The sequence below is a fragment of the Antechinus flavipes genome, chromosome 1, assembly GCF_016432865.1.
Source record: "Antechinus flavipes isolate AdamAnt ecotype Samford, QLD, Australia chromosome 1, AdamAnt_v2, whole genome shotgun sequence".
Classification (NCBI taxonomy): domain Eukaryota; kingdom Metazoa; phylum Chordata; class Mammalia; order Dasyuromorphia; family Dasyuridae; genus Antechinus; species Antechinus flavipes.
This window is the reverse complement of record NC_067398.1, coordinates 709,164,190-709,291,233: the sequence shown is the minus strand read 5'-3', so window position 1 is coordinate 709,291,233 and position 127,044 is coordinate 709,164,190. Positions and strand designations below refer to the sequence as shown.

The window sequence follows — 127,044 nt, the reverse complement described above, 5'->3', positions numbered from 1 at the left end:
TTTGTTTTGATACGAAAGACAATTCCCAAGAAATACCCAAATTAACTCTCATACAAATAACATTACTTTGCTGCCAGCTGCCTTGAGGACTAGATTTAGGAAAATTTAAGCCTTTCAACTCTCGAACTCTCATCCTAAAGCCTCTGATGTTGTGGTTGGTGAGGGTCCCATGAGATATATATATATGCAGTGATCTCATGGGACCCTCACCGATCTATATATTGGCTTCTTCTGGTCTCTTTCATTTTTCTCTCTAATCATTTTCAAACCAAGCTTCTGTCCCCCATCCCCTCAACTTCCCCTTCAGAAACCATAATCAAATCAATCTTGTTACAGGAAAGCGTGTGTCAATCTATTCCTCCACGAATTGTTCCTATAACTTTCCAAACCCAAACGTTCCTCATTGGCTACCATCATCCTGTTGCCTCCCTATTGGAGTGTAAGCTCTTGGAGACAGGGATTGTCTCCCATTTTGTATCTGAGGCAGTTGGGGAGCATAGTGGGAAGAGTATTAGAGAGAAGACCTCAGATGCTAAACATCTGTGGGACCTTTGATCTCTGTCAATATAATATATTGTTGTATTATATGTAATGTATAATATCATATAGTATATAATATACAATATAATATATTGTTATAATAGCATATAACTTCCAAAGTGGTTGTGAGAATCAAATGAGATATTTGTAAAGCACTTAGCATGATGCCTGACACATATTAGGTGCTTAATAAATGTTTATTTCCTTCATTCCTATTTGTATCCCCAGTAGTTAGCACAGAGCTAGGCAAATAGTAAGTACTTAATAAATTCCTTTTTTCATTCTTTTCCTTTAAAACAATTGGTTTATCAATTGCTAGTTGAAAGAAGTTAATCTCCTTTAACTTTTCAAATCAACAAACATTTATTAAGCACCTGCTATGTAGCCTCCAGCATCCTAAGGACTGGGATTACAAAAAGAGGCAAAAGACAGACCATGTTCTCAAGGAGTTTACAATCTAATGGTGGGAAAAAATGCAAACAAATACATTAAAAAAACATGCACACTGAGCAGGACTGAGCCAGAATGTACATCCCTATCATCACTCAAATGCTGCCTATGGAAACTGTGGGCAATGCAGGCCACAAAATTAGTCTCCATAGACATTTATTCTCTCCATCACTCTATGAGTAGTGATGACCCTTATTCTCAAGTTGTTCTTCACTCAAACCATTCCCTTCCCTTTTGCCTTATACTTTCTCTATATAGATCTTAGTTCCCTCCTCTTAAAAAGGCATATAGTAAGTGCTTAATAAATGCTTGTTAATTGATTTTAAAATCAGGGGGTTAGACTCTTGTTCTTTCTGTATCTAAATCTATGATCCAACAGATGTAATTATATCTCTGAGTCTTTCCTTGATGTCAATTATTTCAACAAGTAGGGTCAGTGAGTATGAACAATTTGATTTACCTTTCTTGCTTATTTTCACATTGTATTCCAGAATAGGTAGCTCCAATCATAACTTTACCAACAGTGAGTTAGAATGTCTATCTTTTCCCTTCTAAAAATGCATTTTCCCATCTTTTAGTGTTTTTGATCTCTTATTCCACAGTCCTGAATAGAGAAGGTTGCAGGACCATGGCTAGCTCCAGACAGGCCCAATGGAAGGTCACCTTCTGCTTTGTTGGGGGGCAGCGGGGGGGGGTGTTAAGCTTTTTTTAATTTTCAAAATATATGCATAAATAGTTTTCAACAATCATCCTTGCAAAACCTTGTGTTCCAAAATGTTTTCCCCCTCCTTTCCCCCATCCTCTCCCTTGGATGGCAAGTAATCTAAGATATATTAAACACGTGCAATTCTTCTATGCATAATTCCACATTTATCATGTTGCACAAGAAAAATCAGATCAAAAAGGGAAAAAATGAAAAAATAAAAGTCAAGCAAACAACAGCAAAAAAGTGAAAATGCTATGTTGTGCTCCACACTCAGTCCCCACAGGTCTCTCTCTGGATGCAGATGGCTCTCTTTGTCACAAGACCATTGGAACTGTCCTGAATTACCTCATTGTGGAAAAGAAACATGTCCACCAGAATTGATTATCATATAATCTTGCTATTGCTGTGTACAATGTTCTTCTGGTTCTACTCACTTCACTCAGCATCACTTCATGTCTCTCTAGGAGGCCACTCTTCTGACATGATTTTAGGATATTACTGAGAATGGGCTTAAACTACCCAGATCTCTTTAAGTCATTTTGCTAACTGGCATCAGGTCTCCTTGAAATAAAAGGATTTGAGTCTTTTGTCAGGTTATAGATGAAAATTCTCTAGGTATTAGCACCCAAGCTCTGACTGCTACCAATGTAATATCAGGTTTGATCATGTCGCCCCCTACTCATAAAGCTTCAATAGCTTTCTATTGCCTCTGGGAGCAACCAAAATTTCTGTTTCATATTTAAAGACCTTCATCACCTGATTCCAATCTCCCTCTTCAGCATTATTTACTTTCTTCCCATTGCTCACCCTTCAACCCAATCAGACTGTCCTTTAACTTTTCGATTCAGTGAATTTATTAAGCACCTGCTATGTACCAGGTAATGTTCTAAGCATTTTTGGAATCCAAAAAGATATAAAAGATAGTATCTTCCCTCAAGAAACTTACACTCTACTGGGGAAGACAACATGGAAATGAATATATACAAAGCAAGTCCTATATAGGGCAAAAAGGAAATATTTAACAGAGAAGATCAAGAATCTCAATCAATATCAATCAAGAAATGAACATTTGTTAAGTGCCTACTGTGTGCCAGGCAGTGTCTTAAGCACTAGGAATATAAAAAGAGATCCTCAAAGAGTTTACAATCTTATGGGAAGACAACATAAGATTTCATCTCCCATCTCTCTGACTTTTCTCAGGCTGTACCCTATTCCTGGGATACCCTCCCTCCTTACCTCTACCTCTAGAATCCTAGAATTTAGAAAATCTAGAATTCCTATTTTTCTAGAATAGACTTTCTTTTTTTCCTTTAGCACTCAGTTTAAACTCTCTCACCAAAGGCATTTCAAAATGCTATTAAGTCTCCTTCTAATAATCTTTATTTATTTTGCCTATATTTTGTCCATTATGTGCCAAGCAATTTACAAATAGTATCTCATTTGTGATATTATAAGCAAATTAGAAGAACAAAGGATAGCTTATCTCTCAGATCTGTGGAGAAAGAAGGAATTTGTGGCCAAAGAAAAACTTGAGTACATTATTGAATGCAAAATGGACAATTTTGACTGTATTAAGTTTAAAAATTTTTGTACAAACAAAACCAAGGCAGACAAGATTAGAAGGGAAGCAATAAACTGGGAAATATTTTTACATTCAAGAGTTCTGATAAAAATCTCATTTCTAAAATACAGAGAGAATTGACTCAAATTTATAAGAATTCAAGTCATTCTCCAATTGCTAAATGGTCAAAGGATATGAACAGACAATTTTCAGATGAAGAAATTAAAACCATTTTTAGTCATATGAAAAGGTGCTCTAAATCACTATTGCTCAGAGAAATGCAAATGAAGACAATTCTGAGGTATTACTACACACCTGTCAGAATGACTAAGATAACAGGAAAAGATAATGTACATAGGGGGGGAAACTGGGACATTAATACATTGTTGGTGGAGTCGTGAACTGATCCAGCCTTTCTGGAGAGCAATTTGGAACTATACCCAAAGGGCTATCAAATTGTGCATACCCTTTGATCCAACAGAGTCTCTACTGGACTTGTATCCTAAAGAGATCATAAAGGAGGGAAAGGGACCAACATATCAATGTTGTGGCAGACCTTTTTGTAGTGGCAAGAAACTAGAAACTGAATGGATATCCATTAATTGGAGAATGGCTGAATAAATTGTGGTATGTGAATGTGATGGAATATTATTGTTCTATAAGAAATGATCAGCAGGATGACTTCAGAGAGGCCTGGAGAGACTTACAGGAACTGATGCTAAGAGAAATGAGCAGAACCAGGAGATCATTGTATACCGCAACAACAAGACTATACAATGATCAATTCAATTGGATGTGGCCCTCTTCAACAATGAGATGATTCAGGCAAATTCCAATGCTTGGATGTGAGGAAGAGAGCTATCTGCACCCAGAGAGGACAGTGGGAACGGAATGTGTACCACAACATAATATTTTCACTCTTTTCGTTGTTGTTTGCATACATTTTGTTTTCTTTCTCATTTTTTTCCTTTTTGATCTGATTTTTCTTGTGTAGCAAGTTAATTGCGGAAATATGTATAGAAGAACTGCATGTTTAACATATATCGGATCACTTGCCATCTAGAGGAAGGGGTGGGGGGAAGAGAAGGAAAAAAATTAGAACACAGGTTTTGTAAGGGTAAATGTTGAAAATTATCCACATATATATTTTGAAAATAAAAAGCTTTAATTTAAAAAAAGCAAATAGTATCTCATTTCATGTCCCACAATTCCCATTTTACAATTTAAAAAACTGATGAAGGTAGCGGTTATGTGACTTGCTCAGAGTCACAAGGCTACAAAATACCTGAGATTGGATTTGAATTGCAGACTTAGTACCCTGTCCACCATACCACCTGACTGCCTAAGTACATATTTTGTATATTTTTGTTGAATTGTTTCAGTCACGCCCAATTATTTGAGACCTTTTGAGGTTTTCTTGGCAAAGATATTGGAATGGTTTGTCATTTCCTTCTCCAGCTCATTTTACAGAAGAGGAAACTGAGGCAAGGTTGGGACTTACCCAGGATCATATACCTAGTGAATTTCTGAAGTTGGTCTTGAATTCAGGGCTTTCTGACTCCAGGCATGGCACTCTATCACTACATTGCCTAGTTACCCTATAGATATGCTTATAAATGAAAAATACATATATACTATACACAGATATACATATATCTGTATATACATAGAGAGATAGACAGATAGACAGACATGCACATATACACAGACATCTCCTAGACAGGATTAAAGTTCTTTAAAGGTAGAGACTGTTTCATTTATGTCTTATTTACTTCATATTTGGCATAGTGCCTGGCACATAGTAGGGGCTTGATAAATGATTTTTAATTGACTAAGAAAGTAATGGGAAATAAATACATTGAATTTAACAGTCTCCATTTATCTATTGGCAGAAATCTTTTGCTGGGTAAAGCTTAGCAAACTCATCAATCTACAGTTGGAAGTCTTTGCCTGACAATAAACGATAGCATTACACAGGTGTTCACAGCATGGAGACAGAGACAGCTCAAAATGGCTAACGCTGTGTCACCATGGAAACCCTCATCAGATCCTTCGCTAGCTAAGTTTTCCTATTCTGACCTTTGCAGTAGCGCCGCTTACTTACAGATGAGAAAGGAAAATGGCAAACCCAGCTCGGAAGCTGAACGTAGACCTGTGGCCCCCACAGCTTCTCTGGAGGAAGCAACAAAAAGATTATAAAGACATAATCACTCCAGTCCCAGTAAAACAATGGCATTAGTCACCTGTGTTTCTCACTCCTCTGTAGCTATTCATCCAGTTAAGGGATCACCAAAAAAAAAAGCATTTATTAAATGTTTACTGAATACCAGGTACTGTTAGGCATTTGGAATGCAAAGACAAATTAAAAAACAAACAAACAAACAAAACAACCAGATAGTCCCTGCCCAAAAAAACCCCAAAAAGCATTAGACCGGAGGAGACATGTACACACATAAGCAGATTTGAAACGTATATCAAATCAAAATTAAATCATCGGAAGCAAGGAGCTAACAACACTGGAGATGAGGAAGGACTTTATGTAAAAGGTGGCTCCTGAGTTGAGTTTTGAAAAAAAGTAAATATTTTAAAAGATGGAAACAAGGAAGAAGTGCATTCATGACACAGGAGAATGACTTCTGCACCTAATGAAATACATACCCATTCTCCCTTCTTTAAAAAAAGGGGGTAAGGAGACATTCTTGATATACTTTCTTATAATTTCTCCCTCCAGTAGAATTCTCCTATATAACAAACCAGAACATTTAAGCCAAATAAATCAACATATTGGCCATGTCTGCAAATGGGCACCCCATTCTTCACTTCACCACTTCTCTGTCAAGGGAGCGGAGCATCCTTCATCATCAGTCTACGAGCTCACAGATTAAAAGGCTCTCAGGAGCAGGGAACCTCAGAAACAATCTGGTATAATGTGTGCCTCTACAAGAAAGCTTTCTACAATATCCCAGACAAAGGCTTATCCCATCTTTGCCTGAACACTTTCAGTGAAGAGGAACCCAGCAACTTTCAAAGCTGCCTGGTTCATTTTCCCAATATCTGTTATCTTACTGGAGCTAAAATCTAACTTTAGAATTTTTATCCACTACTCCAAGTTCTGTCCTTTGGGACCATCAAAGGGCCTGGCATTCAGAGACAGAGTCCTTCCTCAAAAAAACCCTACTACTTTCTGTGAGGCAGCTGGGAGCCATGGGTTAAGAGTTCTCCATCAGAATGCTAGAGCTCAAATGCTCCCAGAATGCATGTTACCCTGGACATAAAGTCTAAGCTGAAGCTCATGGTTAGACATTGGTCTATTGAAAAACAGCCCCAAATTTGAAGACACTAAGTTCCAAATCCTAGCTTGGCAATTTATTCTTTCTTGATGGTTGTCCCTTTTTTCTCCTTCTTTCTTCTTTCTTTCTTTCCTTCTTTTCTTCCTGGCAGTCATGGTTAAGTGACTTGCCCAGGGTCTCACAATTAGTAAATATAGGAGGTAGAATTTGAACTTGGACCCCCCCTGACACCAGGACTGATGCTCAATCTGGGTGCCACCTAGTGGCCCTACTTAATATCTTTCAACAAGTAACTTGTTTTAGTTTTCTTATCTCTAAAAATAAAGGTTTGTATTAGTTGACCTTTAAAGTTCTTTCTAATTATAAATCCTAAGATCCTAGGAATAGCCTTCCTATTTTAAAAGAGGAAAGAATCATCAATCTAGGGCCAGGAATTTCCTGGACTCCTTTTTTTTGTAAATGAGAAAACTATGATACAGAGAAAAATGACTTGTCTGAAGAAACACAATTACTAAGTATTTGAGGCAAGATTTGAACTCAGGCTCAACTGACTCAAAATCAATTTCATATCCTAAAATAACAGCAACTCTTTCTCAGGGTTGTTGTGAGGATCAGATTACACACACACACACACACACACACACACACACACACATCATTTTACAAACCATAAAATATTAGAAAAATACTAGTAACCAGAACAACTAGGTGACAGTGGATAGAATACTGAACAGAATCAGCAAGGCACATCTTCGTTAATTCAAATCTGGCTTCAGACACTTACTAGCTGTGTGACCCTGGATAAGTCATTTAACTTTGTTTGCCTCAGTTTCCTCATCTGTAAAATTAATTGAACGAGGAAGTGACAAAATGTCTTTTCCAAGAAAACATCTAATGGGATCAGAAAGAATTGGACATAATTGAACAACAACTAAACAAAAGTAGTAGTAATGGCTAAATGGCACAGTAGATAGAGTACCAGCTCTGGAGTCAGGAGGACCTGAGTTTAAATATTACCTCAGACACTTAACATTTACTAGTTATGTGACCCTGGGCAAGTCACTTAACCCCAATTGCCTCACAAAAGAAAAAATTCAAATGTATTAATAATTATTGTTATTGTTGTTAATATCCTGCTGCCTTCCGAGGTTGTTGTCTTTGGGTGTCATCCTATTGCAAGAAAGGACACTGAAATTCAGGGAATTGAAATGACAGCTCCTGCTGTTTCAGCCTTCCCCTCAAACACAAGAACCATTTGAAGATCCTAAAATTTCCCAGGACTCTGTACCTCTAAGATTCATGCATCCACAGTTAGAGGCCATGCATCCAAATGTTATGTTATCATTTTACAGAGAATGGAACTGAGGCCCAAGGAGCATCTTCAATCCCCAGTTAAGCAGAAATAAATAAGTTCCATGGGGATGGGATCTTACCATTCTGCCTTTATTGCTCAGCAAGAACAGAAAAGAAAGCATTAGGATAATGTCTCCATTAATGTACTTCAATCTCTCCCCTCTCCTCCCCTCCTCTTCTCCCTCCCCCACTTCCCCCCTGCCTTCCTCCTCTCTTCCAGGGACTCATCTCTCATTACTCAAATGAAGAGGTTGGAGAAGAGTCCACTCTATGAATCCCTCTCCCTCTTAGAGTCTCTGCAGAAACCAAGAGAAAAACCCTTTCCCCGATCTTTAACTTCTTTGGACTGGCTCCCACAGTTCTTGTGAGTCTCTTGGATGGTGGCTTTAAATTCAAGCCAGCATGGCAGAGGCAGACTCCCCACCTGGTGTGGACAGGCTTCCCCAGAGAGGTGCCCTGACGGACAGCAGCAGCTTTTGTCCCAGATTGGAATCCCCCACAGACTCTAGAGACAAATGGAACAAGAAAATGGATTTTCTCCTGTCAGTCATTGGATTTGCTGTTGACTTGGGCAATGTCTGGAGATTTCCTTATGTCTGTTACCAGAATGGGGGCGGTAAGGAGAAAAGCTTTCTTTTTTCTTCTTTAAAGGAAAATTTAAAGGAAATTGAGCGCTTGTATTAATTTTGTAAATGTTAAAGCTGTTTTTCTCCATCACCACCCCTACTTTTGCATTTTTACAGTTTAAAAACCATATTTTTTTTCTCCTAAGACAGGCAGAGGGAAATATTTATTACCTCCTGGGGTTTTCTTTGGCTTCTGGTTTAAAAACTCACCAATTTCTCTTCAGTTTATACAGACAAAAAATGATGGATGTTTTTGTGGCAAGTATAGCAGAGTTGAGAAATCTGAATTCGGATCTTGGCTCTTCTACTTATTAGCGATGTGACCTTGGGAAAATCCCTTTGGGGTAGCTGTGTGATTTTGGATTAGTCACTTAATCCTTTTGGACTATTATTTCCTCTTCTGTAAAATGAGAGGATTGGGTTAGAAGATTCCCAAATTTCTTCCCAGTTCTAAAAACTACAAAATTATCTGGGAATTTCTCAAGGTACAAAAGAGTAAAAACCAAAATAAGAGTGAAGAGAGGCATTTATGAAGAACTTACTATGTAAGCCAGGCACTATGCTGAAAGCTTTACAAATATTCTTTCACATTGTGATATTGTTGATGATGTATTATCTTGGGGCAGCTAGATGGTGGAGTGGATAGGACGCCAGTCCTGAAATCAGGAGGACCGGCTTCAAATCCAACCTCATATACTTACTTTCTTAGCTATGTGACCCTGGACAATTCAACCCAAATTGCCTCAGGGAAAAAAAATATATCATCTCGTTTGATCTGATCTCAAAACAAGTTAAAGATTTTTTTTGTTTTTTACAAAAAAGTGAAAGTCAAAGTACAAATCAATCCCCCTCATGAATGTCAACTTCTTTCCTAAATTAAATATTTGCTGAATCCTTGTCAGAGAGTGATTTTAGTAAAGTATAAATTTTCCCTGGAAAAACATCCTGTTTAGCCCTACAAAGGTAAGAAAGAATAGAGCCTCTTCTTTGAGAGCTGTCCATGGTACCAAAATTCCCCATGCCTCTGATAGAACACTACAAACAAGCTTAGAAATAAGTTAGATAGTAATAAAATAGTTCAAAGAAGGAGAGCAAAAGGAGGAAGAGAGAGTGAAAGAGAAAGGTTTCCAACAATGTATCGACTGAATATTGATAACTGAGAAATGCTGAGTTTGTTTTCCTTTTAATCACAATCTAGTAGAATCATAGCTTCAAAGCTCAAAGGGACTTAAAAGTAACAGAACTGTATGATACTACTTCAGTATCTCATAAGATATTTGGATATGAGGTTAAAAGTAGAAAAGATTCTGGAAGCCAAGAAGTTCTCAAATCTAGAAACTGATCTCTAATGTTCCTCTGGCCCCAAATGAAAATTTCAAAACCTGAAAATTAGGTTCTTATGAGTTGTTTTCCCTTTTTTGACAAAGTAGGACACTGGGGAGCAGAAAATAAAGACTTTTTTCAAAGTCACAGAATGAGAATCCTAAGATTTAGAGCTTGAAAGAAGCATTAGGAATTATCTAGTCCAATCTCCCGTTTGGAAGAGAAGGAAACAGGTCCAGAGATGGAGAAGTGATTTACCCACTGTTGCACAAATAAGTTCAATAGATTTTAGAGCTGAAAGGATCCTGAAAGGTCATCATAATAGTTGTTCAATAAATGTTTATTGACTTAATGACTGATTCCCTTATTTTAAAGAGAAAATCAGTCATTTTACAGAGGTCTGATGACTTCCCCAAAGTTACAAAGATATACCTGGAATTCAAACTCTCACTCTAGGACTTTCTTCACGGCCCCACACTTCCTACTGATTCTTCCTTACTAAACTACAGGTAACAAAATTGCTCTTCCTGGTTGGAATTGCATATCTTGGCTCCATTTTTAGCAAAAACAATAATCTGCCTTACCATTTGCTATAACTGCAGGGAGGCTGCAGCCAGTTCTCATGCTTCTTCCTTTTTGGTGGTGTCATTTGGGCCAGTGCCTGCTTCCCCGAGGGGTTCTGTCCTGTACCTAGAGTGCCATGACTTGTAGATCAAATTTTAAAGCCCTCAGGCTATTTGTTACTTAATGGAAAGGAGAAGGATAGGCACATCATGATCATATATAGCTTTTGCTCTGTTAACATAAAATAACAAAGAACACTATTTCTGGAGCTCTGTTTTGTCTCAGATAACAGTCACTTGCACCAGAAAGCCAGTCTCTTTCTGGTCACATATTTGTTTTTGAGAATTCATTTTTTCCCTGGCTCCTGGCCATAACAAAACCATTATAAAACAATTCACTGCACACATTGAATCATTGTTATAGTCTCTCTTCCATGCAGTTTCAACTCTCACTCCTATGAAAGGCTTCTTCAAGCAAGGTGACAGAGCAGAAAGGACACTGACCTTGTAAGAGAGAGATCCAATGTTCAAATCCTAGCTCAAATCAGTTGCCACTCCCTCACCCCCATCCTGTGACTTTGGATGAATCACATAATTTATCTTAGCTCTTTATTTATATAAATGAAGAAGCCTAAAATGCATGCTCCCTAATATCCTTTACTTAGTTAGGCCTAGGAAAATTTCATTTTAAAAATTGAGTAGACATATCAAATGCCTTGCTCAATGAAAAGAAAACCCCAGTCTTGCATATCATCCTTTACTGTAGTTTTGCTGCTATTTTTATTTGTTAAGAAAATATGGAATTGTCAGCAGCCCTTCTCCTTAAACCCCATGGAGTTGGACGATTTGTCATCCTTCAATAACAAATGCAGCTTAAAGGCAAGAGCATCTTTCTTTTGAAGAAACTTACAGACAATAATCATCGACAGAAACAAATAATGACATCCATACAAAATTAGAGGCAAAACCTTATATATGAGCCTTAGCATGTATAGAAGTCCAGAGCAAAAAATGATGTTTTTGTTCTTTTCCTTTTCTAGGTACTTCTGAAGTTCTATTGCCTTTCACCTGACTACCTGCCTTTCTTCCTTTCTTTCCGTCTTTCTCCATTACTTTCTGTATTTCTTCCTCCCTCTTTTTTCTTGCTTGCTTGCTTGCCTATTTCCTTCCTTCTTCTCCTCCATTCTTCTCTCTCTCCTTCCTTTTCTCTCCTTTCTCCTTTCCTTTCCTGTTTCCTTCTTTCTTTCCTTCCTCTCTCCTCTTTCTTCCTTTCTCTCTTTTTCTCTTTCTTCTTCTCTTTATTTCTCCCTCTTTTTTGCTTCCTTCTACTTTTCCTTCTTTCCTTTTTCCTTCTTTCCTTCCACTCTCCTTACTCTTTCTTTCCTATCTTCCCCTTATATTTCTTTATTTCTCTCTCTCTTTCCCTCCCTCTTTTTTGCTTCTTTCCTTTCTTCCTTTCTTTTTCTTTCTCTGTCCTTTCCTCCCTTCTTTTCTTTCTTTTTGCAGACATAGTCAATGCACCTTTAGCCCTGATTATGTTCATCATCTCACCACATTCATGGATTTCCTTGTTTTTTCCTAGGGAACATGTCTTCAAAGTTAACTGAGTTAATATCATATCCCCATTTTTTTCTCCCTATTTATTTGTAATAGCAAATTGAGTCTAAGAAGCGCAGATGAATGAATCTGGTTTCTGGTTGCCATGTGAGAGAGTCACAGAGTCTACTGTTCCTTCTTTTTGACAATGAATTTTTGTGATTAGGAGAGGGAGAGTTATGGGAAAGAGAACAAAGAGAAACCTTGTTTGGCTGTAAGAAGTAATGCCTGACTCAGTGTGGGGATAAGAGTGTGACCTTAAGCTTTCCTTTATCTCCTTCTATTGACATTGACTTTGATCTCTGATGATGCTAAATCTTCTGATCTTCCCACCAAGGGGTTATAATTCAGTATGATATAATGGAAAGACTGTTAGATATGAGCTCAGTGGAATGAGTTACTTAGATGGGCAGTGATCTAGACAGATTAATATGCTCCACCTAGAGAAAGGCAGACCCTTTTCTAAAACTTATTCTCTATGTGACTATAGACAAGTCTCTTTAAGCTCAGTTTTCTCATCTGTAAAATGGGAGTGGTAATGCCTATAAATTCTCATCTCCCAGGGCTGTTGTTGAATGCTAGACATTATTGTTAGCAATTTCATCTTCCTTTCTTTTCCTCATCCACCAGAATCTAACCTTTAGTTTAAAAAAAAGGTATCCATCACTTATCTATATTTGTGTAGCTGAATCTCCAGTGAAAACACTGGAGCCTAATTTGCTGTGTGACCTTAAGCAACAAAGTTCTCCCTCTTAATTTTAGCTTTCTCACCTGAAAACAGTTCCTTCTGGTTTTAAATTCATTATTACAAAAGGTAACAAAGAGTAGAGGAATGAGCATTGAATTTGGAACCAGAAGATCTGAATTTGAATCTATTAACTCTCCCAATGTTTTCCTGGTAAGATCTTGGGCAAATCACTTCTTTCTAATACATAATTTTCCTTCTATTTGGAATGAGGACATTGGAGTAGATTACCTCTAATGTGCCTTCCACTATAAACTCTATGATCCCTGTGTTCCTTCTTCAAGTGGTTTTATTATACCTAAAGTCTTGTCTTCAATAGGGAATGCAATAAGGGAAAGCCCTTAAAGGAATCCTAAGCTCTGATAAGCAAAAAGATACAAGTTACTTTGTAAGGAAGACTGGGGAGGGGATTCTGGTTTGGGTATAGGTTGGTTTACAAATACAAATCTGACTGTGTCATTGTCTTTCTCTAAAAACTGCCTCTAATGGAAAATAGAAACTGGTATTTATAGTCCTTCTTAGTTCTAGTCCATCTTTTCAAGCTTATTGTTCATGACTCCCTTTCACAAGCCTGATATTTTGATCAAACTGGCTTAATTGTTGTTCCCTAACTTGGTATTCCAACTCTCATGACAACAATTTTTGCCTGGACCTTACTTCGTGGCTAATACATACACGTTCTGCCTCTTAGAATCACTAACTTTCTTCAAAGTTTAATGCACCCACCACTTCTTACAGGATACCTTTACTGATTTTCCCTAATTTTTACTGCTCACTCCCTGTTCAAACTGTCATGTATATACTTATCTACATATATATTTGACTTAATTCCCTACATTTTTCAAGTAGATCATAAGGTTTTTGAAGACAAGAGTTGTTTTGTTTTGTATTTTATCTCCAGCTCCTAGTCAAATATCTTGCATGCATGAGGAGCTTAATAAGTGTGGATTGGGTTCTATTGGGTAGGTTATCAGTCAATAATCTATGAATGACTTACTCTACACCAGTCTCTTTGCTAAATGCTTAAGATACCAAGGAACGGAGGAAAGTGCCTACTAAGTGCCAGGTAACATACTAAGTGCTAAGAATACAAAAGGAGTCAAAACCCAGCCCTTGCCTTCAAAAAGCTCACATTCTAAGGTAGGATTACCTTGGGAGTAATTCCCTTCCCAGAATGTCTTTTTAACAAAACTTGATTGATAACCTGTTGGTGATTGAGGGACAGCATATCCCACCTAGCTAGATCTTGAATCCCTTCCAGATCTTCACTCCTGTTATCTATGAATTCTCACAACCTTTAAACTATATCCTGGAATTAGTTACCTGCTCCAAGCCTAGACTTCCTGATACTATCCCCACAATATTGCTGAGAAAACAATCACAATAACAAGGAAAGCAACAGATTATACAGTGAACACCCTGGTACAAATATCAGTTAAGGGTGAATAGTATACTGGATTGGTAGTCAGAATTCAAATCTTACATCAGACACTCTCTATGTGACCCTTGGTAACCTAACCTCTAAGTCTCAGTTTCCCCATCTGTAAAATTAGGGTATTGGTAGCATCCATCTCACAGATCACAGATTTGAAGATCAAATTAGATTTAGAGTGGGAATGAACTGTATAGTTATCTAGTATAATCCTCTGCATTCTACAGAGAAGGAAGCTGAGTCCATCTGGTCCAACATCCTCATTGTACAAGGAAGGACACTGAGAAATAAGAGTAAAAGATCAGATGAGATAACATGGATGATTTTATTGCCAGATTGTTATGCATAATGTAGGTCAAGTGATGAAAGAGGGAAAGAGGAAAGAAAGAAAGAAAGAAAGAAAGAAAGAAAGAAAGAAAGAAAGAAAGAAAGAAAGAAAGAAAGAAAGAAAGAAAGAAAGAAAGAAAGAAAGAAAGAAAGAAAGGAAGGAAGAAAAAAAGAAAAAAAGAAAGAAAGAAAGAGCCAGGGTTCTGGTTGTGACCCTGGGCAAATCACAACAACCCCAATTATCTCAGCAAAAAAAAAAAAGACATTTACTATCTTCCTCGGGCCTCAGCTTTCTTATCTCTAAGATCTCTATCTTTCTTATCTCTAAGGGCACTAGAGGTCTTTTTCAGCTCTTTGGGTCTTTGATCGTAGGAACTTTTGGCTGTCTCTCCCAATGCCTACTCAATTACCGAGATACTTTTGAGATCTGAGATATTCATGGCACAATAACTATTTAATCAATAACAGGAGGGCTACAATTGATGCTGCTTTATCATCAAAGAGCTGGTTAATAATGAATGTCAAGAAGATTTGGTCAAGGAAGCCATACCGGACTAGCATAAAAGAAAAGAGAATGGGTGAATAGAGTGGGGTGGAGGGAATTTACAAAGTTACAACTCCAAATACCCACCTCTTGTTCTTACCCCATCTCAACCAGGTGCCTTCCTCATCCCCTATGCACTGATGGCTGTGTTTGGGGGGATTCCCCTCTTCTACATGGAGTTGGCTCTGGGACAATACCACCACATGGGAGTCATCCCCATATGGAAGCACATCTGTCCTATTTTCAAAGGTGAGGATGTAAGAGTTGAGTGTTGGGTCCAGGATAGAGTCTCTTGGGTATGCTTTAGAGTGAGTGTGTCCCCAATCTGTCATGTAGGCTGAAAGGCATGACATTTCAAAGGTAGCCTTTCTGACTTGGGAGATCTTTAAAAATGCATTAAACTGGGGCAGCTAGGTGGTACAGTGGATAGAGCACCAGTCCTGAAGTCAGAAGGACCTGAGTTCAAATTTGGTCTCAGACACTTAACACTTCCTAGCTGTGACCCTGGACAAGTCACAACCCCAATTATCTCAGGATAGAAAGAAAGAAAGAAAGAAAGAAAGAAAGAAAGAAAGAAAGAAAGAAGGAAGGAAGGAAGGAAGGAAGGAAGGAAGGAAGGAAGGAAGGAAGGAAGGAAGGAAGGAAAGAAAGAAAGAAAGAAAGAAAGAAGAAAGAAAGAAAGAAAGAAAGAAAGAAAGAAAGAAAGAAAGAAAGAAAGAAAGAAAGAAAAAGAATGCATTAAACCCATCAGGTAATACTTTGGAAGGAAGTAAAAATGAACTGACAACTGTAGTAATGCTCTATGAGAGACCCAGAATGAAGCAAAAAGAGAGGTTGGAAAGAGGAAGAAAAAGGAACTAAAAAGGAAAGACTTATGGACATCCAAAGAAAACCTGATCCCCAATTTTACTGAGGAGTTGATTTAGGATGGTTTAGTGTATGTAAGGCATTGTTATTGGAATCAAAAAATCTGGCTTTTATTCTTGGATTTACCCTCTCTGAGCCTCAGTTTCCTTATCTGTAATGAGGTCCTCTGTAATTTTGCTTTGTATCTCCATCCCCTAGGACAGTACCTTGGTCCCAAAAGTCAGACCCTTAATTGGTGCATGCTTCCTTCTACTAACCCCTCTGAGGTATCTCTTTCCTGGTGCAGGGATCGGGTATGCTGTCTGCATCATTGATCTCTATGTCGCCTTTTATTACAACACCATCATTGCTTGGGCCCTCTACTACTTCTACTCCTCGATGGGCATCTCACTGCCCTGGACCCACTGCCACAATCCTTGGAACACCCCAAACTGTACCAACTACTTTGACCACAGAAATGTCACCTGGAGCAACTTCTCTCACTCGCCTGCTGAGGAGTTTTACATGTGAGTAGGGCCGGGAGTGGAGGCAAGTAGGGATCCAGAGCAGGCAGTGGGGTGTGGAGAAGCTGAGAGAAACAAGGATAGAACAGAAGAATCCAAGAGGCTTGAAAGCTCTTCCTCTCTAAACTCCCCAGTAAGGTTGGGGAACATTACTGAGTAGATCACAAATGGGCTCCCCTCTCTGGAGATCTTTAATGCTTGTTATAGCATGCATTCTTTTTTGTGTATGGATTGGATTAGATGGCATCTGAACTAGTCGCAGAGAGCTATATTGAGGTTAGATGTCAAGAACTTCCAGGCAATCAAAACTATTCCAAAGTGGAATAAATTGACTTTGAAGATACTAAGTATCTCCTCACTTGAGAGTTTCTACTATCTAATGAATTGTCAAGTAAAAAAAAATAATTACATGTTTTCTGCTTGGTTCTAAAAGGGAGAACTAGGAGCCATGGGGAGAAGTGGTAGAGAATTAGATTTAATCCTGATATCAGAAAAATTCTCACAGAGGTGGTGGGTCCCCTTCACTTGAAGTCTTCAAGAGATAGGATAACCTCTTTTTTTTTCAATGTTGCAGTTATTTTTTTTTCTCAGTACATTTTTTCAATACAACAGATATTCAACCAACAAACCCCCAAAGAAATTCCTTTACAGAGTACTCCAATATTCCAATGGGTCTATGAAGGCATTCCTCTTATGATACAAATCATAATGCTTCCATACCTGCTTATCCCAAATGATCCACATGATGCTTTTCCATAAGTTGGCTGCTCCATTCTCAAAAAAAGCTGTTATTTTTTCATTATTAACAGAAAAGAAGGAAAAATCCTTTGGCCAACTGGAACTAAATGCTGAGAACCAAAACAGACCATACTTTGTTACATCTCAATGTTCGTTATTTGGCATCATTTTATACATCTTGCCATGCTTCCTTGATTCACATCCTTTTACCTTCACAGATCAAAATTGATCAGCCGTTCCTAAATTGTTGGGTACACGTTTTGTTCCTAGATTTTTATTATCATAAATAACATGTCTATTAGCATTTTTTTATCTATGCACTTTTTTGTGCTATCAGTAACTTGGAAGTATATGAAATCAAAGATTCTAAACTGGAAAGGACCTTAGAGTTCATCTATTCCATCATTCTCACTTTACAAATCAGGAAATGGAAACCCAAAGAGATTCAGTTACCCATACAATGTCACACAAGGAATAAAGTGGAAGAGCTAGGATTCAAATCTAAATCCCTTGACTCCAAATCCAGTGATCTTTTCATCGCACCACATCATTCCATATTATGGAAGCTCTAGGACAATGAGAATGAAGAATATAATTATTCTTGCATTAATCTATATTCTAAAAGTAAAATGAGTTGCCTCGGGAATCAAAAGGTTGCTCCTCCCTTATTCTTAAAGCAATGGCTGGATAACCACTTATTGGGGTGGTGTATAGGGGACCTGTATGCAGGGATAGGTTGGACTAGATAGCTTTTGAAGTCCTGTGATTCTCTGACATTCTATGACTCTATGGTTTGATTTCTCATCCTGACTTTCACTAGCTCAGTGACCATGGATAATCTCCATGGATCTCTTTTCTCATCTGGAAAATGAGGGAATTGGATGATATAACATAGTGAAAAGAGTTTTAGAATCAGGAAGAACTCTGAAAATTACTGTGTGAACTCTGACAAATCATTTCACCACCCTGAGTTGTTTCTTCATTTGTAAAAATGAAAAGTTTGGACTAAAGAGCCCAAAGGTCCCTTCCATATCTAGTTAGATCTATAATAGGAGAATCCTGTAGTCTCTTGATGTCTGTTTTTTTTTTTCATCTGACAAAAAGAAAGAACTCCTGCTTGGGCTACCTCAATAGACTGCAATTAAAGATCAGAGGAGACTGAGTTAAATGAAGAAGTATAAAGCACTTTTTGAAAAATCCCAAACCCTTCAAAGTACTAATTACTTAGTGAATGTCATGGTCAGGGGCTCTAATGCCCCAGGATGCTGTCAAACCTCCTAGAAATCTTGTTCTATGCAGGGGATTCAAGGTGTAACCAACAAAATACAGCCAAGACTGAGGTCAGAATATCAAGGATCTGTCCTTGGTTCTGATATCGACAGATATTTTTAGTCAGAGATTTTCCTTGTTCATCTCTATCATTCCTTAACCTCGGTGCTTAACATTCTTTCACTGTCTTAGAGAGGGGTGGTACTCCAAGTGCTGGGGCTTAAAGAGTGATTGAGCATCTCAGGTGATTCTCCAACAGGCGAAAGGTCTTGGAGATTCAGAAGTCAGGTGGCCTGCAAGATCCAGGAGGCATCCGATGGCAGCTTCTGCTGTGTCTCTTCCTCATCTTCACAACTGTCTACTTCAGCCTATGGAAAGGAGTGAAGACTTCTGGGAAGGTAGCTGAACCCACTCACACCCTGATCAGGCTCTCCCAGAACTAATGTCAATCCTCCCACGCCAAATAAGGAAGGTAAAAATAAGAATGGGACAAGAGTAAGAGATATTTATAAAACATTTTTAAAAACCCTTATTCCATTGGGTTCCATAAGGTTAGTTAAGGGGCATTATTGGAATAACTATAGAATAAGAAGTGTGTCTGAGGCCAGATTTGAACTCACTTCTTTCTGTTTCCTGGCCTGGCATCATTCTACTGCACCACTTAGCTGTCCAATCTTGGACACTTACTAGCTATCACACTAAAATCACTGCCTGACTCAATTTACCCAACTGTAAAATGAAGGGGTTGAATCAGAAAACAACTGATTCTGAGATTCTTTTGGTGGTAATAGAGACTTTCTCTTGTAATATTTACATTTCACTCCTTACAGTGGACTAAACGGATTTATCCCACAGAAGAAACTTTAGGTATTGTCTCATCTTCTGGGGCAGTCTCTGACAATACCTTTTGTCTCTTTGCATCAAGTTGGCTCTGGACTCTTTAGGAGAGCAAAGCTCCCTTCATATGATACTTCCTGCTATGTTCCTCACTTCTTCCACCACTGTGTATATTGGTCCATTCCTGGCTTCCTGATTTTATCCTTCCCTTCCTAGGTAGTGTGGCTCACTGCCATCTTCCCCTACCTGGTGCTTTTCATCCTCCTGATCCGAGGAGCTACCTTACCTGGAGCCTGGAGAGGAATCGTCTTCTACCTCCAGCCCAACTGGGAGAAACTTCTGAGCATATCAGTAAGCCAATAAGTCTTTTTTCTGGATACTCTAGACTTTTTCAGGGTTCACAGCCCTAAACTGTGATAATGATACCAAGTCCTGCTCAGAGGACTTGGGTTCAAATCCTGCTTGAATACTTATTCCGTGGGTGATGTTGGGCAAATCACTTAACATCTCTAGAATTTCATTTCTTCATCTGTAAAATATGGGAAGCAGTTGGTCAGACTTGGTCATTCTGACTCCAAATGATGGTTCCCATACGAGATGCCTCATTATGACATTGAGGTGACTCTGGGATCTCAAAAGCTATTCCAGCAGAGCCTTGAGCAAATCGCCCATCATTTCATTGCTCCGGCCAACTCTAAATTCATGTCTTATGAGGATCAGTTGAAACAACTGGGATGTTTAGCCTGCAAACAGAAAACTCAGTTGGATAGCTGCTGTTCAGTATCTGAAGGGCTATCATGTGGAGAAATCCAACTGTCCTGTTTTATAGATAAAGAAACTGAGACCTAGGGAGGCTGTGTAAATGATTTCCCCAAATAGAGTTTAAGTGTCAGGAGCAGAATTTGAACTCAGGTCTTTGAGACTCCAAGTTCTGCATTCTATTATGCTATGATATACCTCCTGAAAAAAATAAGCCCTTTCAATATTGAGTTGTAGAGGGGCGCAGATAGTGTGGGAACTCTGGGGTAAGGTATACTTGAAGCAAGGATACTTACAGCAAGGTGTTTACTCAGTGTGATTGATGAGATAATGGTTCTCTAGTTCACATATACTTAGTGTGATGTAATGATGTAATCAGACTAAGGTATTTAAGAGCTGAGAGGACTGGAGACGAGAGATGGAGCTCCGTCTCAGGCACAGACTCAAACTCTGACACAGACACAGAGAAGACACAGATGAGGACTCAAACACAGAAAATTGAGATAGAAACAGAGATCCTCCTTGTGGCTCTCCTGCCTTCATCACTCCTCCACCTAAGACCAAGGCTCGTCCAGAGATCCTTCAGAGAGCTAGAAAGGATATTACATTGAGTAACTTTCTATCTCACAGATAGTAAATAAATATCTGGGATGGGATGCAAAGCTAGATCTTCCAAGGAAAGCCAGTGTTCTATCCATGCTTCCTCTCAGAAGAGATCCCAGAGCCATATGATTATAATACCAATGCAAAGGGAGCATGATATTCAAAATGGTGTCAAGCTCAAGTAAATACAAGATCTCTACAGGCCTCATATTGACTTAGAAAACTACAAATTAATATTTCTATGTTGTATTTTGTTAAATATTTCCCAGTTACATTTTAATCTGACCTACGCTGTACTCTAGAGTTTTGCAGGCCACATGTGGCCAAGAGTATGATATCTCTGGAGAGAAGACATGACACTGACCTCAGAGTCAGGAAACCTTGGATTCAGATCTGATCTCCAACTCTTCTAGTCAAGGGATATTAGGTCACTTCTACCCACACTAGCTAACTTCCTACTATTTTTTCCACTAATGACATAGGTTTTCCTCTGCTCTGGTAGAGAGCAGTACCACACTGGGAGTTCCCTAGATTGACCAAATCATAGACCCTCCAGGTAGTTGAGTATTATGCCCATGACCAGAATTACAACAGGTTGGGCTGTAGAGGTAAGAGTAGAAAGATACAAATATTGGTGCATGAGTACAATCCCTTGCCCCAAGGGGTTTACAATGGGACAACTGCTCCTTCCTCAACATAAACCATTTCAATACGTGTTTCAGAAAAGTTCACATGGGAATGACTTGGGTAACTTCAGGTATCTGGGACAGCCTACGGCTCAACTGCTTGAAGTCTAGAGTTGGGGGATGTGTCATAATAATTGGGCAGCAAGCTCAAGCTGAACAGTGGAACACCAGTATACATACTATATATATATTTTGCTGAGACAATTTGCTGTGACTTGGGAAGAATGAACCACCCTCTCTTTCCCTCCATCTATAATTACTGGTGTGTGTGTGTGTGTGTGTGTGTGTGTGTACCCATCTAAGCCATTGGACTGGACTGTTCCATTGCTCTAACTTCCCTCAAAAGGCTAATAAATAATTGCAGTGATCAGCATTAAAATGTCCCTCTTTTCTGGTGAAATCTGAAGCAGGGAGGCCAGTTTTAGCTGGCTCAGATGGCTTCAGGAAGTTCTCTCGGGACATGAATTCAAGGTCCCCCTACCCTTTGACTCAGCAATACCACTATTAGGTAAGTAAGAAAGCCAAAAGCCAGCCTTTGAGCTCCCATAGAGACCAAAATATTTATAGCAGCACTTTAAGTATTACCAAATACCTGGAAGGAAAGTGGATAAAAAGGCTTTTTCTGATTCCTCCCCAGTGTCTCCTACCCAAAAGTGACTTTATATTTCACAGAATCACTGAATTGTAGAATACAAAGGGCCTTTACTAATCAACTCCTAAATGAACCCTTCCCCCAATATACCCATAAAACGGTTTTCTGGCTTATAATTGCAGTCTTCCAAGGAAAGATGAGACCTCCCCCTCCCCCATGCAGTCCACTCCATTTCAGACAGCTCTCATTGTCCAGATTTCCTGGATATCTACCCAACGTCCATCTCCATGTTCTGCTCTATGGAGCCCAATAGAACAAGACTGATCAGACCTCAAGTTTCAGAAGAAAGTTAACTGTTTTCCATCTGTTCTGGGTCTATCTGTCGTTGAACCAGTTGTATCCTCTGATAGAGTATAAGCTGCCTGGGGTCTTTGGTCTTTGTATCCCTCTCCTCAAGCTCACGTTCTATGGGGGGGGGGGAGGTAGCACTTGACAAAATTCAGCAAGTGCTTACTTTTATTAATTACTAGGTTGTTGTTGTTGTTTGTCCTTCATTGTCGAAGAGGACTGTGACATCGGGAGTCAGATTTAAAGGAAGCAGGGCTGTGCAAAGTAACGAGCCTCACTTTCTCATCCAAAGCCTGGGTCCAGTGACAAGATCTAGATTAGGAAAACCAGAGATGGCCCTGTGTGCAGTGGGAGACGTTAACTAGATACTGAGGAGACCGAGACCCCACGTAAAATGTCCCTCCCCTCAAGCAGCTTCCATTTATCTTATTTGAGGGTAGGGAATGATGAGTATACAAAGCAAATACAAGATGACCCCAAAACTCCATGAAGGAGGGAGCATTCAAGATGAGCCATGAAGGAAGGTAAAGTTTTATAGAGTTCTGTCCAGACATGGGGGGGGGGGGTGAGGAGAGAAGAAGTCAGTTTACACAGGGAGAGACAGAAGCTAGGAGACTATAGGAAAAGGCAAGAGGCAGGAGATGAAAGCAAAGGACTCTCTGACCTCCAGAGATCATGTCCAGCTGAGTGATCCCTGGTGACAGTCTCTGAAGGCTCCCTGGGGATCTCTTTCCCTCCTCTAACATTTGCTCTCCTAAGTCTGCCTCTCTGCCAGCTGTCGCTTGCTCTAATAGGTACCTCTAGCTTACGGGGGTTTCTCCTGAGAAGATCAGAGAGACCTAAGTACTAAGCTCATTATTCCTTCAGAAAAAAAAGAACAGACTTACAATTCTGGCCTTTAGAAATGCAAATGGAAAACTGAACTGCACATCTCATTTACCAGGCTAGGCTTTATGTCTGCCAGGGGTCCTGCCCCTTTTCTCTGAAGCCCATTGACAATGGCCTTCCTCTCTGTAATTACATTGGACTGCATTAGAGAATTTTCATTAAAATGAATCAGCCAGATATAAGTTCTAATTAAAACTTTCAATAGCCAACATCACAGAGAATTCATTCGACCATATGTGTCCCTCCTCAAGTCTTTCAACAAGCTGAGGGTCTCTTTGTATGCAGGCCCCAAGAGAAAGCGACCCAAGCCCTGGATGGCTCGGCTCTGATCTGCCTGGATAATTCATACAAGTGCCTGGATGGAATATGTAAGCTGTTAGAGGATCGAGAGAAGTGGGAACCAAAAGGAAGAAGGTGCTGAGGAAGCAAAGGAGGTGAAATTTAGGAAGTTGAAGAAAAGCATTAGCACTGCTGAGAAAATCTAGAATGGATGCTATCCACAAAATATGGAAAATATCAAAGGGAGGCTTCCAGGGCATTCATTGAGTAGGCGGGATCTATGGAGATTTGTAGAAGGACTTAGATGAGAATCTTCAGAAGAAAAGACGTGGATGGACAGTGGATAGGTTATCCACACCATTGACATCATGGACCATGTTGAAGAAGGCTAAATATGGCATCCCAACTGAGATGCAGAGAACTAGAATAAATCTTAGAGCTGGAAGAGGTTGGGGTGCAATAAGATCATGGCAGTGGGAATAGGGAGATCAAGGTTCAAAACTCAATCGTATCATTAACTATTGACCACTTCCTCCCTCTGGATCTTGGCTTCCTTCCTTCCTTTAAAATGAGATGTTTCCAAAAAATTAGATATTTCTATTTAGGGGGATGGGGCTTTTTTTGCTGAAGTAACTGGGGTTAAGTGACTTGCCCGGGGTCACACAGCTAGGAAGTGTTAAGTTTCTGAGATCAGATTTGAACTCAAGTCCTCCTGACTTCAGAGGTGGTGCTCTATCCACTGCACCATCCAGCTGCACCCAAATGAGATGTTTCCAAAGAACATGACCAGGACAGTGAGTGGCCTGAAGACAATACCCTGGAAGATTTGGGGAAAGGAACTGGGAATGCTTAACCTGGAGAAGGACATTTACTAAGCATCTATCATTGTATCTCTAACATGCCTGGCACTGAAGATAGAAAAGCAAAAAAATAAAACAATTCCAGTGAGTAACAATTTCTGGTCTAATAAGAGTTCCTGGCTCAGGCATATAATACAAATCAATTGAGTGGTAAGCACTTATTAAGTGTTTCAAAGGCCAAAGCCAAATAGTTCCTCCTCTCCAGGAACTTCTGCTCTCCTGGTGACCCCTGAGGCCCCTTCCCATTCTGAAATCTCTTGTGAAGCTCTTCATAGAGCAGAGCAGGGGCTAGCCTCCCCAAAATGCCAGCCACAAAAAGATGAGACCTCCCTCTTCGTGTCTTTCCACTTAGGTGACAGCAATTGGGTATAGTTACATAGATGAAGGATAGTTACAACATTTAGATAGATAGGGTAGATAGATGGATAGATAGATGATGGATGGATAGATGGATACATAGGTGGATGGATAGATACATGGAGGAATGGATAGATAGATGGATTGATAGATGATGGGTAGATAGATAAATAGGTAGTTAGATAGATGGATGGATGGATAGATAGATAAATTGGAAGAAAGAGAGAGAGAGAGAGAGATAATAGATTATAGCAGACAGAAATTTCCTACAACCGTTAGCCTTGCTCCTTCAGGGGCTAATCAGAACAAATCTACTCTCTCTTTCACATGATAGCTTTCTAGCTACTTGACATCTTCCCTGTCCCTTTCTAAGAAACACAAGGATAATAATAGAGAGACCTGAATCCTGGTATTGGTTCAGTCCCTAACTGGCCAGGTGGTCTAGGCAAAATAACAGATTTACTAGAATGAAAAGGCTCCAGTATCAGGAGTCATATGACAAATGACACTGAATCCTGGCTTTGCCATTTACTACCTGTTTATCTTTGGACAGAGACCTTTCAGGACCTGAACAGACAGGATATATTTCCCTTACGACCTGATGATAACAGCTCATTTTGAGAGTTACTTTTAGCTGCTTTCACAGTTTGAAAGGCAGTCCTGTAGAAGGATTATGCTTGTTATGCTTGGCCCCAGAGGAGAGAACCAGACCTAGAGAGGCAGATTTAAGCTGCAGAGAATCTGATTTTAAGCTTGATGTCAGCAGAAACTTGCCAACAGAAAAGTCCAAGATAAAAGGGGCTGTTTCTAGAGGCAACAACTTCCTTCTCATGGAACGAGAGGCTGGATGCTCACTTGTCAAGCATGTTGGAGAGAGGATTCTTGTTCGGGTTCTGGTTGGACAATGCAACCTCTGTGGTCCTTCCTAACTCTGAGATTTTGTGGTTCAATTGAATTCTCTCCAATTCAATAATCAGTGAGCATCTATTATGTACTAAAGACTGTCCTAGGAACTGGGTCTATAAAAATTAATGTGAAATCATTCCTCCTCTCAAAAAATAGGAAAGACACAACATACACTTAAATCAATTCCATAAGGAATTATTAAATTCTTGCTATAGGATAGACCCCATGCTAGATGGTGGCGCTACAAAGACATTTTTAAGGGCCCCTCGCCTCAATGACCTTATTTTCTATTGGGTGAAATGATAAAATTATGCAAATGAACTTGTTCTTCACTGAGAACAAACACAAGAATTCAAGAACTAATTGGCTGCAAAAAGCTCAGTAACATTGATCAGTGGGGGATGAGTTGGCAGTTCTGAGACTTCTCTGGAGGGAGGGAACTCTCCAAATGCTGATTGCCCTTCCCATCACCCCATCCAGCACCTCAAACCCATACTCACATACATTACATATAAATCCCATTATTTGTCTCAACAGGTCTGGGTCGATGCTGCAGCTCAGATTTTTTTTTCTCTGGGTCCTGGATTTGGAGTCCTGCTCGCCTTGTCCAGTTACAACCAGATTAACAACAATTGTTTCAGGTGAGGATGCAAAACAAGGTGAATTTGTACTGAATTTTAGGGAAAGCCAGAGATTTAAGTGGGTGGTGAGATTAAAAAAAAAAAGTTCTTTAAGTGCTGGATTTGGAGTTCAAATTCTATCCCAGATTCAGACCATCTTTGTGACTGTGGGTAAGTCACTTCCATCTCTCCTTCATTCATTCATTTCAAGAAGTATTTCGGGTTTTATATTTTCAATTCCTAGAACAGTGCTTGACAAAAATGAAAATGTTCTTGCCCTCAAAGAGATTACCTATGGTGAGGAAACAATATATACAAATACAAAATATATTACATATATATTTTTTACATGTGTGTATACATATACTGTGCTAGAGGGGGAAAAAAGATACTTTACGAACTTTAAAGTACTAAGTCAACAATCATCAAAACAAATATAAGTAGGGGCAGCTGGTGCAGTGGATAAAGCACCAGCCCAGAAGTCAGGAGGACCTGAGTTCAAATCTGGCCTCAGACACTTAACACTTCCTAGCTGTGTGACCCTGGGGAAGTCACTTAATTCCAATTGCCTCAGCCAAAAAACAAAACAAAACAAAACAAAACAAAAAAAACAAATATAAGTATATGAAAGGCAGTCGGTCAACAATCATTCATTAAGTACTTGCCAGACATCGTACTAAATGCTAATAATACAAAGAAAGAAAAACATGGTGTCTAGCCTCAAAAAAACTCCAGTGTAATGGAGAAATGCAAATAATCACGTCCCCAATTATTCATTATTTGCTATTTACTACCTGTTTAAAGAAAAAATATAGTGTATTTAGAAGGTAACATCAAAGGGCAGGTACTTGACGGGCAGGGCCAGAAGGGGAATAATCAGGAAAAAAGTCCTGCAGCAGGTGGAGTTTGAGCTCAGTCTTGAAGGAACCCAGGAAAGTCAGGAAGCAGAAGTGAAGGGGGAGGGCATTTTAGGTATTGACCATAGCTATACTCATTCACTCTATCTCAGAAGACTAGAAGAAGAATCAGGTGACATTGTGGGTATGAAAATATTCTGGAGGAACAGCTAAAAGGCACAGTAGATAGAACACCAGCCCTGTTCAAGAACAACTAACTAGCTTCAGAAAACTCAGTGACATTGATCAGTGGGGATGAATTGGCAGTTCTGAGTCTCCTGAAGTCAGGAGTTCAAATCCACTGTGTGACTCTGGGCAAGTCACATGACCAAGAAAGAGAAGAGAGAGACTGTCATATGTGAGGATTACCATGTGTAAAGTTAACCAGCAGAGTTAGATTATAGAGGTAAAAGAAGAATGGAAAGGTAGGAATTATTACATGATTACAGTGTCCAACAGGAAATTTTATACTCAATCTTGCAGGTAATAGGGAGTCACTAGAGTTTATTGAGCAGCAAATGATCTGCACGTTAGCAATTTTCCTTTGGTAGCTTGGTGAAGGGTGGATTCGAGTAGGCAGGAAGACCAACCAGCAAGCTAGAGTCAAGATGTAAGCTGATCATCAGAGTGTTAGCTGTGTGAGTGGAGGGAATGGGAGAATCCAACAGGCAAACCAATTAGGTTATTGCAATAATCCGGGTAGAGAAGATGATAAGAACTTGGACTAAAATTGTTGTGGCCGTGAAGGCTATCCATAGGCCAGAGATGTTACGGAGGCCGAATGGGTAAGACTCAGCAAGTGATTAAATGGAAAGGATTAAGGCCTTAGTGATGTTCAAAAGGCAGAATGGACAAGACTCAGGAATTAATTAAGCAGAGAGGTTTAAGGGCAAGGAGGGATTCTAAGGCTGAGAATTCTGGGGACTAGGAAGAGGATGATACACTTGACAGAAAGAGGCAAATTTAAATGAAGGGAAGTTTAGAGGAGAAGATAATTTCTATTTTGGATTCAATGAGTAGAAGATGCCAACCTGGAATCCCAATGGAGATGCCCCATTGACCGTTGCAGAGAGATCTGCAGAGAGATGATCATTGAACTCTTGGGTGCTGATGAGGTGATCAAGAGAGAACACATCATTCCTGTCTTCCTTTCTCTGTCATCAGCTGTGACCTTCAACCTACAGCTTCCGAAGGCTGCCATTCTGTCCTCCTTCCTAACCCCCAAGCCACACTCAGGCTTTCTGACTTGCAGGGATGCCCTCGTCACCAGCACAGTGAACTGTTTGACCAGTTTTCTTTCTGGGTTTGTCATCTTCACCGTCCTGGGCTACATGGCTGAGATGAGGAACATCGAGGTAGAAGAAGTGGCAAAGGACAGAGGTCTGTATCTCTTTTATCTGAATTCACCTTCCCTCAGTCTGGGGTCCAAGAATTTCACTGGCTGAATAAAGAAAGCAACAAACCGTTTCCATTTTTCTGCTTTTATTACAAAAAAAGATTTTTGACTTGAAGTTATAAGACAGGTCCAAATCCTGGCCTTGCCACGTACAAGCTACATGACCTTGGACACAATGATTAACCTCTGGGGCCCTAAGTTTCCTCATTGGTAAATGAAAATAATACTCGTGACCATTTCCGTAACAAAGTCATTTCAAGAAACGTGCTCTGTAAACCTTAAATAGTTATGAATTAAGATTATTTTTTTCACCGCTGAGGTGAACTTGGCAAAGCAATTTACCTACATGGTATGGTTGGAAAAGCATTGAAAGCTCCCCTACTTCTGAAGTATGGCTCCCCTATCCCTACCACAGAGCCTGAAATTTTTACTTGGAGTCTCCCCATCAGATAAAGCCCTCAGATAGTGTGGAAATATATTATTTGTCTAAAGAAACCTGTTGACCCATTGAAACTTTATTACAGATTACTTCACTGTGTGTTTGATTTTGGAGAGTTTGGTCTAGGAGTGTCTTCAATTTTTTGTGACCATGATTCCTACAGAAATTCCTCCCTCAAAGTGGATAGGGAATGTATAATCGTGGAGAGTTGCCTGGGACACTGACTATGCAAAGTCACACAGCTAATACAGAGTCGATGTAAACTCAGGTGTTAGACCTCTAGCCAATACATCAAGGCTGGTATAGGGGTAAAGATAGTGGATAAGAAGTCAGGGGGACCTGAGCTTGAATCCCATCCCAAACACTTACCAGCTATGTGATATAGACTGATATCTAGCCTTTCCGTGACTTATTTCCTTAAATGTAGAATGAGAGGATCAGATCAGATGGCTTCTGAGCTCCCAGCCAGCTCTGGCTCTTTGATCCTAAGATCCTCTCAGAGTCTCAATTTTTTTTCTCCAAAAAAGAGCAATACATGTTCACTCTAATTCAGAAGATTAGAAGGATAGGGTGACATTGTGTGTATGAAAATGTTCTGCTAGATGGCACAGTAGATAGAGCACCAGTCTTGAAGTCAGGAGTTCAAATCTGCTGTGTGATTGTGGCAAGTCACGAAAGAAAGAAAGAAAGAAAGAAAGAAAGAAAGAAAGAAAGAAAGAAAGAAAGAAAGAAAGAAAGAAAGAAAGAAAGAAAGAAAGAAAGAAAGAAAGAAAGAAAGAAAGAAAGAAAGAAAGGAAGAAAGAAAGAAAGAAATAAAGAAAGAAAGAAAGAAAGGGAGGGAGGGAGGGAGGGAGGGAGGGAGGGAGGAAGGAAGGAAGGAAGAGAGGAAGGAAGGAAGGAAGAAAAAAGACAGAAAGAAAGAAAGAAGACAGAAAGAAAGAAGGGAAGGGAAGGAGGGAAAGAGGAAAGAAAGAAAAAAGAGAAAGAAAGAAAAAAGAAAGAAAGAAAGAGAAAGAGGGAAGAAAGAAAGAAGAGAAAGAGGGAATACAGAAAGAAAGGAGGGAAGGAGGGAAAGAGGAAAGAAAGAGAACAAAAGAAAGAGAGAGAGAGAGAAAAGAGAGGAAGAAAGAGAGAGAGAAAGGAAGGAAGGAAGGAAATACTCTGAGAAAACCTACATAATACTTAAAAAGTAATATGGGAATCCAGTTTCTTGGAGGGCAGTAGGAAAACAAAGAGAGACTCATATCCAGGTCTGGTTTCCCCCCAGATGTGTGCACCAGAGCTCTCTCTTTAGTCTCACTCTAAAGCTTTCTCATCACCCACTGAAGAACAGTTTTGTTCCCTAGAAATGGTTCCAGAAGCCACTGAATTCTATTTGGAAAAATAAGAAAGAAAAAGAAATTGTCCTTTGCTTACTGTTCACAGGTCCCAGCCTTCTCTTCATCACTTACCCCGAAGCCATCGCCAACATGGTGGGATCCACGTTCTTCTCCATTGTATTTTTCCTTATGATGATCACCTTGGGACTAGACAGCACTGTGAGTGGTTTTGCCTGGGTTTGATATGGGAGAGTAAAACCTTGAAAGGGCATCTCATGCACTCCTCTGCCTTCAAGGAAAAATAAACTAGATAATGTCATGAATAGAGTCCCAGGGTTGGAGTCAGGAAAACCTGAGTTCAAATCAGCACTAGCTGAGTGATCCAGAGCAAGTCACTTCACCCTGTTTGTCCCAATTTCCTCATCGGCAAAATGAGCTGGAGAAGGAAATGGCAAAGAACCCCTGTATTTCTGCCAAGAAAAATGAAAATGGGGTCATGAAGAGTCATTCAGGACTAAAGTGACTGAACAACAATTATTAATATACTTATCTTGACCTCACATTAGCATTGTGGGTTCCAGTTGAGCCCTTGTGCTGTTTATCTATCATATTTTGCTCTCCTCACATAATTGACTGAACTTTTCCAATCACATTTTCTGGATGATAGAGTTTAAATCACATCTTGTCCAAGAGTCATCACTGGCATTAGTCCTATTTCCTCCATATGATGGGAGACCCTCTGAGTTACCAGCTCTCTCTGTCTCTGTCTGTCTGTCTGTCTCTCTCTCTCTCTCTCTCTCTCTCTCTCTGTCTCTGTCTCTCTCTCTCTGTCTCTTTGTCTCTCTCTCTCTCTCTGTCTCTGTCTCTCTCTCTCTTTGTGTGTTTGTGTGTGTGTGTATCTCTCTGTCTCTGTCTCTGTCTCTCTGTCTCTTTGTGTGTGTGTCTCTTTCTCTGTCTCTCTGTCTCTGTATCTCTCTGCCTCTCTCTCTGTCTCTCTATCTATCTCTGTCTCTCTGTCTCTCTCTGTGGCTGTCTGTCTGTCTGTCTCTCTATCTCTCTCTCTCTCTCTCTCTGTCTCTCTCTCTCTGTCTCTCTCTCTCTCTCTGTCTGTCTCTGCCTCTCTGTCTCTCTCTCTCTGTTTATACACACACACACACACACACACACACACACACACACACACACACACACCCCTACTTAATTGAATCTACGATAGAAATCAATCAGTTGTTAAGGGCTAAGTACTTGTGTGGCTCTAGTCGATATTAAGGCCAGAAGAGAAATAGACTTTTCCCATTTGGGGGAGTTCTTCTGAAAGGAACTCCCAATGTGGAAACTATCTCTACTGGTGTAGATCGGTAACTCATCAATCAAAAAGCATCTAAAATTAATTCAGTAAATTTATTGGGGCTAAATATGCTAAGTTCTGGGGATACAGAAAACAGTCAAAGACAGCCCCTGCCCTCATGAAGATCCCAGTCTAATGGAGGAGACAACATGCAAACAGCTCTGTACAAATGAGCTACAAATCAAACCTCATTACCAGAGCCTTGAAGGATGTGTGGGATTTTAGCTGGGACCAGAGAAAGCTAGGAGGCAGAGATGGGGGGGGGGGGGCATTTCGGGCAGGGATGTGGGGCATGGGGAAAAGCCCAGAGCTGGAGATAGAACATTTTGTGTGAGGAACAACAAGGGAGTCTGATGGGGCGGCACCATTCTCAGTCCTCGAAATACAAAGACATAAAGAAAGCTCTGTTCTCAAGGAGCTTACATTCTGTAGAACCTGTCACTTACAGAAGAGTAGAGTATTAAGTAAGTAAAATGACTTGCCGATGTCATGCAGCCAGCCTGGACTTCTTCAGCCTCCACATCTTCTGGCCCCCAAGCTCTAGCTACTATCCCACACTGCCTCCACAATCATATATGCTGATATTGCAGAGTGTGGGATGTTGGTTTTGCAGTTAGAACGAGGATAAGGATCCATTTCTGATCATTTTCCTTGGGAGCCCAAGTTATGGACTCCAGACCAGTGAAAGTTCACATTTCCCAGAATCATGAACTTATAGATTTAGACACAGAACAGACTTTGGAGATCATAGAGTCTTCATTTACAGAGAGGGAAACTGAGGCCCCTAGAAGTTAAGTTGAGGTTTGACGGGGGAAACACGTCCAATGTGGGTCAAAGGCAGGACATGCCCCCTGGGTCTTTCTGACTATTCTGTCACCTTCTGCCATGCTGTGATGGCTCTCACATCCCCCATTATAATCCCTGCATTTGACAGATCACAGACTCGTGGGTTCAGAAGAGATCTCAGATGTCAAAGAGTACAATTTTCTCATTTTACATGGGGAGAAACTGAGCCCCGGAGAAGTGAAGGCATCTTGCCCAAAGCTCACCCACACTGGTAAAAGCGAGACTTGAACCCTGATCCACTGGCCCTCTGACCCCACATCCGCTGTTGTGTCCACTGCTCTTTACAATAATGTCTGGGCTAAAGTACGTGTCCTGGGGCGTATCTACACAAACCAAGGTGGAAACATGATAAGAGCTTTCCTGTTTGGACATTTTAGAATGTTGAGAACCAGACCTTCCCCAATGTTGTTTTTAATCTATTGAAGAAAAGAAAGAAGGGAGCAAATTAGGGCATCTGGAATTGCCCTCCAGGAGAGGGACAAAAGTATCACTCAGACGTAGAGAGGGGTGGGAATTCAAGCTTTGGTTGATATTTTGTCCCTCATCAACTTGGTTCTCTCTGCAGTTTGGGGGCCTGGAGGCCATCATCACAGCTCTGATAGATGAATATCCTCGGACCCTCACCCAAAGGAGGGAGCTCTTGGTCCTGGGTCTGGTGGCCGTCTGCTTTTTGGGTTCACTCGCCACGCTGACCCAAGTGAGTATGGCACGAGTGGGGCGAGTGATACACCTGGGCGCTGTGGCAAGAAAAAAAGTTTCACACAAACTTCAGGATGCTCAGGTTATACTAGGGCTTCTGTTTCTCACCCTAGTGTCCCCCACCTTTGGGGAGGGAGGTAGCCTAATGGATAGAGGGCTGAATGCTAGATTTGGAGTCAGTAAGCCCCTCACACTTAGGAGCTGGATGGTTCTGGACAAGTCACTTCTCTGGGCCTCAGTTTCTCCATCTATAATCTATAATGGTTAAAAATATTTGGCTATAGGACTTAGGTCCGAAGTCTTTTTAAAGACACAAATGAGATAATGGACAAACTGTTTTACAATTACCAAAGGATTCTATAAATGCTAGTTCTAATCCAAAAAACAATGAGATGTGACCCTTGAGAAATCCTATTAAATGGAATATTCTCCTTTCTTATATTGCCAGTCTAGTCCAGGGCTTTGAGGTACAGAGAGACTCACGTGCAACTGATCTAATTGGGATTTATTCTCTGCATATGAACTCATCCAGAAGGCAAAGGAAATTGAGGGCTATGTGTCTGGACTCCTCACTGCCCCCCAGGTCTCAATTTGGGTTCTGATTTCAAAAAGTTTTTTAAAAAAACATACAACTGATCCAGATGAGCCCTACTCTAAAGTTTGTCGATTTGTTCTATGGTTTGGGGCAGTTAGGGATTGAGTGGTTTTATACTTGGGTTGAAAATGGAGCAAAAGAGTTTTTTACAAATACATGAGTCTAGGATAAGTAGATGTCAGTCAACTCTGAATATGATGGTGAGAATGAGAATGAGGAAGAGGAAGATGAAGAAGAGGAGGAGGAGAAAGAAGAAAAAGATAAAGGAAGAAGAAATAAAAGGAGGAAGAAATGATGATGATGATAAGGATGAATAAGGAGAACAAGAAGACCAGCTAGTATTTATGTCACACTTTAAAGTTTGCATAATACTTTCCAAATATTATTTCATTTGATCCTTACAAGAACCATGGAAAGTGCTATTTTTTGTTCCCATTTTTCAGATGAGAAAACTGAAGCAGACAGATTTAGGGATTTTTTCTTTTTTTTTTATTTTCATTCATTTATTTATTTATTTTATAATAACTTTTTATTGACAGAACCCATGCCAGAGTAATTTTTTACAGCATTATTCCTTGCACTCACTTCTGTTCCGATTTTTCCCCTCCCTCCCTCCACACCCTCCCCCAGATGGCAAGCAGTCCTTTACATGTTAAATAGGTTACAGTATATCCTAGATACAATATATGTGAGCAGAACCGAACAGTTTTCTTGTTTCACAGGGAGAATTGGATTCAGAAGGTATAAATAACCCGGGAAGAAAAACAAAAATGCAAATAGTTTACATTCATTTCCCAGTGTTCTTTCTTTGGGTGTAGCTGCTTCTGTCCATCCTTGATCAATTGAAACTGAATTAGATCCTCTCTTTATCGAAGAGATCCACTTCCATCAGAATACATCCTCATACAGTATCGTTGTTGAGGTATGTAATGATTTCCTGGTTCTGTTCATTTTACTTAGCATCAGTTCATGTAAGTCTCTCTAAGCCTCTCTGTATTCATCCTGCTGGTCATTCCTTACAGAACAATAATATTCCATAACGTTCATATACCACAATTTACTCAACCATTCTCCAATGGATGGGCATCCATTCAATTTCCAGTTTCTAGCCACTACAAACAGGGCCGCCACATTTTGGCACATACAGGTCCCTTTCCCTTCTTTAGTATCTCTTTGGGGTATAAGCCCAGTAGTAGCACTGCCAGGTCAAAGGGTATGCACAGTGTGATAACTTTTGGGGCATAATTCCAGATTGCTCTCCAGAATGGTTGGATTCGTTCACAACTCCACCAACAATGCATCAGTGTCGAAGGGATTTTTTTCTAAGTTATATAGTTAGTAATGTCTGATATTATGTTTAAATTCAGGTTTTCTTGACTCCAGACCTAACACTCTAGCCATTGCGCCACATATACTACTCATGAGTAGGCCAGATAAGAATAAATGGGCTTGTAGAATTTCTTTGTCATTAGAAGCTATACTCAGAGATGTAATTTGGGCTTCGTTTAGGATACTGAAATTTAGTAAGGATGGATCTTCTATCCTACAGCTACACAGCTACACTGAAACAATTAAATTCCACACCTAGTTAGTAAAAATAGTGGAAAATAAAAAAGAAAGTTACAGTTACCTCCCCCTAGTGGCCACATCCCAGAGGAATTCCTTCCCATGTACCCCTTTTTTTATTTTGTCCCAGAAACCTCCTCAGCAATGATTTTGTGCATTGTCTACTCCATCCCCCACATCCCCGCAAATGGACCAAGGAAGTGTTTCTTCTGCTTGCCCTAGTATCAGAATTGCTGGTTATTGCTCTGGCTGCACTTTGCAGAATCATCATTATTCAAGTTGTTATTCCCTAGAGAAGGAGCCCAGTCTAACCACTGCCCACCCATGCCATCCCTGCAGAAGTACTCATGAAAACCGAGCTGGGTAAATTCAGCAGAAGTTGATGGCAAAGGTGAGGATAATCATTGTATCTCCAATAATCTTTCTTCCAAGTCATTCTGCACCCTTCAGAAAGATTCTGTTCCTCTTCATCAACTACTACTAAGAGATCTGGGACCAAAGGAAAATAAATCAGAACTGAAAGGGGCCTCCAAGGTCATAGAGTCCAACCCTCTTATTTAATAGGAAAAGAAACTGAGACCCAGAGAGGCACGCTGTCTTGTCAAGTCACTCAACTTGGCCAGGCTGAGAATCAGACTCATATCCTGGGCCCAGCTAAATGACTAGTAGATAGAGGACTGGCCCTGAGTCAGGAGGACCTGAGTTCAAATTCAGCCTTAGACTCTTAATTCTTTCTAGCTGTGGGAGGCAAGTCACTTAACCCCAATTGCCTGTAATATATATATACATATATATATATATATATGCGCATATCCTTTAACTCAAAATCCAGCATTCTTTCCACTATATCAGAGGATCTCCTCATTTTAAATATAGGGAAACTGGGGCTCAGAGAATAAAAAACTTTTTTTATTAAAGCTTTTTATTTTCAAAACATTCATGGATAATTTTTCAACATTGACCCTTGCAAAACCTTGAGTTCCAATTTCCCCCCCTTCTTCTCACCCCCTTCCCTAGATGGGAAGTAATCTAATATATATTAAACATGGTAAAAATTATATGTCAAATCTAATATGGGCATACATATTTATATAATTAGTATGCTGCACAAGAAAATCAAATCAAAAAGGAAAAAATGAGAAAGAAAATAAAATGCAAGCAAACAACAAAAAAAGTGAAATGCTATGTTGTGGTCCACGCTCAATTTCCACAGTCCTCTCTCTGGGTGTAGATGGCTTTCTTCATCACTGAACAATTCAAATTGGTTTGAATCATCTCCTTGTTGAAAAGAGCCACGTCCATTAGAATTGATCATCGCATAATCTTGTTATTGCTGTGTAGAATGATCTGGTTCTGCTCATTTCACTTAGCATCAGTTCATGTAAGTCTTGAATGAAAAACTATGAAAGAAAGAGGCATCCAAAGCAATCTCAATAAAACTTTGGATAGAAAATGTCATCTGGACAGGAAAAAATAATGATGAATGTTGGAGGGGATGCGGGAAAACGGGGACACTGATGCATTGTTGGTGGAGTTGTGAACGAATCCAGCCATTCTGGAGAGCAATCTGGAATTATGCCCAAAAAGTTATCAAATTGTGCATACCCTTTGATCCAGCAGTGTTTCTATTGGGCTTATATCCCAAAGAAATACTAAAGAAGGGAAAGGGACCTGTATGTGCCAAAATGTTTGTAGCAGCCCTATTTGTAGTGGCTAGAAACTGGAAAATGAATGGATGTCCATCAATTGGAGAATGGCTGGGTAAATTGTGGTATATGAATGTTATGGAATATTATTGCTCTGTAAGGAATGACCAGCAGGATGAAGACAGAGAGGACTGGCGAGACTTACATGGACTGAAGCTAAGTGAGATGAGCAGAACCAGGAGATCATTATACACTTCGACAACGATATTGTATGAGGATGTATTCTGATGGAAGTGGATTTCTATGACAAAGAGACTTAACTGAGTTTCGATGGATAAATAATGGACAGAAACAGCTACACCCAAAGAAGGAACACTGGGAAATGAATGTGAACTATTTGCATTTTTGATTTTCTTCCCGAGTTATTTTTACCTTCTGAATCCAATTCTCCCTGTGCAGCAGGAGAACTGTTCGGTTCTGCAAATATGTATTGTATCTAGGATATACTGCAACATATTTAACATATATAGGACTGCTTGCCATCTTGGGGGGGGGGTGTGGAGGGAGGGAGGGCAAAAAACGAAACATAAGCGAGTGCAAGGGATAATGTTGTAAAAAAATTATCCCGGCATGGATTCTGTCAATACAAAGTTATTATTAAATAAAATAAAATTTAAATTAAAAAAAAAAGAAAATGTCATCTGCATTCAGAAAAAGAATTATGGAGATTGAATGTAAATCAATACATGCTGTATTCACTTCTTTTTTTCTGTTTTTTTCTCTCTCGTGGTTTTTTCCTTTTGTTCTGATTTTTCTCTCCTAACATGATTCATAAAGAAATGTGTATTTTAAAAGTTAATATACATGTATAACCAGGAAAAATAAAATAATGACATAAAAAATAAAAATGGCTCATAGTTCCCTAGGAAGCTATTGAAGTTTTCTTTTGCTAGCCCAGTTCAAGACTCTTTCTTGGAACTCCACTACATCCTTTCCCTTTTGTTGGCAATTATTCACAGAAGGATGTTGCAGACAACCCTGAAGCTGGATTTCTTTTGTTGTTCTAGGGAGGTGCATATGTGATCAAGCTCCTAGAAGAATTCGGTGCTAACTGCTCCATTCTGGCTGTGGTATTCTTGGAAGCAATTGCAGTTTCTTGGTTTTATGGTAAAAAGCACCTTTAAAAAAAAGACTCCTTTGGGGAGTGGAGAAGGGGAAAGAGACTCCCCATGTCTCTTATACCTTTGTATAACAAACTAACTCTATTAGCAATCAGAACCATGGTGCAAATATCTATTAACCCATCAGTACCACGTTCCTCACATCAAATTATTTATGTTTTAGCAAAAAGAAAAAAAAAGAAAAGATAAGATAAGAGGGGCAGCTAAGTGGCTCAATGGATAGAGTACCAGTCCTGAAGTCAGGAAGACCTGAGTCTCAGACACTTAACATTTCCTAGCTGTGTGACTCTGGGGTTTCACTTAACCCCAATTGCCAAAGAAAGAAAGAAAGAAAGAAGGAAGGAAGGAAGAAAGGAAGGAAGAAAGAAAAGAAAGAAAATTTACTTCCAGATCTAGTATTATTTGGGTCACTCACTGCCAGGTCTTGGTGAAACAAAAATTTGATTAAAGTCCATGGAAGCAAGGTAATAATAATAATAGCCATTAGATATGTATATTATGGAACACTGAACTTTGCAAACATTCCCTACATCCAATCCCATGGCAAACCTGACTTCTAGGTTGGAATCTATCTCCATCCTTTCCTTCAGTCTCCTGAGCTATGAGAGCACAAGACAACCAGGAGAATGAATGTAAATCAATACATGCTTTGTTCACTTCTTTTTTCTGTTTTTTTTTTCTCTCTCGTGGTTTTTCCTTTTGTCCTCATTTTTCTCTTCTAACATGATTCATAAAGAAATGTGTATTTAAAAAGTTAATATACATGTATAAACAGGAAAAAATAAAACAATTTCATAAAAAAATTAAAAAGGCTCATGGTCCCCTAGGAAGCTATTGGAGTTTTCTTTTGCTAGCCCAGTTCAAGACTCTCTCTTGGAACTCCGCTACATCCTTTCCCTTTTGTTGGGAATTATTCACAGAAGGATACTGCAGACAGCAGCTTTTCATTTGCTTTATAAAACTGTCATCTCCATACAACATAAAAGCAAAGGTATAAAACAGTTATACTAGTTAACTTGCAATAGCCCTAACATCTTGAAGTTTCCTTCTGCTCTCACTAGTATATATTGGCCACCCTCAATTCCTTCTCCACCAATTTATGCTTCATGCTATCAGTCTGTTTAGTTTATCTGCTTCCATGGCCCATGTGTATGAAGTCAGAAAGCTTCCAAGCCTGACTTTGCAGGCTAAGGAACAGGGACTTTTCCCATTGCTGCCATGTCTCTGAATCTCTAATCCCGTCCATTTAACCCAAGAATGAATAAATGCATAAATAGATGGATAAATGAACAAAAATATTTATTAAGTGCTTACCAATCACTTTGCTAAGTTCTGTGAATACAAATTTTAAAAATAAGAAAGTTCTTATTCTCAAAGAGTTCACTCTATGAAAAAACAGAGAGAGCGATCCAAATAATACCAAATCTGGAAAGAATGGAAGTAATTGTCTTTAGAGGCACCACAAGTGATAAGTTAAGATTTTTTAAAGAAGAATAATCTGATGTGAGGAGTGTCGCACGGAGAGGTTAACAGGTACCTGCACTTCGGTTCTGATTGCTGATAGAGTTAAAGGTACAAGAGACGGGGAGAGAGTCTCTCTGATAGAGGATCCACATTGGGAAGCATGAACGAGGATTTGGGTGGTAGGATTGCAGGGACAGAGATGGGGGTTCCAACTGCTTACTCAAGGTAAAGCTCCATTTTCAGGGTCAAATACCTTGCTGAGATTGAGGTCAGTGAAGAAGGGAGCTGATAATACTGTTTTCCCTGCTCAGGAATCCAGCAATTCTGCCACGATGTGAAGGTCATGCTTGGCTACAGCCCAGGCCTGTTCTGGAAGATATGCTGGGTCGCCATCAGTCCTGCCTTCCTTGCAGTGAGTATATCTACCCTTCCTTCAACTCCCGGAGCTGTTTTAGTGCCATCTCTTCCAAGAGCACAAAACACAATATTTATCATCACATTTCTTTTTATTACATTCCGAGGAAAGGAAAGCATTAAAACTTATCACTATTTTACAGAAATGAAGTTCTAGTAAGACTATGACATTTCCCTCCGGGACCTAGCATTCTTGACTCATCAAAGGCAAGGTTGGAAAGGGCATTAAAATTCACTTTATCCAACTTCTCAGACTTGAAAAACAACCTAAGTCACAAAGTGAGTTAATGATGATGCCAGATTTGGAACTCAGATCCAACATCAGATGGTTTGTTATCTTGGAGAAGCAGGAGCTAAAAGAGGGAAGGAAGAAAATTTGGAATACAAAATCTTACAAAAATGAATGGTGAAAACTTTCTTTACATGTAATTGGAAAAATAATCGAAAAGAACCATCTTATGAACTTAACTGGGCAGTGAGGTGGTACAGTGGTTAGAGTGCCAGCCCTGGCCAAAATCAGGACTCTTGATTTGAACTCTTCATGAGTTCACCTGATCTCAGACACTTACTAGCTATCTGATTCCTGGAAAGTCACTTGATTTTGTCTGCCTCGGTTTTCTTCATCTGGATAATGGGTATCATAATGTACTTGTTTGTCCTTCATTTTTTTTAAAAGAACTAATGACATGATAATGATGTGGTCAGAGTGCAGTGTGTTCAGTTGTGGCTGATGAGACCAAAACAAAATCAGAAGGTTCTATCCCGGGACAGGCACAAATAGTCCATGTGAACATTTGTAGTGGTGACATCTCTAAATTCCCACATCTTGCATTTCTTTTGAGCTCCTGCAATTCCGCCTTTCTCATAGAGCACAGCCCCTGCTCTGATGTGAAAAGGCTTATAGCCTTTTCAAGTTAAATAGTTTATCTCAATGTGGTAGTTAACTTTGATGCCATTTTCTTCTTCAATGAAAGCATCTGACATCCCAGAAAACATCCTGTTAAAAAGCATGAGAGCAAACAAGCTAGCCTGCTTTATTCCACTGGTGTCTGAGAAAATGTGAGAGCTTTATGTTTTCTCAGAACTTATGCAAATATGCCATCGTGCAACTGGTGCATAATATCCCAAAAATCCTGTGGGCAATCAAATTCCACCATGACCTTCCATAACTGACAGCATCAAAGGCCTTGGTCAGAGTGATGAACATTGTGTCCAGAGCTCTGTTCTGCTCCTGGCATTTCTCCTGGAGTTTTCAGGCAGCAAACACCGTGTTGATCATTCCTCAGCCCTTCTTTGAGCATAAATGGTTCATTGCTGACATGGAAGGAAAGCTGAGTCGGCACAAGTAGGAGAGCAGAAAAGGAGTGGGCAGCTTGCAGAGATTTGTGTTTGCTCATCTGGACTGGAATACTCGCAACATCAAGATCGGTTTGACAAAAATGATGGAGAAATTCAGAAGCCGCTCTGTGAGAAATGAGAATTTCACAGGATTTAACAAGAAGATGGATCATCTGTTTCCAACAAAGCAGTGTTTAAGTCAAACAAAAAGAAAGCTCAAGCAAAGTTTAGAGAGATGAGGATTCTTGGTTCAGTAAGAAGGTAGATGAAATTCAATATTACAGCAACAGCAATAATGATTCAAAGTGCTTCTACGATGCCTGAAGGCTCTTCATGCACCAGAGAACTCTCATGCATCTCAGTGAATCAGCACTGAAGGAGCCACACAGTAGATCCTAGAGATAGGGGATGAATACTTCCATAATGTTTTCAACAGACCTTTGGTTTGGCAACCAATGCCAAAGCATTGACCATGTGTTCAGAGGGCTGGAACTCTGAAAAGGGGGACTTGGATCTAAGACAGCAGAGCACTTAAGGCTAAGTACCTACTCAATGTGAGATAATGGTTCTGTAAACATACACTTAGATGATTGGTGATGTGATAGCTCTCCTCACTATTGGCACTTGCTGAATGTGTGGTGGTGAGGTGATGGTAGGCAAGGATTGGAGGGCTGAGGGAGAGGGTCAGAGTCTCTCTGCCACAGTACACTCAGCAGGGAAAACTCCAGAGTCCAGATTCCAGCTTAGATGAGCCTCGTGGCAGCTTGCCTGCCTCCTTCACTCCTCCTAAAGACCAAGGACTTTGACTGATCCTGACTCTGACTGATCCTGAGGCCCTCCAGAGAGCTAGTCCAGACATTATACATATATATACATATATGTGTGTCTCGATTCCTCTCTAGTCAAACTTCCAACTGAAGAAGAGATATATTGAATGCCATTGGGCTCCTATTATGTGACAAAGTGCCCGAATTAGCTCTAGCTAATTCTATTTCAGCAAAAATCTATAAGTCAGGAGGGGGCACTGCTCATATGGAAGCTGACTGGAATCTTCCGGTTGGTATAACAAGAAGAGATTATCCTCCAGAAGATCAAGGATGCTTCTGTTGTCCATTTCCATAAAGGAAAAGGAAACCTGTGGGAAAAAGGTATCTCTCTCTTAGCCACTGCCAACACGATTTTTGCCTGAGTCCTTCCTGATAGGCTGATCCTTCACCTGGAAGAGTTAGTGTGGCTTCAGAAAGGATACTTGGAAAGCACCTATCTCCCAGACTTGTAAGAATAAAATCAGATAATACTTGTAAAGCACTTTGCAAACCTTATAAATGCTAGCGATGGTGATCATGATCATGATCATTATTCCACACAGAGGAGATAGCCTATGCAAAAGCACGGAGGAGGGAGATAAGGTATCATACATAGGAAAAAGCTAGTGAGTCAGTTTGGTTGAAATGGAGAATGCATGGAGACCAGTAATAGGATATAACTTTGAAGAAGGAGCTGGGATTCAGATTGCAGAGGGTTTATTTATTTTTGTTTCTTCCAAATCACTACTTCCTAATACAGTGATCTACACATCATGATTACAATAAATGTATGTCAAATAAAATAAAAAAATGAGTGAATGGTTCTAACTTCCTTTTCTCTACACTTTCATCCCTCCTACTAGTTTATAATCATCAGCTCCCTCCTGGACCAGTCTCCTCTTGTACTGTTTGACTACCGCTATCCAGACTGGAGCATCTCCATTGGACATCTGATCAGCGCTTCTTCATGTAGCTGCATCCCCATCTATATGGTCTACAAACTTCTCTGGACACCTGGGTCTCTCAAGCAGGTCAGGAAGGCAGGATATGCCCCCATTTCCTCTCCTGGCCTGGGAAAAACTAAGGGTGGTTTCCATTTCTTTGGCCCTCCAGTAATCACCACCACCTAGTTTGGTGAAAAAATAACAGACAATGAGTTCAAGGTATCAGTCGTTCATAAAGATGCATTTATCTTAACTGGGTCACTGCCGAGATCAACAGGACTAATGCTATAAGCTCGCTGGACAGTTTAGTTCCATCGCCTCGAGTAACCAGGACTGAGGCTATAATCTCACCGTCTTCCACCCTAGTCAATCCTCTGGAAGGTTGAGTTCAGTTTGGAACATCACAAAGTAGGAAGGACACTGATAAGCTAGAGCATGTCCCGAAGAGGATGAAGTTCTGGAGCCCATGTTCTGTGAAGAAGGGTTGAAGGAACCAGACATGTTTAGCCTAGAGAAGCCGTTTTTGGAGATGAGATCTCTCTTTGAGTCTTAGGGAAATGGGATTGTCCCTAAAGGGTAAGACCAGGCAGAAGTGGTAAGAAGGCAGATATAGGCAGCTCATAAGTACAAATTTCCCAATAACAACACTATTCCAAAGTGGAATGGGCCAGCACGTGAAAGAATGGATTCCCATGACTGCACATGATCAAGTGAACAGGAGGGTAATCACTGCCAGAAAATAATAGAGAGGACTCACTTTCTGATTGTGTTGAACTAGATGGCTTCAGAAATCCCTATTTAAAAAAAGTTGTAACAGAAGGTTTTACAAGGGCCAATGCTGAAAAATTACCCATGCATATGTTTTGTAAATAAAAAGCTTTAATAATAAAAAAAAATCCCTAATAAGTCTAAAAGTTGGTCATTCCACTGATTTTAGTCTTGTTAAGAGTATTAGAGGCAAAAAAACCCAAACAAATTAAATTAAATTAAGAGAGAGAGAGAGAGTATTAGAGGCAGAATTAACCCAAGTCCCTGCTGTCTGAGAGTCCAACACCCTTCCTATATTAAGAATGCTGCTGTTGGAGGGAGTGTGAATGAGTAGTATTTTTATTTGTTTGTTTGTTTTTAAAGTAAGCTCCTAATTTTACTCTAAACTTAGTAACCATGAACAAAAACAAATACTCCAACACACAAACAAGAATTTTAAATGATTTACACAAACCCAGACATTTCTAATATTTACAGTTGCTTTTTTTAAAATGTGTGCATTCACTTTCACAAGATAATGATTAAGAAAATCACAGGTCTGAGCCCAAAGCAAACAAACATCGTGGGTTTGTTGGAAAACAAGTTCATCGATTTAGGGCTGGGAGGGGACCTCAGAAGCCATCTAATCCAATATGATCACTTTACAAAAGAGGAAACAAAGGCACAGAGAGGAAAAGAATCTTCACATGATAAGTGGAAGAGGGGGGCAGAAATCTTTCCCTCATGCCAAACTCTATTCTGTGTATTTTTTCTGTATTTCATGCCTTTTGTTCTGCTTTTACTATTATTTTCTTATAAAGTGTCAGATTTTGAGTTTAGAAGACTTGGGGTTAGAATCCTGCCTCTAAAACTTTCAAGCTATAAAATCTTGGGCAAGTCACTTAAGTTAGAGTTTCAATCTCCTCATCTTTAAATATAATAATAACTTTTATATAACACCTGAAGGATTGCAAAGCACTTTAAAAATCAACCCATCTGATGCTCATCCTGTGATGTAGAAGCTGTTATTATTCTCATTTTAGAGTTGAGGAAACTGAGACTCAAAAAAAAAAGTTCAGTGCCTTACCCAAGATCACACAGCCAATAAGTATCAGAGGCAGAGAGAGACTCCAAGAGCAGTTTTCTATCTGCTGGGCCACTCCACAACATGGGTTCAAATCTCCACTGAGAGACTTGTATGTAGAGAGCTTTACAAACTGTAAAGTACGCTATGAATCTGCCAATTATATTTTCCATAGTTGCCATCAGTGTGTGTTTCTCTCCTCTGATCTAGGGGCTGCTATGGGTTTGTACCATTATTTGCAGGGCTATTGTAAAAGGACCAGTGATGGCACTGGGGAATTGGGATCCTATGGGGTTAAGGGAAAGACTAGAGAATATGGCCAATTGCCAATTTCTTACAGAACTGAACTTTGATAAGCTCCTGAGAGACCATTTTGCCTATCCCAACAATGTCTCATCTCTTGTGTTTTCTCCCAGCGCCTGGAGGTTTGTCTGAGACCAGAAAAGAAGTCAAGTCAAGGTCAGCAGCCCGATTCCATCTGCCTGCATCCTGTGCCTCAGCTCCCCCAGATCCACCCAGGTACCTGAAGCCTTCCCGCTCTCCCAGATCAGGACATCCCCTGATGCAAGACCCCCTGACATACATGGGCACACTCTTCTAATTGTCCCTCATTGTCCTCCTCAACTCCCATCATGCCCTCTGCCCACCTTACAGCAAGCATTAGATGTGCTGTTCCATCTTTAATTGTGCCCAACTCTATGTGACCCCCCTGGATTTTGTCCATCGGGTCTTCTTGGCAGAGATACTGGAGTGGGTGCCATTTCCTTCTCTAGTGTCTCCATTTTACACATGAAGAATTGAGGCAGATGAGGGTTAAATGACTTGCCCAGATTCCCACAAGTGTCTGGAACCAGATTTGAAATCTTCCTATCTCCAAGCCTGTTGCTCTAACCACTGCACCACCCCAATGTATCCCCCAATAAGTCTCTAGAATTAGAGTCAGACCTAGGTGAGCTGACAGGGTACAGGTGGGTGATGAGCTTGTGTCAGCCAACAAATAGTTATCAAATACATAATTACCATGTGCTACGTCATAGCACATAAACACAAAGATGGGGACCAATGTTTGAATTCCTGCGGTAGCCCTGGCCAACTTTCCTTCGATGTGGCAAAGTCTTTAAGGTATTTTCTGTGCATACCAAAGTTCCATTCTGACCTTAAGGAGTTGGAGAGGACTTGAAGTCATCAGGGATAATCCCTTTCATTTTGCAGAGAGAGAAGTGACATGGCAAAAGTCATGCCAGCAGTAAGTGGCAGAGAGACAGATCTGAACCTAGCCTATAACTCTCAATTCAGTATTCTTTCTCTTACATCACAAGAGTCTCTTCCACCTTGGTTGTGAAAATAGCCTTGATTTAAGACCAATAGTATTACGGAGACAGGCTTAGAAGCACATTCGTAGAATAATAATAATAATAAAAATAGCTCACATTCACCTAATGCCTGAAGGTTTTCAAAGCTCTCTACATGCATGATCTTCTTTGAGACTCACAACAACCTTGGAGTTAAGTGCTATTAGTCCACCCATTTTACAAAGGAGAAAGACAAAGGTGATATGATTTACTTTGGTCATAGTGGATGTTTCTAAATCTAAATCTACTCCTTGACGCTACTTGCTTAGAGATTACAAATCTAGAATGACAAAGGACTTCAGGGCTTCATCTTACAGAAAAAGAAACCAAAGCTCAGGAAACAACTTGCCCAACCAAGATCACAGTGAACCAGCCCCTCTGACTCCATCTGCCTGCATCCTGTGCCTTAGCTCCCCCAGACCCATCCAGGCACCTGAAGCCTGTTTGCCTCTGTATCCCTTCACATGCTCAGTCCCATCTCAGACACCCTGGGAAATCCATGTAAGGTCATTTCTGCTTACGTCAGACTAGCCCGCCACTCTAGAGTCCACATTTTTATGAGAAGTCCGATACTTCTGGGATTAGAAATAGTATGGAGGACTGCCTTCCTTTTATGAAGGGCAAAGGGCAAAATTAGCCCGTGTAGGATTGACGCCAATTGCTCAGCAGTTTGGGCACAACAGTAGGTGACGTGGCCTTTCATACACAAGGAAGGGTTTGTGACTACTATGGCAGAATTCATACAGAAAACCAAGGATGGCCCACTGGCCGAGGAACTCCTTGCCCATTGGGACATGATGGTGGAGGGGAAAGAGAGCAGGACTTCAATCAGGAACCCTCCCTTTGGGTCCTGGTTCTAATATTCTAGGGCACGACTTTGGACAAACCATCTCAGCCTCAGTTTCCTTTGTTTGTGGAATGTGGATGGCAATTTTGGTATTCCCTTCCTCCTAAACTTCTAGTGAGGAAAACACTTTCCAAGCCTATACAGACGCGATTGTTTCCTTAAACACTGTTAGAAAACACTGTTTTCTACCTTTATCTTTGAATATTCTTATGAGAAATTAGTATCAATCCTTCCTATTTCTCTCATGTGCTCAGGTATTGACATAGAGTGTTTCAGAAATCCTATTTCTGTTTTAAACTAATAAAACTTCAAACTTTTAAAAAGCTGTCAAAGCTTAAAGTCTCTCTAAGAGTTTGGAGACACCTCTGGAAGCCTCTCATGATCCCTCACAACTCTCAATTGTCTTTCACTGGATTCAATGAGCATTTATTAAGTCTTGACAATGTGCCAGGCATGGGGTTAAGGACAAAAAGTTGAGTTAAGGACAAAAATGGCAGATGTCTCTCACCTCAAGTCCTTCTCTTCTTATAAGTGAGATTTAAAATGAATGTGGATAAGGAAGTATAAAGTATATAGAGTAAACCCAGTGTGAGTTTTGTGGAGGACTCTAACAAGTATATTTTCGTGTTAAAAAATTAGCCAACAAGGGTATAAAGCTTTCAGATTGTTTATAACCAGAGCAGGGAAAGATCAGCCTTCTACAGGGACCAGGAAAGAGTTCCAATAGGAGAGGAAAAGATGGAAATTCTTCTCTCTGCCCTTCATGGCTCAGCTTATTCCCCATCTCCCATAGGAAACCTTTCCTGATCACCTTGGCCTCTAACACTTTCTCCCTCATCCTCTATAATTAGGTAGAAATTTATTTGTGACCATGTTGTATCTTTTAAATATATTGTAAGCTCAAAGGGAGGAAGAATTGTTTCATTTTTTTTCTTTGTCTTTCCATTATCCAGCACAGTGTCTTCTGTTATAAAGATGGATTGGCAGGTTGAGGGTAGGCTATAAAGGACTTTAAAAGTTCAACAAAAATTCTTGCAGTTGATCCTAGAGACAGTGGGACCCCCCTGGAGTTCATTGAGCAAGGGGACCCAGACTTTTGGAAAATCATTTTATTGTCTGTACATACAATAGATTGGAGAAGGGATGGACTTGAGGCAAAGGGACTATTAGCAAGATATTTCAATGGTACAGGTAAGAGGTAATGAGGTTCTGAGCTAGGATGGGGGATGAATAGGAAAATGCCAATTGGATTGTCATATCCCATACATATCACCATGCTGATGACTCCCAAATGGGTATCATCATCCCCGATCATCCCCAGTCATCCCCGAGCTTCAGTCCCACATCACCAATGGCTTATTGGACATTTCAAATAAGATGTCCTGTAGACATCTGAAGCCAAAATATCTGAAATCTTTACCCCAAACTTCACCTCTTCTGAATTTTCCCTACTTTTGTTGAGAACACTACCATCAGGTTCTCAGATTTTTAATCTAATTATTTTCACCATTCCATAAACAATCAATCGCTAAAGCTGGTTATTTTCATCTTCATCTTTTTTGCTTCCATCGCTTTTCCTATTCATCCCCCATCCTTGTTCAGAACCTCATTACCTCTTACTTGTACCCCTGAAATATCTTACTAATTGGTCCCTTTGCCTCAAGTCCATCCCTTCTACAATCTATTGTATGTACAGCCAATAAAATGATTTTCCAAAAGTTTGGATCAGAATAGGTCACACCCCTTACTCAATGAAGTCCAAGGTGATCCCACCCTCTCTAGGATCAACTGCAAGAATTTTTGTTGAGCTTTTAAAGTCCTTTATAGCCTAGCTTCAATCTGCCTATCCATCTTTATAACATACTACTCTCTCTTCTAAATTCTATGGCCCAGACAAACTGGTGTCCTTGTAGTTCCTCAGACATGACACTCCATCTCCTCTCTTCACTCTTTTGTACTAGTTGTACTAGTACAGCTAACCCTTCGCCCCTACCTCATTTTTTTCAGACTCTGCCCAAGCATCCACTTCCATTTACTAATGTCCTCCCCAAATACAACAACTCTCTTGTGTCTTGTGTGTGTGTCTAAATCACAAAATGAAGATTTGAACCCAGGTTATCTGTCTATATCTACATCTAATATTCCTTCCCTTACATTCCTCTGCCCCAGAAAAGTTAGTTCACTCATTTTGGCTGATTTAACAAATGAAGAATTGGCCATGAGAATTTTATTTGACAAATTGCAATTTAAGTAGTTAGTACACTGCAAAACACTGTGATAGACATTGGGAGAGACATAAAATTTAAGTACTTCTTTTATGGGATATTATTCTTCTTAAAAAGCATAAGACAAAATAATTCCTGAGTCCATAGTATGTGTACCCAGTAAGTCCATAAAAAGCTAGTGTGGTATAGTCAGATGCTATTACATTCATTTAGCCTAATCAGTTCAGCCATTCTCAAATAGATGGGTACACACTTCACGTCCAGATCTTTGCTACAACAGCATAGGCTGGTGTAAATATGTTCTGTATTAATAGGTTGTTTCCCTTTGTTGTTGTTGAAGGTTGTTTTGATATTCAAGGTATATTTTCTATTGTATTAAGGAGAAGGCTAAAAAGGAAGACTAGTAAACCCTACCCTAAAGCCACCATTCTATGGTAACAAACCAAACCTCCATCTCTTACCCTATGTGGAAGTATGGGAAAGAAGAAGGATTTTGTGCCATCTGAGGGAATGTGCTATAAGATCAGAGAACTTAAGAACAAAGGAAACTAGAGAAGAGAGCCAGCCAGCTCCACCAGTTCTGAAGGAAAAAGAACTGCTATCCAACTGGTGTCCATTCTGTCTTCCCTAGTGAAAAGTGAATTCCCCAACCCAGGAAAAGGCTGAGACAGCTTGAAGCTTCTACACCCTGAGAAGATCCACCATTCAACTAGAAAAATAATAAGGAAATATAAGGGAAAAAATTGAAATTACCAACTCTGATAAGGCAGAGAAGTCCATGGATTACCAAGAAGACATTGAGCCATAAGAGGATGTTTATATAACATATAAATTATATAGAATATAGAAGCAAATATAATAAAAGCAGGATGTATAATCCATTCAGCAAAAATAATCAGCAAAAAAGAAAAATTTGAATCCACGGTGGTATATCTCCAAACAACTGGTTGGGAGTACCAATATACAGAAATGAAGAACAAGCTAAAAGAAGAGAAACAAAAAGCAAGATTTTAAAAGACATGATCTCTGTACAAACAAAACATAGTGATCTCATAGACAGAAACTGTAGAGATAGCTTAAGAATCCTCCCAGAAGAGCATAAGTCAAAAAACCTGAATGACATAATCCAAGAAATAATGTAAGAAAACTGTCCAGATAACAAAGTTTCAAATGAAAAAACCCACAGATAGCCAAATACCTATGGTGATTTTTTTTAGGACTAAATTTAACGATTCCAGTGGCAAACAACAAATTCTGCAATTGACCAGGATGAAGACCTTCAAATTTAAAGGAAAGGAAATTTGACTAACAGAAGACTGTTCTGCTGGGAACAGAAAATAGGAAAAGGAATAGTAGGTATGTCACTCTGCAAACCTGAGCCTAATCACAGGATCATACATTCCATAAAAGAGAAGCATTTGAAGGATTTAAAAAAGAGAGAGATGTAAGCAAATTATTTGCTTTGCAAACATCCCAGAAAACAGAAAAACAAGAAATAAAGCAAATAATGAAAACACAAGAAATCAATTATCACAGAAAAAAGGGGAAAAACAAACTAGAAAGAAAAACTTCAGGTTAAAAAAATAGTAAAATCACCAAAAAAAAAGACTATTGAGAAATTTCTCTCTAACTACCCAAAGAAAAAGGAAGAAATGATGGAGGGAGATCAGGTCTGAACCAACTTTTCACAATGACCTACCTCCAAGTGAACCAATGTTTTGAATGGGCATGAACTGCAGAAGGAGAAGGCCTACAAAAAGGTTGGAGGAAGGAAGAAAATAGGAGGAAAATAATTTACTCTAATCAAATCACTAGTAGAAAATGAAAAAAAAACCATATACTCTATTAGGAAAAAGAGAATTTACAAGAGAATGAGTGAGGTGACAAAGGAAAGGTTTGAAAATGAGGAAAAATAAAGTGAAATCTCAGTTTAGTGACAGAAGGTGTCCCACTGAAGAACATTCCTATGTAAGGAGAAATTCTGTAATGGGAAATAGGGGACCATAAAATAAATATGAAATAGTAATATGAAGTAGAAATATGAAATGGGTTTGGGAGAGCATAATGATTCATGACATGAAGCAATCATGTCAATGACATTTATCACAGATTACAAAGATTTGCCATTTATTACATAAAATAGCTCATGGGCTTAACCAATTATGAATAAGCAAGGCAGAAGCATAATGATTAAGCAATTTGTTTCCACACTGGGGAACTTTTATAGTTTCAGGGAAGAGGAAGAAGAAAGATAGGTTTGGAGAGTAAGAGGAGATGTGTGGGAGGAGTAAGGGATGAAGGAAGAGCCAGGCAGAATCTAGTGACTAACCAGGCTCCAAAAGTTATCTAAAGATATATTAATCAATACAGTCTCAAAGATTGGACAGGATGGATGGAATAGATTTACTAACAATGGAGGCTAGGTGAGTTGATTAAGTGTTTGGCTTCACATCATTAAAAGACAGTCTGGAAAACTGACCTTTAGCATTTCCTGACAAAGGGATCAAAATAGGTTGGTTTAGAGTTCACATCATAACTGTCTTAACTATGCTAATAAGATAGCCTGTGTATGATTATGATTGATAATAAGAACAGGATGGGCTCATTTTAGCATTTCCTGAGTAGGGGGCAGAATAAGGTGGTTTAGAGTCCCATCAGTATATTCTCCAGATATTTGGGGCTCAGTGAGACCATTATCTCAGAGAGAATCTGGACAGCAGCCTATCTCAGGAGAAAAAGAATAATAAATTTTGAAGGCAACTGGCCTCCAGAAGAGGGCATGATTGTGGAAAGATTTTTATGGCATATTAGAAAGTCGATGATCATGGAAGGTGTGATTAAGAGATAGAAATAAACTACACCCATCAGAGACATATCATGGGGCAACATTTTTATCCTGTATTTCCTGCGAGAAAGAATGAATACTTCTTATAGTCAGGCTCAATAAGGGGGGGGGGGGGGGGGGGGAAGAGTCAACAAGGGAAGATCTACAAAGCTACAACATAGAAATTATTTAGAACAAAGAACTCAAAATAGGAACTCTAGAAGCAATAAATCAATTAGGAAGACTGAAACAAAATAAAGATGATTGGTTATTCAATAAAGAATTGATTACTCAATCAAGTATAAGGAGAATGAATCAAAGAATAAACAGTTAAAATAGAAAGATATTCACAAAAAAAAAAAAAAAAAAAAGTCCAGGAAATTTTTTTAAAAACTAAAAACAAAGAGAGGAAGGGTAAATTTATAGATTACCTAACTAAAAGAAGGCAAAAAAGAAGAATTAGATAACTATGATATGGCTGATGTAGCAAATGATGTGGCACCTGGTGATAATCTTTAGAAAAAGGACCAAATGTCGGAATTTGATCTTGTGAAGAATTTACAATTACCATTCTCTTTGGCAATAAATAAATACATGAAAGCTATGAAAAAACTAATTAAGGTTATGAAAGTTTTCTGGTTTTCTCAATTTCTCTTTAATTTTTTAATGAATTTAGTATTTCTCCCCTCTTCCTCTTTAAAGACAGTACATATCTTATCAGTTATTTTTGCTTAATCTTCTTTAAGGCAAATTTATTCTCAAAAATTCCTTCCCCCTAATTCTCAAGTCCTCTCCTCTTATTTTTTTAATCCCTTTCCAGAGTTTTGGAATTTGACTTATTAGTTCCTTTTTATTTATTTATTTTATCTAGTTGATGAGGTCCTGAATGGTGAGTGAAGAAGAGATTACAGATAAAATGAAAAGATACAATAAATACCAGGAACGGGAAATATAAAACAGAATTGGAAGAACATAGAAAAGGATTTTAATAATTAATTATGAAAAGGACTAGTCTTGGGGAACAGACCATGCATAGCCCTGGAGCTGGGAGGCATGATGTCATGTGGTTAGATAGCAAGAAGGCAAATCTGGATAAAATGTAGATTGTAGAGAGGACAATAACGTAAAATAAGGCTGGGAAAATGAGTTCAAAACACCACCAAGGTTATGATTCCAAGTGACTAAACTTTAAAAAGGGGGGGGGGGGCGGGGAGAAGATGCATATTATTTTATACATTATAACATTGGGATGCTTATCAGAAAACCAATTCAAAATATTCAGTAGACAATTGGAAAGGCGTACATGAAGATCAGGAGAGAGATTTGAAGTGGAAATGTAAATTTGGGAATCATCTGCATGGGGATGAAAGTTAGCTTTAGCAATAAGAGAAGAAAAAGAAATTAAAGGAATTAGAGTGGGTAATGAAACCAAATTATCACTCTTCGCAGATATGATGGAATACTTAGAGAATCCTAGAGAATGAACTAAAAAACTAATAGAAACAATTCACAACGTTAGCAAAATTGCAGGATACAAAATAAATCCATCAGTAGTTTTATATGTTACCAACAAAGTCCAGCCGCAAGTGATACAAAGAAAAATTCCATTTAAAATAACTGTAGATAATATAAAATATTTGGGAGTCTATATGCCAAGGCAAAGTCAGGAACTATATTCAATAGCAAGGTGATTCAGGCCAGTTCCAATGGTCTTGTGATGGAGAGAGCCATCTGCACCAAGAAAGAGTGCTATGGGGAGTGTGGATCACAATCATAGTATTTTCACTTTTTTTATTGCTGTTTGCTTGCATTTGGTTTTCTTTCTCATTTGTTTTCTTTTGGATCTGACTTTTTCCTCTGCAGCATAATTGTGGAAATATGTATAGAAGAATTGCATATATGTAACATATATTGGATTACCTGCCATCCTTATAAAGAAGGGAGGAGGAGGAAGGGAGGGGGGAAAAATTTGGGACACAAGGTTTTACAAGGGTGAATGCTGAAAATTATCTATACAAATGTTTTAAAAAATAAAAAGTTTTAATTAAAAAAAAAAGGTAACTACAAGCACTGAATGAGCATGCCTAATGTGTTGATATTAACTTCTCCTTCCAAAGAAGGAGTTTTCTGCCATTTTTGAACATGGGTTGTATGAGGAGAGAGAGGGAATGTTTTTAGAAGGAATATGCAATGGGAGGACCAGGAAATCTGTTATGAAGTTTGTCATCCCTCGCTAAGGGAGGGACCTTGTGCTTCAAAGGTAGGAAATAAAAAGGCTCATTCCCATGTCTATAAACTAGTTTACTTCATACACTCCTGAAGTCTTTTTATCTTTGTAACATATTTCTAACATCACCATTCTCTTCTTTTTGAAATCACTTTGACATTCTTTAGATTCACTTATCCATATGAATTAGATTACTAATCCATCTTCCTATCCCCAATAGTGTTTTATGCTTACTGTATGGAACTAAACATGAGATATTTTGAATTTTACCTGTTGTAAAGAGTATTAAAAATGACATAAAGTACATGAACTTTGGTCCTTAAGAGAATTATTTAACATTTTAATTTTCTCTCTACGAAATCTAGTCTGGTCCAGGAAAAGGGTTGCCAAACAATATGATTGGTAGAAAGAAACTGAAGAATTGATAAAAAATATATATATATATGTGTATATATATATATATATATATATATATATATATATTCCCTGGAGCAGACAGGAAGAAAGCTCTAATAATTGTGATAAATTTAATTTCATGGTCCCAGCCTCTGGAAGTAATCCAGTCAGAAATTCAAATTATGTCAAATCCCTAAGGCTAAATTTTCCTATAAAACAGCTCATAGGTCATTAGAAATGAAAACTTCAGACCCAAATTCTTGGAGTAGAGGAAGTCTCTTGCAAGGAGGAAGAGGGGACACAAACCCAATTTATAGACACCAGAAACAGCAGTTACAATGCATAAGCTCGCCTTCCTCAGAATTTAAATTGGAGATCCTTCCAAAATCTATTTCATGACACTCCCAGTACATGCAATCCTTGACATTTCCATGTTTTCCCCTTTTGCCACACCATCATACATTCAAAAATGGTGGCAATCACCTCAAGGGAGAAATTAATATACATGAAGCTTACTAAACATGCTCAATCAAAAATTTTACTTGCCAGGACATAAACCCAGATCATTTGCACTCAACCAGCACCTGTGGTTACATCTGTTGATTTAAGACATTCTCTTAGAATGTAAAGACCCTAAAACTTATATCCCATTCTTTTCTACCATGGCAACTGAGAGGAAGGTTGAGACACTCTGAAACTTCTCAATTGTGGAAACAAACCTTAAAAGTTTAATTCTCACATGGGCCGTGCTTTCACTACTGCCCTCCTTTGGCTCAGTCCACTGAGGCACCGTCTCCTAGCGTCTTTTCCCTTAGCCCATGCCAAATGCTCTCTCTCCAGACCAACTTAAAACCTTTTGGAGCGCCATCCCTTTTGAGATTTAGCCTGCCAGCTTAGAGCATGCCCCAACCTCATGAGCTGTTTCTTTCTCCTGATACTTACTCTTCCCATCATTAAAACTCCTTTCTATGCTCTCCCATTCTCATATTTACCATTCCTGGTGTCTATCATATTCCATCATTTTCTATGACCTCTTCCCTAAATAAACCTTTTTTGCCAAATTAATGACCACTGTGAATTTACATGACCAGACCCCAACATTTGCTGCCTAAATCTGGCATCTACATCAGACACATAAGAACTAGGCTAAAAATTTTGTCTGCTTAAAGAAAATAATTCAAAGCTAATTTACATAGTTAGCATAATATACACATAATTCTGTTGGCTAAAACAAGATCATCTCTCCCCAAAAACATTATAATGTGCAAATGAGCTATGAATTTTAGGTACTCACAGGATTTAGGCATTTCTGGGTCCAATCTTGGCTTCTAAGCAACAGGAGTTGGTTTTTATAGGTGAATCGCAAATATACAGGGCCCTTTGTTCTTAGATAAAAGTACAAGACTACTAGAGCCAAGTCTCAGGCCTATGGACCTTGGAGCCAGAAGACTGTTGTATCAGATCTATAAAATCACCCCTCTGCATTATTTCTGAATTATTTATACCCCTTTTTTGTCCAAAAATTATGTATTTTTGCATTGTATGAATGTTAATTTTACTGTTGTGGTGAAATGACTATATATCCTGCACAGTCAGTGCTGCACTTATACAAAAAATACAAAAACTTCTGCTCAATTAAAAAAAAAGTCATTTTCTTCCTAAACATTTGCTTCTGTGCCCCTATTTTTCCAGACTGAGATTTGCCTTAGTTGTAGTTGGTTCAGTTATAACACACCGATCTTTTTCTTTGCAGTTGATATTTAAGATGCATTAGTATTCCATTAAAACATTCTATTATTTGATGAAGTCAGGGTAGCAATTCCTAGTTGGAAATACACACCTGACAAATTCACAATGGCCATTCCTTGCCAAAAAGCACATTCTGAAGAGGTTACAGACAAAAGAGTAAAACAAGACACCAGGAGTGGTAAATATGAAAGATTGGAACTAGGAGAGGAGTTTGGAAGAATCCATTAAAGGAATATGTCATGAGGCCCGAGTATGCCATTGACTGGCAAATTGAATCCAGAGTTAAGCAGACTATAATTAGCTTTAGTAAGACTGCCATTAAAGGGAAAACTTACTAGGGAGAGATTACCTCATGGCAGGTTTTTAGCTGAAAGGACTTAACCAAGATCTTAAACACTTTTTATAAGGAAAATATACACGCTTGGGGTTTCTCAGGGGAGAAGGGAAAAATAAAGAGAAAATAAGGATGTATACTGAGATGTAGAGACTGCCTAGATGACACTAGCTTAAACATGCTAGTTAAGGCAATCTGAGCACATCCAGATTGCCTTAACTATGATGAATTGAGCAAAGTTCTATTCCATGTTAGCATTTCCTGAAAAGAGACTAAAATTTCAGGATTCACATCACATTCATATACCACAATCTACTCAGTTATTCATACTGCCATTCTTAAAGAGCATTGGTATTATCAAAAGCCAGACAATGTGCGCCAGGTCTCTGTCCTCAAAAAGCTTACTTTCCATTATCACACACTCACCTCATTGATCTTCACTCCTGTAAAGGACAATTCAAAGAAATGAGCAAAACTGACAATTTGGAAACTTTTTTAAAAATTTATTCAATAAACAGATATTGTCATTCTGTTTTTCAGCCATGTCGATTCTTCATGATCCCATTTGGGGTTTTCTTTGCACAGATACTGGAGTGGTTTGTCATTTCCTTCTCCAGCCCATTTTACAGATGAGGAAACAGGTTGAAGTGACTTGTCCTGGATCATACGGCTAGTGACCTGAGGTCACACAGGGAACTCAGAAAGATGAGTCTTCCTAACTGCAGCCAAATGTGTACTTGAGTTTAATGGAGAACTCATGTTGCCCCAAAATGTTCACAGGGACTGGGTGTTAACCCTGTGGCAGAGCACTCAGAGCTCATGTTGGTCTTATCAGCCACAACTGGACACACTAACTCGACTCTTAACAATGATGTCATCTTGGTCCTCTTCAAGAATGAAGGACACCAACCAAACAATAACCCATTCTCTGTGCACTACGGCCCCCGCTAGCTGCAGAATGAAAGTGGTTGATATTTATAATAGCCCATGAAGGACATATTAAGAAAAACAAACCTTGGGGAGAAGTAGTCATATGTAAGAATAAAGGGAGTCACTTTGGAGCTTCTACTCATCATTCTCTGCCTCCCCTCCAACTAACCCCTTCTCTTCACTCCTAGTTCTATTCATCTTAAAGTTAGTTCATAATTGAAATTTAAGACTTTCCAGCAACATTGTATTTTGATCGGGGACTGCAGGACTAAAATCTTTCAAACCCCATAAGCATCAAGATATGGCAGAATGATGGGCGGCCTGTTGGGGCTGGGCTCTGGCCATCATTGTAACATAAGCCAATACCAATGTTTTAAAGTCTTATCGATGTGTCGTTTTTTAAACCTCATTTATTTCCCAATATGTCCCAACCTAACAAAAAACCCCAACTAGATAAAATCAACTGACCCAATTGGTAGCAAGTTCCCATTGTACCCCAAAAGGGGGAGTAGGGAGCTGACTATTCTGAAGGCTGTGCGACTCTTTGAAAGGGTCAGGTGACCATGCTCCTCTCCTTTTAATTCCTCAAGCAGATTCCCTCCTGTGGTGTTTTAGCGAAGGACAAAAGGAAAGTCCCAGAGATGTGACTGCGTGGGCAAACCAAATGTTGACTGACAAATGCCCTGGACCAGACCACAAGCCACCAGGATTCATGAGTGCAGCACTTGCATGGCCACATTCTGGTTCCCTCAAAACCACTCTGGGTTCACCGCCATCTAGTCCACCACTGCTCATGAGCCCCCATTTTCCTCTGAACCTCTCTTGACCAGTCAGAAGTAACTTATTTTTAACATTATAGTAGTGTAGGAGGAGTATTTACCTAAGAAAGCACTTAAAAAAAATAATATAGGAAGGAAAATGAATCATGCAATAAACACTAACACCCCCCCTACAACCTCCAGGGAAGATAGGTTGTTGTCAGTCTTCCCAACTTTGCTTCCTGGGCTGGCTAATCAGCCTCTAAAGTGATTCGAGGAATAAAAAGAAGTTCTGGAAGAGATTTGGGCGAGCTCTCTCTTCTCTACTCCAAAAATAACTTGAAAGTCTGTGACTAAAAAAGGAGTTTTATTATAGTCTTAGCAATTTGCCCAGAGATCCATCTCTGGGGCTTAGAACCTGTAATCTCAGTTCTAGATCTCTGAAGAACTCAAGTCAGGAATGCACAGTCTGTCTAGGCTGAGGAGCCCCTGGGCTGGTAGCGTTTCAATCCTACGCACAACTGCAGGGCATCTGGTTTCCTTGTAGCCCATCTATCTCACAAGAGTTCAGGATCAACTTCCCACCAGATGCTAAAAAAACTCTCTTCCAATAAGAATCCGGACTGAGGTAGCATCATCATACACTGAGCTCCAGAAAAATTTTGGAAGAAGATAGTGCCCAAGAGGGTTCTTTCACCTAATTCCAAGTTTTGTCATTCGGTTTGGGGAGGACTTGCAAAAGCTGAGGAAGAAACCAAAATCACCGATTTAGAGCTGGAACAGAGCCCACCGCCATTTGTGAAGATAAATGAGACCCCGATGAAGTTACCTGTCCGATGTCACACAGGTATGAGCAGAGCCAAGGTCCAAATCCAGCTTCTGCCTCACACACCCCCAACTCCCGCATTCCTTGCCTCCTTCACACATCCTCCACTGGCACAAGCACAGGGAAGAGACTGCAGCAGCCCCTGCTGGGACCAGCTAGTCCCAAAAGCAATACTCACCATAACGCGCCCTAACACTCCTTTGGGCTGGACGACCTGGGCTGCCCTATTCTGCTTCCGGGCCAGCTCCAAAATCCCCCCCCCCCCTCCCGCCTTGCTTTGGCTTCTACCCTTTGAGGCCAAACAGACGAGTCTGCCCTTTCGGGGCCAAGGTTGGCGATCGATCCCATCCCAAATCACCCCGTAGCTAGTGGGCGCTATAACCCTCCCAGGGGCTTCATTCCAGCCCCAGCGTGTGACCTGGTCCATCCAGGTGGCCCTTCCTCAGGACGCTCTGCAGTCTAGCAATAGCCTTAAACTGAACGGGTTCCTCTAATTACAAAAAGCTACCAAGTCTTGTTTTTTCCCCTAAATAATCTAGATCAAATTAATTTTGCCTTCTCAGGATAAAGAGACTACTCAAACTCCCCCGGCCCCCCATGTTTTTCTAATCATTGCCTCACCAAGTTGCCCCTCTCCCCTCCTCGCCTTCCTCCCATTGCTCCCTCCTGCTTTCCCTGTGGGCGTGCCCACACGAGTCCCCTCCAATCCACTCCCGCCCCGCCCCCGCCCCTCTACAACCCACCAGTCTCACGCGCTGGGGCTCGGCCCGCGGGGACTGAGGGATGCAGCAAGAGGAGCCAAGGTCAAAGGCTGCCTCAGCTACTAGTAGGGTGTGATTCTGGGAGTCCCCCACCCCCAAAGACAAACAGACTAAGGCTTACTTAACGCCATCCGTCCGGGAGGTCCTGCGCACAGTAGGGACGTTTGCCAAATGCCCTTTTCCTGCACCCACTGAGAGGCGTCATCGAGAAGCTTTAAGGGAAAGCATCACAGCCCCCGAGGGGGACGCCCACCTCCAGGCAGCGGGATAACCCCCACCCCCGGGGACCTGGACAAAGGATCACCCTCTGTCACGTGAGGCAGTTGGGCCCAGCAACATTCAATGTTCTTTCTCCATCTTAAAAAAATGTTTTTTAAATAAACTTTTTAAAAAGCTCTGTAGAGAGGCTATCAAAAAGTAAAAAGGGGGGCTCGTGAGGTTACAGGTGAGGCTGGAATAGAAACGTGGGGCTGCAATATAGGGCTGCTGCGTAGGGGTGGGCTCAACTCCCTCCTCAGACACGTAAGCCCCCCGTGCCTCAGTTTCCTCATCTATAAAATGAGAATAATAACACTTGGAGGCCGCCACGTCCCGGCGGCTCCCATCGAGGGCTCGGCCTCAACCACACTCGTGGAGGCCCCACCAAAGCTTTTGATGAATTGCCTCCAAATCCAGTCTTCTTCCCCCTGTACCAGGAGCCCCGCAGAAGCCCAAACCAAGCCAGCCACCGGGGGCGCCTCGCAGCCGACTGAGCGGTTAAGGAAACAACAGCGCCTGAGGAGTGCGGCCTGCGCGCGTGACGTCACGGCGCAGCTGGCGACGGTTAGAGAGAGCGCGCGACAGAGGAATCACGAGGACGTTACAGAGTCTGTTAGTGGGGGAGCGCGGCGAGAAGGCGCCAATCAGAGAAACCAGTGGGGCGGATGGGCGGGACCTGCTTCTCCTTCATCGGCCCAACGGACGACGCCGGACCTCGTGATACCTCAAGGCGGGGCAGAAGGGAGAAGAGCAAACTATAGCAAACAGATTATAGGAAGGATCTTTTAGGGCGGATCTCAAAGGAAAAGCCAATCACAAGAGCTTACTCCGAGGTAGGCGTGACCAACGCCCCAGGAGCTACTTAACGGACTTCGCGCGAGCAGTCAGAAAGTCGGGCGGAGGAGGGAGCCCGACAAGGAAAAGCCAATGGGGTAGCCCTCCCTGCGAGCTGGGGGTGTGGCCTCGGCGCTGGGCGGAAGTCCTGCCTCCAGGCTCCCGCAGCGGCGCGCGCTGGAAACCGAGGAGATGCGACTGAGGCAGGCGGAGGGTCTCTGGCCGCGAGGGCGGCGGTGGCTGCTGCTCCTCGTCTTCGGGATGGGCGGACTCCTACCGGGGCTGACGGAGGCCCCGAGCCCCGCCGGGACGCCTCCGGAGCGAGCCCGGCCTTACGCCGTTTTGCGCGGGCAGAACCTAGGTGAGAGGCGGAACCGAACGGCGGGCGGGGCCGCGGCTAAATCCCCGGGCTAAACTGGCGCTTGTCTCTACAAAGCTTGACACAGATTAGGCTTTTATTATCCCGGTTTGACAGGTGGAGAAACTGAGGCAGGCGCGACCAGCCCGGGGTCACCCATATGGGAGAAATCTGGGGTCTTTTCCCACAGCGTCTTGTTCAAATCCCACTTTTAGTCAGGTGATCCCGAGCTTGGTGGTGAGCGTTTGGATTCAGGAGCCTCGCCTGCCTGATACAGGTCCGGCTTTTGTCATTCCAGCTCTTGGGAGAAGGCGGCCCACGGGGCACCGTGGGTTGGACCCAGAGAGCGTGATCCGAGCCCCGCTGCCCTGAGCCTTTGGCTTAATTCTGGGACAGGAAGGGTCCTGGAGCTGTCAGAACGGGAGCGCTCTGAAAACCCCAGAAAAGATAGGGAGCCAAATAATCTCGGGCTGAGAGGGACCCCGGCTGAAGGGAGGTGGGCTGGGCTGCCCATTGGCGGGCGGCCTAATCCCTCGGGTTTTGGGTCGGATCCGGACTGCCCTACTCGGGGAGAAGGCGCCTCTTCTGGGAGTTCTGGCCCGGTGAAGGGCCATCCTCAGCCCCATGTCTTTACCAAAGCAACGGTTCGTTAAGTGTCGGGAGTTGCGAATGTGCCATGACTATAGTTCTATTTTTTAAAAAATTCAAATGAATTGGAACAAACATTAACTTTATAACCCTCCTTTCCCAAGAGACCTGGCCACATGTCTCAGAAAAAGGATTAAGAGTCAGTACTGTGGCGTTAAGGTTGTTGGCAGGCTTCTGAGTTAGGAGGTTTGAAAGCACTCTGAGGGTTGTTGAAGTTACTAGTGTCTTTAAAAAAAAGAAAGAAAAAACACTAGTGCCAGAAGCTCAGATGTCGGGTAACAGATTTGCTTTCTCATCTAAGCATTTAAGAGATTTTGATTGTGAAATGAGCTCTAAGAGTAAGTGCTGCTGTGACAGGACAATTTTTGTTAGTCTTTGCAGTTAGTCTTGACTGCCCTAGTCAAGTTGATTGCGTTCAATAAATCATAAAGCACTAAATATGGCTGTTATAAGAAAAGTCTGATCCATAGAGTAAAGTGCTATTCAGATGAGCTATTAGTGCCAATTTTTTATTTTTTTTTTGCCAAATTCACATCTTTTAAGAGAAACCTATTAGGGGTTTTTAAACATTTCTGCTTTTACAGATTATTGCTCAATTTCCCCTCCCCACCTTTGGTACTGGTTGGTGAAATATATAAACTTCTCAGAACCATGTTTTTAAATGATTGAAGAAAATGTTAAATTTCCGTTAGAGGTTAGTGGGTTGTTTTTTTTCCATCTAAGTTCACAGATCCCTGGAAATCTATCCATGAACCACTTAAGAACCCTCTGGTTTATGTTAAAAAACTCCTAGGATGTCTAAAGAATTTGTGTCTGTCATTGATGTTTTGATTTTTGCAGTGCTTATGGGAAGCATCTTCAGTATCCTGTTGGTCACTATGATACTTATGGCCATTTGCGTCTACAAGCCCCTTCGACGTCGCTAACTGGAGAGCAAGTGAATTCTGCAGACTCTTTTTGGGAACATGAGAAGCTGGTCCATGGGGTGCTACTGGAGCAGCTGGGATCATAACCCGAGTACTTGAAACCCACACATCCTCTGAGGACCAGACAAAAGGACTGTACAGCAAGAGCTTCCACCTATAATCAAATGATTTAGAGAAACCAACTGCTAACAAGTATTTTTTCCTCACACTGTATATAAATAATCAGACACTTAGAGATTTTTGCTTTTGGTGTGATTAACAGAAGACAGACCTGAATCATCAAGGTGTCCTTTTTTTTTTAAAAGCAAGTTTACTTTGGGTAATATCTGTAAAAGCCCTCTTGGAAGAGATTATTATTAATGTTCGTAGATATTCATAAGAATTTAAACTTTCTTAGGATTCATGTTCTGTTCAATGAAAATGAAAAATGAGAACAGATTCCTTTTTAAGCAAAGCTCATGGTTGACCTAGTAAAACTATGAGTGCAGAGCTTTTTTCAGGGAGCTGGTAAAACTGCGTACTTCTCTATGCATCAGCTTCTTGGTCCCCGACTTTGCACTTAAAAGCAGTTTCATAATATGTCTAGAAAGCACTTGTGTTTAACTGGAAAGGTTAAGTGTGTTTTTGTAGGTGCTTGTCTTTGTCTTAAAGCATTGAGACACACTTAATAGCTATCTGAAAAGGTCAAGATTTAAAAGTCCCACTAGAAAATAAGTTGTTGAGATAGGCACTGTGATGATGCTCTGAAATGAAGTAAAGCATTTCACATCTGGAAAGTTTTATCTTAAAATGGCCATCAAGCTTTAAGCTAAATGTAAAATCTAAAGCTAGAGACTCATTACGAACTGTGCCCAAATCCCACAGAGTTCTTTTAAAGAAAGCTGGCGTTCCAGCGGGGGTCAGTCCTGGGGTGGAAGGGTGAATAAAGGCTTCTCAAGGGCAGCTTTTCGGGTCCACTGTGTATAGTGGATGTGAGTGTTTACACAAACTAAATCTTAACTCATTGTAAATGCTGCTAATTATTTTGCACTGTTAAGAATGAACTGGAAGGTTTTTTGTTTCCTGTTTTTCAAGTAGGACAATTCTTATAAATACAAAAGTATCATTAGTATTTATTTTAGAAGTACTAGATTTAGTTGTTTTGATTTGTCAAAATGTTTACTTTCTGTTCTATTCAAATTATAACACTGGCTTTTTGTAACCAGGGTCTGCTGTAATGATCTCTCAATGTGTATTCCCACACATACATTTGTACATTAAGATTTAGTAATGTATCACCTGATGTTTTTTGCTTTGTTATCCATAATAGAGATCCATTTAGTTGGCCAATTTTATGTTTTCAAGCAAAATAGGAATTAAACTGAAATCCTACTTATACTTAAGACTTTTAAGTTGTGTTGTTTTTTTTTTTACCTAACCTGTAAAAAAAAAAAAAAAATCTGTTAAATCAATTCCCCACAAACCTACTTTCTGAATATGAATGGGAATAAATGGGAAAAAGCTATGTATTGATGTTGGGGAGGAGACTCATCTTTCTAAATTAATTGATTTGATAGGCCTAGTTCTGCTGTACTTGTAAGTTCAATGTTAGTGTGAGAAGTCAATAAGTCCCTAAGTAGTTCAAGTGAACCACAGATGATTAGCTAAAATTTGCCTTTGAGACACAGATTAATCCATCTAATTCTCCTTATTCTACTTTTTTCTCCACTTCATTGCCAGCTGGGTCCCAGAGCTTTAGTTGGAAGGCTAGAACAAGTCAAAAACATTTAACTTTAAAAACAAACCTAAAAGATAGCCAATGGTGAATGTGCAGTGCCCATTTAAAAAGAGGTTCCCAGTGAGAAAATAATCACAACACTAAAACCTTAATAAACCCAGAACCTGCAGGTAAATGTTTTTCTACATTTAATTTTGGAGGAGGAAAATTTTTTCTGGCCATGGGGATAGGGTGGCCCTGCTGCCTGTGCTGCTTCAGAGCTTCATGTTCAGAGTCTAAAGGAAAAAATAACATTGTACTGATGCTGTAAAGGAATACCATAGAGCAAAGATGAAAACATTGGCAAAGGGAAAGCTTTTTTTCATAGCCATGGAAGTTTTGTGACAGACTGGGACAAAAGAGTGGCCAGAGGGCTGGAACATCAGTAGAGTAGAAGGAAGAGGGGCTTGCAGGATAGAAAATATTGGTTGTCCTACTTGACCTTAAGTCACTGAACTCCCATGCCTCATTAATAAAATTAAGCCAGATGGTCCTCCTGTCTCCAAATCCCAGTGGCCCAAGATAGGTGAACTGAAATCATTTTCTTGAAGTGTAAAATTGTGTATGTTTTGTCAGTTTTGAGGAAGACACTAAAGTCAAAGGGTGCCATGCTGTTACCCTCTGACCCCACCTTGTGCTGGGGAGACAAAGATTCTTTTATCCCATCTTTGCCAGTGGTAACCAACAAGCATCCCAGATAGAATGGGGACAGCAAAGCTCTCAAAAATTCACTCTTCAGTGCCACACTTTCTTCACAATAATGACCCTTGGAAATTAAGATTGGCAGTAACAGTAATTGTTTTTTTCAAAATTAGAGATTCTTAGAATCGGTCTCAGATGACTCCCCCACCCCCCCCCCTACACAAACTTCTTTCTTACTTATGGAACTGAAATTAAGTGGGAGAAAAAAAGAGTTTTGAAATAGGCACATCCACCATAAAAGCTGAAAGTGATGTCAGAAAATGATTAGATCATAGGACTTAGAGATGGAAGAGTCCTCAATAACCCATACGTTTCACATAGGAAATCTAACAAATCTTATTGAATTGAATGGAACCCTCCACTTTACAAAGGGGTAGACTTAAGGATGATTCCCAGACTGGACATCAGCCTGACTTTCTTCTTGAAAATCATCAATCAAAATTTCCCAGTAGAAAGAAAGAACTTACTTGTCTGGCACATGGTAGGCACTTGAATACTTGCTGAATGATTCCAGCAATGGTTCGTGCATTAAAATTAGGAAATGGTTAGCCAAACTGAAAGAAATCAGAATTATCTGAATACAATGGAATATGGCTGAACCAGAAGATAGGTGGATGAAGCACTGGGTCCCCAAGTCGGGAAGACCCAAGTTCAAATCTGGCCTCAGACTTCAATAACTGTGTGATCCTGGGCAAGTCACTTTGTCCTGTTTGCCTCGGTTTCCTCATCTGTAAAATGAGCTAAAGAAGGAAATGGCAAATTACTCCAGTATCTCTGCCAAGAAAACCCCAAGTGGGGTCATGGAGAGCCAGGTACAGGTGATAATAGCTGAACAATTACAATGGGAAGCCTTGCACATAAGCAAGCAGAACCAGGTGAATAATATACATGATGACTACAATGTAAAGGAAAAAACCAAACTGATTTACATAAAACTGTACATGTTCCCAGCAACAAGATATGAAAATATACTTTTTCCTGGAAGCAAGGGACCAAAAGTATGGAACTTTGAAAATAATGCCAAACTTAGGGGACATGTTACCTTGTTTAGATTCATGGAACTTTTTTCTTTTTTTATTCTTCATTACAAGGAATGACTTTCCAGGTAGAGGGAGGAAGAACTTCTTCAAAAATGTAAATGGCATAAAAACAAAAAGCATCAATGATTTCTTAAAAAGAAAGCCAGTGGGCCAATCCTGATACTTTTACTAAATGCCCTTCTGCTGTACATGACAAATTATGTGTGCAGCCTACTACTAGAACTGAATAGATTTAAAACTAATTTATGAGAATAAATTGAAACCTACTTGTGGATTTGCATATTTAACATTTTACACTAAGATGTCAGTCATCTTTCTATGGAAACTTAGGCAACCACTTTGGGAATTAAGAGGATGCTACTATTTTTGTTTTTCTTCCCGGATTATTTATACCTTCTGAATCCATTTCTCCCTGTGCAACAAGAGAACTGTTTGGATCTGCACATATATATTGTATCTAGGATATACTGTAACCTATTTAACATGTATAGGACTGCTTGCCGTCTGGGGGAGAGGGGGGAGGAAGGGAGGGGAAAAATTGGAACAAAGTGAGTGCAAGGGATAATGTTGTAAAAAAAAAAAAAATTACCCTGGCATGGGTTCTGTCAATAAAAATTTATTTAAAAAAAAAAAAAAGAGGATGCTACTGTAAAACCCTTTGGAAAATGCAAGATGCTCAAGTGCCAAAAAAAAAAAAAAAAAAAAAAAAAAAAAACTTAAGGATACACTAGTTTTCCTATCTTTCTATGAAGACAACTAGCAAATTCCAACACAAATTTCGTGGCTTCCAGGATCGACTTCACTGGGTTTTTAAAAAAGTGAACACTATTATTAATTTTGACAGGCTATTATATTATTAATTTAAAATATTCTACCAACGTCTCACTCTAATCATCCCTCAAAATGATGTGGCACTTTCCCCGCACTCTCCATGTTTGAACATAAACCCAACACCAGGCCATCGTCCACAGTTCAGACCCAGCAACGAAGGACTGGTGACCCGGGGACAAAGGTTTTCAGTCACAGTAATTCATTACGACATGAAATTACGGGCGAGATGATGAAAACTCCGCATCTTGGGTTCACCAATCCTGCTCGCTGTCTCTGGAAGCATAGCATACTTTTACAGGGAAAGCAAGAACAGGGTGCCATCAATACCAGAGGAGCGGAGCTCCTGGACCACTGCTGGAGTATCATAACGAAGAAAGCACTTTCCTCATAAAAATCCTATTTGCTCATGAGAAAATTAACTATTGGAGAAGCAAAGCAGCTAATAATATCAGGAGTTAAAGGAGTTAAAGCTTGGGTCTCTGATTTCATCCAACCCCTTTAGGAAATTACAAGTCCAAAGAGACATCATCTTTAAACCCATCTTTAAACCTGCAAATAAGTAACTTATTCTCCCCACCTTTAAACCTCATAACATCATAAAAAGCCGGCTAGCCAAAACTGACCAGCTCCTCTGAGTCCAAATTCACCACGCACTAAGCCACTGCACTGGCTTGTTACACTGGTAAATGGTAAGAGAACAAATCCAGGGACTTCTCTGCCACACCAAAGGAAATATTTAAAGTGGCACCGTGTTTAGTGCTTTATTTGAGCCTCCTAACCATTATTGTCCTTATTTTTCAGTTGAGGAAAATGAGGCAGAGGTTAAGTGACTTGTCCTAGATCATATAAGTAATTGTCTGAGTCAGGACTTTATAACTCCAGGTCCAGCATACTTTCCACTGAACCGTGAGCTGTCTCAGTACAACTTCTGAACTTTTAAAACCTATTCTTTTTTTTTAATATTTTATTTTATAATAACTTTATAGTGACAGAATCCATACCAGGGTAATTTTTTTTACATTATCCCTTGCACTCGCTTCTGTTCCGATTTTCCCCCTCCCTCTCTCCACCCCCTCCCCTAGATGGCAAGCAGTCCTATATATGTTAGATATGTTAAAACATATTCTCAAAGAAAATGCGATACTATTATCCTCTGATAAGAACCCCCACAAAGATCAACTTTGCCAAAGGTTAAAAGCTGCTTCTAGTGGGGATTTCCATTATTCATTTTAAAAAATTGGCTATGAAAATGCCAGCTTTCAAACAACAATAGTCTTATTCATGCTGTTTTAGTTATATTGTACACACTAAGATTAATTTCTCTTATTGATTCATTTTCTACAGCACTCATGGGAATTTGAAGGCATGAAATATTTTTAAAGTGATAAAATGAGACACTGAGTTTGTAAATGAAAATTTTCTTCTTAGGCAAACTTCTTCAGATCCAGGAAACAAAAGATACAGATTTTTGTTTTTCTAGCAAAATAAATGTTTATATATTTAAATAATAAATAAATGTAGCAGAATGAAGCTATTATGAAACTCATTGTTCGAAAGTATTTATTTAATGCCAAAGTTGGAGAATAAGTTATTTATTTGCAGGTTTAGAACAGTTTCAACAAAGGTACTGACTAGTTGACAATACTGATGCATTATTTGAGATTTTCTAGAATAGTTTAAGATTAATGAGTTCTTTCCCTTTTGAATCTGATTAAACTCTTACCCAAATGCTCTTGGAAATCAAGACTGAGTTTCCACTCCATCCACCCCCTAGAGAGGAAGCTCTCTAGGCTCTCTAGGCACCTGAGGCTCTGAGAGGAAGTGTGATTGAATAGGTCAGGATGGTAACCATAGAAAGCCAACGGACTGGTTTTGGAGTCAAAAGCCTTGGGCATAAATCTTTACTCTTAATGTTGACTACCCACGTGACCATGGGCAAATCACATTTTCCCTAACCTCCACTTCCTCTAGCCTAAAAGTTCCTTTCAGTTCTGGTTCTATGATCCTGCACTCATCACTCCATTTGTGTGTGTGTGTGTGTGTGTGTGTGTCCTGCTTCCTCACATGCAAAATGGAAGACAATGGATTAGACAGTTTCTAAAGGCTCTTTCCGGGCAATTGAATCCAACCACTCCTAATCCAGCTTCCGAATTCTACATCTTCACCCTTACAGCTCATTTTCTACCTCAGGAGACAGAATGAACATCCACTCCATAGTATTTTCATAGGTCTGAGGAAATCCTTTTCAAAGCAAGCTTTCCCTTCCCAAGTACAATGAATTTTTTCATCTTCTCACGGTTTGATGTTGTTAATGTGTGGAATAACCTGCTCATTTTGTAATAAATACTCAGATGTTCAAATTTTAAAAGGCATTGTCCACTGACTTATTACTATAGTATAGATTTTCTGGGAATCATTTGATACTATATCACTTTTGTTCCCCCCTCTAAAAGCAGAATAAGATATCTACAGGATCATTTATTTCTAGAAAAAAAAGATAGCCTGGTCACCTATCAAGGGGAAAGGTTTTCGATGAAGTGTTTCTAGATGTTGATGTTGATAGAGCTGTGGATTGGTCTAACCATTCTAGAAACACTGGAACCATTCCTCCAAAGTCACTAAAGTGAATTTAACCTTTGACCTAGTAATTCCATACTAAGGAGATTCCCCAAAAGAAGGAAAGGATCCATATATGCAAAAAGATTCAGAATAACACTTTCTGTTCAGTAAAAAAAAAAAACTGGAAATCCCTTTATTTCCATGATATGAAGACTGGTTTTAATTATGATAAGTAAATAGAAAAGAATTACAATATGATGAATATTAAGTATTCAAAATAGCTGGGGAAGATTGTAAGATATTGGGAATATAGCAGAATCAGGAAAATAATTTATAATAATGACATTAGAAACAAATGGTGTTAGGTAGAGAAGACCACTAAAGAAGCCTCGTTGCTACAATCTAGGAAGCCAGTTGCCATCTGACTTAAAGGTTGAAAACTATGTTCATGGTGTTGGAGTTGGGTCATTTCAGCTGTACCCAGCTCTATCTGAGCCCATTTGGGGCATTCTTGGCAATAGATACTGGAATGGTTTTTCCATTTCTTCCTCTAACTCTCTTTAACTAAGGCAAACAGGGCTAAGTGGCTTGCCCGGGCCACTCTAAGTGTCTGAGGATTCAGGAAGACAACTCCAGGCCTGAAGCTCTATCCTCTGTGGTACCATTTGGTTGCCTTAGTGTGGTGACTCCCCCTTTTAAGAATGAGACCTCCTCACTATGGACTAGGCCCAAAGGCCCCCAAACTGTGCATCCCCTTTGAACCAGCAGTCTCTCCTGGGTTTATATCCCAGAGCATAAAGGAGGGAAAGGGACCCACATGTGCAGAAATGTTCGTGGCAGCCCTTTTGTATTGGCTAGAAACTGAAAACTGAGTGGATGCTCACTGGAGAGGGACTCAATATGATATATAAGTGTTATGGAATATTATTGTTCTGTAAGAACAATCAGCAGAATGATTTCAGAGAGGCCTGGAGAGACTTACAAGAACTGATGCAGAGTGAAGTGAGCAGAACCAGGAGATTATGGTACAAGATTACACTATGATCAATTCTGATGGGCGTAGCTCTCTTCAGGTGATTCAGGCCAGTTCCAATGGACTTATGACAGAGCCCTCTGCACCCAGAGAAAGGTCTGCATGGGCTGAGTATGATCAAAGCACAGCATCTTCACCTTTTTTGGTCTGTTTGCTAGGTTTTTTTTTTTTTCACCTTTTGATCTCTCTTGTGCAACATGACGAATATGGAAATATGTATAAAAGAACTGCACGTTTAACATATATTGAATTATTTGTCTTTGGAAGGGGATGGGGGAAAGGAGGGAGAAAAATTTGGAACACAAGGTTTTGCAAAGGGGAATGATGAAAAGTATCTTTGCACATATTTGGAAAAATAAAAGGCAATAAATTTGTTGGGGGGAGGAGGAAAAAGAATGGGAAGTCCTTGAATAGACACTGTCCTTTAATTTGTAACACCATGTTGCTTTTGCACGGTCAGCAGTCACATGAACATAAGAGCAGATTCTATGCACATAGTATCTTAATTCATTCATTCTGTATACACTCATATGTACACTCAAAAAACTACCAAATGCTAATAACTTTCAAAGACTAGAATTCTGATTAACAAAGTAATTTAATCAAAATACTGGCCTTGTAAGTCAGCTGTGAAGGTAAAACTACTTCCTAGGACCCATCAGGAAGAAGGCACTATGCCCCACCATCAACGCCCAAAGCCGATACTCTTTTTAAACTACTTCCTGCACGTCGAAAAAATTTTTCTTTTAATTTGCAAATTTATTTGCAAAAATTCAATAGTAAGGAAAGACTGCTGCTAATTAATGCTCATCTCACTTCTTGGCAAAGGTGAGAAACTAGAGATGCAGGAGACAGACTCTCCTCTCCAACACGAAGATTATGTCGCTGTTTTCCTTCACTAGACTTGTTACAAGAAGGGCTGTGAGGGGGAGAGAGCCAGTGATAGAAAACGTACCCCTTCCCCACAGGACATCAACAAAGCATTTTTAGAGAAGAACAATAAAATTCAGAAGGGGACACAAAACAAGGCAATTTTCTTGTGTTAAATTTAATATAAACTTTCTCCAATGAGTTGTACATAAGCCATCAACAGTTTCACAGACAACCCTCTTGAGTTCTTTGTACGTTAAGATGTTTGTGGTTGATAATGTTAAGTTCGTAATGAAAGAGAAAACTGAAACTTAAAAAATAAAAAAATAAAAAAGACTGATGGCTCAAACGTTGTAACAGTTTATCCACAAAACAGGGAAAGAACCGAAGGAAGGTCTCCCGCATTGGTTAGCTCTTCTTTTGTATTATGGATGCCAGTGGACCCCTTCTCAAAATCATGTTTTAAAATGCACAAAATACAGATTGCCGAGGAAACCAAATTACTGAAATATAATTACCAAAATATTTTTTAAAAAATAACAAGTTGACAGATCCCAGCTCTAGAAAAAGACTAGTTAATAGGTTCTGTTTTGCAAGAGCAGACAAAAAACTCATGCCCATGATGGAGAGCATGGAGCCAATACAATTCAAGAAATTCTTCAACCCTAATTCTCCTTTCCTTATTCCTTCTTCTTTTCCCCAACCTAGAAGACAAGTGGAAATCCAGCAGTAACCTGCCCCACTCCCAGCAGCCACCTTGCTAGAGAACGAACAGTGTGCCTGTTTTTGGCCCTTCAGAAATGGCGGGATGCAACCCTGGCTTTGTGTAGAAACACCATCAAGGCGGTAACCCCGCACCATGCAGTCTCTGCAATGACTTGTTGTAACACAGAAATGGCTACCACCGTGCCAACTCAACTCCAGCAGACCTCATGCCCGTCACCGAAGCCACAGAGTGGTTAACTCTTTGTCCACTACAGCTGGGAGGAAAGAAAGGAAGGAGGGAAAAGGAAAAAAAGGACAAAAGGAAGAAAAGAACTACTCACACACGGAATCAGAGAACCTTCAAGGACTGAAATGTTTCATTATCCCATCACAACCCCCTTTGCATTTCTTCTACTCAACATGGTACGAGTCAAAAAAAAAGAAAAATCTTTGGGTATTTGGCTGAAAAGCTGAGAAGAGCCTCTCATTGCACTGTACGCATGCATGAACCACTCTCTGACAACATGACAGATCCCCCGGCACTGGACTGAATCACCAATGGGGATTCAGGAAATCCTTCCTTGGCCACCAGCAGGCAAGTCCAAGGAGGATTCACTTCAGTGAATCAAAACCGTCATTTGCCAACAACTCCCAAGGAACACTGGAAAGTTAGGTTTACGGAATGCTAATAAGCTGCATAGTTTGAGAAAAATGCAACGCAGACTCTCGGGACTGGCTGTGCATAGAAGGAATTTTAATTTGACAGTTACATAAAAGAGAAGTGATTATAAGGCATTAAAAAACATTGTCCTATGTGACTAGAAACATTTTACCAGCAACCTTAATGGGACGATCCTGAAACGGTCCCCAGCAGCCACCTCCCCTCCATCTCCCAGGCTCCTCCCCCCGAATGGCAGCTGCCATTCCACCCAAGGGTCGAAATGGCCGAGTTGTCTCGATGCAGGAAGGAATCCCTATGGGAACAAAAAGGTGGCCTCCGGTGTGGAGTGTAGCTGTTTATGTTCAACGGTGCTCTCGAGGGAAGGTGGGTATTTACAGAAGGGTTAGACAAAATAGTTAAATAGCTAAAGGTATTAAAAAAGGCCTGAGAAATCTGGTTAAAATATATACTTATATTGCTACTGGAGGGAGTAGGTTTTTCTTTATTTTTTTTTTCAAAAGTAATAAAAAGTGTCTGTTAAAAAAATATATATCCAGAAAGGTGTTGATTTGAACTGTAAAAAGCAATTAGAACTTTCCCTTTGGGCTGCTCGAGAGCCATCAGTCAACAATGAGCTGACCTTCTAATGATAATTTCATTCTTTTCCCTCAAGAAGGCGTCCCAGCTGGGACTTCTCCGGGATGTACTTTGGTGTGTGTTCCCTCCCTTAGACCCAGCACTTTCCATGGAAGCTTTCTTATTTTGGTTTCAAACTGCCCCAAACCTCAATCCCTAACTGCCAAAGCTGAAGCTTCCTAGGGCTGCCCTTGGGGGAAGAGAGCTCGGGGATAGAGAAGCTGACCAAATGGGGCCCTATGGGGCTGGAGGATGACAGGAAGTGCCCTTCCAGGCTCAGCCCGGCCAGGGCAGAGTATGGGCAGGGAGAGCTGCCCTGGGAGTTGGACAAGGACCCAAGCCCGAGGCGGGGGGCTCGTCCTGGGCTCAGAGATGCTGTGCATTCTCTTCGAACATTCATCAGTCCCAAGGCTGGTCACAGCAAGTGTCCGTGGGACACGGAGATCCTGCTTCCAGGTATCTGGAAGACCCGCCCGGCCCCATTTCTTTGGTGAGCCAGGAGAAGTGGAACCCCTCCTCAAGGACGCTCTGCTCTCATGCCGAGGCACGTAGGCGTGGGCACTAGAGTACCAGCACACACGCAAAAGCACCTCGACCGCAGGAGGACATTCCATCGTTACTGGATAAATAGGAGCCCACAAACCTGGTGGAGTTTTGGGTTAGGTTCAGTCTTGGCGGAGGTGAACCGCGAGTCAGCACCAGCCCCGGGGACTCGGGCTGCACGGCCCGGACAGGAGGCGGCTCTGCCCCGCTACCCCCTCGGACCACCCGAAGGGCCCACCGGCGAGGAGGAGGCCGGCTTCCCAGGGAGTCGGGCCCAGGCGCAGGCCACGGAACACAGGCCCTACTTCTCAGTGAGAGACAGCCGTAAGACCTCCTGCAGCTGGGCCTCCTCCTCCTGGAGCCGCAGCTCCCGCTCTTCCAGCTCCTTGGCAGACAGTTCCATGGCCAGCTGCAGGTCTGTGTCAAAGTTCCGGGCCTCCTCCAGAGTGCCGGGCTGGAGACCGTTGGAGCTAGTGAGCAGACTCTCCTGAATAGCCCTAGAAAAGACAAACACCCTTCTCAGTCCAGGCCAGCCCCTTCTCCTTCCAACCCTCTCCCCCCACATCCACCGAGATAAGAGCTCCTCCAGGGGCCCAGGGGCACGGGTCAGATCCCAGGGTGCGAACTCTCCCCCCAGAGAACCCATCAGTCTCCCCAGAAGCCTCAGGGCCATGACTCATGGGGATTGCAGAAGCTTCCAAACTTCAGGTGACTCAAGGGATGGTGAAAAAGCCCCGGAGAGGGAGTAGGCCACAGGCGGCCAGCTGCCATGAACACGCCGTCCCAAGGCAGGCCAATGGAAGGAGGAAGGGCCAGGTGGAATGAGGCAGGAGCCAGACACATCTCCAGCTGACCGGTCACAGAAGGCCATGGCCATAATGACGTCGATGGGGCTCAAACATGGCCTGTGAGAGGAGGCCTGTGAGAGACGCCACACAGGTGCAAAAGCAAAGTGCCTGTCCTTATAAACTTAGGGACAAAGAAGTGAGAATTACCCCAAAAAATCCATCAGAAAAGGCTCCTTTGTGGTAACTGGGGAAAGGCTAAACAGTCAACAGAACATTACGGAGTCAAAAGATAAACAAAAAGAACAAATTCGCAGGAGAACAAAAATATGAGAACCAAGGGAACGAAGAAAAGAGAATCAAGAAAACAGGATCTGTAATGGCAACAATGGAACCGGAAAGAACGAGCCCCCCACTGACTGCTGAGCCAACAGCATGATCACGGTGGGCCCCTAAGAGTGGAGCTACTTGCACTCCTTTGCAGAGGCGGGGGTCTACGGGCCCAGAATAGTGCACACGCTGTCAGAGCGCTCATGCAGCGGATCTGACTGAGCTTCGCTTTGTCTTTTTCTTCTCTGATCTGTTATGAGGCGAAGGGTCACTGGGTAGAGGCGGGGAGGTGAAGGTGATATAAACACAAAAGATACCAACAAAAATAGGATTTTACAAACCGATTCGGAGCACAGAGGATGCCTTATTTCAAAGTATTTCTTTAAAAAGAAAAGGCTAATTAAAAACCAGTTGAGATTATGCTCCATCCTTGGGGGAGTCAGTCCAGAGACATTACCTTTCATACTGCGAGTCATAGACTTGCGGACCAGTGAGTCCCCCATTTGAAGGCAGCCCCGGGACATCCTGGGAAGACAAAACAAAGGCATCAGCCGCTGCCTCTCGGAACGAGGAAGCCCGGCATTCTTCCCGTCTCTGTCAAGAAGAACTAGAGAGAATCATCAATACACGTATGGAGGTGGCACGACTGAGCGGGTGCCGAATCCCAAGGCTGACGCCCTTTAGTGTCGAGAAGCTGAACTGGCTGCCATCCCACGGAGACGGAGGCTTGGTGGGAGCAGTATGGTGGGGGACCTCGTGTCGAGCCGCCTGAGGTCTCCCCTCAAACATCTTCACTAAGAGTGGTTAAAAATGGAGAATTCTGTGGATCCTGAGGATCCTGAGGGGGGAGGAACATCAGGTTGGTTTTAGTTGGCCCCAGCAAGCAGAACTGGGAACTGTGGGTAGAAACTGCCAAGCAGCCAGCTTTGGCCCAATGAGAAAACTCGCTAATGATTAAAGCTAGTTAGAACCGGAGTGGAAGGGATGACTGAGCAGGGGAGAGGAGGAGAGGGAGAGCGAGGAAGGGGAGGAGGGAGGAGAGGAGCAGGAAAGGGCAGCGGCTTCTCAGAACCCGACTGGGCTCGGCCTCCAGGCCGGCTTTCTCCATGTTCTTCACCTGGGGAGCCTGCCAGGGTCAACTGCGTTCTCATGCAAATGTTTGAGAAGAGCCAGAGCATTTTTCTTCACTTCTTTTTTACTGTGAACTTAACACAACAGCCACTTAAGCAGAAACAGATTCAGGGACCAAAGGTTTTTTGTTCCTTGAGAAACCAGCGGCCTGCAGTAGTGATTTCCCTGGCCTAGGAGGACGTGTGTTCACAGGGGACGCGTGTTCACAGGGGACGCGGCTTTGTTCCCTCACATCTGGTCAGGGACCTACACCCGAAGCTCCTGGGAGTGCAGGGACTTGGGAGCAAAGCCCAGGAAGTCAGGGGAGTGGCAGGAGCGGCGGGCCCCTGCAGACCCCAAGAGTGAAGTTGGCTTAAGATGGCTCCCAGAAAGCAGAGGGCCTGGAACACCCATCCCCTTCTGCTGCCACAAGGCCCTCCCCTCCACAACTCGCAGCAAAGGCCAGCCCCACAAGCATCGATTCCAACAGCATTTCCTATGCTTCGTGCGAAAGCAGCCGTGAAAATAGCCCTCCCTGTGTGACCCAGGGCTTTCGCACATGGACTCTTCAAATAACCGTTTTCCTCGAACTTTCTTCCAAGAGAAACTTTGCATCAGCAGGTTCATTTATCTGCTTTTCATTAGAAAAATGAACACCTTTGCAATGAACCAAGAACCCCTTTATTCACAAGCAACAGAAAACAGAGTGCCTGTTCCCCTTCCCCAGCTGGAGCCTTTCACTGATCTTGGCTCCGACTTCATACTTTGTGAGAGGATTTTACGTCGGATTACTGCGAGTCCTGCCAGAAAGAGGCAGAGTGTGAATCCCCAATATATGCAAAGACTAGGCCGGACCTCTCATCTGAAGCTAGAGGAAGCCCTTGGGTGCCTGGCAACATTCTGCCAGGCCAGGGAAGCAACTCGACAATGAGAAGGAACATGCCAGGCGGGTGGGAATCACCCCAAGAAAAACGTCACTAAGCCTAAGGCTAGCACCAGTACTTTTTCAGCAACAAGATCCCCCATCGGTGTGGTCCTCTAAGAAAATGCTTTGGAGTGCAAGCAGACGCAAGCATGAGAAAAATATTTTCTAAGTCTGATAAATATGGGAAATACTTCATTCACAGTTTTGACCTTAATGAACATGATGGACGATTTACTGGAGAGAAACCTTATGAATATGAAGAATTGCTTCTTTCAACTTTCTATACTTCAGACAATCCATATTACATGGGAAAGAAAATCCAAAAACACAAGACGGCCCTCCCTTGTATTGTATTTCAGGGCTTGATAAACAATTTTCTTCCCGCAAAGAAAAAATCTTTTGAATGTAATAAATATGGGCAAGCCCTTCACCACAAAAAGAGTCCACTTAGTAACACCGAAAACTCTCCATTTTCCATTCACCTGTCAACCTGATTTCTCTAAAGTGCATGTCTTTTCATGGCCCTGTTACTTCCAGGAACAGATCTAAAACCCCACGTGGCTACTAGAGCTCTTTAGAAGCATTTAGACTTTGCCAGACACTCTCTGGCCCCTTCTTCTGGCCTGCTGGGTCTGGACCGCTCGCCTTCCTTATCTCTACCTCCCTGCTTCCCTGGTAATCCTCCTTTCCGACTGTCGGGAATTTGCCCTGGAGAAGTCTCATTTATATAGCCGTCTGTACTCTGGTCTTTGAGCTCCTCGACGGCAGGAATTCTCTCTGGGGTGGTTCTTTATGCAGCCAGAACTTGGCACAGATCGGGAACTTAGGGTTTATTAACTTGACGGATGGAGATCATCTGACCCAAATGAATTATATCACTGGGTACCAAGTGAGCTACTGGATGTGAATCGCTGAGCCAGTCACATATTGAAAAGGCCGTGGAGAACGGCAGAGATACGATAGGACCAGAGAGGGAAAAACGTTTCGACATCTACTAAATCAATCAATAAACATTTGTTGGACACCTACTGTGTTACACCAGGCACTGTGCTGGGTGCTGAGGATGTAAGGTGATGGTCCTTGCCCTCAAGGAGCTGACAAGGTAGTAGAGGAGATGGCAGGTAAACAGGGACATCCAGAGCAGGAGGAACGGGAAGGAACTAAAACGGAGAGAGGCTGGGGGAAAAGAACAGCATCCGCACATAATGGGACAATACTCCCGACGTTGATGCCTGGGAAAATTTTATAATGGTTGTTTAAGAGATAGGAAGGTGACCAAGAGCCAGTGTGGCTTCCCAAGAACACATCCTGCCCTACTAACCTTCCTTCCTTTGTGTAAGCGTTATTACAAAGTAAGAGATCGCCATACAAACACACACTACAAAGTGGATCGGGGAATTGCTCCAGACAGATCTGAGAGAAACACTGATGAAAGCACTGATGACTACCGAGCTCATGCTATTCCCATTTAGTGAGACGGTCTCGTTCTAGGCAGTAACAAGATTAGGTGGATTTTTAAGCAATGGGGGAAGAGCTTCGTCTGAACCAAAATTAAACCCAAAAAACAAAAACCCCACCAGTTTCACTGCTTACTGAGTGATCACAATAAAGGGACTGATCTCTAAGACTGAGTTTCCCCCACTTTTTTACACCAGGATCACAATATTTTACACACACACACACACACACACACACACACACACCCCTAGTAAAAACATTCATAAGCTTAACAGATGAACAAGGAGACAAAAATAACTAAGGAATCAGCCACAGGCCAGCGATGAAGATATTGAGCTCTCAGTCAGGAAAACCTGGGGGTAATCAGTCAATAAGCACTTATTAAACACCGACTATATGCTAGGTACTTTAAGTGCCGAGGATACGGTGCCTGCTGCCAAAGAATAACATCCTAGCGGGGACACAGCCCGTGCACAAGCAGAAAGGGACGGTGTAAGGTCATCCCAAGGGGGAAGTGCTACCAGACTGGCTCAGAGAAAAAAGGTGAGAAGAGAGCTCAGAGGCAAAGGAGAGGGCCAGGTAAGAAGAGGCAATGGGCGCTAGGCGCTGCCTGAGGCACCACAGGGGCCACTGTGGCTCTCCTCAGGACCCTGGGAGAAAACAGGAGGCAGTGAGGTGGTCTCCCCCTGCAGCTTCTGTCTAAGCGGTCTGGGCAAGAGGAGAGAGGATCACGAGGGATGCTGTGGAGGCAGAGACATGGCCATCTACCGGTCAAACAGCTGCTGGCCTGGGGACCGGGAGGGCGGATAAAGGGGGGTGGGGTGCCTGGACAGTCACAAGAGCTTGGAGCGGAGTCTGAGAGAGCCGAAGGACACCCACTGAGACCCCCTTCAACATCTTTGACAAGTGGCCCCAGCACACTGCAGGTCAGCCCCAGGCCCCGAGGGGTAGCAGGGGCAGCGCCGAGGCTGGACACACGTCCCTGTGGGCTGTCCCCACCCAGGGACCGGGCCCCCGCTCACCCACCTGACTCCGGCTGGACTCCAGCAAGCTCTGCTGAATGGCAAACTGCATGATCTCATAGTCTTCATCCTGCAAGTGCATGTTCCTGCCATTGTCTTGCACATGATAAGATTCGGGGACCTCGAAGACAGACTGATCGACCTCAAAGTGGGAGAGCAGCGACGCTGCAACACAAGAGAAAGCGCAGGGTGCTGAGCAGTGGGAGTGGGCGGCTCAGGGGCAGCAGAGGGACGAAGTGCCACCCTGTGAGCACAGGATCTCCAGGAGCTGCAGGGACAGCAGGCTGATCTGGGAAGGAGTCACAAGTAATTCAGGCCTTCCCATGCCCCAGCCCACCCCTGGCCACGCTGCCCTAGGAGCATGAGGCCCCCAGAAGCTGTGTGATGGTGGGCAGAGCTGGGGTGGGGTTCACAAGTGACTCGGACTCCCCCCTTACCCCAGCTGAAAATGCATGGGGCTCAGAGTGGCCCACGGCCCGAGTCCCAATCCAATCCTAACATCTCCAGTAGTTTGTTTTTAAAGCAGAGACCAAGGCAGATGGAACTGTGACTCAGCCACCACGACCAGGGCCCGAGGACACGAGTGGGTATGAGCATCCTGCTGGATGGCGCAGGCCACGTGCCGGCATGGCGGATACGTGGAAGGGCAAAGAACAACCTGCCTTGCTCCTCAGGGAGCTGCCAATCCACTAAACAAGGATTTCTCGGGTCTACACAAAGCCTGAGGAAGGAGACACTGGGAGGAGGGAGGACCCAGAAAAGCCTGAGGAGGGCTGGTGGGAGGACTGCTCCCGGAGGAAGAGCCGATCTTGACAGGGAGAGCTAGAGGGAGTGCTTTCCTGAGCTAATACACGGAGGTGGGAGACAGCAGCAAGAGAGCAGGAGTTCGTGAAGGTACTAATGAGAAATAAGGCTGGGAGGGAAGGCTGCGGGCGGCTGCCGTGTCCAATCCAGCTCACACCACTTTTCTCTGCAATTTAAGAATTCTTCTACATTCTGGAACATGGCAGAGCTGAAATCTTAACTTAATTTCAAATGGACCTGTTAGCAATAGCACGTTCATGAAAAAAGGAGAAGTCCTCCACACATTTTCGCTACTTTTTCAAGGCATCATGGCAGAGTCAGCGGGCCTGGCCTAGAAGCCAAAAAGACCTGAATCCAGATCGTGGCCCGGCCCTCGGCGGCGGCAGAGTCCTGGATCTCAGGCCCTCTGGGCCTGGCTCACCTGGGTCAGTGTGTCCCCCGTCCATGCTGGCGACGGGCTCTTCGGCCGTGCTGCAGCCGTTGACGTTTCCAAAGGTGATCCGAGCATTCAAGACATGAAACAGTGGAATTTCTAAGAAAAAAACAATTTTCATTAAAATACACGATGTCTACTTCTCCTCACTGAGTGATCGTGGTTTAGATTCACTTTTTAAATAACCTTTCATGAAACAGACCTGTGCCAAATGCTGAGGCCTTAAGCCCCAAGAACCTCTCACTGCCTCCAGAACCGGGGCCCCCCGAGACTCCGACAGATCCAGGGCGTCCCAGGACAAACTGATTTAGAGATGGACCTTCCGACTCCACAAACCCGGACCCAAACTGCATCCAAATGTAATAAGCCCAAACCAGAAGCTCTCCCTAGGAACTTGGCCCCCTTCAATAGGGAATATCTCATGGGAAGGTTTGAATTTAACAGGGTGTATGTTAAAACAATCAAAGAATCAGCCAGATAATATAAGTTAATCATCTTTGGGCCCAAGTGGTTTGTTTTCTCCAACAAATGACCTTCAGTCCCACATAAGACTCACTCTAGATATAAATATACATATATATATATATACATGTATATATATATATATATATAGATATATATATATATATATATATATATATATGATCCCAGAACCAGAGAGTGGAAATGAAGAGGACTGAAAATAACAAATCCAGGTCAGCCAGCTGGGAAGCAGCCCACCATCGGCCCACGGGTCTCCCTGCAGGGCTACTCTGCTCGTGCCAGGAAGTAATGAAGAAGCTGCTACGTGAGTCACTCGGCCTGTCTCACGGCAGAGACTTGGGATTGGGGTCCAGAGCGAGGCAGACCAGCTCCTCCACTCAGGGAACCCGCGGCCCACCAACGTGAGCACCTCCATGGCCAGCCTGAGGGAGGGTCCCAGAAACCTCCGGCTTCCCACCCGAGGCTCCCTGGCAATCGCCTGCTTTACACAAAGGGAATGGGAAATCCCAGCCAGAGAGGGGGACGTACCAATTTTGACAGGAAATCCCGGCGGGAACTCAAGAGTGATGAAATCTCTCAGTCTAGCAAAATGGGCACTGGTTCTGGCCATGAGGTCAATAATAGGAATGACCTGTTCCACCAGAGACAAGGGGAACTCTTCACACATCCAGAGCATGGCTTTAAACCTGTGAAGTCAACAGAGGCAACTCTGGGCCCTTTGCCATGGCCCATGAGACCCCCCACCCCCACCACAGTCCATGGGGCCCCTCACCTGACTGGGCCCCCTGCAGTGAGGGGCTCTCTCCCTGCTCAGTCGGCATCCCCAGCCCTCCCAGCACCAGGGGGAACTTAATACAAACTTTTCATTCTTTCATTCTTTGATGAACTAAAAACTGATCCCTAAAAACAAGCTGGAGGCTACCCCCTCACTCCTCACAAACATTACCAGTCATTCAATTCCAAACACATTTATTGAGCACCTACTATATACAAGGCATCTCCACACTGGGGACGGAGGCAGCCACCAATCCCCCAATCCCAGACCCAAGGTCAGGGCCGCACCTCCATTTCAGGGACCCGGGGAAGGTGAGCCCCCCTTGGAGGGGCCGAGGCTCCCAGTACTCTCAGGGAGCAGAGAGAGGCCCGCCCACCTTCCAAGGCAGGAGGAAGGCCATGGCCAACGAGCCCGCAGCTCGCCCACCTCAGTTACGCGCTAACACGGGAAGGAGTTGGGGCTGTCGTGGGTGAGGGAGCCAGCCCCGACACGTGACTAAGACTGAAGGACAAGAGAGGGCAGCCCCTAGAACTCAGGGAGCCGGGCCCTCGGCCAGGACGGGAATCTTACTTTTGGGTTCTAATCGTCAGCTCCTTGGGCCGCCCTATGTCCCGGTCCTTCAAGTCAAATTCTTCATTGAAATACTCTTCGGGCGTGATGGCGGTGGGGTTGTTGGCCGTGGCGCACTCCGTGGTGAGGTCCTGCAAAAGGATCCAGGAGAGCGTGATGCCCTCCGCCACCCGCTCCCTGAGACTGAAGCCGTGGGGGGGAAGGTCTGGGGTCTTCTGGCGCCCCTGCACGCACCATAGGGACGAGTCAGCTGGCACCCACCCCCCACCTCCTGAGTCTGACGGCTTCCTCCTTCCACAACCAAGAAATAAACCTGCAAAATCCCGCTCCACCTTGGGCCCATTTTCTCGTAGCAATCCTTTATAACAAAAAGGAAGATGGCCTAGATGGGGGCCGCGGCCCATCATCGAGAGCTAGAGGCCCACAACTCCCAATGTCCCCTGGTATCCTCCTCCTCCTTCGTGCCCTACTTGTGAACCCCCAGAAAAAGGGAAACAAAAGCATCTCCTCTCTCTGCTTCATAAAGAGCCCAAGGTCCCTCGGGCCTCCCAGGGCAGCGTCCCCCGAACTTACCCCTTGAGCGCCAAACTGGTGCTCCACGGTCCCCAGCAAGGACTCCAGGGGATTCCTGTCAGCTAGGGAAGGAAAAGCAGACCTTTAACCCCTAGGGCCGGCGAGCGTCACGGTCACCTGGCGAGGAAGGCCCTGACAGGCCGCCAGGAGAGCCGGCTCCCCACCACCAAGGCCTGCTCTGTCCAGAGCACCGAGACCTGGCACCAACACTGAGCAAACGCCTGCACGAGGCCTGAGTGAGGACCTCTCGAGGATGGGGGTCTGCTCCAATCCCAAGGCACCATAACCTGATGCTGGGTTTCAGCTTCCCCATCTGTGAAATGGGCATGGAGGGGAGGCAGAGAAGTGACATCTCCAAGATTCCTCTCCCCTTGGCATCTTAGGAACTTTTAAGTTACTTTATATCTTAATATCAGGCTTTTATCCTCATTGATGAAAAAGCAAGTCTGCCATGTTTAAGCTGTACTGAGTTACTTGCCATCTAGAGGAGGGGAGAGAAAGGAAGGAAGGGAGAAAAATTTGGGAATACAAGGTTTTGCAAAGGTGACTGTTGGAAAAAGAAAAAGAGCGCTCTCTCTCGCTCTGTGTGTGTGTGTGTGTGTGTGTGTGTAAAAGAAAGTCTAAAGGTAAAAAAAAAATGAGTTTGCCTTTTAAAAACTGGTTAACACTTGGAAAAATGGTACAAACCTACAGTCATCCTTTTCACAACTCAGGATTAGGAAAACAGAGTGCTCTCTATCTGGAAAATTTACACAAAATTTTTTGGTTCTTTTATGGGCAGTTCACAGTCCTTTATTATAAAAGTTGGGTTAAATTTCTGGTCATAGGCTCTTCTGGCCTTTACATCATCTGCAGCTTCCACAAAACTCCCCCAAAATTCCCTTTTGATTTCTTAAGTCAATCTACAAGGTAGCAAAACCGTGATGAGAAAAATCAGGATGTGAAGAGGATAATGTACCATATATACATTGGAATAAATCTCTAAACATCCCTCCAATATGGAGGCACACGAGACATTTTTGTCATTATTTTGCTATCACCTTGTTACTACTTTTTTAAAAATTACAATTTAGAGTTTATGATTATATTGTCATGTCATCATTTTTTTCTGGAGTGTTTCAGTTATCATGGGAAAAAAAATCAAAATCTCTTCCAGCTCCAGTATTCTGCTTCTAGCAAAGATATAATGGATAGCAAAAGTTAAAGAATAAAAAAATGAATTCACCCAAACCAAATTAAAACCTCAAAGGAGAAAACATTAAGGAAGAGAGTTTTTAAGACTATAAATAAAAAATTTCCTCAAAAGAAAACAAAAAATTTCCAGCATTCATAATGGGAGAATTAACTCTCCTACACGTCAATGGTCTGACTTGGATAAACACACTCTAACATATTTCCCTCCTTTTTAGTCTATCCTGACAATTGTCCTTAACAAAACACAACCAAAGTCCCATGGCTGGTTTTAAGAAAGGCTAACGCCAATAATGACCATTAAGATGAATGTTTGTCAGGGACACTGATACATTGTTGGTGGAACTGTGAATACATCCAGCCATTCTGGAGAGCGATTTGGAAGTATGTTCAAAAAGTTATCAAACTGTACATACCCTTTGATCCAGCAGTGCTACTACTGGGCTTATATCCCAAAGAGATACTAAAGAAGGGAAAGGGACCTGTATGTGCCAAAATGTTTGTGGCAGCCCTGTTTGTAGTGGCTAGAAGCTGGAAAATGAATGGGATGTCCATCAATTGGAGAATGGCTGCATAAACTGTGGTATATGAATGTTATGGAATATTATTGTTCTGTAAGGAATGACCAGCAGGATGAATACAGAGAGGACTGGCGAGACTTACATGAACTGATGCTGAGTGAAATGAGCAGAACCAGGAGATCATTATATACCTCAACAACGATACTGTTTGAGGATGGATTCTGATGGAAGTGGATTTCTTCGAGAAAGAGAGCTAATTCAGTTCCAATTGATCAAGGATGGACAGAAGCAGCTACACCCAAAGAAAGAACACTGGGAAATCAATATAAACTGCTTGCATTTTGGTTTTTCTTCCCAGGTTATTTTTACCTTCTGAATCCAATTCTCCCTGTGCAACAAGAGAACTGTTCGGTTCTGCACACATATATTGTATCTAGGATATACTGAAACCTATTTAACATGTAAAGGACTGCTTGCCATATGGGGGAGGGGGTAGAAGGAGGGAGGGGAAAAATCAGAACAGAAGTGAGTGCAAGGGATAATGCTGTAAAAAATTACCCTGGCATGGGTTCTGTCAATAAAAAGTTATTTAATTAAAAAAAAAAAAAGATGAATGTTTGTTTGTTTGTTTGTTTTTAATACATGAAAATGGAAGATCCTTGTTCTCTTTACTCAAAGATATACTCTCTTATTCAGGCTCAATCCCCCCAAAAGTTACCTTTATATCTCTTTTTTTCTTCCTCTGTCAAATGTTCTGTTCGTATTTTGGTTATCACACTTACATTGTTTACTGTGTATACCTTGGGAAAATTTTGAAAAAAAAGACAAGTTAAACACAGAAAACCAGAATGTTAACATCAAAACTTTAAAAATGAACAAAAGAGCAAAACTGAACCATGGGGGGTAAAAAAAAAAAAACAGGAAATGGTGAACACAAACTCCACTTCTGGGGACCCCCGGCTATGCTCAAACCTACAAAGCTAGTCTTGGAAATCTAACAAATCGTAAGTGATTGGGTTGATTGACCATCCAACTGGCACTGGTTTCTCCCTACTATTCTATCACTGGAACATTTTTGCCCATTTCAAATAAACACCGACTGAGGTTTCCTGGAAGAATTTCTTTCTACTCTCTTAAAATACCCGTCTTCTCTATTGTGCTTAGCAGAATCGGGTTTTAAGAGAATTTGGCACAGGCAGCCATCTGCTGGACAAAGAGAAGTAATTTCTCTAGGCCTAAAAGACTAAAGGAAATGAGCAGAAGCCAGGAGGGTGTTTTTGGTTTGTTTGTCTTTAAAGCTATTTGGATGGCACTTAACCAACACCAATATGGTTGGGGAATGGGATGTTTTGGTTAACCAAACATTCCGGTTAACAGAGTTCCTGCTGACAGCACCCTGAGGGGATTAACAGTTTTCAAAAACTTATAATAAAGTCACCATGCCAAATACCTGAATTCAGGAGGCATGTTGGGATCTTACTGTGCCTTCAAGTCATCATTATGGAACTCATCTTACCAGTAGGATACAGCTCAGAAAAAAGGCCAGAATTCACAGAGAGCTGCAGTAGAATGACTCTCGAGTAAATGAGCTTTACTCTACCATAATTAAAAAACAAAAAATAAAACCACCCAATCCCTGATAGAATGACTGAAGTGGTAGAAACTCTTCCATTTCGATTAGAATTTAAAAAGAAAAACGAATTCTAATGAAAGCCATTTATAACGAAAGTTCATTATATTTATTCTAACTATGTTCAATTTAGAACTTTATTTTTTTTAAAGGGCAGGCCTGAGTTTTGCTCTCAGAGTTTATACTCTGAGAGCTTCCCTTTTATGAGTCAGGTCTTCCCAAGTAAGAGACACAGTAGCAGCTACAGATTCAAATCATTTCCCCAGACCCCAATCATCTTGAGGGTTGAAGTGCCCAGAAGGCCCAGAAGAGGCCTTCATTTGCATAGGAGCTCAAAAGCCATATGAAATCTTATTTGAAGAGTTTCATTTTACCTTTGCTTCGTAACCATTAACAACTTCTGCTTTATCTGTCCTCCAGCCCCAGAATCCGGATTTAGTTCTGATAAAAAGTGAACACCACAAATTGCTACATGTACAACACGCCATTTAGATTCACCCCTCTTGTCTTTTCATATTTTTTTCCAGATGAATTTAGCAAAAGATGTGGGACTGAGAACCTTGGAAACTAAGTGTACATTAAAGCAAAAAGAGGGCAAAGGTCGCACACCCCCTTTCCCCCCGCCTTCTCCTCAGCAGGCCCTGGTCCCGGCAGGGAACATCTCCAGCAGAAGCACAGTGAGGGCCTCACGAGCCCAAGTGGCTGGAGGCAGTGGGAAGAATCTGGGAGTCCATCTCTGCATCTTACTGTCTGCGTGCCCCTGCACAAGGGACTTGCCCCTTCTCAGGAAGCTTCTTCATCTGCAGAATGGGAACAATACTTGAACTCTCTACCTGGCAGAGCTGTGAGCTACTGCGTGTGAAGCCCTTTCCCGGTGGGATTCTCTCTGAGGAGCCCAGGGGCTGTGGGCCCCGGACCTGCTCGCTCCAAAGGGGGCTGACCCTGCCAGATAAATTGGTCACCCTGACTTAGCCCAACCAGTGAGCTTGTATCGTCTCCAGTTCTGACTTCTGCAACAAACAGATTTTACTCAAGTGAGGAATTCTTGGGAAATGAGAGCACTGGCTACTCCAAGGGGGCACAAGGAGGAAGGGGAAGAGAGGCCCTTCCCGTGGTGGGTTTCTCAGAAAGCCCCCAAAGCCTGTGCCATTGATGGGCCTTAAGTCCCAGGCCGTCCGGCTCAATGAGCATCTGAGTAACTGATTCCAATTGTGTCCTATCTCAATACTGCACCAGCAAACGAGCCTTGGGCAAAGGCCCAGAGGCCCAGTCGCTCAAGCCCACGTGTCCTGCCAACGCCGCCCCTCACGACAGAGGCCGAGGCTTTTCAGAGAGCAGGATGGGGAAATCTGGCCAGTACTCGGGAGCCATTGCTAAGCTCCGCCCCTTTGTCTAGGACATCACACCCTCCTTCATCATCTGGGGGCCACCCCCGCCTAGCTCAGGTGCCGGTCACATCCCGCCTGCCTTCGGCTCACCTCGGACAGTAGAAAGAACAGTGAATTAAGGGGCCACGTTGTCCAAATCAAGGAAAATCAGCTGGCAAATAATCTAATTTTTTTTTCATTTATAAAGGAAATTCTTTTTGAACAAGAATTAAAGTAGTTTAAAAGAATCATTACAAAACTGCATGCGCCATGAGATAAGACTATGGAGGGCACTGCAACAGCCACATTCGGAACCAATGCTAACCGAGTACAAAGAGACTGTATTCTCACCGCTTTCCTACAGATGACCTTCTCCCTGCCTAATGACCCTAATCCCAGGGTGGAAGGGAAGAAGAAGACCTCTAGAGGCAATATGATAACCCTGAAGCCCAAGGTTTTAGACAGAAATAATCAAGGAGTAAAAAAAAAGGGTTAGGGGCCTCTGAAAAGCAGTTTCATTTTCCTGGGCCACTGACTGGATAAATTCTGTCACATGTGGGCAGAAAAAAAACGAAGTTCTCTCTACCATTTCCTAATTTGTTCCAAATCTGTAGAGCAGTGGTTCTCAAAGTATGGTCTAGAGAATCCTGGGGATCTCTGAAACCTTTTTAGAGGATCTACAAATTCCAAATTAATTTTTATTTCCAATATGGTAAATGTCTATAAATATAACCCAGATAAACAAAAACGCTTTGGAGAGATCCTTGGATAATTTTTAGTAAGATAAAGATACTGAAAACAAAAGTTTGAGAACCACTGCTGTACAGTATCTTCCTCCTCTAAGTTTTAATCCATGTGGTATCCTGCCTTAGAAGAAATTCTAGGCTTCTGTCCTCCCTTCCCTCCTCCCCACTCTGACAGAGGAGGACTCGGTTTTTCTACGTGTGAACCACGGCGGGAAGCCCACATTCTTGCGCACTAGGACTCAGCAATCCCGGCACCCCCTCGCCCTGTGATCCAGGCAGCCTCTGATAAGGAGATAATGGCACATGAAACCCCAGAGACTCCATCTTAGCTTTAACCAGGAATCCAGCAAAATCCTCAATAACGGACTGTTTCCAATCCAAGGACTTCCAGAGCCGAGACAAAATTCTTCTCCTCCCTCAGGACCGCCCAGCTCGGGGCAACCTGGCCGGCTTTGGCTTCCTTTCCTCGCCTACTTGTCTGTGCCAAGGTGGGTAACGGGCAAGACCCCAGAGGCTTTCAAGGATGGGCCATCCCTTCCAGCTCCAGCTTATCGAGACCCTAATTCCAAAGCCAGAAAGCTTCATGCAGACCGGAGCCCCCCTTGCCAACAAGGGCAGTAAGAGGAGAAAAGGGGCGGGGGCTAGATCCCTTCCCCATGATAGCTGCTGCTCTGCCCTGGGAACGATCCCCTCTGAGCACCTGGCGCCCCTTTCCCTGTGACTGGCACAAAAGAAAAGCTTTCCTTCATCTTCTTGGGAAAGACTCCAGTCCACAGAGACAGACCGGAAGGAAGAGATGGAGAAAAAGTCCCTCAACGAGCCATCCAAAGGGAAGAAGCAGCCATATGTGACAAACTCTTGTCCCTGGAGAGGCCGATCAGAGCACCCAATGCTTACAGGCCCCCTGAGTCTCATTCTCCACAGACTCGGCCGAGTGGTTGGGCCCAGCTGGCCCTCTCCCCCTTCTTCCTCTTCCTCCTCCAAGTTTTTGACCTCTTCCTGAGAAACTTTCCTGGGCTCCACTTCCCCAGCCTCAGCCTGCTCTCCTCTCACTCTCCCTAGAGTACTCTGGGGCTTCCCCTCTCCCCCATCCTGCCTTACCTGACCTTCTCTCTGAAGGCTCCTGAGGACAGGAGCCATACAGGGATTTTCTCCCGACCCCTGGGGCCTGGCAAAGAGAAGGCCCTTCTGTGTGGGACTCAGAGCAGGGACACAGCCTCCTACCTGAGCCACCGCGGGCGGCCCTGATACTATCTTTGCACCATCAGAGCTGACAGGGCTCGACCCATGGTGGGTGCTTGCATTACGCCCCAATCCATTTTATTATTTGTGCCCTGCTAAACGTCAAGACTGAAGGGGCAAATCTTATGCAAGTTTTGTATCAGCATGAACACACAGTGTTAGCGACTTTAAGCTAACCAAAGCGTCCTGGCCTTGCGGGCCTTCACCTGGGAGCAAACCATACTGACCAAGTGGCATCTCTCTGCCATGAGGGATGGGAGCCCCTCCATTAGGAGCTGAGGAGAGAGCTGGCCTGCTGGTCACTCCTGACAAATTCCTCCCCAGAAGCTGCCGAGACTCCCTGCCGGGCCAAGGACGGCCCAGGAAGCCCCTGCTTCTCAGCTGGACCCAGGAGAGGAGAGTGCTGGGACATCAGGGCCAGGCCCAGTCATCGGCCGACCCCCAAGCCTCAGTCACTAAGAAGAGGGGCACCAGAAGGGATGTCTACACTGGGCTACCTGGCTGACACGGCAAGGACCACGCAGGCCATTTTCCTGACACTTCCGACTGGCCAACTGAGCCCGGAATCCCTTCTAGTTGGGCTGCAAGTGACCCAGTGGAAGAGCGAGAGATCTGGGGCAACACCCAGGCCTGGCTACTCACTCCCCAGGTGACAGGACGAGTCAGTTGGCCGTTCTGGGCCCTGTTCTCCTGGGAAAACGATTCTGAGACCCCTGCCAACTCCAAATTCTGCTGCGATTCTAGGAAACCTTCCAATTTACTCAATTTCTAGAAACTGAGTAAATAAAATATAAAAATAAAAAAATTTGAGTAAAATATAAAATACTTATATTCTATAAAGATTTTTTCATAAGTAGAAGAGTTAAGAAAAGACTTTGAAAAGAGAAAATTCAAAAAAGAATCTAAACAAATTAAAATATGTTTTCCTTCCTAACTTAAACTGTCACCAAATGTGTGAAATGATTTATAGAGAAATGGGTGTGATGTCCTAGGCAAACAAACAGGGCTCTCTCAGAGCTCCCTCAACTGAGAACTGTTCTAGAAATATTCAGTGTGCCTGTGAGAAATAAGGAGGCCAAGAAAGCCTCCAAGGAGCCTTGTGATCGCTTGATAAGACCTTTGTGGTGGATTAATGAAGGAACCCCAAAAGTGAATCCACGGTAATGGAAATTTTAGGGAACTGAGGTACAAGGCTATTAAAACAGCTCTTTCTGTAGAAAAGAGCTTGTTCAAAGAAAAGAACAAAAACAATTCCCACAATCTCACTCTAAGTCATTAGGCTCAAATCCTTGTTAAAAAGTTAACCTCGCCAATGATCCCATTCACAGCACTGGCCCAATCCAGAGAGAGAGAGAAGATGCCCCTTGTGTGACTCAGGCGGCAGCTGGGGAAGGGTCTCGGAGAACTACAATGGATCTGGACTCCATCGAGGTGAGTGAGGAGGAGGGCAAAGAAAATGGAGCCCTCTAACTAAGGACCTCTATACAACGCACTATATAACGAGCTACAGAAACCACGCGCCCTACAGCTGCCGGCTGGAGTCCCACGTCCCACCGTCCACGTGCCATGGCAGCCGTCCTTTTCCACAAGGCCGCAGCGGCCTGACGGGCCCTGGCACGGGGCCCCGCGTCACTAACGGGCTTAGACGAGTACCTCTCAAAAGCGATGTTCTTGGTCTCCAGGCTGGTGTTGATGACCGGAGAGGTGAGACGCCGCTCCACCTCCCTCCCTTTGGGCTTCATGGAGTCCAAGGTCAGGCGCTCCATCTCTTGGGACAGATCAAAGTGCTCGGTTGTGACGACTTTGTCATCGTGGTTGACCTCCATCAGCTCGGCCCAGCTATCTGTTAACACGGGGGACAGAGGGGGTTCCTGTGACCAAAAGGCCAGAAGAGAACTCTGCTGGACGCTGACCCCTCCCTCAAATTACCCAAAGGAAGGAAATCAGCTGTAACGACACCAGGCGGCCTGTTCTCCCACCCCCACAAGCGTTGGGGCCCCCGCAGAGTCACAGAGCCGTGGGCCCGTGGAGATGGAAGGGCTACGGGCGTCCAGCAGCCTCTTTTACAAAAGGGGCCCGAACGGCTCGCCATCTAATCTTTAAAAAGATGTTTAAGTCAAATAATTCCCCCACAGCTTTGTATCTGCTGATGATGATCAGAGATTGCTGGAGCTCGCCCGGCCAGACACGGCACAGACTGGGGGGGAGGAGGGGCAAGGAGGCCTGACAGATAGAGCCTCGCCCCGGCCCCAGGAGTCCATAAGCCAGTCAGAGAAACATAAATGGAACAAGAAACAAGTGTCTGGCGAGCTCAAGATGCTCTGCTTTGGTCTCTCATCGGGTGTCGAGCGTGAGCCCATCGTGGCAGCGACAAAGTCCTACCTGAGCTCAAGGAACCTCAACCTTCCTTTGGAAGCAGTTTCTCGGGCTGACATCAAAGTGCTAAGTGAATGCTAGAAACCCGGAATCACTTACCCTCCCCCTTAAAAATAAAGCTACGTCTTCCTCGTATCCAGCTCATGTTTTCAAAGCCCAATAACGTGATATCAACACGTAGCTTGGCCCCGCTTTTCCAGATGCGACAGACGTCGTTGGGACATATCCTAGAAACCAACGGCACTGCAAAAGAAAACGGTGCAGCTGCTAAAGCCCATCAAAGAGAAAGCACAAAGTCTAAATGAGAGGAACCTTTTTTGTTGAAAACGGCCGGGGGAAGAGGAGAATCTAGTGCTAGTCCCAGAGAACCAGAGTTTGGGAGAGGAACACTTATCAGTCATTAATAAGCTTTTATTAAGTTCTTTCTGTGTGCCTAGCACACAGACCATAAAGAGTCCTTACGCCCAAAAATCTGTGTGTCTCTCTCGCTCTGTCTCTCTTGTTGTCTCTGTGTCTCTTCCTCTCTGTCTCACTCTATCTCACTGTCTCTGTCTTGCTCTGTCTCTGTCTCTGTCTTGTCTCTCTCTCTCTCTCATTCTTCCTCTATCTCTCTCTGTCTCTTTCTTGCTCTGTCTCACTGTCTGTCTCTCTCACTCTCTCCCTATCTCTGGCTATCTCTGTCTCCGTATCTGTCTGTATGTCTTTCTCTCTGTCTCTATCTTTCTCGCTCTCACATACACCCCACAAGGTAATTTGGAGGGAGATGATAAACTAGGGCTGGGGCTCAGAGGTGAAAAAAGGCCTCCTGCAGGAACTATCACCGAGGCAAAGTTGTAAGGAAGCGGAGGATTCTGAGATGGCCATGAAGAGGAGGTATATCCAAGCAAGGGAAGAAAAAGAGTAGGGGAGGGAAGGAAAAGGAGGGAAGGAAGGAAGGAAGGAAGGAAGGAGGGGAAACACATTCATTAAGTAAGGCCCGATGTAAACCAGGCCTTGTGCTAAGAGCTTTAGAAATATTTCTTTCTATCCTCACAAGACGGGTGACATCGCTCTCCCCTCATTTACAGATGAAGCAGAGATCCAACCACTTGCCCAGAGACTCCCAGCAGGGAGAGTCGGAGACTCTGGCTCAAGGGCAGCAGGGCCTCCCTGCACGGTCCGGGGTATCTCAGCGGGCCAGTCTGCCCACACTGAGGCAGAGCACGTCACAAATGTCTGGAGGGGCCAGCCGGGGCAGCCTGTCCGAAGGAGCCAGGGTGAGGGCTGCAGCTGCTGCCTGGCTCCGAGGCCCGGGGAGCTGGCTCCCCTTGTTCGGGAGCTCTCCCCCAGGCCCTCACGCACCACTTCTCCCCTCTTACCCTAAGAACACCCTGGCCATCCTCCTCTAACCAGCCAAGTCGCCATGCCCACTGTTTCAAACATTCAAGCTTTCTCCACGAATGCTGCCAGGGGTTCCCCAGGTCTCCCCAAAGTAGTGTGCACTGGGGATTACTCACATTGTAAAAAGGACATTTGCTACTATTGTTAAGGGTTTACAAATCATTCCTACTGGAGGAAACAGAAGGGCTACGAGATCAGAGAAGCAAAGCTGGGGAGTTAGCAGATCATCAGAAACAGAAAGAAAGTATCTCAAAACGCCAACGATCTCACAGTTACAAAGGCTAGTTTTTATTAAGGAGTCTGCCTGGCAAACATCTTTATTTCCTAAAGCAAGTTTAACCTGGCATTTGGCAGTTTCTTTCCAAGTTACAGCAACAGGTTTCAGAGACTAGGGCTTAAATTTTAAAATAGTGATAAATTCAAACCAACCGGCCACTTACCCCAGCTAGTAAACTCCCATTTCATCTGCACATAAAAATCAGGTGCCTGCAGGGAACAAATGAAAATGCCGAATTCACTATAAATCAGGCTCATTACTGTATACTCAGAATTACCAAACAATATTAATATCATTATAGTTATTATGAGAAAATAAATGAGTCCAATACAATTTCAAGATCCAAGACAAATTCACAAAATAAATTACAAATTTATTTGTACATAATACAAATATTGTATACAAATAAAAAATGGGAAAATGTAAATAAAAAAAAAAAAAGAAAGAAACCTCACTTGTAGCAGTAAGAAAAACTATTACATATCTAGGAATGAACGTTTGAGATACACAACTTTTATAAATAGAATGAAATAACGACCCACTATCCCTCCATCAAGAGTGTTGTTAACAAAAAAGAGACTGTGTCCCTGAATGCCAGCAAAGTTCCACCTTGGAAAAGATATGGCAGGACATCTCAGGGCAGGGTCGCACCATAGTTTGGACCAAACCGGAGGCAGAAGATAATGCCCCCAGGACCCCGAGCCTCTGCTTAAAGAACTAGGGGGAGAGGGGATTTAAGACCCTCCCAAGGCCACCATTCTCTCTCTGCACTGTTTTGTGTTTAGGAAATGTTCTCTGACCCACAGCCCAAAAGGACCTCTCTCCACAATCACCCCCCTTCCCACCATCGCTCCCATATGTTGACCTGTTCAGGAGACAGCTCTCGGGTCCCAGATGCCTTTTCCTAGATGCTGCGTCTCGTCCTGATAGAGAACGGACCACCCCACATCCTTCTCCAACCTAGCTGCTTCCTCTGGACACTGCTCTGCCCCTGCCCAGAACTGAACCCAATACATCCTATTAAAGGCCAAGGGCCACAATAGAAAGAGCACTGAGATTTGGAAGCCAAGGAAGGCCCTGAATTCTAATCCAGGGGCTGTAATTTACATGTCTCACCTCGGCCAAGCATTTCAACTCTCTACATCTCAGTTTCTTTTTGTGGAAAATGAAGGGGGTAAGAGTAAAGAACTCTGGGAAATGACTATGAACCACTACATAGAATTCCCGATCCCTCTATTTTTGTCCGCCTGCATTTTGGATTTCCTTCACGGGCTAATTGTACACTATTTCAAAGTCTGACTCTTTTTGTACAGCAAAATAACTGTTTGGACACATATACATATATTGTATTTAACTTAAGCTTTAACATATTTAACATGTGTTGGTCAACCTGCCATCTGGGGGAGGAGGTGGGGAAGGAGGGGAAAAATTGGAACAAAAAGATTTGCAATTGTCAATGTTGTAAAATTACTCATGCATATAACTTGTAAATAAAAAGCTATATTAAAAAAAAAAAAGAAAATGAAGGGGGTAAATTAGTCCAGAGATGTCCAACATGCAGCTCACAATGCTCCAAAGCATAGCCCCCAAGAAGATTAAAATGTAATTATTTTTAACAATACAGACATATAACAAAACATAGGTAATATGGTATTTTAAAATAGTCACTGTGCATCCACAGGGATGCTTATTATGTTCAAATCAGTGGCCCCCATTGCTTTTTTGATTTGGATACGCCCAGCCTCGATGATCTCTAAGGGCTCTTGAATCTCTAATTCTATAAGAAAATCAATTAACTCTGAGATTCTTGCAGAGTCTGTGATAAAATACTGCATAAAATCTTAAAAATATATATATCAGAAGGATTCTTCCTCAAGACAATAAAAAAGCCTTAAGGACCAAAGCCAATATTCCATGCAACAAAGAAACACCGAAGGTATCCCCACTAAAGCAGGTGCAAATCTTGAGCACCCATCCTCAGTAGTACAGTAGATAGAACACTCAGGAAGACCCAGGTTCAAATGTTGCCTCAAGATACTTCACAGCTACATTACCCTGAGTTTCCTCATCTATACCATAAGTATGTCGACAGCCCTTACCTCCCAAGACTGTAGTGAGGACAAAATGTGTAAAGGGCTTGAGTTGAGGCACTGAGTTCTGGACAACCCAGCACTAATTACCAATTGGACAAATACTCTATTAGCATATGCTTGGAAAAGGGCCCTTCCCACTATCCTGTGTTGGCTCGATAATTGGTGTATACAGAGAATTGTAGGAGGGACTAGGGGGTGGAGTAAGACTAGCCAGGGTCACTTTGGCAAGAGACAAAGGAGAGAGGTCGTGGAGATCCTGTATCCATCCCCTTCACTTCTACTCCTAAAGACCAAGAAGAAAAGGACTTTTGCTTATCCTGACTCCGGCTGATTCTAAGGTATCCAGGGGGCTAACTCGGTCTTCACAAAAATGAGATAATGTTTGTAAAGTGCTTAGCCGGGCATTTAGCAGGCTCTTTAAAAATGCTATTATTAATGTTAATTATTACCACCCAAAATGCTAGCAATCACAGGAAGATGAAAATAATACAGGAAATGGAGAGCTGAATGTGCCACCTTGCTGATGACAGAGAAGGTCTCCCTAGGACAGCAGTTCTTAAAATCTTTTGGGTCTCAGGAGTCCTTTAAAAACAGGAGTCCTGTTAAAGATTACTGTGGAACCCCAGAGAACTTTTCTTTTTTTTTTTTTTTTTTTACCACATTCAAAATTTAAACTGATTTATCTTTAGATATTTGTTGAAATTTATTTTAAAATGACAACAAATAGGGACAGCTGAGTGGCACAATGGATAAGCATCAGCCCTGAAGTCAGGAGGACCCGCGTTCAGATCTGACCTCAGACACTTAACACTTTCTAGCTGTGTGACCCTGGCTGGGTAAGTCACTTAATTGCCAATTGCCTCAGCAAAAAAATAAATAACAACAAATCCATCACTTGCTAATAAATAACATTTTTATAAAAAATTAAATTTAATTTTCTAAAATGGAACAAAATCTAATAAGAATAACCCTGATTTCTCCAGTTTTGAAATCTCTTCAATTTCCAACAAATGGAACAAGGTTTGCAGAACTGTTCCTTGTCTGTTGTGACACGCTCTTGTGTGGAAGAAAAATCAATACCAAGAAATACAGATGGAAAAAATATTTTAAATGGCAAATGAGGGCTTAGTATTATCAAGATGGATCTCCTGAAAAGATCCTGCCAACAATGTTTAAAGAATGTTGTCCCAGAAACTCTATCCATCAACAAAAGTTGAGAAAATAACCAAGTCTGGAAGCTAAGCCAACATTATAGAGTATCTAGGAAAAAAAGGGATAAAATATTCCATGAAGGGTTCTAGTGGAAGGCCTAATGAGACAGTTATGCCTTTATTATCTGGGATGAAGTTGCTCTTCATTGGGACAGTGCTTAACAGGTCAGGAAGGCCCGAGTTCAAGTTCAGGCTCTGATAGACTAGCACGAAGGCTAAGTGGGGGGCCTCGAAGACTGGCCGGTATGTGTGAGTCTCTGGTCCGCTCTGGGGAGAACAGGAAGGAGGAAGCCTCGGCCAGGCTCCGGAGGACACCCTGGGATCAGCTGGGTTTACGTACCTCGAGGATCTTCTGGAGCAGCTCAGGAACGCCCTCCAGGGCCATGGAGGTATTGTGATAATCCCGATGCTGAAGGATGGTGTACACCATCTCTGGGTCTCCGGTGCTCACCGCCTCGTGTAAAACTAAAATCCCCAAAGAGCAAAGTCCATTAAAATGCCAACAAAGAGCAGCCCTCTGGGCTATTTCCCTGGCAAGGGCACTCCCTCCACCAGTGCAAATTGCAACCCCCCTGCAACTTGGCAGACATTCCTGGAGAGCCGCCTTGGCCAAAAAAGGCATCTCTCTCTCTCTCTCTCTCTCTCTCTCTCTCTCTCTCTCTCTCTCTCTCTCTCTCTCTCTCTCTCTCTCTCTGTGGCCGATGTGGTAAGGAAACCCTGTGCCCTTGTCCTGAGATGCCAGTCTCCCGCCTGGCCCAGAACCCACCCGTCCAGCGGGGGCACGATTCTCAAGGTCCAGGGTCAGCCCCACACCCTCCACAGGTTCTCAGAGAACTCGGACCCCAAGGAGCCTCCAAGGCCTGCCTTCTTGGAAAGGCGCCCCGCTCTTGCCCAAACAGAAGCCAGCAGCTAGCTCAAGGAGGGCAAAGCTGTGGGGCTGCCTTCCCTCCTCAGGCTGGCCCAGCTGAGCTAACAACCCCCAGAAAGGGAGCGGCTGGGACACTGGGAGGATGACACTGGAATCCAACAGACCCCAAGGGCTAGGACTATGCCTCCAGTCCCCTGCCCCTTCCCTGGGGACTTCCCACACAGCTGCCATCATATCTGGCCCCCAGCCACACAAGTGCAGGCCTGACAGCAGCGCCTTCCCCCTACCAGGAGGGCCGGAGATGGGGAACAGAACTGAGACCGTGGGGTGGATCCCGGCTCGCAGCCTCCCCCCCGGCCCTCCCCCCCACCCTCCCCATTCTCTTGTCCCAAGGAAAAAGAACTCATGAGTCAGCTAATATGTACTTCCAGTAACACTGATTCAGGCTGGCTTGGGACTGACAGAACCTGCAAGGAAAACATTGTCTTTTTGTTAACTGTGGGGTGGGCTTGCCTGTCCATCCCTGGCGGTTTTCCTTCGTGACATCTGCTTTATGTCGGAGCAACACTCTTGCAGACTCCAAGTGTCCCAAGGACACAGCGAGGTGCAGCAAAGTCCGGCCTCTGGGGTCCAGGGCTTCCACATTCTGTGAAGGGACCACAAGGTATGTTCAGTCACTGGGGCTCCCAGAGCGGAGCCGAGGAGGAGCTCCGCACCCGGGACCACCCTCAAGGCTGACCGAGAGGAGAGGGGCTTTTGCCATCACATGCCCCGGGGAAACGCGTTTCAGTGTTCAACCGAGAACAGGAAATACCAGATTTTAATCAAACTGAAAGCAGAGAAGACAATTTCGGTACGAACCCGAGGGCTGGGCGCCAGCTGGACTCCCACCAAACCGATGCGCGCCAGTGCCCAAGCCGCCAAACCCGATCGAAGGGCTCAGGACATGGGAGGGGCCGACAGGAGCCGATTTACGGCCCTGACCCAGATTCCCCGGGCACCTCGGCTCGAGGCAGGCCCAGCCTCCCGTCTCCTAGAGACGACTCCCGGGACATTCCCCGATTCTCTCCTGGTTCTGGGGTCGAGAGGAAGACCTTAGCCCTCCTCTCCTGTGGGGCCCCCATCACACAGGGCAGGAAGCAGGCCTAGGGAGGTCAGCAGGATGCTCTGTCAGATGAGGTCACCCAGGAAAAGGGCGAGCCCAGCCCCTCCTCCGGCAACTCCGTCCCATCTCCCGGTTCCCTCTCATGGAGTCCGTGCCTTGGGATGATCAAACCGAGCCCGGCAGAAGCCAAGGCTCAGAGGCGCGGCCCTCGGAGGCCAGCCATCGTCGTCTTATGGTAAGCCAAAGCCCGGGGTCGGCCGGGCCCCCACAGGCCGGCTCCAAACCAGGGCCTGAGGTCCTCACCCTGCACCACAGCACGGCGGCCAGGCCCAAGTTGGGCCCGTTACTCTCTCATTGCCCCCCAACCACCCCAGCTGGAAACATCATCATCTGCCCTCCGAAGGCCAAGAAACCGAGGGCAGACTCAAAGCCCTTGCCAGATCACTCGGCTCCCGAGTGGTGGCGGCCGGCGCCAGGCCCCAGGCTCCGTCCTCCTCGCGTCTCCAAGGAGCCGGCTCTGGTTGTGACGAACAGAAAGGTGGAAAAGGCTGCCCCAAGCTCCGCAGCTAAGACAGAGGGGCCACGGCCTCACCTACCACATAAAGGGCACAGCCCCGGGACCTGGGACTGGAACCCTCCTGGCCGCGCGGTCCCCGAGGGAGCGTCCCGGAGCCCGTGTGGAGAGACAGCCCTCCCACAGCCTCTGAAGCAGGCGGGCACAAGCTCTCCGCTCTGCCCATCTGCAGCCTCCCCTCCGGGCCAGGTGACCAGACCTTCCTCAAGCTGGGGCCGCCATGTGGAAGCGGACTGAGCCTGCTCTGTGTGACCTCAGAGGGCAGAGAGAGGAGCGGCAGGGACCACGGGGAAGGGCAGCCCGGGCCAGGCTTGAGGATGGGGAACAACTCCATGGGCAGCAGAGCGGGCGTCCCACAGCGGGCAAGCCGTCCCACAGAGCAGGCTGTTCCAGGGGCCGGCCAGTCCTGCAGCCGGGCCCTGTGGCCGAGGAGTCCCTTCCAGCACCCACGGTGCCCACATCGCCATTCCTGCCAGACTGCTCCATAATCATCTCCCTCTCCTCTGCCCTGTTACTCTGCCCCCAACTCCTCTCACGCTTCACCGCTACTCTGTCACTGCCCAGACTCACTACATGATTTTCTACCTCAAAGCATTTGCTCCAATCGTTCGAATGTCTTATCCCCTCCTTTCAGTCCAATGCTGACTGTGGTTCAAGGCCCAGCTTGAATACTCCCCTCCATGACGCCTTCCCTGGCCCTTCCAGCGAGAAGGAACCTCACATTCTACTTAGAAAAACCCAAAATGGATCCACAACAGGGGCCGGAGGCGACATCTGCCTCTAATGAAGATCCCCCCCCCCGACAAAAAGTGCAATGAACCCACTCTCCTTACGTCGATAAACATTAACTACAGGTTGTCTAAACAGGAGAGCCCTGTGCGGACACCAACAAATGGGCACCATCAATGTCACCAATCTCCCTGGAAGCCAGAGAAAGCCCGGCCTAAAGGTGGGAAAACCGCCGTCCTCCTGAGAGAGACAAAGAGCAGCCTTTACTGTTGGGAAGCATCAATCATTTGGGAGCAGCTGGCTGGACCTCCTTCAAGGCTTGTGATAAGAGCATTTGCCCAAAGAGCCCCGTAAATAATTTCTTCTATGTAATATATATGCATGTATGTATACACACAGACACACACAGACACACTCTCTCACACTCACACACACGCACCTGCTGACATACAATCCCTCGTGTTGAAAAAATTCTAAATCTACAAAGAATTCAAAACAAAGCAACAAATACACCAGGCAGAAGAGAGGCGCGTTTTAGGTGCCAAAGGGAAGAATCTATTTCCAACCCTTGCTCTGCCTCCCATCTCCGCCTCGGAGATCAGCTGGCCATCCTGATTACCCATAGACACTCAAGAGAAGATGCGGTCAGTTTGGGATAATGAGACTATCGGAGGGAAGGCGGTAGTTTCCATTTTCACTTCCCAGATGAAAAGCCCTCAGTTCAAATTTCATTAAGGACAAATTGGGGACTGTCCCAGGACTTCAGAGCTCCAGTGTCCCCAGTTTAACCTTAAAGTCATCCTGTCCCGAAAGAAAACCCAGGGCCCAGAGGTAAGGGCAGAGCTGGGGGTTGGGGAAGCTAAATCAGTTCTCTAGGATGGTCATTCCAGCCTCAGGCTATTCTTCCTAAAGAAACCGGAAGGTCAAATAAATTGAACTTTGCAGTTCTCTGGTGGCCATCATGTTTCTTTGGCTAACTGACCTCTTCTGGAGAGAGTTTTCCTCTGGCCTTTCATTTTTCCTTCTTATACACGCCTTCCCCACCCCCACCCCCCCGCCCCGGCAGCTCTGGGGCTACTAGACTACAGATTTTCAGACTCTAAAACCACAAGTCATTTCCTTACCAGGGGTCCTCAAACTTTTAAAATAGGGGCCAGCTCACTGTCTCTCAGACTGTTGGAGGGCCGGACTATTGTTTTGTGGGCCTTTAAGTAAAGAAACTTCATAGCCCTGGGTGAGGGGGATAATCGTCCTCAGCTGCCGCATCTGGCCCACGGGCTGTAGTTTGAGGACCCCTGCCTTAGGTGGTTCAGAAACAAAACAAAAATGGAGAACCTTCTCATCTTTGGGGCAGAAGCTTCTAGAACTTTGTTGTTCGGTCACTTCAGCAGTGCCCACAACCTCATTTGGGGTTCTCCTGGCAAAGAACACGGCGTGCTCTGCCATCTCCTTCTTGGCATCATTTTACAGATGAGGCACCGACACCACGTCAGCACCGACACCACGTCGACACCGACCCCTGTCCAGGATCACACAGCTAGTAGGGGTCTGATGCTGGATTTGAACTCAGGAAGACGAGTCCCACTGCTCTACCACCAAATAGACCAACTTAAATCGGCTAAAAGTGAATTTAGAGGAAGCGGAAACATCACTGGTTGTGGCTATAAAACACCAATACGCTGCCGACGGCAATCTGGGAAGACAAACTCTATTTCCATGTGTTTCCATGACAAATTGCACAATGTTGGGATATGAGTTAAAAAAGAAAAAAAAAGCCCAGCCCAGTCCAAACAAGAGCTAAGTGACCGGGGGAGCCACTTCTCATTCACAAGCTCTTAGCAAAGAGCAGAAAATAAAGGGCCTCCATTGTGGCAAGTAAGCTCCAGGCCACATGGAGAGAGAGCTAACAACAGTCAACAGCTGGGCCCCATCACTTTCTCTTTTGCCAAACACTGAGTGCTTCGGAGCCTTTCACTCGCGGCCTTTAGTCTGGACAAATAAATGGCCAAGATTTCTGGCTTCCACTGGGCACAAGCTCAGGGATGTGTTTACCCCCTCAGCTGGACGAGGTTTACTTTTCCTCCGCCGCCCTCCTGACCACCTCAGCCCTGTCCACCTGACAAAAGAAGCAAAAGGAGTGGAAGCAGGAGAAGCACACACCAGCCGCCCAGCCCTCCTGCGAGGCCACAGAAATGTGCCTTCCGAAGTAATCTGCCCTTCCACCCAAGCACCTCCAGGCCCCGCGCAGATCCGGGAGCTCATGTTACACGTCACGACGCCTCCATCCCACGCAAGACCTGCGTCTGGTTCTGTGTGGGTTTGTGTTCCCCCCACTCCCCTTTAATCATTTGCTTTTCTCCATGTTCCCCAAGTGCCCATACAGACATAAGCTGGTCGGCAGCGAAGGACTGGGCTCCATTATTGGCTCGGAGTGAATGGGAGCAGAGGCAAGCCCCAAGTCTGCGCCGACTCGGGCCATGACTAATATAATTAGGGAGCCAGCGGCATGTGCAGACAAGCACCTTGGCTTCTGGCAGCCCCCGCTCTGCTAACACACTTGGGCTCCTGACCAATGCGCAACCTTGAACAAGACTCTCAGAATCTCCCCGAGGGCAGGGATGCCACGGAGTGCAGGCTCGGGGCCAGGAAGGGCCGAGTTCTAAAGCAGCTTTGGACCCCCAACCCTGTGACTCCAGCAAGTCCTTTTGCCTCGTCTTCCTCAGTTTCCTCAAATGTAAATTAGGGATCCTCACAGTACTTTCCTCCCAGGATTACTGTGAGGCCCAAACAGAATAATACCTGGAAAGTACAGTGCCTAGCACACAGCAGGGGCTTAATACATGTGTTTCCTTTCTCATTCAGTTCCTTCCATTTCCAAACTAGGAACTGCGTCTCAAGGAGCTCCAGCTCACATAACTAAGAAGGGGAGTAGGATTTGAACCCAGCTCTTGTGACCCCTTGTAATGCAGAAAGCCCACTTCAAGCCCCATAGCATCTAGCCTAGGAAGAGCCCTCAGAGATAACCTCAGCCAACCTCTCATTTGACAGGGAGGCAGCCAAGGGAGACGAAGGCCTCAGCCAAGGGAAACGAAAGCCTCAGCCAAGTCTTCAGGGCCATTAAGTCTGAGGATCTCAGGTCCTTCCGGGTTCTGAACGATGATGAGCAGGAGAGGGAGGGCTCCTCCTGGAGCCCTGCAAGGGTTTGCAGAAAGCCTTCATGACCCTCTAGTCATGTGATCCTCACAAGGGCCTTTTGAGAGAGGCAATCCAGAAAGCCCCATTTTAAAGGTAAGTAGCCTGAGGCTCCCACAACTAAGCAAAGTCTGATTTTGGCACCTGCCAGAGGGAGGAATGTGAACGCTAACACTTAATATTCTGAATGGCATCCTCACCACCAGGACCTAACAGCCTGGGCTCGGCAGGAGCGGTAAGACCCAGCCATGTACTTTCCACGGAGACGACCTTTGCACAGGAAAAAAATCAAACTCTAAATTAAGAAACTTAACCCCAACTGCCTCACCAGGAAATGAATAAATGAAATTAAGAAGCTGATCACCAGCATCACAGAGCCACCCCAAAAAAGCCCACCACAAGGGGATCCTGGTTCACCTGGATGCTCCCAGAGTTAGAAACCCGCCGTCCCTTCTCCACAAGTGGTCAGCCAACCCAGGCCAGAAGACCGCTAGGAAGGAGGCAGGCCAGGCTACTCGGGGAGGGCTCTGGCAAGCCTCCAGCAGCTCGCCTGTGGTCCTGGTCCTGCCCCTGGGGCCTTCCCCTTGGCTATCCCACCCAGGCCTCCTCTTCTCTAGGCCCCTCCCAAAGGAGCTTCCCCTCTCTCTGGACCACTCTTGTTTCCTCCACCTCAGACTGAAGGCAGAAGCCAAGCGAAATCCTGGTTCTGTTCCACAGGGGGAGGAAATGAGAAAGCCCAACCGCACTGAAGAGCTAAAACCTGTTTTCAGAACTGGATGTTTTCACCACTCCCAGTTCACAAGCATGGCTACTGTTCCCTCCATTTATTCTGACCACTGTGCATTCGTACACGGTTGTTTGCATGGTCTTCCCCCACCCCCCACAGTGACGTGTCCTTGGAGCGTAGGAACTGCCTTTCACCTCACTTTCTAGCCCCAGCTATAGTAGCTAGTACTATACACCAATAGTACTTAATAAAGGCCGCCCACCCGCCGGCCCATGGATTTGTTCTAGAAAAATAATCCACTATAAAATTTGAATTCTGTGACCACATGGCTGACTACTTGAAGTCAAGAGGCACTAAGAACTTTTAGTGAACAAAGTTCATTTTACTACTATCAACAGAAAGAAAAGGTGATTTTTCAACTATACATTTTCCACTACAAATTAAGACCTAGTTCATTCACCTCATTTATGATTTGACAAAGAACTATAAAGCATCTTAATTCTGCTGTCTACCCAGAATGACCTCTGGGAATATATACACCCTTGGGAGCATATTTGCTTACTTTAAAATGCGCAAATATAGCCAAGTTACGGTTTAATTCAGTCCTTATTCCATCCACTCCTGGGCACCAACGACAGACACCGGACAAACATAAAGGCCCATAAAGATGCTGACGTTCTGCACGGTCGAGAGAAGGCCAGACCTACCCAGATGAGCCACAGAGTAAAGGCAAAGGTCGATCTTAATAGACTGAAAAAGGAAAGTCCGTAGTCAGGGGAGACTTCTCACTTCATACCACCGTCCTCATCTGTTCTGTCACGCAAAGGCCCATTCAATTTGTGATGAAGTTCAGAGAAAAAGGATACACGACCCTGCACAAAATCGTCTTCAAAGAGAGTTCAGGACCGAAAAGGCTTGGGGATGCCTTCAGAACAGGGCATGAAGGAAGGGGCCAGAGACAGAGGGGAAGGGCACTGGGGGAGACACAGCAGACCAGGATTCCCGGGTGCCTCCAAGTCCATTTGAGATCTGGGGCTACTTGTTCACGTGGGAGCACAGGCACGGAGGTGGAAACACACCCATCTTTCTCTCACACACACAGAACCAGAAATAATATGGCCCCAAAAGCTTCCAATATTTAACTAGGAAAGACCAGTCAGACCCCTGGCACCCCTTCTACCAGTACCCGTTCTAGCACTAGTTCTGCAGAAGGCGTCCCAGCTCCCACCTGGATACATAAAAAGGCATCCATATTCACCATCGTCCAGCTCTGGAAATAAAGCTAAGGCCAGCGGGAGGAACTGTGCCGGCCAGTTAGGAGAGGCGGGCTGGTCCAGGGCTGGGGAATCACTGGGAGAGGGAATGTCAAAATACCTGTTGGGACCGTGTCGTCTAATTAAATGCACAAACCTTCCAAAGGCATTCAACCAGCGTGGGCAGAGAGGGTTCAAGCAACAAAAACCAACCACTGTCCCCGAGGAGAAAAGGATGCTTGGGTTGCAAGGGGTTTCGGGCCATTTTGACAGTGGGCTGTCTGAGGAGAACTGCAGCGGGCAGCTTCCTGGCAAGGGTGAAGGCCAAGCTTGGCAGCAACTTTTCACTCAACAGAGCAATGCTTAGCCTGCGGATTTTTTCAGCCAACCAAATGAAAATCATTTGTGCTTCTCCACTGCATTTTCCTGATGATCTCAGAGCTGCCCTGGAGCCACCTAATAGCCTGGGCACACCTGTCTCTGCACCACGATATACTATGTACCAAGAGTAAGGAGTCCCACGGACCAGCTAACACACCGACAGTAAGGAGCCCCACGGACCAACTAATACACTGACAGTAAAGAGCCCGATGGACCGACTAACACACCGACAGTAAGGAGCCCTAGAGACCGACTAAAACACTGACAGTAAGAAGCCCCACAGACCAACTAATACACCGACAGTAAAGAGCCCCACGGACCGACTAATACACTGACAGTAAGGAGCCCCACAGACTGGCTAACACACCCACAGTAAAGAGCCCCACGGACGGACTAAAACACCGACAGTAAGGAGCCCCACGGACCAACTAACACACCAACAGTAAGGAGCCCCACGGACCAACTAACACACCAACAGTAAGGAGCCCCACGGACCAACTAACACACCAACAGTAAGGAGCCCCACGGACGGACTAAAACACCGACAGTAAGGAGTCCCACGGACCGACTAAAACACCGACAGTAAGGAGCCCTAGAGACCGACTAAAACACTGACAGTAAGAAGCCCCACAGACCAACTAATACACCGACAGTAAAGAGCCCCACGGACCGACTAATACACTGACAGTAAGGAGCCCCACAGACTGGCTAACACACCCACAGTAAAGAGCCCCACGGACGGACTAAAACACCGACAGTAAGGAGCCCCACGGACCAACTAACACACCAACAGTAAGGAGCCCCACGGACCAACTAACACACCAACAGTAAGGAGCCCCACGGACGGACTAAAACACCGACAGTAAGGAGCCCCACGGACCAACTAACACACCAACAGTAAGGAGCCCCACGGACCAACTAACACACCAACAGTAAAGAGCCCGACTAACACACTGACAGTAAGGAGCCCTAGAAATTAACTAACACACCAATAGTAAGGAGCCCCACAGACCGATTAAAACACTAACAGTAAGGAGCCCCACAGACCGACTAAAACACTGACGTTAAGGAGCCCCACGGACTGGCTAACACACCAACAGTAAGAAGCCCCACGGACTGACTAATACACTGACAGTAAGGAACCCCACGGACCGGCTGACACACCGACAGTAAGGAGCCCTAGAGATTGACTAACACACCAACAGTAAGGAGCCCCACGGACCAACTAACACACCAACAGTAAAGAGCCCAACTAACACACCGACAGTAAGGAGCCCTAGAAATTAACTAACACACCAATAGTAAGGAGTCCCACAGACCGACTAAAACACCAACAGTAAGGAGCCCCACAGACCGACTAAAACACTGACGTTAAGGAGCCCCACAGACCGACTAAAACACCGGCAGAAAGGAGCCCCACGGACCAACTAAAACACCGACAGTAAAGAGTCCCACAGACTGACTAATACACTGACAGTAAGGAGCCCCACGGACCGACTAATACCAACAGTAAAGAGCCCGACTAACACACCGACAGTAAGGAGACCTAGAAATTAACTAACACACCAATAGTAAGGAGTCCCACAGACCGACTAAAACACTGATGTTAAGGAGCCCCACAGACCGACTAAAACACCGGCAGAAAGGAGCCCCACGGACCAACTAAAACACCGACAATAAAGAGTCCCACAGACTGACTAATACACTGACGTTAAGGAGCCCCACAGACCGACTAAAACACCGGCAGAAAGGAGCCCCACGGACCAACTAAAACACCGACAGTAAAGAGTCCCACAGACTGACTAATACACTGACAGTAAGGAGCCCCACGGACCAACTGAAACACCGACAGAAAGGAGCCCCACGGACCGACTAATACACCGACAGTAAAGAGCCCCACGGACCGACTAATACACCAACAGTAAAGAGCCCAACTAACACCCTGACAGTAAGGAGCCCTAGAAATTAACTAACACACCAATAGTAAGGAGCCCCACAGACCGACTAAAACACCAACAGTAAGGAGCCCCACGGACCGACTAAAACACTGACAGAAAGGAGCCCCACGGACCAACTAATACACCGACAGTAAGGAGCTCCACGGACCGACTAATACACCGACAGTAAGGAGCCCCACGGACAGACTAACACACTGACAGTAAGGAACCCCACCAACCGGCTAATACACCGACAGGCTAATACACCAACAGTAAGGAGCCCCAGGGACCAACTAATACACCGACAATAAGAAGTCCCAGTTTTCAGAGTTACTGCAAAATGTGCTCCCCAATCTGACCTCTCACTCCCAATTTCTACCCTAGCTGGCTGGCACTACACAACTGGACAAGCATTCATTAATACTTGCTAACTGTCTGGTATCAAGAAAGCACTGTGTTCAAACCCAGGCCCCAAGGATGTGGGTTGTGTGAGCTATGTGACCATGACACACGTCTGAGGCTCGGTTTCCACCCAGGTAAAACTGGGGCAATAATAGTGCCCTACCCATCTCATCCAGGGTTATTGAGAGGGTGCTCTACAATCGTGGCTTATTTTCATTTCGACAGGCCCACTGCGCAAGCTGGGCACCAGAGGAGCCAAAAAGTTAAGAGCCAGTTCCTGACCTCAAAGCGGCCAAACCCAAGCGATAACATTAGTGATAAGACAGCTAACTGCCACATACACCGTAATTATAATCCAAAGGATGACCCATAAATGCATTAGAGACAGAATAAAGTCCGGCAGGGAGGGTGATTGGGGCGAGCCTTCCGTGAGCCTTGAAATGAATGACCCCAAAGGCATTTACAAAGCAGTTACTACATGCTAAGAATGTCGATGGTCCCCAGGGTGCAGAGCCACAGAATCTCCAGGAAGATTATCTAGTTCAGCCTCCACCGGAAGACCTCCAGGGACAAGGCAGCCAGCTCAACCCCTTCCTAGACAGCTCTGATGGGCAACCTCAGTACCAAGTCAGGCAGCTCCAACCCCCTCTGACACAGCCCAGGGGTCACCCTGGGTTCTCATTGTCTCACCCCCTAAATCAAATCTGTGGCAAAGGCCTATCCCTTTCACCTTTGTAACACCCGCCTTTCTCTCCTCAGACCCAGCCCTGTCCCAGTATGGGCCCTTATCCCTGGACTGCTGCTGAGGAAGGGGGGTTTCTGCCTGCCTCAAACCTCTTCCCACTCAAGCATCCTCCCCTCAGCCACCAAAGTGACTTTGCTAAAAAGAACCAATCATGGCACCCATACTCCATAACTCCAGCAAAGTCCTCTGGAGGTCAACACCCTTCCTAAGCTGTTCCCCCAGCCCAGGGCTCACCTGGCCAGGAACAGCCTCCCTCCTCATCCCTGGCTTCCTTCGAGTCTCCACTGAATCCCCACCTACTCCAGGAAGCCCTTCCTAAGGCCAGTGCCTTCCCCAGGGCTGATTACTCCAACCCATCCTGCCTCTGGCTGCTGCTCCGGAACGGTTTGCAAGCTGTCTCTCCCATTAGATTATGAGCTCATCCCCGGCAAGAATTGTCTTTTGCCTTTCTCTGGATCCCTGGGGCTGAGCACAGAGCCTGGCACCCTTGCCCGAAGAATAAAGGCTCATTGACTACACTTGGCCCAGATGGCCCCTGCGGCCCTTGCCCACCTCTCTGGACACACAGGAGACTTCTCAGAACCCTTCCACCCCTGGGTCATAGGGACTCTCTGCACTTTGTCCCCTCCCCCCTCCCCATTTCCCTTCCTGGCAAGCCAAGGTCTCTTGCAGCTCTGGACTCCTCACCACCCTGGGACTCAGTTTTCCCTCCAGCCCCGGCTATGAGCTCAGCCTCCTCAACCTCCCCCATGCATCACTAGAATTGGGGTCTCCTGCAGCTCCTGACACCCATGGTTTGCCCTCTGCATTTAGAAATCCGATCCCCGGAACTCCTGACCCCAACCCTCCACCACCACCAAGGAGTCAGTGTCCCCCGCAGCTCCTGACCCCCAAACCCATCATCCCACCAAAGGAGTCAGTGTTCCCTGCAACTCCTGACCCCCAAACCCATCATCCCACCCAAGGAGTCAGTGTCCCCCGCAAATCCTGACCCCCAAACCCAAAGTCCCACCCAAGGAGTCAGTGTCCCTCGCAGCTCCTGACCCCCAAACCCGAAATCCCACCCAAGGAGTCAGTGTCCCCCGCAGCTCCTGACCCCCAAACCCGAAATCCCACCCAAGGAGTCAGTGTCCCCCGCAGCTCCTGACCCCCAAACCCGAAATCCCACCCAAGGAGTCAGTGTCCCCCGCAAATCCTGACCCCCAAACCCGAAATCCCACCCAAGGAGTCAGTGTCCCCCGCAGCTCCTGACCCCCAAACCCGAAATCCCACCCAAGGAGTCAGTGTCCCCCGCAGCTGCCAGCCCCAGGCCCACTCTTGGACTCAGTTTCCCCCCTTCATCTGTGAAGTCGGGGTCCCCACAGCTCCCGACCTCCAAACCCACCCCCCACCCAAGAAGTCTTGGCCCTCGCCGCTCCCAGGCCCAGGCCCGCTCTAGACTCAGTTTCCCGACAGCGTCGGTGGGAGGATTTACCTGACGCGCCCGACCCACTCCTGGACTCAGTTTCCCCCGAGCGCGGCCCGCTCACCTGACCGTCCAGCTCCTTCTCCAGCTGCCGGTAGTCATTGTTCCAGACCAGGGCGTGCAAGGGGAACTGGCTGCTGGGGCCGTCACTACCACAGGACATGCTGAGGCCCCCGCCCGCCCCGGGGGGCCCCGAGCGGCGCAAGACGGCGGGCCCGGCCCGACCCTCGCTTCCCGGCCCCGGGTCCCGGCCCTCCGGCCCTCCGGCCCTCCGGCTCTCCCGCTCGCTCGCAGCCGTCAGTCCCCCGGCCTCGGCCGCTAGCCGCCCCGCTCGCCTCCGCCCAGACGCCGGCGCGCTCCGCCCGCGACTTCTCCGCCCGAACTGTCCCAAACAGGGAAAGGCTGCGCCAAACCATCCAGGACCGGCTGGGGGGGGGGACCCCGACGCGCGGCTGCGCCGTCTGAGCGCTCTGGAGCTCTCCGGCGCCCGACCGTAAGCTTAGAGATCTACCCAACCACGCCTAGAGCGGCCGGTCTCCACCTGAAGACGCTGAAGCTGGAAGCCCAAACTCGGCTGCTCTCTAGCCTTCAGACCTCCCCCTGCCCCGAGCGGCGCTGTTAGTCTCGACCACAACTCGGGCTTTTCCATTGGTTCGGTATCGGAGGGGGTGGGGAGAAGGAAACGGGTAAAACCATTCAAGCAACCTTTGGCCCCGCCCCAGAGCTTGACGCCCCGGCGGCCATATTGGGCAAGGGCGGATTCTTCTATGATTGGTCAAGAGCTTCTATGCCTGCGAACAGGAGGAAATTTTTAAATTAAAAGGGGAAGTCACTTCTACACCTAAATTAAGGTTAACTCCGCTGACTGGAAGTCAATCGACCAGCGTTTAATTAATCCATCAGTAAACATTTGTTAAATTCTTGCAGAAACAAAATGCAAGACGTTCCTTCCCACGGACAGCTTACAATCTAATGAGAAATCACATGCAAACAATTATATATCGAGCAGGCTATATACAGAAATCCTTAAAAAGCACTGGAATGCAGAGATTGGGGAAGGCTTCCTGTAAAGGGGGAAATCTTAGTTGGAGTTAAAAGAAGCCAAGGAAGGCAGGAGGTTGGAAACGAGGGGGAGGGCACTCAAGGCACAGGGGGACAGACAGACAGAGAAAATGCCAGGAGCCGGAAGGTAGGAAGTATCTGGGAATAGCCAAGGGGTCAGCATCCTGGATCCCAGAGTCCGTGTGTAGGGGCTCGGAGACTTTAAAGGCGGTGATGGGGTCCTGAGTAAATAGCTGGGGTGGGCAGAAAAAGACTGAAGTATATGAGGCTGTGAGTACCCGAAGCAAACAGGGAAGGGTACTGAAGGAGATCTCTTTAACCTTTTAGTCCTTCCCTCTGTGGAATTCCATCCAGTCAGAAATCCAAGTGATATCAAACCTCTGAGATTACATTTCCCCTATAAACCTGTCCATGGCTCACGTCATATTGACTGAAACCCTTTTGCTCTGCTTAGTAGTGTCTTTCTCCTTCCCTCATACCTAGTGGTGTCTCGCCTCTAGCCCCACCATGCGTCATGTGTCTTTCTCTTTCATATAACAACACTTTTTCAATGTTAAAGCCTTCTCAGAATTTAGCCTGCCACCTAAGGGCATACTCTAACCTCATGGGATGTTCCCTTTCTCCTGGTAAATTGTGATTTCCACTAGGGAACTTATCTTTTCCATCATTAATTGATAAAACCCCTTTCTTTGCTAACTAGATGCTCTCCCAACTCTATTTCACATTACCATTCCTGGTGTCTATTGTATCTCTTCATTTTGTCTGTAACCTCTTCTAAATAAAACTATTTTTTGCCAAAGAGAATGGCTATTGTGACCAAAGCACATTTGGTGCCTACGGTCTCATTATTTGATGCTAAACTCCCAACATCATTTGAAACAAAATTGCTCTCCAAAATTACATAAGTAGGAAGGAGCAGGTTATGAAGGGCTTTGAATGCCAAACGGCATTTTTTATTTGATTCTAGAGATCATAGAGAACACCTGGGGTTTATGGAAGAGGTGAGGGACAGGGGGAACATGATTGGACTTGTGTTGTAGGAAAATCACTTTGGTGATTGAATACTGGAGACATTGAAGTGGAGAGAGACTTGAGGCACATCCATTAGCTAAAGAGCTCAACCTCCTCCCATTACAAAGAAACCAACAATCATCAAGGGCCAGAGGTCATGGAAATAGACTTGTTATTGGTTTGAGAGTTCAAGGGAAATTGGCCTGCAGTTCTTGTTACGTTTTAGTGGGGAGGGGAGAAAGGTGGAAACTGACTTTGTTATTGTTTAATCAGAGGGAGATCCAAATGTTATTTAGACTTGTTTATTCTTAAGGGATTGGAAATTGACTTGATGTTTAGTCTAGGAGGCATAGAAATTGATTTGATGTTTAGTCTAAGAGGGATGGAAATTGACTTTTTGTTGTTGTTTAGTCCTGAGGGGATGGAAATTGACTTTTTTGTGTTATTTAGTCCTAAGGGGGTTTTCCTGATTCTAGGACTTTTTGTTCTTGTTTAGTCCTGAGGGATAGAAATTGACTTGCTGTTTAGTCTGAGAAGGACGAAAATTGATTTTGTTGTTGTTGTTTAATCCTGAGGGGATGGAAATTGACTTGTTTAGTCCTGGGGAGGATGGAAATTGACTTTTGTTCTCAAATTGAGAGGTGGACATTGAGTTCTTTTTGTTGTTTAGTCCTGAGGGGTTGGAAATCGACTAGCTATTTTGTCCTGGAGGTATAGAATTTGACTATTTGGGGGCAGTCTTGAGGGGATTAACTTCTTGTTGTTTAGTTATGTGGAGATGAAAACTAACTTTTAATTTTTGTTGTTTAATGTTGGGTAATGGAAATTGACTTTTTATTGTTGCTTTTTTTTAGTTGTGTCTGACTCTTGTGACCACTTTTGGGGGTTTTTTTTAATAGAAATATTGGAGTGGTTTATCACTTCGTTCTCTAGCACCTTTTACAGATGAGAAAACTGAGACAAACAGGATAAAGGAACTTCCTCAGGTTGCACAGCTACTAAGTGTCAGGCTCTATTTGAACTCTGAAGATGACTACAAACCAGGCATTCTATGCACCATGCCACCTACCTGCCCCAGGAATTGACTAACCCAAAATTATCACATGTAGAATGTGGAAAATTTTGACTCAGATTCAAACTCCAAAAATGCTAAGCTTTCATGAATATCTCCCCACTTTCCAATACAGTCGCTTGTTTTTCACTGGGCCTTCTTTGAAGGAAAATTGATCTGAATTAAATTGCAGCTGTTCATCAGACAAGCCTGTCTGTCGATGCTGTTTCTCAGCTGCCCACAATTAACTATGCTATGCTTTTTGCTGCTGTTCTCAGATATATTTATAAAGCATTCCTTCTGTTCTCCCTGCTTTAGTTCTAGACACAACAGCTGGTTAGGAATACTGCTGTAATCCATTCTCCACACAACAGATTCAGAAGCCATTATATTTCCTGGAGCAGAGCCTCAATGCTTGGAAACTAATAAAAATAATCAGCATTTATACAGACCCCCTTAAAACTTGCAAAGCATCCTATACACAAGATCTCATTTGAGTGTGGCAACAACCAGATGAAGTGAGCTGTTCAAATATGATCCCTATTTCAGAGATGAAGAAAACCGAGTCATTTGCTAGTCACAGGCAGCCCACTCAAAAGGTGTGTGGACAGTGATTTTTACTCAAATTAAAATCAGAGACTCTCAAGATAAAAAAGCAAAAAAAGGGATTTATTATAATCTTGTGAAAAAGGGCAACTCCCAACAGACAAGGTATCAGTAGAGGAGTGCAAAGTGCAAACTGTAAAACACAAGATTACATAGACCCTAAAAGCAGGCCCCACCCTCATCTCCCCAACCCCTGAGCTTTTTTCCCATTGTCTGGGGAAGTCCAGACTTATACGCTAAATCAGGGATCCTCAAACTTTTAAAATAGGGGGCCAGTTCACTATCCCTCAGACTGTTGGAGGGCTGGACTATAGTAAAAACAAAAACTTTGTTTTGTGGGCCTTTAAATAAAGAAACTTCATAGCCCTGAGTGAGGGGGATAATTGTCCTCAGCTGCCGCATCTGGCAGCGGGCCGTAGTTTGAGAACCTCTGCTCTAAATGCTGAAATCTGTCCTAGAAACAAAATACTAGTAAATAACAAACTTTTTACCCATCAAATACTTAAATGTTAATTAAGAGATGGGGGGAACAGGAGGAGAAATGTTTTTAACAAAAATTTTTAACTAAAAATCAAATCAAATACAGATTTAAATTTCTAGTAGCAATAGTTCAATATTAATACATATTTCTAAAACTTATACAAGAATAAACAAGTTCACAATTTTAGCATACTCTACTTAATAGTAATTATCTCATACAATTTCAGGATGAGAATTCCAATTTAAACACACACAGCTCCAAAATTTAAGGTGACAGAAAACTGCCCTTTCAAGTCCCTCTACAGGTCTCTAAGAGACTGATGGACTTTAGGACCCTAAGGAAGAGGGTTGGAAAAATTTGGACCCAGGTGTCTGGCTGCAGGTCTGTGGCCTAGAGACTATCCCATCCTCCATTCCAGAAATGCCAGGGGGCCATGTCAAAGATGTTGGGACACCAGCACAAGCCCCAGAAGAATCCAGGCCAGTGAGGTTCACCAGCCTAGCCAGGACAGATTCTACAAGCTTCTCCAAGGGAGAGAAGCTTAGAAAATCCCAGAGAGAGTGTTTTTTTTTTCTTTTGCAGTTTTTTTTCTGTAGGCCTCATGTTCAGGCCCTCAGAAGGCTTTTAGTCACAAAAATTATGCCTACTTAAAAATACAGTAGACTAATTCGAGTTAGCTGACTAGGAATGCTAAGCAAATTAAAACTTAGTCTCAAAAACCCCAGAATCTGCTAAACTGTATTTTAGCAGTTTTGTAACTTTAATTATTTCTACGGACCCAAATTGGCCAGTTCTAGATCCACAGAAATATGTCAGGTTTTTTTTTTTTTCTTTTTTTGATGTGGCAGTTAAAAACTTTCCCTATCTCAGAACTAGTCCTTCCTCTTTCTAGCGAAAAGCTATTTGCATAAGTCCAATTATGTACAAAACAAGTTTTTTAAAGTCCCAAATAGCCAGATGGCTGACTGAGAGAAACACAGAAGACAAAATAGAGGTTCACCCATATACACAAACTGCTTTTCTAAATCAATCCAGCCCCCATTCTCAGCCCCACGTTGGAGTGGAAGCAAGAAGAGTTCTGGAGCAAAGCCACAGGAGCCTGTAGGCTGCCCAGGTATTAAAGACTCCTTTGAATTTACACCCAGCCCTCCAGGGATCCACAGTTCCGCTGGGTGGGGCACCTGCTCAAACAAAACAACAGTATTTAATCCCTATACATTTTGGAACTTCATCTCAATTCTTCCTAAAGAGCTATCTTCAAGAAACACTGGACAGGTTTTTAGAACTAGCTACCTTAGATTGTGATAGAGGACTCACCCAAGCTTACCAAAGGAAAATGGGATAAACTCCAACCACTTAGAATTTCCCAATAGCAAAGGGGAATAGGAGCCTTTTAGGGACTCTAACCAACTAAACTTTCCCAATCCCAATCGCAATCCCAGTTATGCAAGTGGTTTATCAGTTCTTGGCAAAGGGAAAGGCCTCTTAACTTACTGAGTATCTCCCCCTTCACCAGTTGCTTGCCCTACCTGGGTTGTTCCTTTCCCATGGTTCACAATATTTTATTCTCTTTACAAACTTTTCTCAGATGACTTATCTCCTGAACCGAATTTATATTCTATCTTTGCTAGCCCACTTCTGTTTTTGCTTTCTCCTAGTGTCTCTCTTCAGGAATTTATGTGATTGAGGTGGGAGTTCCAAAAGTTTTTTCCAAAATAAGAGTCCAAAGACCACCAGAGAATTCTGGAGGGTGCCTGCCCAAGGAGTCATTATGGGAGAGACCTCTCATGAACAGGAAATATCCCAGAGGAGCTCCCAAAACTATGTGGGACAGTGACCCTTACTCAAATTAAAATCAGAGATTCTAAAGGTAAAAAAAAAAAAAAAAAAAAAAAAAAAAAAAAAAAAAGATTACAATCTCATGAGAAAGGGCAACTCCTATCAGACAACATGTCAGTAGAGGAGTTCAAAGTGCAAATTGCAAAATACAAGATTATATAGATCCTAAAAGTAGAAGTGTACCTCTCCCACACCTTTTCTCTCTGGGGGAGAATCTGGGGAAGTTCAGGCTTACACTCTATCCCAGAAACAAAAGAATATTAGTAAATAACAAACTTTTTACCCATCAAGTACTTAAATGAGGGGAACAGAAGGGGAAATGTTTATGGAAAACAATCAAATCCTACAGTTTTTAGCTATAGCTCAACTTGTTAATGCAAAGTCTCAAGTCACAAGTAGAGCCTGGGTCAAAACCACATTCCCATGAGAGATCTTCATTCAGTTTATCCCATTCAAAGGCAAGATTTGAATTCCAAATCCAGCACCTTAACTTACTCCCGCTTGCTTCCTGGCTACCAGAATAGGATGCAATATAAATTACATTGACATGGAGCCTGGAAAAGGGAGTTGTATGCCAGGGCAAAGTCTGAAGGCTTTGAGTGTTATCTCAAAGATGTAAAGCTTGACTTATTCCAATATATATACATAGAGGCCACAGAGAAGAAAATGTCCTAGAATTAAATACATATGCAATTGTAAAGATTAAATTATATCCAGGTCTTCTTTCGATATGTCATGGTGGTAGAGATAGAATCTACACTAGGAGTGTCTGGGCTGCATCTAGAGGAGGTGGATTCTCTTTCTCTGGAGGTCTTCAAGCTGAGGCTCCATTACTACTTACTGTGGGTGCTCAAGAGTCAATCAATCAGTCAATCAATAAGCATTTATTAAGCATTTTGCTATGTGTCAGGCACTATGCCAAGAGCTGGAGATATAAAACAAAAAATGAAACAGTTCCTTACTTCAAAGAATTTTTCATCTATCGATCAATTAATCAATAGTCATTTATTAAGTGCTTACTATGTTATTTGTCCAAAAAGGACCATGACCTCAGGGAGGTGATGCCATGATATACAAGAGAATTGGACAGAAGGGAAGGAGGACACCGAACTCACTTTCTCCTCCAGAGCCATCTGGGTCCAGTGGCCAGTTATAGATCAGGACGACTGAAGATGCTCTGGAGGCAATGGCCTTTTTAAGGTAAAGTCTTCAATAGGTCGATTTGCCTGAGACTGCACCATTCAGTGCATCCATTCAATTGCTAGGTAGCAATTGAAATAAATTTCATCTTTCATCTAGTCAAAAAAAATCTAAATAAATCAGTCTGGGAGGGGAAACCCCTCAGGGTGTCTGGCCAAAGCAGAAAAGATTGCTATTGACATTTGATTTGAGTCAATCTGGACTTCACCAGACCTTCACCAAATGAGAATTAGCCTGGGACTATTGGTGGCCAAACGGTGAGAATCCAGAGTGGTTTTGGTTTAAGACAAGGTCCTTAACAAAGAAATCTTGGCAGTAAACCCTGCCAGGCCTTGTGGATACAAAAACAGGCAAAAGGAGTTCCTTCCCTCAGAGTTCACAGCCTAATGGAGGAGGGGCACCTAGGTGGTAGAGTGGATAAAGCACTGGCCCTAAAATCAGGAGGGCCTGTGTTCAACTCCAATTTCAGTCACTTGGGATCTTGGTTAAGTCACTTAATTCCTATTGCCAAAAAAAGACGATAAATGTAATATATTTTGACATATTTAACATGTATTGGATTACCTGCCATCTGGGGGAGGGAGTGGGGGGAAGGAGAGGAAAATTGAGAACACAAAGTCTTGCAAGGATCAATGTTGAAAAATTCCCCGTGCATATGTTTTGTAAATAAAAAGCTTTAATTAAAACATTTAAAAATAAAATTTTTAAAAGGTACACATGGAATGATTATGACTTTATTAATCAATTTGATTTGTTCAAGCTCCCTCACTATCCAGAAGAAGCCAGACTGACTAGCCCAACAAGAGGCAAAACTGAGCTCTCCTTAAGAAGGGTTTGTTGGAAGTTCCTTGCAGTATTGGCAAATTGAACCCAGAACTTCTCCTGTTATGCCAGAGGCGATGAGGTCCCTAAGTGGAGTTGGCAGAGAAAGCCTGAAATAGTAATAAGATTACTCCCAGAAGCAAGCAGGGAAAGGCATTGATGAGGATTAGCTCAATCCTATAGGCCCATCCCCTACAGAAGTCTTGGGTTAACTCCACCTCACTGTATCCAATCAGAAAGCCAAATTACATCAAACCTCCAAGTTTAAATTTCCCCTATAAATATGTAATGTCCTTTGTTAAGGTTTTTTTGGGGTCTCTGAGAGCAGCCTTCGTTTCAGTTCAGTAATCACCACAAGTACAGCCAGGGGTTAAAGTCCAAATCCTTTAGTGTCTCCTTCAAAGTCTTTTCTCCTTCACTTCGGGCTCTGCTAGTTCTCTTAGAGGCCTCTCTCCTTGGTTCTGAGAGCTTGAGTTCCAGCCTCCTTCTCTGCCCTCTGAATCTCTCCGAATCCAAAGGTTTGTGCTTCAGCCTGCAGCCACCACAAAGGTAGATGATGGAATAAATCTGTCTCAGCCTCCAAGAGCTTCTATTGCACTTGTCTCTTTTTTGGCCCTGAGAGCTTTTTGCTTGTATGCTGTACACTGAGTAGACACCAATCATTATATTACAAGGAAATCATTATTTGTTGTAGGATTAAATCAATGCTAAACTAGATCTAATCACTGTCTCCTCAATTCCACTCAGTACCTTGTTTCAAGTGCTGGCCCATCACATCTCCTTGTAGGATCAGATCAATCATACTGAAGCATGCTAAATTAGATAACCATTGTCTCTATCAATTCCACTGACTTAATACTTTGTAAGAATCCTTTGTTTCAAATTCAGAGTTCTGGCCCATAACCTGTCCATGGTTTATACCATCTTTGCTAAATCCCCTTTGAGTTAGCCTCACACAGCACTCTGTTTCAGAGAATCTTTCTTCCCCTCTTCTCCCCCATGTTTCATGGTGTTTAATTATATTCTCTCCCAAATCTATTTCATATTTACCATTCCTGGGGTCTATTTTGCCTCTTCATTTTGTCTTTCGATAGATAAATAAATCTATCTTTTGCCAAAGAGAAAAGCCCTTGTGAATTCTTCACATGACCTAACCCCAATGTTAGGTGCCGATTGCTCTCTTCAATTCCATCATTTGGTACTGAGCCTCAAACACATCAGAGGGAACCCTGGGTCAGTTATGGGATGCACTGTTGGCTCCCTGAGGTCCCATCCGGCTCTGAAATGTTGTACGTTGACTGCATTGAAATGCTCTGTCTACTTTCTGCCAACCGTGAGTACTATTTCAAAGGTCCAGAGCTTTGGGGATAAAGAAGCTGCTTTTGGCTGGCCAAGTATGACTCAATCAATGCTGGAAGACTCTGCAGATGATGAAGCATTCCCTTCTTGGCCATAAAGCAGGAAGAACTGATGAATAATAATGGCAATTATGTGCCAAGCATTGTGCTTTACAATTGTTTCCTCATTTGACCTTCACAACAACCGTGGCAGATAGGTACTATTACCCCACACATTTTACAGATGAAGAAACTGAGGCAGGCAGATTTTCCTAGAGCTGTATAGCTAACAAGTGTCTGAGGCTAGATTTGAATAGATTTGAATTACTCCAAGCCCAGGGCTCTAACTACTGTAGCCCCTTGCTACCACAGCTATACTGGAGGATTTTAAAAAGAGGGAATGACTCTCTTTTGCTCATTTTATGTGTGGCCAGTAATCCTCCTGAAGAGGCTACCCTTTGTCCTGGCTCAACAGAAAGCTCAAACTCTGAATAAATGACAATTAAAGGATTTGTTTCACGTAAGCCGGAGTCACCCTGGACTTGGGGCTACAATTTTATTCCTTCCCAGGTACAGGGGGCTGAACAGTGATTCTGGGATGAAGGTATCTCGTCTCCCAAACAGTGGGTTTCAAAGGTTTGGAGCTCCTGGGTCCCCAGTGACTGACAGCAGAAGGAGGATTTGCATCAGAAAGGAAGGATATCACTGACACAAGAAGGAGCTCATCCATTGGACGGATTTACCAGAAGCCATGAACCTGAAGAAATTTGTTTCGACAGGACAGTGCACTACTAAAATGAAACACAACATGGCCTTTTCAATGGTCCCATAAAGTGCTGCATGTTTTGACATTTCAGTCTTAGCTTCCTGGGAGTGTCTAACAGTAGTTATTAGTGCTGCTTGTTTCAGCTTCTGTCAAAGTAGACTGGTGAGAGGATTTCAAGGGGAACATTTCTTTTGTGGGAAGAAGATAAATACTGTCCCATATCTGATTTACCCTGTGCATTGGGTACCCTTCTAAAATCTACCCTTTGGGGAGACTCTATACTTCCGTCAAAGCCTATGTTATAATTAAATTTTCCCTAGGGAACTGGTGTGAGGGCGAGGGGATGTAATGAACATTAAGATTTAGAAATAAGAAATGTCTGATTTTTCTGTTCTAGGGCTTGTTTCTCCCCCAAATTGAACCCAATTTAGACTGTGCATGTGGGTGGGTGTAGAGTAGATGGACTTTTTTTTTTTTTTAATAACTTTTTATTGATAGAACGCATGCCAGGGTAATTTTTTACAGCATTATCCCTTGCGTTCACTTCTGTTCCAATTTTTCCCTCCCTCCCTCCACCTCTTCCCCCAGATGGCAAGCAGTCCTTTACATGTTGAATAGGTTACAGTATATCCTAGATACAATCTATGTGTGCAGAACCGAACAGTTCTCTTGTTGCACAGGGAGAATTGAATTCAGAAGGTAGAAATAACCCGGGAAGAAAAACAAAAATGCAAGCAGTTTATATTCATTTCCCAGTGTTCTTTCTCTGGGTGTAGCTGCTTCTGTCCAGTAGATGGACTTCTTAGTGAAGGCTGCTGGGCACTGTTAAAGAATGCAATCCCTAGCTTTTCTAGTCATTATCTTCATTCCCTGAGCCTAACTTAATGATCATTCTGTGAAAAAAAAGGAAGGAAAGAAGGAAGGGAAGAACAGAGAGAGGGAGGGAGGGAGGAAGGAAGAAACAAAGGGGAAAAGGAAGGAAGGAGGGAGGAAGGAAGAAGGGAGGGACAGAGGGAGGGAGAGAGGGAGGAAAAGAAGGAAAGAAGGAAGAAAGGAAGGAAGAAAGTAGGGAGGAAAAGAAGGAAGCAAGGAAGGAAGGAACGAAGGAAAGAACGAAGGAAGGAAGGAAGGAAGGAAGGAGGGAGGGAGGGAGGGAAAAAAGGAAGCAAGGAAGGAAGGAAGGAAGGAAAGAACAGAAATAGGAAGGGATTTCCTAAGCACCTACTATGATTCAGACACTATGCTTAGTGTTTTACAATTATATTATTTGTTCCTCCCAACAACCCTATAGTTTTTGTTTTTCGGTTGTGTCCAACCTTCCATGACCCCATTTGGGAATTTCTTGGCAGAGATAAGAGAGAGGTTTGCCATTTACTTCTCCAGCTCATTTTATAGATAAGACACTAAGGCAAACAAGGTTAAATGATTTGCCCAGGAGGTCCAGTGTCAGACTTGAACTTCTGAAGATGTCATTCCGATTTCAAACCTAGAGCTGTTTTTACTAGGGTGCTGCCCCTATACTGGCAAGCACTATCATTATCTCGATTTTACAGCTGAGAAAACTCTATAAGGTAGGCACTATTATTGTTCAGATTTTATAGTTGAGAAAACTGAGACAGGAAAGAGATTAAGTGATTTGCCCAAATCCTCCTGATACCAGTTGTAAGGTAGAAAGGACCATTCTAATGTGGGGCAGCTAGGTGGTACTACATAAGAGTACTGGGTTGGAGTCAGGAAGATCTGAGTTCAAATGTGATCTCAGGTACTTAGTAGCTTTGTGACCTTGAGCAAGTCAGTTCATCCCTGCCTCAGTTTCCCCAACTGTAAAATGGAGATAAATCCCAAACCTAACATTTGGAATCAAGGATTGCTCTCCTAAATCACATCCCTATTATCATCCCCATTTTACAAATGAGGGAACTGAGGCAGACAGAGGGTAAGTGACTGGCTCTTTCAGGTTTGTTGTGAGGATTAAACAAGATAGCATGATTTGTAAAAAAGCACTTAACAATCCCTAGCACATAGTAAGTACCAAATAAATGCTTATTCCTTTCAGATCTTTTCTCTCATCTTCTCTCTGACCCTCAGCATCCAGTAAAAATGAAAGGATTAGAAGAGAAGGCCTTTATGGTCCCTTTCATAGTATCTTAATTCTCTCAAGGAATGGAGGAATTGATGGGAGAGAATCAGAGCTTTAGGGATCTTTCCCCAGCTCTGTCGCTGATCTGTATGATCTTGAGTACATGGCTTCCCATTTCCTGTTCTCCATTTTCTCTTCTGTAAAATGGGTGGGATTAGATAAACTTTGAGATCCCTGACATCACTAAATCCTTGGTTTTAACTTGAGATGACTCTCTGTAGGCTCCAGCTTCCTCCTATGTAAAATGGAAACAAATCAAATAATTTTGGTGCACAGGGCAAATATTGTTAAAATGCACACTCAGATCAATTCTGTGATTCATGATAAGAAATATAATGAAAGAAGCAATTAAAACACATTGAGCTGAACGAGAGGAAAAAAAGTCCTTACTATGTTCCTAGATGACATAGAGCCAGTCACTTATCCTCTGTCTGCCTCAGTTCCCTCATCTGTAAAATGGGGATGATAATAGGGATGTGATTTAAGAGAGCAATCCTTGATTGCAAATGTTGGATTTGGGATTTAGCACCAAATGATGAGACTGTAGGCACCAAATGCTGGAGTTTGGTCACGTGAAGCATTCACAATGGCCATTCTCTTTGGCAAAAAGTAGGTTTAGTTAGGAGAGGTTACAGACAAGATGAAGAGGTAAAATAGACACCAGGAAGGATAAATATGAGATGGAGTTGGGAGAGCAAATGGTTTAGCAATTTTAACAATTAAAGAGAAGCTCCCTAGTGGAAATCACAATTTGCCAGGAGAAAGGGAAACTCCATGAGGTTGAAGTATCCCCTTAACTGCCAGACTAAATCTATATAAGAGTTTAGCGCCCTAAAAGAGTAGTTATAAGAAGGAGAAAGATACCATGAGGGATGGTGATTGGCAAGGAGAGACCACGTGGCATGGGAAAGGAGGGAGGGAAAAGAACCGGCTAGGCAGACCAAAAGGATTTCAGCTAAGATGGCGTGAGCCATGGACAGATTTATAGGAGAAATTCAACCTCAGGGGTTTGACATCACTTGAATTTCTGACTGAACATAGTAAGCGGGGGCTACCTGTGACCTCCACATAGGTGGGACTATGAGGCTAAACTGACACCCATCAATGCCCCTTCTTGCCTGCCTCAGGAAGCAAGTCATCAATACTTTGCTCTTTCTCTGCAACTGCACCCAGTTACTCAGGACTTTATCAATAGTACTGACTTCCCAGGGTTGTTGTAAGGATCAAATGAGGTAATAATTATAAAGTGCTTAGCCAGTGCCTGGCACATAATAAGCACTATGTAAATATTATCACTATTACACAATCACATATTATTATTACATTAATACATATTATTAATATTATTATACATTATTAAACACTATAAATACATATTTATATTATCAAATAACATAAATATGTAGTAAGCATTGTATCTTTGTATTATTATATATAGAAAGCACCATTTATATTACATTATAATTATATCGTAAATGCTATATAAATGTAAGTACTATAAATTTATATTTTATATTTATACTATTTATTGTTATATTTTTATTATATAACATATAATTATATAGTTAGCACTGTATCTTTATTAGATTATATTTGATTTATATTAGATTAGATTAGATATATATTAGATTTATTAGATTAAAAAATATAGTAAATACTATATAAATGTTTGTTATTATTGTTGTTTGTCCTTGGTTCTCGAAGGCAATCACAATGTCAGGGGAGTGATGTCATGACATGCAAGTGAATTGGACTGAAGTGAGGGAGGGCTGTGCAAACTTATCTGCCTCTCTTTCCCCTCCGGAGCCATCTGGGTCCAGTGGCAAAATACAGATCAGGATGATTGGAGATGGATTATTATTATATGATGGCTAATAGCAGACACAGGGCTAATGATGGAATCAGGAAGATAGAAACTCAAACTCTGTCTCGAATAGTAGCTGCGTAACACTGACCAATTTACTTACTCCCCAAGAGGTAGATCCTAAGCCGTCCATAGCATCAGACTGCTCCTGGGCCCCCACGATTGGGAGGCTTGACTTGGGGGCCTGAAGGAGGCAACTAAGGGGCCTGAAACCCCAGGCTTCAGTCTTGATGGAGTTCCTCTTCGAAAAAGAAGGGTCAAATTCTTTTTCCACTTCCGAATCCTCCATACCCCGCACTCGGCACTCTCAGGAAAGAGCAATCAGGGCTGAGATTTGACCCTTGCCCAGGCTTGCCCCAAAAGGATTAGAAAGGACCCCTTCGCGACGCCTTCTTGATGTCCAAAGTAGATCAGGTTTCTAGGACAGCGCTTTGATTTTGTCCACTACAAAAGGGACGTTTAAAACACCCAGGTTTCCTAAGCACACACTAGGTTACCGTATCAAGTTTATGTCTTTGTGTGTGCTTTACAAAGACATAAACTTGATACGGTAACCTAGTTCTCCTGTGTGTCCCTCCTAGGAAGTTGATACTTGAACCAGTGGACGTTTTAGCACTGAGCTGACCCCAAAGAAGGTCTCAGCCTCACATACTTACCCATGTGTGGCCTGGACAAGTCCTTGTAATCTCTGCTGCCTATTTATCCTGTGTGTAGTTTGCTTTGTGTATATTTGTTTGCATGTTGTTTCTCTTATTAAATTGTAAGCTCCTTGTGGGCAGGGACTGTCTTATGCCTTTTGTATGTGTTAGGCATTTATTGTGTTTATTAAATTGACTTGCCTTTTACATCTGTAAAATGGGGAGAAAAATAGCACCTACTTCCCAGGGTTGTTGTGAGGAAACAATGAGATAGTAATTATAATATAATAATTAGAAAATGCTTAGCATTAGGGAATGTACTAAGGGCATATAAATAGTGGTGGTGGTAGTAATAATAGGAGGAGGAGTAGACATAGTAATAGTTATAGTAGTAGCTGAAGTAGTATTAGTAACAGTAGCAATAACAGTAGTAATAGCAATAGTATAAGTAGTAGTAATAATTGCAATAGTAGTAGTATTAGAAGCAGTAATAGTAATAATAACAGTAATAGTAATAGTAGTAATCATAGTAGAAGTAGCAATAGTAATAATAATAGTATAAGTAGTAGTAGTAGTAATTGCAATAGTAATAGCATTAGAAGTAGTAGTAGTAATAATGGGCGGAGGAGTAGACATAGCAATAGTTATAGTAGTAGCATTAATAATAGTAGTAGCAGTAGCAGCAGTAATAGTAATAGTAGAAGTAGTAGTAGTAATTGCAATAGTAATAGTATTAGAAGTAGTAGTAGTAATAATAATAGTAGCAGTAGTAATAGTAATAGTAATAGTAGTAATCATAGTAGACAGTAGTAATAGTATAAGTAGAAGTAGTAGTAATTGCAATAGTAATAGTAATAGTAGTAATCATAGTAGAAGTAGCAGTAGTAATAGTATAAGTAGTAGTAGTAATTGCAATAGTAATAGTAATAGTAGTAATCATAGTAGAAGTAGCAGTAGTAATAGTATAAGTAGTAGTAGAAATTGTAATAGTAATAGTATTAGAAGTAGTAGTAGTAGTAATAACAATAATAATAGCAGTAGTAACAGTAGAATAGTAGTAGT

At 43.2% G+C, this 127,044-nt stretch overlaps 3 protein-coding genes and 1 long non-coding RNA gene across 4 annotated transcripts; 2 read left to right on the top strand and 2 right to left on the bottom strand.

Annotated features, from left to right (window-relative positions):
* The first annotated feature begins 8,302 nt into the window (after window positions 1-8,302).
* Window positions 8,303-45,423, top strand: LOC127548642 (sodium-dependent serotonin transporter-like). The gene is made up of 13 exons (XM_051976134.1): window positions 8,303-8,516; window positions 15,171-15,305; window positions 16,210-16,429; window positions 18,693-18,831; window positions 19,487-19,621; window positions 26,086-26,189; window positions 28,317-28,444; window positions 30,325-30,437; window positions 32,978-33,109; window positions 37,986-38,085; window positions 39,875-39,975; window positions 42,985-43,152; window positions 45,313-45,423. The coding sequence occupies exons 1-13, from the start codon at window positions 8,303-8,305 to the stop codon at window positions 45,421-45,423; spliced, it is 1,800 nt and encodes a 599-aa protein (XP_051832094.1).
* An 11,915-nt stretch (window positions 45,424-57,338) lies between these two features.
* LOC127545612 (uncharacterized) lies at window positions 57,339-60,949 on the bottom strand. Its single transcript, XR_007949693.1, has 2 exons — window positions 60,247-60,949; window positions 57,339-59,280 (listed from the first exon to the last, which is right to left on the bottom strand). It is a non-coding gene; the product is annotated as an uncharacterized LOC127545612 (long non-coding RNA).
* A 363-nt stretch (window positions 60,950-61,312) lies between these two features.
* Window positions 61,313-64,531, top strand: C1H12orf76 (chromosome 1 C12orf76 homolog). The gene is made up of 2 exons (XM_051973019.1): window positions 61,313-61,578; window positions 63,064-64,531. The coding sequence occupies exons 1-2, from the start codon at window positions 61,410-61,412 to the stop codon at window positions 63,147-63,149; spliced, it is 255 nt and encodes an 84-aa protein (XP_051828979.1). The 5' UTR covers window positions 61,313-61,409; the 3' UTR covers window positions 63,150-64,531.
* An 8,847-nt stretch (window positions 64,532-73,378) lies between these two features.
* On the bottom strand, window positions 73,379-111,499 carry ANKRD13A (ankyrin repeat domain 13A). The gene is made up of 15 exons (XM_051973018.1): window positions 111,230-111,499; window positions 99,169-99,301; window positions 98,128-98,252; window positions 94,647-94,692; window positions 92,926-93,069; window positions 92,104-92,293; window positions 87,470-87,536; window positions 86,184-86,265; window positions 83,754-83,815; window positions 83,181-83,311; window positions 82,364-82,521; window positions 81,341-81,451; window positions 80,120-80,280; window positions 76,058-76,125; window positions 73,379-74,982 (listed from the first exon to the last, which is right to left on the bottom strand). Exons 1-15 carry the CDS (start codon window positions 111,326-111,328, stop codon window positions 74,787-74,789), a joined length of 1,773 nt encoding a protein of 590 aa, XP_051828978.1. The 5' UTR covers window positions 111,329-111,499; the 3' UTR covers window positions 73,379-74,786.
* Between the last annotated feature and the right edge of the window lie 15,545 nt (window positions 111,500-127,044).

What these genes read in the sequence shown, in the direction of transcription:
- ANKRD13A (XM_051973018.1), bottom strand. Translation starts at nt 111,328, where the DNA reads ATGTCCTGTGGTAGTGACGGCCCCAGCAGCCAGTTCCCCTTGCACGCC. An exon ending in AAACCGCCAGGGATGGACAG is followed by an intron (nt 98,253 to 99,168) that starts GCAAGCCCACCC and finishes TGGGGATTTTAG; the next exon opens with TTTTACACGAGGCGGTGAGC. An exon ending in AAGAACATCGCTTTTGAGAG is followed by an intron (nt 87,537 to 92,103) that starts GTACTCGTCTAA and finishes ACTTTTTATCAG; the next exon opens with AACTAAATCCGGATTCTGGG.
- LOC127548642 (XM_051976134.1), top strand. Translation starts at nt 8,303, where the DNA reads ATGGCAGAGGCAGACTCCCCACCTGGTGTGGACAGGCTTCCCCAGAGA. An exon ending in TGCAGTTTCTTGGTTTTATG is followed by an intron (nt 38,086 to 39,874) that starts GTAAAAAGCACC and finishes TTCCCTGCTCAG; the next exon opens with GAATCCAGCAATTCTGCCAC. An exon ending in CACCTGGGTCTCTCAAGCAG is followed by an intron (nt 43,153 to 45,312) that starts GTCAGGAAGGCA and finishes GTTTTCTCCCAG; the next exon opens with CGCCTGGAGGTTTGTCTGAG.
- C1H12orf76 (XM_051973019.1), top strand. Translation starts at nt 61,410, where the DNA reads ATGCGACTGAGGCAGGCGGAGGGTCTCTGGCCGCGAGGGCGGCGGTGG. An exon ending in TTTGCGCGGGCAGAACCTAG is followed by an intron (nt 61,579 to 63,063) that starts GTGAGAGGCGGA and finishes TGATTTTTGCAG; the next exon opens with TGCTTATGGGAAGCATCTTC.